The following is a 115,444-nucleotide window of genomic DNA, read 5'->3' on the forward strand; positions in this document are numbered from 1 at the left end:
TTTAATACATCACTTGAATACGTGATGATGTAAAAATTCAATAAGCAGCGTTGGGTACTGCTCTGGTCGTCAAGAAATGAATTACACTGCTATTGGTCACGAAGATGCCTGATGAATATTCCATCAGGATGCCGGAGAATTCAAACAATTGCCGTTAATGACAAAGTGTGCCATCTGCCGCAGCAACAGGTAATTTGAGGAATCCATCATAATACCTCGTCAATGCAAACAGGCTGCAGCCAACGCCCAAAATGTCGCGGCTGTCTGCTCCCTGAAAACCGGCAGTAAGTTTACTTTGAGGAGCTCAGTCTGTTGCAGTCTGCTTTAACGGCTCGGAGTGAGGGAAAGGAATTAATACATTCAAGGACTTTGTGCTTTCGACGCATTTTAATTGAACATAATTTTCAAGTGGAAGACGTTGCAACTCTTCCCGAACAGCGTTGGGCCTTTGCTTCACGTAGAAACCGGAGCGTCGTGCGGGCCGGCCGGACCAAGGGCGAATTAGTGTCAGGGAGGCTGAACGAGCCGGAGCTTATGGTGAATGTGAATCGTGATAATGCCTTTTTACCATCAAATATTCATGAATCACGGCGCATCGCCGTTCACGTTACGTGCCAGCGTCTAATTGCCAATTATACCTGCAACTCAGAGCACGACTGAAAAAAGATTGCAAGTAATAGAAAAGGCATATTTTACCACATTATATGAAACTACTTATCTAATGGAATTTAAAAAGTTTTGTTGAAATTATGTTAAATAAGAAAGAAGGTGACCAAAAGAGAAATCACAGGTGGAAGGAGCGTTTCCATCTATGAACCAGACGAAAAGATGGAGAGACGTGTCCTCTGTCCTGACAGCTTTAGAGCCTCCTTTATGATGGTCTAACAAGAGCAACACTCATCCTTTGCTGTCAGAGGACGTCTCCTTTACAATGATGTACTAAAACATAATGTCAGATCTTCAGGGGAAGTCCTTTTTTCCATTTAATTTTACACATTAAGCATTTTTTTTAATGGGCCATGTGGTGGAATTTGCATGTTCTCATCATGCATGTGTTTTTTTTTTTCCTCTGTTTTTTTCCACCGTCCAAAACCCTGAGTTTGAGGTCAGCTGGTGACTCCAGATTGTCCACTGGTGGGGTTGTTAGTGTGATTGTCTTGTGATGGATGGAGAGCTGGACAGGGTGCACCCTGCCTCCACCTCCAGCCGGGATCCCGGAACTTCATAAAGTGACGAGGAAGATGAATAGATGGAAAATTCTGAATCTGCTCTTGGTGCAGAACAAGTGCAACAGCTGTGACAGTTTCCAGTACATTCAGCTTTAAATCATGTAACCAGTTCAGGAAAGCTTTGACTTCGTCCTGCCGATGGAACCAACATTATCTTATGATGTGAGAGACATGAGGAAGTCTGGCTTTCCTACCTTAGCATGAGACAAATATTCAGCGTGAGAGCGTGGGTGCAATGTGATTCAAGCTCTGTGAGGGGGACTCGTACTCCCACACTTAGAAAACCCTTCTCTGAGACTCAGATACTCACTATCCTGTCAATATCACCGTACTGCAGCTTTCATTTTTTTCTCTCGCCCCTATTTGACACCTACGTTTATTGTTGATCGCGGAGGACAGATTCCTCTTGCTATCTTACGCTGCGATTTTATAATCCTGATTGGATTTATGATTATAGATAGACAGTGCTCCCCGAACTCCCCCCGCCTCCACCCTCCCAGTCTGCAGTCGTGAAACTTGTCTGCAATACAGCCTCATCGGCACAGAAACTGAAATAAGCTTTAGTCAATTATAAAAGCAATCAATAATCCCAAATGAATATTTGACAGTAGGTTGTTTTGATGTAGGTGTCACTGATGAGATTTTTTTTTCCCTTACTCTTTCTGCGCTGTTAGTTTTATGGATTGCATTCACCATGTTTGAGAAAACACTGTTCCACTTTATTTATTATGAAAATGGCCCGGGCTGTTTGTTTTGTTTTTTTTGTTTTGTTTTTTTTTTTTAAAAAGAGTTATGAATCTCATTACGAGTGGCCAGGTAGACACCTTTCCAACATTTATCAGAAACGCACAACGTTACAAAGACGCACGACGGCGTTTGAATATCAACTAGGCGCACCTGAAAAAGCGAGGGAGGAGGGCAGCGAGTGGAACTCACCGCTCATCCTCTGTGAGTGGAGCTTATTGGCTGTTACGTGTTTTACAACCGTGATCATTACTCAAGAGACCGACGGACACAAATCTAACGCCGGCTCACCCCGTGAACCGTGAATTCTCAAACCTGTTTAATAGCAGAGACTTTGGCTATAAATTAAATTCACCTAAATTATACTGTAGCAGAGTTTCTCCACTGTCCTTTTCTTTTTTTGCTTTTATTTCAACGACATGTCAGTGTGATGTATCGAGTCAAGTTGCTCGCCTGCAGGACTCGGAGCTTCTTAAAAGTCACCTGTCAAGCAGGGTTTGTCAGGTTATTGGAGACTAAAGAGGAAGATTTTTTTCATCTTTGTGTCTGAATCAAGGAAAATCACAAATCATGAACCATGATTTCATCTTTTCTTCACTTCTCTGAAAACTTCAACACCTTGTACACATTATGGAGAAAAGTAAGAACATATCTGAGATCAAGTCAAATTCTGCTGTATTTTTTTCTTCCCATTGGAAACAGGTAATCTGAGGTGAATTAAATGTTTGCCATTTTGTCCAGCCTGGCTGAAGAGAGTGAAAAAGGAGGTAAAATTGACATCTGTGCTGCACAGTAGTGTCTAAAGTGGCTTTGTCAAGTGATTCCATTGTAATATATTTCACAACATTTACTGCTTGTCCTCTGGCAGATGATACTAACCGTTACCGCTGTTTGTCTGGATATTAAATTTTCCCCCAACCAGCCCCGAATATTTCCATCTTGATTCACTGGGTGTCAGCCGCTGAGTTTTTTATGCCTCTCACCTCCTGCTTTCGGGTCTGTTGCCTTTGCAGGAAGCCCATAGCTCATGGCAGACGCTCAATGTGACGATGACAGGATGGATGTCAGGTGAGGAGCTCTCTATCGGTGGAAGCCCCCGGCTGCGATGATCTCCTCTGTGATCCCTATTAGATGAGCACCATAGCTCTCTCTTAACCCTCAAAGGCATATGTTTGCCTTCTACTTGTTGCGAGTGAATGGTCGTCCACCGCAATGCGCAATCGACTCTCAGAAAGCAATTTCACCAAATACTGTCAGGCATGTATGGACGATATTGAAGAGAGGCAAGTCGCATATCTCCAGAAATTGCAAATGTTGTTGGAGGAAAGGGCATTTTTGATTGTTTTAGAGATGTAAATGTTAAATATTGTGAAGATTATCCATATTGAGATTTGCAATCATTTATTATTCATGTCTTTTCTAGAACAGCGATTGTTAAGTTGATAATCTGCATCATGTGGTTTAATAGCTGAAACAATTACAGTCCCAAAAATCTGGTCCGTATTGTACATACAGAGTCTGTTTTCTACATTTTTTGATATGTTTTGGGGTTGTTGTTTCTTTTTTAAAAAGTTTGTTTGTCTGAGCACAAAGCCAACGGGAGGCTCAGGTGCAGCAGAGAGAGACAATCCCCCCCACACTCAGAGGGGAATAGACCTGTCAGCCCTGTAAATCCTTGAAGAACCAACCAGTGGAACCACATGCAGCTCGCTCAGCACGCACACAAACACACACACACACACACACACACACACACACTTATCTGCTGTGAACCAGGGTGGAAAGATACTAATGCGGGCCATCATCATACTCGATGCAGGCGTCCTCACTGGATGATGCTTGTTTGTGGTTTTTTTTTTTGTTAGGAGGGTCGGTTGTTGATTCGGATCTGTCGCTCTGCACACTCATAATTTTGCAGTGTTTCATTCTGCTGCTTCTGAGCAAAAAAAATCTGAGTGTGTACCTCTGTTTCGGGTTTAAGCAAACAAATTGTGCTTGCAGTTGGCCCCTGTGTAGGTCTGCTGATTTACAGGAAGAGGTTTTTTAAAATGTAGAGAAGCAGATTTCCCCTCAATCCCACTGACAGCATTCGGAAATAGGCATAAAAGTAATACCGTTCGTAAATCAATTTGTCTGGGAAGACATATGGGAAATCTCCTAATATTTGTTCAGCCAGCATTATGAGGTATTTCTGCATTCACACCTGTTCTCCAGTAAAGTCAATCTGCTGTGTGCATTGGACAGTTTTTACACAGAAACATTGTTTTTTGTCCAGTTTGCTTTGCGTGTCGTGTGTTTCGTTGCTCACTGTTTGCTTCCGCTGCTGTCTATTTCACAAGCGTCTGTCGGGATCGACATTCTTTCATTGCTCCAGCTGCCTAGCCAGCTATTGTACCATACGAACGAAGACCTGCCGGGAGCTTCCTCTGTTTTCTGAGTAGAACTACTGTAAATAAAGCTGGCAATGGCAAAAATCAAAAGCTGTATGTTCAATGGTGAACCTGGATGAAGTTCTTATGGAGATGGAAAAGAAGCCACCACTGTTACTTTACCCACAAACTTACATCAAGCCTCCATATTACTGAGAAGAAAATGGGTAAAACAGTTTTTAGGTGAAATCTAAAAGAAACAAACTTTAATGTGAAAAGACAAACTAGCAGGAACGTGTCTGAAATAAAAGGGAATCAAATTCAAATGGTAGTCTCTGTGAAGCTCATTTACAATCATATTTCATCTAAACCAGTGCTTTTCAAAGCCTGGGAGGCTGAATTCCCCTCTCGGGGTGATTGGCGGGGAACGATGGGGGTCACGCATATGCACATGCTTTTCATGCTAAGAAGTCGTTTTTGTTTGAAAGTTGGACTTCATAATGATTTTTCTTTTTACATGATAAGATAGCGTTTAGACCACCGTTTGAGTCTGTTTGAATCCATTGAGAAATTAAAAAAAAAAAAAACCTCCTCCCATGCTGGTTGGATGCGTTTAATTGGAGCATATCTTTTACATCTATGAATTTTGTAACTGCCATGATTTTGCATTGCTTCTCATTGTATTAGAATAGAATGGAAATCCTTTATTAATCCCAGAGGGAAACGCTTGAATTAATGTTAATATAATTAATGGTAATTTAGCCTCATTACACTTTCAGAAAATTCAGTTTTGAGAGTTTTCATAAAGTGTGCAGTAGTCTATATTATGGTTTCTTAACAAAATTCTAAATAATAATAATAATGCTGGAATGAGGCATTCCCTCACCCTCAAGTCAGCTTCTGCATCTCTTGAAAGCCCCAGACGACCCACACTTTGAAAACCACTGAGCTAAACTACAAGCACAAGTACAGTTACTGAACTACCAGTATAAGTGTCTTATTTCTTATTGAGACAAATGTTGTCATCTTGGAGAGAGACCTGCATGAGACATGTTGAATGAGCAGCAGAGCTGATTATGTGTGTCCATGAAGAACTTTCCAAATCTTCTCCTCTAATGAAAGTGCGCTCATGTGCAGAAATGCGTCTTGGTCTGGAGCAGTGAGTCTGGTGTCTCTGCCGCACCAACTGTCTCAGAGAGGAAGAAGGAAACTTTGAAGGCGGTGAGAGGAATTTGTGACAGAGCCGGGCTGATTATTCACTCACGCTGACAGTTTTGTATTTATTATAGCTGGATCAGTCTTCTTAGCCGACATTCAGCAAGAAGGCAGATCAGTATATTTGTATTGAAGCACTGGTTTTATTGAAGCGAGCCTCTGCAGGGAGCGTCTGAGAGCTCTGGGTGGGACACAGCAGCAGGGGAGTCAGGGTCAGGAGCCGGCATTTTCACAGCATTTCAACTATTGATCAGTCTGTTAATTACTTTATTAAAACAGATTTATGGAACAGACGATATTGTAACTTTGAAATGAGCAGTTTTGGCAGTTGCACATTGTGTAGAAAGACTTCCCAGACCCTCATGTCAACTGAATTCATATCAAAATGTAAAAAATAACATTAGAATATCTGACATAGTTCAAAGGAAACTATTTGGTGTGAGATGAAAAATGCATGAGAGGTGAGGGGGCAGAAAGGACACAATATTTAAGCGCTGTGAAAGAGGGATTCATCTTCCCACACTTTGCCTTAAAGAAAATAATTCTTTTGGCATCACTGGTTTGGCGTCTCTTATTATCATTCTGCATTTCACTCAATCCAATGTTTCATTATTCACTGTTTTCTCAAAATATTACGAAGTTGGTCTTCCGCACCAAGTGTCCCGAGGTTATCTGACTATCACAGTTGTAGTCTCTCATCTTCCATTAAGCCTGCGCCCTGCATGACTCGGAACAAACAAATGCAAGAATAAATTAGTGACAGATCTCTGAAGCTTCACTTGTTGCACTTGTTTTTGATGTGTTGAACATGCAGACCCCTCGTGCTGCGTTAGGATTTATTATGCAGCATGAAGGGGTGTAGAAAGAAAGAAAAAGAGGCATAGAGATAATCGCATTAGAGACGGGCAGTTTGCTCACAGGCTCCACTGTACCAGGAGGCGGCGGCAGGATGATGATGATGTTTGTGTGTGTGTGAGTGTGTGTGCAGCTTGGTGAGAACCAAATGAGGCTGGAGCAGACAGCTGGAGAGAGAGAGAGGATCTCTGCCTCATACAGCGTGTCTGCATCAGATGAGAGGGGGTCACCCAGGATTCCCTTGAAGCTGCTCTCCAGGAAAAAAAAAAAATGTTTGAAGATTTGGCTCCTTCCTCGGTCACTGGATAGGATCAGCTCACCAAAGCCGCTTCCTTCTCTAGTGTCATCGATTTTTTTTTTAAATTCATTTATTTATTTTTATTATGAATATTTTTATTCTAAGAAGATGCCGAAACTGGGACGAAAAGTGAGACTATACCGGGAACTGACTGTTTGAAAGGACTCGTTGTAGAGATAAGAGGCGACGTTATATACATCTTCAGTTTTGTTTTTGGTTGTTTCCTTTCTCTTTTTTTTTTTCTTAAGTAATTTGAGCGCTGAACCCACGAGAAACAAGCCTGCTTCTCTCTTTGATCGGATCCAGGTTGTAAGATGAGGCGCATTTATGAAGGGTCGTTTCACACCTTTGCTCAACAGGCTACGAAGTTAAACTTTCGCTTGTCATTTTGTTAAAAAAAAATGACATATTTGCTTCGTATCTTGCTTACAGTAGGCTGCTGCACGCTGTGCGTTGAACCGAAAGGCGATTTATAGTCGCGTCCGCCTCGTGCCATGCGGTTTTACGCACGTTTTTACTGAACAGCGGGGGGAAAAAAATCCCCAAAACACGACGCAGGGTTCAACTTTGCGGAGAGGCTTTTCGTGTTTCATTTGCTTGAGCTCTTGCCTAAAAAAAAAAAAAAAAATCACGGACAGTAGCAGAAGGGTCTGTCAAAAACTCCGAAGAGCTAGGCTATATGAAGATCGCGACACAGTTGTTGCTTTTCCCTCGCAGAAATGCCAGTGCGTGCTGTGACCACCAGGTTCATGTACAAGGGACTTTGCACTATTCCAGATGTCCTCACCTACCGGACCCCTGTTAACCTGCCTGAGGATGAGGTGGAAGGTGAGATCTGTTCATTTTCTTGCTTAGATTGTGTTAGTTTTTAATGTATGGTTGTATTTCTTTTTCTTTTTTTTTACACCTGAATGCAGTGCTCGGCTGGCAGATCAGTTCAGCACCCTGGAGAGTCTAGATGCGCTTCCTTTCCATTTTCTTTTCCACAGATTTGACTGAAGCACTTGGCTGTCGGAGGGTAGAGGATTTAGCCATGTAATGCAGATATTGTTGCTTTCTGTTTGGAGTTCAAATGTTCTGGGGCTGTCTGCTCTGTGATCACCTCTGTGGTTTTATCTTTTCATCTGTTTTCCCCTCAAATACAGTTGCTTCAGTTTATTAGGGGGGCACAGCATGAATTTATACAGATTGTGTTGCTATTATTAATTATATCGACTAAAAACGTATATTACAGACACACCACAGTGTAATTCTCAGTGCAATTCCTATTTGTTTCATGGTTTTACCATGAAACAAATAGGATTAAACACGACTGAGTCATTTTTGTTTTAACCATGACAGAAGATTGAACAGTCAGAGGACACTTACAAAACATTGTCCAACACAGGAGAGCCCTGGATGATAAACTAAGCAGAGATGACCAGCAAATTTATAATTGTTAGATTGATAACAAGACAATTTCTTAATGAGATATAAAATCCCATTAAATCAGATGGATATTTAATATTGATTTGAAAATTGAATCCTTCATTCTCTTGCATATTATATTTCAGTCACTAAAAATGAGCACACACTTTACTTTTGAGGCACCTGAAAGATTAATTGGTGCTTTAAATCCTTATAGCACCTTGCTGTTCAGATTAAGGGTTTTTGTTTTTGGCAAATGAGACTCACAGTGAGAAAGCACAGTGGGCAACGGATGGGAACAAAGCCATGCAGAATACAATAAAGAGATAAGTCTGATCAGATTTGATATCACCAAGTCTTTTATGCAAAGACACTTCCATTTCCCCTTTATTTCCATCTGTAGGTTGTCCAGGCCCACAAGTGGCTGCCTGCCCTTGCTTTCAGCCACTCGTTTGACATTGAAAAAACACTATCTGCAATGACGACGTAAATTTAATGGAAGGGTTGGCTATGGGAAAGCCCGAATTTGTTCAACAGTAGAAATGTGCGAGTGTCGTGCGTTTCAGGGGGAAGCTGTGTTTCCACTGATGATACAGCTTGCCAGGTAATGAATAACTCCTTTCAAATTGTAATTTACTAATTGAGAGCCATTAAATATTCAGAAGACTGCGAGTCAAACCACTCAACCAGAACTCTATTTACCCCGGGCAGATTCACTGAGCATGTAATGCACTGCTACATTTACATGCCCTCCCACCTCAGCGGTGTCCACAGTAAACAGTGTTCTTCCTTTTGTCACTGAGTAGCTCCGCTGGCAGGTGGAGTGTGTTAAAGAGCACTTTGCTTGTAGTTGTGAAGGGAGCCAAGAGAGTCTCAGATTAACCTTTTCCATTTGCAGATCCTCATCTAGTCTGAATGTTTGAATAAGCAGCCGTTCCCTTTACAGTACGGCTGCAGAACGCCTTACAGAACACGGAAGCTTGCAGCATTATGTAGATGAACGCGGCTGGTTTGTGAACTGTGAGGAAGTCTGTGTGTTTTTGAACCAGAACTTCTTTTCTTTCCATGGGCGCCTGAAATGAAACGGCCTATAAATAATGTTTCATCCACCAAATCTTTAATTACTGCAGGGCAGACGTTCCCTGACTGCTCAACTGGTGTAATTACTCCCTCTCATCATCTTTATGATAATGGCTTTTTCCATGCAAGGTGTGTATATATATTCCCAGTGTAATCTGACATGTGTTGAATGAGCTGTGATTTAGTTAGTCTGCATGACTATACATCCGAGCTGGAAAAAAAGAAATCAATTAATCCCAGAAATGTATGAATACTGGCGTTGATATGATCCTATCAGTCATATTCAGCCAACAACTTTTGCACCATGCTGCACCTTTTTACATAATGTGTGACTTGCTGGTTGTCTGAACTCTCCATACTCTTAATCACCACTTGATTACACAAAAACCCACAATGCTTAGCAAATGGAGGAATCAACATATGATCAGACGTGAGATTAAATCACCTGTTTTTCATGGCGACACTGTTGCAGGGACATACTGGAACACACACAAACACAATGCAAGGACAGAAGGACCTTGCATCCCGAGCAATGAGATGCACTGCAAAATGGACAGTAGATCAAACAAACTGCCTCAGATAAACAAATTCAACAGCTTAGCCTCAGCTTCCCATAGAAAAGTCAATGGCAGTCGTGACTTGTACAAGTGAATCAGCAGAAAGAGTCACACAACATGAGATCTGTTCAATGCATTCTGCCGAGCCTGAACCCAGTAAATCAAATTCATACCTCACTGTATTATACAGGAGAAGGGGGCACGTTTTCATGCCCATCAATCCATCCATCCATCTTTTCTTCCATTTTATCCAACTTAGAGTCACGGGGGATCGATCCCAACTGACTGTGAGTGAAAGCAGGTCGCCAGTCCATCACAGAGAGACAAACACACACATTCAGAGTCACAGAACATGCAAACTTCTTCAAGATATGGAGGAAATAAACTGGCTGCATGAAATCACACACTGGAGCCGGATCCACTAATGAGGCACACTAAAGACTGAGTCTGACAGATGACTACGATCAATTTAACATGTTCACCTTCATGACCATGGAATCATGGACATGTCTTCCAAAATACTGACAGCAGTGTATGCTTATTGATTAATGCACAACACTCGGTGTGATTTATTCACCTCTGAGAATGTTTGCATTGTTTATTGTCGTGCATGTTTTTAATGCTTTTGAAAAGGAGGAGGCTCAGTCTGTGGCAGAGAGGCTTCTGCTGTGCTGAGAGACAGCTCGCTCTCCTTCACACTTATTTGCAAACTTTATTCTTATATTTTTTCTGTGTCATACCTGTGTGAGAGATCATATCCCAAACTATATGAGTACTGCTGTATGAGTATATGCAAACAAACATGAAACATGTGAGTGATACCATTTTGAGACACTGAAAGTACATTCTACATGCATGAACATGCAATGCTGCACGTTTTATGCCGGATATTAGTAAATCATGGACAAAGTGATCAAAGTAGAAGAGGTGAAAGTAAAATCTGGATATTCCAGCCTCAACTTCAGTTCAGGTCTTGATTAGTTTAAGTAATTTCAAAATTAACTTTGTTCAGTGGAGAACGTCTTGTCTTTAACCTTTTTTCAGATTAGAGCTATAATTTGCAACTTTATTCATTTGTTGTCATTTACATTGACGACTGCACAATACATGATTATAAAGCTCTAATTGTTGAAAAACATGTTTCACGTGGACTTTTTTTTAGAACGTCCCTCAATACCACCATCAAGGTTAAAATGGAGTCAACAAATGGTCTATAGAGGGTTAAGAACAGTCTGTTTCGGTTTGTGTCAGATATTTCAGTAAACACACCACAGTTTGAGTTCCCATGTTTTTAGATCATACATCATACATTTGTCAAAAAACAACATTGTGTGTATTGTTCAACCAATAACAGCTTCATCTGGGACCTCATGGCTTTGAGCTGTCTGCAGGTTTTTATTTACACCCGTGTAGTGTGTTGTTGTTGTGTTTGTTGCGTCCGGCGTACATATGCACTGTTTTTCCATCCCAGACTGCCCTGTTCAGATGAGGCACAGTTAATGATCCCCCGTCTGCACTTTGGTTTCACACAGGATGTGAAAATAATGCATTAGAGAGAAAAAGAGGAGAAAACATTAAGTGATTTGGCTGCAGCTTACCAGTAATATAGCTTCTTGTGTGAATCAGTGAAATAATGAAAACATTTATAAGAAGAAGAATGGAAAAAAAATTATGGAAAACAGAAAGGAACAGCTTTTCTGGAAAGGGTTGAATAATTAGAGTACTTTACTAGTATCAGAAGTGCCTTGTTTATTGCACCTCTTAGTTCTTACATCAAGTGGTTGAAAACATCCATTTTAACATGAATAAATATTCCAGAGACCCAACACTTTGCAGAGATTATGTATAAATCTTAATAATCCTGCTGTTTCAAAGCCTTTGGCTTATTAAATGGTATTTAATTTTGCTTCAAGATGTCTGTATATAACACTGACCCTCGCAGAATCCGGTTTTGTCCCCGGTGTTTTTAAAACCTTCAGTGAGAGGCACATCACTTTCAGAGACAACAGAGAGGATTACAGACACCTGCACTGCAGCGAACGAGGAGGACATTGTCCGTACTGACCGGGTTTCCGTGCGGCTGATGAAGAGCTCACAGGTCTTAATAAAGCTGCACCTTCCCAGGGAATGTTTTTCGGAGCAGATGGTAGCCTAGGTGGGCAGGGTCAGTGGCACGGCTCCCTGCCCACCGCTCTGCCCTTGTGTCATGCGCCTGTCATAAACTCTGATGTGTATTCAGATCATTACGACTGTAAAAACCACTGTACCGCTGACTCCTGTAAACCGGTGCACCTGCTCATATATTTGACTTTCACAAACTCCCTATATTCTAAACCTGAACCACAAAGGCTCTGCTGAATCTTAACCTTGAGTCTACTGTTGCTCGCTGCGCTCCCTGTTATGATTTCCTCCCTCCGTATCATTTATTCAGCACAAATTGCACGACGCTTGCTACTTAAACCTTTAATGCGTTTTATGCATAAACAGCATAACGTTGTTCCTCAACGCACCCATTAAGCATATTAGCGCTGTTTGGCGAACGCCTGTGTGCACATTATGCAGTGTCTCGCCCTTTAATGAGTGCCGTTAAAGACCCGGAGCCAGGACCCACTCTGTTTTGCATGACTGACGGGGAATACCTGAACGCACAGGACACACGGGCTTCCTCTGCTGCACTGAGACACTGCACTTTAAAAATGTACCTCTGACTCTGAATTCCCTGAAGCAGCTCAATAAAAACTTCATAAAACTGGATTGTATTGAAAACAGATTTGACCATGTCTCTGCTTCATTTTCCAAAACGCCGTCTATAACTTATTTACGGTGAGCTGGCAGACACTTTAACGGCACACGTGTTCACACAGATAAGACTGTTGTTTCATAGCCGAGCGGTCCTGGCTTCCCAGCGGTGGCCCTGCTGGAGGTCTCCGCGAGCTCGGATCGCTCCTCGGTGCATCGCTGACAGAGGACGTGAACAATATTTATAGATCGCAGCCAGCAGGAGAATCCCCAAGACATTAAGCATTGTAGTCGAGTGTGGACTATTTTCCACTTTGTATGCAAAGCTGCTTTCTTTTGTGCTTACAAATGGAGTGCCCATTTGACTAATATTGAACAGAGAGAATATGGCCGCATTGTATCTCTTTCACTAAATTACAGCTGTCAGAGAATTAGACCTGTAATTGCACCTTTCAGAGTTAGTGAGGACGGACTCGTTGCCTTTTCTGTGTTCGCTTTGTTTCCGACGTCCGTTCATCACTTTAAAACGAGGCTGAAAGACTACAGACAGGAGTCGTGGTGCCGGCTTTGCTTTTTGCTGTAAGACAAATGTCTGGTCATTACCGAAGAGCTGCCTCCAGAGATCCAGCTTCAAACAACAACACTGGTACAAAATGTTAATTATGAGACTGTGTCCTTACTCTCCCCTTGTCTGCTCGTCCACAACACTCATATTTCTTTTTCATCATCAGACTGACATGGCAAATACTAAGACAAAATGTTAAGTGATAAAAACAAATCCAGTCAGTGGATTAAAAAAAAGAAAAGATATATCTTTTAATGTCAACAGGATGACAGAACAGCCGCATTTCGAGATGCTGATGAAGCTCAACCTACGGCTATAAGACATAAAACTGAAGGCTTCAAGATAATCTAATATCACTGCATCACTGCAGGCCAACTTACTGAAAGACATGCAGCGATACATACTTTATATCTGCGATGCTCCGGAGGCGGACGGGGCTCTTTAGCCTTCACTTCAGTGGCTCCGTGAAGCTTCAACAAAATCATATAGAAATCCTTCTCCTTGTGGACTCGAGGACCTCCTCAAAAGTGAAATGGCACATCTCAAGGAGTTTATCCTCAAGAAATAAAAATATATATAGTGAAAAAAAAAATCAATTTCACTTTCTTGCTCTATTTTTCTCTTGTAGTTTAAGTTAGCAATATTCCGTCATCTTAAAGGTGCTGTAGGCAGGATTTTGCTAGTCAATGCTAATTTTTCTGTTTTCTTTGGATTAAATGTTAGAGTATCCATTGATAATCCTTTAGGAGTGTAGCATAATTGCACTATCGCGAGGGCGCAGCGTTTCCATCTGTCTCTGTTCTGAGCTGAAAAGGAATCTCGACAGCTCCAGGTATCTTTGACCAATCAGAAGAGCCCCTGAGGCTCTAACCGTGATTGGTTGAGGGGCATTCGTCGCACATTCTTGTGGGAGGGGCTTAACTTGCGTAAAGGCATGATGTCAGAGAAAACAGGACAGGATTGGCTGTGCTGGGTTTCAAATCACTATTTTAGATGGGTCAAATCGCCATCTTGCTTAGGTAACCCTAAGCAAGATGCCGGAGATGCCGAATCCTGCCTACAGCACCTTTAAATAAGGAGGAGTGTATCCAGATTACTCTTATAGGAGCACAGAGGAGGCCAGAAGTTCATCCAAAGGTATTTTTGTCTCTCTGTGAAGAACAAAGCATATGACTTTCATTTTTCACTATCAACGAACAATTGGTGGGACATGTCTCCATTAGTTACATTATTCTCCTCAGCATATTCAGTTTACTAGTGAGATATTCCACATAATCCTAATCATCTTAAGTGGTTCAAAACAAGAACAACAGTATTTTAGGTTTGTTTACCAGTCTGGTTTAGTTCAATATACTTATTCTCAGTGAAAATCAGGCCTTCCTAAAGAGAAATCTAGGATTTAAGTCTAGGCCTACACTTCCTGCTTTGAGTTTTATTGGTTTTGTATGACAGGTGGCAGATTTACACAGTGATGAACATCACTTAGAAACAATGACGACCGGTGGCCAGACAGACGAGCAGGCGTCACTCTGCCCGGCGCTGCGCCTGGATGAAGTCTAACTCGCCTGGAGAAAGGCGAAGTAAATAAATATAAAAGCTCTGAATATGTTAGTTACGGTGTCAGAGCTTCCTCTGAATTAATTAATTTCCTGTCTTCACGTTAGCTCTGCCTTGGCCCGGAGCCTCTCACTGTAGGCTGCTGATGTCAAGTTTCCAACCCCAAAGCTCATTAAGCGAGAAACTGATAAATACGAACAGACGAAGTCGATCTCAGAGGAAAACAGCTTGTTATTCAGCGCGGACTCCTTTACTTCCATTGTCAACAATGTCTAAAGAACGAAGCAAGAGCAGGAGAAGTCATGCTGAAAGAGCGAAACAGCTGAATCCACCAGATCTTTGAAAATGACAACCACTGCTACTGATGTGAATAATATTTCCACAAAAGAACCGGTCACGTGTCTCTGCTGGGCCTTCAGAGGAGCCACAGGTTGGGATTTCAGGTACATATTGACTGCGGGAGCCGTTTTAGCTGCAGGGCTTGTGCAGCACGTCCTCAGCGTGTTGTGGGACTGCGCGTATTATCTGTCTCAACAGAACATACAAGGGGAGGTGTGAAGAGAAACTGTGGGATGATGGACCGATTTATATTTTTTTTAACAAGTGCAGGCTCTGTTGTAAGTGTCTCCGGGCAGATGATGAAGGATCCTGAACGCTGCTGCACCGTGATGCATTCCTGACACCTTTAGTTCACATGGCGGAACAAAAGGAAAAAAAAAAAACAACTTGGACAACTTTGTGCATGCAGAGCGTGTCCTTTGACACATCCTACATGCATCTGCACTGAATAATCACACCTTTTCTTTGTATTAATTTGTGCAGCGTCGGTTGATGTCTCTCTCTCTCTCTCGTAATGAAGCTTGGAATAGAGAATATGAGAAGCACTTACTCGTGTTGGACAGTGAAGGACAGTCTGGAGACTCCGAGCAGATTAATTCATTGTTCATTTGTTACTTGAATTAAAAGTCTCTCTCGCAACAAACTAATAAATCCCAGGTTACACGGAAGTTAATGCTCACTCACCCAGAGAATCACTTGTTTTCTCAGCTGAGCGTAATAGAGTTGTACTCATCCGATGGAGCAAGCTGCTGATGTTATCACAGTCGCTGTTTAGTCAATTTCTGGGTGAAATTGACATTATTTTGACGTTATTGTCCTTCATGTCTGCGGAAGCTGCACCGGCGGAGCTCTCACAGCTGTCTGCCAGCCTCTGGTTAGCATGTTTTTCCCTTCCATGATCAGACAGTGAGATGTCATGGGTGTCATCATAGCATTGTTGATGCGCCCGCCTGGGAGGGGCTCCATGTTAATGAAAAGACTCTGACTCATCTCCCACTGAATGCCTTTATCCTCCAGCAAATTTCCAGAGAGTAACCTTTTTATAAGGTAACCAAGGTTATTTATTTAACATGTATTTTTTCACTTAGTAGTTTTACAGGTATATCATACAAGACGACATTTTCTTGAAAATCGATCACGATAATTTATTGAGCATAACCGAATAAACATGGTACATGGCCGTTCTTATTGGCTGTGGCAACTGCTGACCTCTTGGGAAAGTTGGCGGTTTGGTTCACCTTTTCGCCTTGTTCATATGACAAAGTGTCCTTGATTCTTTGCATGTTACCCGTCGCTCTGGCCTCAGGTGTAATGTGTGTGTGTGTGTGTGCGTGTGAATGGGCAAATGTGACAAATAGTGTAAAGCTCTTTGAGACGGAGCGAAGGTGAAAATGCCCCATATAAGCGAAGTCTGTGAACCATTTACATGAAAAATGGTCAAACAGCAGAGAGGCAGGCCCCTGTGTCTGAGTCCCCTTCATCCCAGCTTCTGGCTGCATCTCAGACTGACACACAAGATCCCGTTTGATCCTGAGTGCAATTAACAGGCAGGCCTGAGCCACCTTTTGTTCCTCATTTGGCATTCAGGATGCGCGTCTGTGATTGGCCACACGGACAGAGAGCTAATCTGATTCAAGTCCGCCTGACGTTCTTGACTTTGACGCAATACGTGAACTTTAATAAACCGGCAACTTAGGTGGTGACTGCAAAGGCAGCTGGAAGTCCACTTGAGTTGCGTTCACTCTGTAACTTTGGACACCGAGGACTGCCTGTGATTCTCGTCTCTTTACTTCCTGCGGTGCGACGAGACTTTTTCATCTACCTCCCGCTGCAGTAACTCCATTAACCGTGTCGTTCTGTGTCGCGATCGCTGCTGAAGGTTAGGAGGCTACTTCCCGGTGAACGGTTTCAGCCACAGTGGCAGCAGAGCATGGTGGACACTTTTCCTCAAGGATGATGACACTGTTTTTTTGTTTTTTTTTTATTTAATGGTTGGTAGTTTGATTCCAATTTCCACCTGTTTGTGTGTCAGTGTCCTTGAGCAAGACATTACTGAAGCTCATTGTGTGAGTGCTGTAGTGAAAATGCTAAAGCCCATTACCTTTTTCAGACATAAAGGGACAACATTACACGGCCTCGTGCCTCTCAAAGGTCAGGCTAGTCCCGTGTTAAACCCTGCATGTGCTGTGAACTCCAGTTTTTTTTTTCAGGTTTCCTTGTTGGTTTAGATCAGAGGGCTTCTCGGGTTTTATTGTCGAGCAGCAGCGAACCGCTGCCAACGGGCAGCTGCGGGCGTCTTGGCATCAAGAACCGTTTTCATGGATGTTTTAGCTGCACTAACGGCCAGTTTGAGTCCCTCGATCGGTCACTCGGAAAGGTCAGCGCGATCTCTCGGTCCTCATGTTCGGTTTGAGCTCATTTGGAAGGTCAGCCCACTTTTAAGTCCCAGAATGAAATCTCACATGATTTTTTTTTGTTTGTTTTTTTTGTTTTTTGATGTTTTAGAGAGACGATGCATATTTCTATGATGAGCGTTTTCTCTCTTTTCTGGGAAGAGAGGGGAAATGTGGGATTGAACAGAGAAGTAAAAAGGCAGAGGAGGCTGGATAAAAGACATTGGTGGCGCCCCATTAGAAAAACAAATGACCTAAAACAAAGAGCTCACATCGAAGAACAGATAGATGTTTGCTATCCAGGAAACGATCAACATCAATTCTGTGCTGGCAGATGTTGGTCTAACTTGCTGTGAAATTGTCGGTCAATATTTCATTTTGCTTTTGCCTGAAACAATCTAATGAACTGTTCATAGCAGGGTTTCCGAAGGTCTTGTTCCAGGGTTAATGCAATTAGATGGAGGATTCTTTCCCCGTCTTTTGGCTCAAGAGACCGAGTCTGTGCACTTCTGTGAAACTGGATGCAGTGAAGGATGCAAGTGTGTTTGAGCAAGCAAAACCGCAGAGCAACAAGAAGCAACAATGATCAAAAACAACAGATTTTCCCATAAAGTTATCACCCTTTAAACAGCTGAAGGATACGTAGTGGGTGAACTGCCAGAAGCAGAAATAACTTATTCATTTGCTGAATGCGTTCACAATGGCAGAACACATTTATTTGAACCATCCATAAACCTGGATTCAATAAACAAGGCTGTCAGCGTCAGATCTGATCAGCGATAAGTCGGAGCTCCAGTGAAAAAATAAAACCAAGCAAATATAAGTTTGTCATGGGAATTTGCAGTATTCATAAAAACAAACTGATTAGCTGGTGTGATAGCGTTACCAGCCGAAAGATAAAGTCATAGTTAAACCACTCTAAAATAGTCCCCTCCTGCCTGCAGACAGAAATACCGGCGATGTTCTCGCTTCTTGTTTTATTTTGTATCCAAACACTGTGAACATCACCCAATCTACACTCTCTCACTTATTGTCTGCCAGTTTGTCTTTTCCTTTGGTTGAAGTCATTCCGGTCCATTTTTGACTTGTGTATTTCAGTGCATGACCCCTGATTCAGAAATATCAGTTTGAACTTTTTGGGAAAGTCTGATCCCTGCAAGTGAGTCTCTGATCTCGGTTACGCCATCACAGATTCTCCTTTTAGTTTTGGTTTCCCCACCTCCAGCTGTCAGCAGCAAAGTCAGTTCTCATGTTAAATACATCTCTGGTTGTGTCACACATTCAGCTTTTTGGAATTTATGGATTGATTTACTCCGATTCGTACACTGACAAAAAAAACAAAAAAAAACAAACAGAACTCTTGAAATTGAACATTTAAAGCTAACAGTACAGGACATTCTGTTCACTTCATTAAAGTAACTGTCTATTGTCTCACCTTTGACATTTTTCTTATGTTTGTAAATGTAGATGAACTGTGATAAATATTTCAATATTTACATCGATGCTCATACCACCACATTTTATTGCTCTATAACCTCTTTTTCCGTGTTCGTCTTTGTAATCTGATGGTTGTTCACATTTCACGTTGTTGTAATCTGATGATAGATTCTGTTTGTCTCACTTTGATCATAAACGGCATCATACAGCGACACATTTTTAATAACCGTTGTGCCACTGTCACGTCGTCAATGCCAATATTTTATAGCTTTTTTAATTGCCGTATTATTCCAACTGACTTCAGCAATAACGGAGGTTTTAGACATGTGGAACGATGAGGGAGCCCTCCCTCCATCCTCACAAATATGTTTAAATAAAGCTAACTGGATTTTACTGGTTTGGCAGATTTCGCCACTTGGCAGTCTTTGTACTTCACATGATTACACACACCAGGTGCTCACACGACATTAGAAACAGCCCGGGTTCAGTGTCTTCAACGCCGGTGAGGGCGAGATGAGGGATTGAATCTCCGGCTCTGTGATTGGAAGACAATCCACTTAACCAATAGAGCTGCAGCCCCCCCGATCCCGTCCAATAACTCGACAGCATTCCACTGAAATTGTTCTCCCCTTACCTGCAAAAGCAGGTTCAATGCAGAAATGTTTGCTCGCAGGCCTTGACGACTTGCTGCTGTAGCAGAAAGCCTCGGCTTTAGACGACCATCACACAACTTGCAAGGTTACTTAGATGATCCGATCAAGGACTCCCAGCAGAACAAAAGCCCAGTCTTTCTAACATTTTCAGCACTTTTGAGTAGAAGATGAAACAGTACCTGAGTGCAGCTGTACGGTATTGTGCTTTATGCATGTGGACGTGTTACTTTCTGAGGCAAGCTAATTACAAGGTAGTATTTTTACTTTCTCCGACTGTCTTATTTAAAAAAAACAACAAAAAAAACTTAAATAAATTAGGAAATGTTTAATTTAGACTGCTTGTTCTTAGCTCTATGAATGTAAATTTTAAAAGTTGGTTTTAAATCTTGAAAATGATCAAATATTCAACTGTAATGAGTCTAATTTAATGCTGAAGTATGAATATACTGCAACAGATTAGTCTAACAACCACAAAAGCAAGGATGTAAATGTGTGCTTAAAATGGAAATCAGTTTTATTTCCCATTGCTCATTGATGGGACATATATTTGTGTTCCTTGTGGAGGCATCTTGTGAATGTACTGCCATAAATATTCAGTCGTCCCGGTGCGCAGCGATCAGTAGTCCGGCCACTGCTCGGCCGGCTCGGTGAATTCATTATTTGTCACTGGCGCCGGAGGTCGCGACATTGAATCCGGGTTGTTGCCAAAGGAAGATAACAAACCTCAAGCAGCTCTGCCGGCTGTAATTTAGACAAATATGCCGTGTCAAGGTTCGGTACGGAGTCAGTTGACCAGAAGGTTCTCGGTTTCTCCGGCCGCGTCTCTGAAAAGGCTTTTCTTTGATTTCCGCGCCGCTCTAATAGACTGCCGCTAGTTGAGCCGGTTTACATGCGACCGCTAATAAACTGCAGTCAGTCGTGTGCGCAAGATGGATGACCAGCGCTCAGCCACTTGTGGCCTTGCATGCTAATTGCATTTGCCAAGTAAGATACATGCATGCAAATTAATTTTCTTCATTAAGAACATAGAATGTAAAAGTTTAATCCACTCGCCCTGCTTGTGGCTTTTAGTCGCAGTTTGAAGACAAGTGTAATTGAAATGACAGTATGGTGAAAACGTGCACGTTTGAGATTGCCCGGGCTAATTTGCTCATCTCTGCACGCAATTTCACACCATCGATGAATTGATATAAAACCTAATTTTATCCAAACGTATTATATTTTGATGCAGTTTATTCAAAGCTTCATCAAATCACATGACTGCTGAGATGCCATTGAGTAACGCCGTATATCTGAGGATCCACATCAAAAAACAGCCGGCGAGGTTCAGGCGCTTTGATGTGCGACTGCTGGTTTTCATCACTTCAAACGGAATACAGATGCCGGGCGAGGACAGCAAGCCAAATGGTGACGTTGATGGATTATTTACCGAAAGTTTCTGATAATTATGAACCCGTGTACACGCCCACAAACCTCCGGTGTGTTATGACAATAGCAATAATCCATGGGTGTGGCAAAATGTCCAAAATGTAAAAAAATAAAAATTATATTATTGCATCACCTTAAAAATAAGCATTCCAGGCAGGCAGCTGTAAACTGTTGAACTTTACTGACGAAAATAAGAATTCCATTGTACATTTTGTACATCATTGTTGAATATTTGGTGGTGAAGGTGTTCCAGATCGTAGACTAGAGGAATGGAAAGGTTGAATATGGTGTTTCTCTCTGTGCCCATTGTGCCAAAACAGTCAATTTTCTGAATGGAGGCTCACACTTTCTTTTTTTTTTAGCTCAACTCAATTTTCACCATCACTGAAGTCAGTATGAAAACCAAGTTCTTGAAATTCAAGTTTTTCAGACCTACTATTATCTCTATATTTGTAAATCTCAACAGGTGCGCAGATGCCGTGATATTTACAAAACCAAAATATGTACTACTAAATTATGACCATTTTTTAAAAAATTATTATTCTTTTCGATGATTTCCATTGTCCTGAGGGTAAAATATGATGTCATTATCTCCAAAACAACCAAAATGTTCTTACTGATGGAATATAGGCCATAGTTGTTGGTTTTTTTTTATGTTGTTCAGTGTTTAATTCAGTTGTATATTTACTTGTTACTTCACCTCTGTAGCACTAATTTAATTTGATCCTTGCAGACGTCAAATAGTAATTCAGTGCAGTGGTGATAGTTGATGGCAGCAGGGTGGTCTCGGTAGGATTTTCTGCTCAAAAGAAAAAATCAGTTCTGCTTATTGGATGAAAAAGCAGAAAAAGTCCTAAAAATGCTTCCACCGTTCAAACACTGAATGTTCAATGATGCCTGTTTTTTTTTTTTTTATCACAAATACAAACATCTAAGAAAATGGGATTATGGATTTTAAGCTACGACCCAGAGTTCCACTTCCAAGCTTTTCATAAACATGTTCTTAAACTTCTTTAAGCTACTTTAACACTTCCTAATAAACCTCCGGCATGCCCGTATTTCAAACCGACGCCAGCGTCTCGCCGTGTGTCGGCGCAGGCGATAACATGCTTGTTCTCTACGCACTTCTCCTCCGCAGAGATCCGTGAGGCTTTCAAGGTATTTGACCGCGATGGGAATGGCTTTATCTCAAAGCAGGAGCTGGGAATGGCCATGCGCTCGCTGGGCTACATGCCTAACGAAGTGGAGCTGGAGGTTATCATCCAGAGACTTGATATGGATGGTGCGTCCGGCCTGCGGTATCTCTGCTTCACACACACACGCTGCCTTTCTCTTGATCCTTCTGACGCCTGTGCCGCGGGTCACGCGTGTGACATGTTTGTATTTCTGTTTCCCCCTGCAGGTGACGGCCAGGTTGGCTTTGAAGAGTTTGTCACGCTGCTCGGGCCCAAACTGTCTGCCGCAGGAATGCCTGATAAGTTCCACGGAGCAGACTTCGACTCTGTGTTTTGGAAGGTACTTGCTGCCGTCGGCGTTATAAATCAAGTCCAATCAAGTCCAGATTAAGTCAAATGTACCCATTTAAATTTAATTGCGCTGAGAATTATCATCGATTGGATTGTTGCTTTATGTTTAAACAACCTTGACAAACCTCACCGCACCGCTAATTGCATTTTGTTTATACAGAAGCTTCTCTCCTTGCATTAAATTACATAATGAAATAAATTATTCTAATCTGTGATTTTTTTTAATGAAAATGAAAAAGCTGCTATTTATTGCTGACCTGCAACTTGTGCGCATCACTGAGGGGCATCGAGGCGGAGGTTTTTCCTCTGCTAATTAGACCTTCTTCTCCTGTGTGCTTTGTTGCGCGTTCCCAGTGCGACATGCAGAAACTGACGGTGGACGAGCTGAAGAGGCTGCTTTACGACACTTTCCGCGACCACCTCACTATGAAGGACATCGAGAACATCATCATGACCGAGGAAAACCACCTCAACAGTCCGGAGTCCCACGTGGACATTGACAGTACGCCTCAGAACAACGTCATTTCCAGATATTACTGAAGCGATGTTTTGCCCGGCTGATTCTCAGACGTGCTGTTTTTTTTTTTCTCTCTTCCTTTCCCCTCCTTCTCCGCAGCGAGTCCGACACAACAGGAGAAACACACGTGTGTGCGGAAAAGCCTGATTTGTGCCTTCGCTATTGCATTTATCATCAGCGTCATGCTCATTGCAGCAAATCAAATGCTCCGCAGAGGGATGAAGTGAATATACGGTGCCAGCTGGTTGCAAATGGATTTGAGGAAGGACACTGGAAAGAAAGCAGTTTCTAACCAAAACATTTCTTTCTCTCTCTCTCTTTTTTTTGCCCGCCCCCCCCCACTTTGTTTTCTGTCCTGTTTACTCATGACACTCATGATGACGCTTCTCTCTGTGAAGGATGAAATGATGTCTCACTGTGGCTTCACAGCGCATCGCCGTGAAAACAGAGAGCGAAGGAAAGGCATCTCAAGGGCTGATTAGCATCCTTTAGGGGTCACGCTGGCAAAGATTTCTGATATATTACAAGAAATGATGACAGGAAAGTCGACTGCAGCCTCAACGTTCCAATATATCCGTGTGGTGTCAGAAAACGCGTTGCTCTTGAGAAGCCTGGTATTTAGAAGGCGTCGAATAATGACAGCAATAATAAAACTGGGCTGCATGACATGTCATTTTAAACAACCGGCTTTAAAAAAAAAAAAAAAAAAAAAAAAGCCTGAGACGACAGAAACTCATGTCTGCACATACTGTGTCTCCCACAGTGTGTGTCTGTTTATTGCAGTACTTTAACTTGGCTAAATGAGGAAGCGTATTGAAATAGCGCTGCTGGGTTGAAAACACAAGGCTGCACGCTGACGATGGGCCTGTCAGTCACCAAAGGACTGATGCTTCTGCGTGAAATTTCACAGACATCCGCTGTCCTCGGAGTGCTGCTGATGTCGGTGTTGCCCCGGTTTTGCCTCTAAGACCACCTTGAGATTGATATTTTTCTCGTGTCACGTGGAACATCAGGTTATCTCTCCTGTTATCACTGCCACTGTGATCATAGTTTATAGCTCAGAGCACCGTTTCAGTTTTAACCCCGTTAGGCTGAGGCACGGCTGCAAAGTCATCTTCTTTTGTGCTGCCACAAACAGCTTTAAGTGAGCGGGGGGGTGGGGGGGTGGGGGCGGGGGGGGTCTGTCAGGTGCGCTAATTTGTTACTTACGAGCATTAATCATCCATATCATATTATGTAGCCTCGTGTTATTATCCTCGTCTGACAAATCCCAGCTCGGCTCCGACTGATTTGAAGGCCACACGAGAACGAACGTGGAAAGAATCAAAAGTCTTTTACCCAAACTTTCTTCAGTGAAAAGTATAAAGAACTCTGGAGAAAAAGTAGAGGAGACATCAAAACTACTTAGAGCTGAAAAAAGGAGTCATCAGGACTCGGGCAGGGGAGATGGGGACAGGTGCAACTTTCTAGACATTTCTCATTTTCTAAAATCACTTATGAACTTTCAACATTTGATTCAAACTTCACATGGGAAACAGAATTTGTGTTTAACAAGCGCAAACTCACCACAATCAGAATGTATTCAGTCAGCATATAGTCTGACACTGTCTCAAATTATTAAATCATTTTCAACTCATTATTGACTTTTATCTTCAGTTTATTTCCCCCCCAAAATAAGAATCCCCCTGACCCCCAGAATCACCCCTCAGCAGCTCCCTAGCGCCCCCTATTAGAGGCCAGCACGATTCAACAGTCCCTGATCTCCTCCTATTGCCAAATGAGTAAGTAAGAAAACTGAAATTTACTGAAATGTAGTTTGTTTTCTTAAGATGTGACAGTCTTGTTAGGATTCACGGCTTTATTAATTCTCACATTGGTATTCTTGGCTGAGCAGCTTGGGATCCATTTAGAATTCAAACAGATGTTTTATGAGCTGAAATATGAGCAGCTGTTGATTTAAGAATCACACCCAAAGTTCATTAAACTTCCCAGAATTTAAGACTTTACACAGAAGGAACTCGTAAAACTAAAGAAAGGAAGGTGTTTTTACGTGTAATGGCCCAGACTCCCAAGAATAATGATGTCTTGATCACCATACAGCTGAAGAACATGTTTCACGGTCGCAGTCTGCCTCCCATGCATGCATAGTGTTGCTGCATATTTCAAATCTGTGCATTTCTAAAAGGCACCAAAATGAGATTCGGTGACAGCGGAGGACACGTGAGGAGCCGTCAGATCTGATTCAGCGGCTGCAAGTTATTTAACGGAGTTTTAGAGTTTAGACAAACCTACGTAGTAACTGTACTATTTATAGCAAATGAATATGAAGTAATTCACATGGCACACTTGCATGTAAAATGAATTAGAAATAATTCTGTGTTTTATGTGTGTGAGATCAACTTTTTTGAAATCTGATGTATGTGTTCAAATAATTATGCAATTTGTAAAGCCGATCATTGCAAAAAAAAAAAAAAACAAAAAAAAAAATCTCAAGTCTTTGACATTTTCCTGTAAATGTCGATTTTTTTTTTTGGTGGATGTGCAGATAATATGACAATACTGAATATTTTGCAGTATGCTGAGAACAATAATTTAACATATCATGAGAAATGTTGTTTTCTGGCTTTTACATGGACCACCAAAACAACATATTGTTTAAAGTGTAACATGATTATATTTTCTTACCTCAATAAGTAATACATTAAATCTGTGATTTTATTATCAATGCAAGCATAATGTTTTTTAGAAAAAAGAGAAAAAAATGCGTAAAAAAAAAAAATCAGGTTTCTGATACATCATTTCCAGATTGACTGGACATTCAGATACAAGTTCCTGTGTGTATTAAGATCATGCACTTACATTAACTTCTCTGATTTAAGATTCATTTTTTTCTGAATGTTTCCTTGAACAAGTATTTGTCAGATCTGACAAGTTTTACAAAATGCTCTATATTTTTTCTGGCTCTTTTTATCTTAAAGGTTATCAAAGCTATATACAGCGCGAGAGGAAGTCTGAAACACTGAGAATCATTCTGGCAATAAAAATTGTATTTTGTCTCATTTAAAAAGAAATATAGTAGCTGTTTATGTAAAAACCTATTTATATGACATCACATTACCTCTTGGTGTGAACATATCATGTAAGATAAGGTTTTGTGTGAATGTAAACGATAGTTATTGTGCCAAATCTTAAGAATATAAGCAAATATTGTCGTATTATCTATGTTGCAATGTTTTAATGAGCAGATTTTTGTTGACTTGGTTGGTTGACAACTTGTCTTGTTATTGATTTTATTTGGACTGTGGATGTCTTCTGTTTTGTGCCTTTTGTCCTTTGAAATTTAAAAGAAGCACTCCTCTACTGTTGAAGTAACTTCAAAAAGTCTTGGGGGGAAAAAAAAAAAGGAAAAACTTGGATTGTAATGAATGTGTTGCAAAACATTATTTCATTTGAAACAAGCGCTCAGTAACCTAAAAGCCAGTAATTTTATCCCCTTTTTTCTTTTTAGAAGTTCCTCAGACTTCCAAAAATAACTGATTGTCCTGTCCTACTGTGACATTATCAGCTGTTTCGATGATAATATCCTGCACTGTTTCGTTTCTGTAACTGTTACTGCACATGTAGAGGTTACTGCATCGGTTATACACTAATGTATGTGGTGTCTAGATGCATGTAGTCCAATAAAAAAAGAAATGCAATAAAAATGATCAGCTTTCTGTACCTATTTGAATAAAAAATAAAGCAATATCTACTAAATCAAAACGTACACATCGATCTAGTCTTTCATACTATTGCCGAGAACTGAAAGAACAAAACAAAAAGAAAGCAGACTTGAGTTCACAGAAAATCAGAGAATGTGGTGATTCCTTATTCCATCATTTCGGAAGAAGAGCGAGAACACTCGAGGTTTGTTTGTGGGGTTTTTTTTTGTGGATTTCTATTCCCTCACAGCCTCGAGAAAAGAACTAGGTGTGGTCAATACACCACAAGGTAGATTTACCAGGTTTTTCACACACGTCAGAAGTGTTTTGCCCTAATAAAATGTGAAAGAGTTTGATCAAATGAAACTAGTGTGTGGGTTGCACTTATGAAAAGACTGCTAAATAGTAACATGCTGCATTCATGAGCAGGAACACTGAGAAAACACACTCCTGCATGAGAACAACAAGCTGAGCCCTTCTCCTTTAGTGAGGAAATCCATGGCTGTGTTGTGTTGAAATTACATCGTCTCTCTCTCTCTCTCTGGATGGGATTTCTTCATGCGATCCACAATCAACAGGAGGTCAATAGTTCATTATTTCATTCCAGTGGAAGCAACAAGTGTCTTTGGTGTTCATGACAATAAGTAAAAACCAAAAACACAATTGTCAAGAATAACTTCAGTTGGACGTGCCAATCCATTTATTTACAAATGTTTACTTGGATATTTGAAAAAAAAAAAAAAAATACAAATAATTCTCAGCAGCCTGATTAGTGGATGGAAAGATTCCTATCTCACTGAAACAGAATGACAACCTTATGGCAATAAAACAAAAAAATCTGATCGTGAGTTTCATCGTTTGCTTGATCAGGTAGTCATCTGTCCTGTTTATGAGGTGAAAGGGAAGTTTCGACTGGCTGAGTTGGGAATTAAATGAAGAAAATAAATCAGTAAAGTCATCTGGCAATGCAAGACCAAGTGAAAATAAAACAAAAGATCATTTCCATCTGCTCAGTAATCAGTAGCTCCTCACAGGAGTCTCACCTTGAGGCTAATCACAGCGGATCGTTGCAGCATTCAACACTTTGTTACCCTGATATTGTTAAAATGTCAGTTTATGTAAACCCTGAGTAGAGTTTCTTTTGAAATCCTTTAGAATCAGGTCCTTCTTATTGTCTGATACTCTGTTAGACACCAAACAATGAAAGAGCAACCGATAACGTGAGAACATGCAGCGTCACAGTATCAGAAATCGCAACAGCTTCTTGGTGGGAACTGAAATCCCTCTGCATTTGAAAAGCTTTTACTTCTGAATTAAGATTTTCTGGAGTGTCTCTTCACAAGTGCCCCCAGCTGTGAGTGTCTCTTAACCCCACTCAGAGTCCACTTTGACTTTCCATCCGCCAGGAGGAGGAGGCAGGAGTGAGGGTGGAAGGTCAGGAAAGGAGAGGAGCTGTTGAAGGATGTCACTTTGTGTTTGACCCTCGTCACTGTCTTCCGCAGTTTTTAGATCTCTGCAGCGATAAATATTTAAGCAGTTGAATTAGAAATCAGCTGGAATGACCATTAGTCATGCTAACCATGCCCAGCTAAGTGCTGAAACAAAAAGATCATGCGTACCTTTTGTTACCGAGAGTCGGCTGCTTCTTTTCCCTCCTCGACAGCCATTCCTCCAAACTGCGTTCGGGCATAAATGTGTCCTCAGAGCCCTCTTTGTGCCGCCTCTCCTCTGGGGAAAAACAAAAACACCACTCTTTGTTACACGAGATCCAAAAAGGTTGAAACAATCATGTTGGTGTCATCAAAGTCACAATGAAAAAATCGCAGAAATCTCACTTGTAACATCAAAATTGTTGTCAATATTACTATAAGAAGTTGTTATTTTCCACAGGGCTGCTTAAGCAAAAAGATTATGCTGGAGTTAGTTAAAAGCTGTTGACTGCTCTGGACTCGGCTTACCTTCCACCAGCCTTTTTAAGTGAAACAGATCCTCTTCAGACATGTGAGAAAACCTGCAGTTCGGCCCAAAATCGCAAATTCCTACAAGGAATAATTGAAACGCATTAGAAATTTGAAATTATCTGATTATTTAGCAAAGGGTTGGTTCAACTGCTCCGTTACCTCTTTGGAGAAACTTTCTGCAGGGCTTCTTCGCCTGCTCGTCATACAGAATAGCAGCAGGCTCTGGAGAAAACAATGTTTATGCATCCGTGAAGATGGTTTATATTATCCTCTGCCGTAGACAGACAGTTGGATGGGGAATGTGTGAATATAAAATGAAAATACACTCGTTTGTTCAATCATGACCTTAAAGACGGGTTCAGGACTTCTTTCTTGACGGTGAATACTAAATTGCTGGGTACAGTATCACCGCCCGGCTTCGAAACATATAATTTGACCAGAATTGCTACAAACACTACAGGTCTCACCTCTGAAATGATCGAACCAGGCTTTTTTTGCCCGGTGATGTTGAACACCGTTCAGATGCTTTTTCCTGTTGTGCATGTTGTCCTGGAAGGACCGGTCACAGTAATCACAGTAGTACCTCTTCCCCATGGTGCAGCTTTATTCTCAGACGAAAAAGCCGCCTCCTTTAATACCCTATAAAAAAAAAGAAAGCAAAAAACAACATTGGAAACCATTCTTATAAAGAGATTGAAAAGTTGTGCATTGCCACGTGGAGCACCAGCTGACTCACTCACAAATCAAATCCCTTAGCATATTAAAAAAATCACGTGCACGCTTTAAATAGGTAAGTTTATGTAACACATTCACACTTGGATGCATTTTGACTGTGCATATAGTTAAGCATCAGTTCTCATTCCAAGTGGATTTAATGTGCTTGTTTTCATTATTTGCGTCTGTATTCTTATGTCACACAAGACAGAGAGATTCGGCTGTTTTTATTTATTACTAAAAACACTGACAAGGAGGACACAAAGAGGAACTGGCAGCCCATTAACATGAGGAATGCCAACAACATGTGGACAGCCAGGAGTTGGCAGCTGTCTTTTGTTGCCATCTGCTGGCTTCAAGTCCTTCTTGCAAATATGTGGGCATGAGTTTTTAGAAAGATTTATTTAAAAATTTTTTCCCCCAGGCATTTTAGCACAGCTGTCTGTCTGTCTAGTAATTTGTTTCTCATTTTTGCAGTCGAAACAAGCTTTAATTAGGATTCAGTTTAAGCTAAAATTTGGTTCTATTTATCTTTATTATTTCTTGATTCATGCACATCTTTGGCCACACTCTTAGGTTAGCTCTCTGGCCTCACAGTGAGAATAGTATGAGTTCAAATAGCAGCTGGGCCTCTCTGTGTGAAGTTTGCATGTTCTCCCGTTGTGTGTATGGGCTTCCTCTGGGTTCTCCTGCTTCCTCTCACAGACTGACAATATAATTGTTAGGTTAATTGGTGATCCTAAATTAACACTGACTGATAAGCAATTTTATTTGACGTAAATGAGTGTAAATATTTGAATTATCTTGTTTCCATGTGATTCAAACGGATATTTTTCATGTAGGTTGCAGCCTCCCAGGACAGATATTTCCCGCATTAAACCAATGTAGGTTTGCTGACATTCTAAAACACTGCATCCTGTTTTCGTTTACATTTTATACAGCGTCCTAATATTTGGTTAACTTGCGCTGTTTGATTTATTGAAATGTTGTAGTTTTTCCTGCCCCGTCTCAGACAGTTGTAAAGATTATTTGAATCTGATGATGTTACAGAAGTTTATCAACTCACTGCCTACAATTAACATTGGCAAGGTGTGCGCATAAATATTTCTCGTGAGAGTAAAAATGAAGACAAAAAGATGATAAATTACCAGACACCAATCCTCCGTGATATCTTTCTCGTAGAGCTGCGTGTTGTTTATTTCCACTTCCGCTTCTCCTGCCGACGTCAGTGACGTCATCTTCCGCTCCTGCGCACAGACGTCCTCATCACCGACATGGCGCTGGCAAAGTCCGTCTACAACCTCCTCTTCAGGAGAACGTCCACCTTCGCCGTGACCATCATGGTCGGCGCAATGTTCTTCGAGAGGATATTCGACCAAGCCGGCGACGCGGTTTTTGAGCAGATGAACCGCGGGGTAAGAGCGTCCCGTCGTCTTTTAACGCCGCTGACCTTGTAAACAGAGGGCGAAGCTAAGCTAACGTTAGCTTAGCTCTTCCCGCTATGCCTAGCTCCTTGAAGTAACACTCGTGGATTTGTCTGTTTACATATAAATTAATCATTATCTGTCATGTGACTGTATTTACAGAAACTATGGAAACACATCAAGCATAACTACGAGAACAAAGAGGAGGAATAGGATGCGCTCCGGGGTTGTTCGAGGCTAAAGTGCAGCCGGGTGTCACACTTCCACTATCCATTCTTCCTGGACTCCTCGTCTGAATCTGTCTGCAGTCACCATGGACATTAAGCTGAAATCCGTGTCCAGCTGAGCACCTGTGAGAGCTGCCTGATGGTCCAGACCGCCGTGAAGATGGACTGATGGACCCCTGTCGCATCCTCCCCTTCCCTTGTGATTGTTTTGCCTTCATGTTCCTCCTAGATTGTAAATTGTTAAATTAAACATGTAAACGTCTTTCAGAATATGCAGCGTTTTGATTTCTCACATTAAACATACAGGCATTCGTCGGTTGTTTTTATTACTTGAATATATCCGACGCTTTCTGGTAATGCAAGTAAATGAACTTTACTTGGGTTATGTGTAGTCCATCTATGTGAAATTCACAAGATGGTTGCAAATCGATAGATCGCGCAGTTCCAAGGATAGAAGCTGAACCAAAATATAAACCGAGTCAAGTCATCTACATTCAGTATGTGGTTGAAACTTGTGAACAGCAGACGGGGTCAGGCAAGGCCACTAATGTTCAAAATGTGTAATTTGCCCTTGTGATTCAGGCCTCTAGGGGGCACACAGCCTTTCCTGTTTAATCATTGATCCACCTCCAGCAGCCATAGCTGTCTCCTCCGTCACCTGGCTTGACTGAAATAGGATCAGTCACACCAGGACACGGTCAAACCATCATGCTATTTTCATTTGATTACTATTGCCAACTTTCACTGTGGAGGATAAGCTTCTGCAGGTGGACGGACAGATGAATTATTCCAACAGACTTGCTTACAGGGAATAAAAATGTATTGACAGCAGTGATTTTGATTCAAGTTGACCATGGCGACAGCTGGCGAAGCAAAGATTTCATGTGGAAACCCTAAATATGTGTGACAGTGCACCTGCTGATACTGCTAAAGTTATCTCTTTCTGGAGCTGCCTCGACATTGAAGGTTTTCACATGTTGGAAAAACTTACTTTTTTTCCCCCAACGCAGGCACTTCTGGGTTGAATTTGGTCAAAGTTTTATCACCTTGACTGTAGTTGACTCTTATTTGGCACCCTAGGTGAGAGCGAACACTGACACGAACAAATTTCAAGTTTGAAATGTTAACATGTACAGATTAGACATTTATTGTATTAAAACAGTGATACAGTGTTTAGTTGTTTCAGTTGACATCAGGTTGAAATGTGCTTGAAATTACAATTTTCCCGCAAATCCCAGAATACCTTTAATCACACAGCCATATAAATTTTGAAAAATAAATAAATGTGTTTTCCTAGAAGCCAAACATATTTTAGAAGTGTAAACACAAAAGCCTTTCTTTGGGATGTTGGGCAATTTGTCTTCCTTTTTCAGAAATCTTTATATTTTATGGAAGTTCATCGTTGCATTTGTACATTTGTTTTATCTCTTTCATCCCAAATTAGAAAAGTAAGGTACAAGGCAAAAAGCTGCATAGCTCCGTCTTCAAGTCAGGTCAGTGTTTTTCATTCATTTTTTAGAAAAAAAGTTCCTTAAATAAGCATCACATCAGGTCCATGTAAAACTTGAAAACTGTAAAAATTTAAATAAGCTTGAAAAACAAAGTCAGTAAAAAGTGTCCTTCAGCCAGCCCCACAGCCTGGTAACCCACAGATTCACTCCTAAGTCAGATAAGTATTGTAATTCAGGTGTGAGCATTTTTTCACATATTTTCCTAAATTTGGGATCAATGTCTTTTTTCAGGTTGTATCCCATTATAGAAGGTTCTCCAACTGGCTGCCAGGGCAAGAAATGTCTGTCCTGAATCTTCTGCGCTTCAACTGCACCTCCACCTTCGATGCAAATGGATTTCATCTCTGCATTTCTTGTCAGGAGCTTCGTCACGTCTCGTTTCATTCTCTCAGTCCCGTAAGCCTCTACTCTGTTCCAGAAGGTGGCATTGAAGTGCTGGTAGAGTTTCCAGTCAGCTCCATTCCACTGCAAAGCTTTGGCTCTCATCTCTGGAGCCAGCCGAGACACGGATGAACTTCTGCGAACGTTGAGCTTAAAATACAAAATGTCCTCCATGGTCCAACAGAGAAGATCCTTCAGTAGGATCAGTGACTCCTCAAAATACTCTGCTATGAGGACCAAATGAAAACGTTCAGATAAGTTTTGAATATCTGTCATTACACGAGGGTCATCTGCTTCCAGATTGTTATCAAAACCGAAGTCGAAAAATAGCAGATTTCTAAGATAGAACGAGTTGTAGGCCTCTGGACTGTAGAAGGCCCGGGGATTATTGAGAAACCCAGACAGTTTGTCCTCGCCGATGATCCTCCAGGTCAGAGGAACTGCTCTGTGGTAATAGTGGAAGGACGATTCAAAGAGGTCCACCGGGTCCCTGAGGATGGTGATGTACACGGCATCCGGAGGCAGCAGCTTGACCACTTCCTGGTGGTCGAAGCGCATGTGGTTACACACGACATTGAAGCATTCTCCAGGCGTGTAGTCCTTCACCTGGGAGCACAGGAACGGCGAGGGGTAGAAGAAGTCGTTGCGTCCGTCGGGGAAGGCAAACTTCAGCTCGTGCTTTTCTCCAAACCTGAAGAGGATGTTGAGGATGGTGCTACTGGCGGTTTTGTGGGTCTTCATGAACATGATGTTGATTTTGGGGGCGCACTCGTCTGCCTGGGGCTTCACGCTTTGCGAGGGAATTTTCAGACTTTCCTTCGACGCTTTAGCCATGACGAGCGGACATGTGTCTTCTTGGAGGTTCCTGCAAAGGAAGTCGTGTAGTTCAAAATGATGGATTATCTCAATGAATCCCAGCCTTTCATTTTGGTTAGTACTTCCCTGAAAAAAAAAAAACTTAGTATTGTGTAGTAACAATAATATTAATAACAGTGCAGCTTTATTTGGATTCCTAAACATGTTGTGTTTTTTCAGAAAAAGCTTTAAATGAATGACACTCCATCATGGCATGTTTATTTACACTGAGTTTCGTGTCTTCAAGTCCCAAAATATCCTTCACCAATTCTCTAGACTTGACATTTTGAAGTGTTTTCTTGAAATACTTTCCTTTGTGATATTACCTGACCTTCACTTGACTTGGGTTTGTCAGACAGTACAGCAGCAGCATGATGCCGGTCAGTAAAAACCAGGGAAGTAGTCCTCGTATTACAGCAGTGCACGCTTTTCTTTTGAGGCCAGGCATCTTTTAAGACTCAGATTACCTGAAAATACAATTGGAGAAAGAAATGCACATAAGACAAAGACAACTTCCCGGACCTCCCGCCCCTTATTATTGTTTTCTTATTGAACCAGAGAGGAGCTTTAGGAGCCTCCGGTTTGCAGCTCACACCTGTAATAATGACCTTGTTTTATCATTAAGTCAAAGCTGTGGTGAGATTAACAGACTTACCAAGGCTAGTCTTTTTGAATTAATGTTGTTTCTACAGTCAAAAATGATCATTGCTGACTAAGGGCTGAGAAAAGGAAGATAAGGGTTCTGCCCTCATCTTCATTTTTTCCAAAACAAATTAAGTGAAAAACTGCTGTATCATTCATTCTGCTCACAGCTCTTATGTTGATATATAAACATCTCCCTGTTCACGGTTCTAAAATTACCTTTTGCAGGAGAAAAGGAGAGAAAACACAGCCTCTATTTATTCAACAAAGCCTTTTGTATCTTCACAGTGCACACATTGGGGAAACAACAACCTATTTAAAATGAGAATGAATGAATACTTATATTATTGGGATTGCAAGCATAAAACATAAATATTCTCTCAACACTAATGTTAGTATTGTCCTCTGAACAGATATGCACCGCTGTTATCTTTGCCTCTCAGAGTCAGGCCCTTTATTACAGATGATAAAAAAACATTCTTTGACAAGTGGTAAAAATAACAGAAGGTAACATATTGATCGTGACCTACACACACCAGAAGGCATTTTCACGTTATCATCATAAATAGTAATCATCAGTGACACAAGGAATCTGATAAATAAAAAAAATAAAAAATAACACTTGTATTTGATTTAGAATTTGATTTTTTTAAGTATCTTTACTTACCTGAGGATGATGGATTTAACAGTTCCAGGTTGATCATAAGCGGTTAATAAAAACCAAATCCTTCCTGTATGCACAGTGGGAGGCGGGATCTCTCTGAGGTCTCAGAAGTCAGATCTAAACTCTCCTCCCACAGAGGCTCAGTGGTTTACACACAATATAGAGACACGCCTTTACATATCAGTGCCGCATGAAACAGCATCTTCTCAAGATGTTTGCTTCAAATGCAGATTTCTATATTTTATTAGGAATAGTATACATTTATTAGTATAATAAACTATAATGTTATACTAACTATATAACTACTATAATATATAATGTTAACTATATAACTATTAATATGATAATTTGGTCAGCAGGGTTTGATCTTTCTGTCTTTTCAATTTGGAGTTATATTTTAATGTCATGATAACTTTCGACCAGTCTTAAGTGGGGATTATTTTTGGAATAATCTGTCCCATGTGGCTTAAAAAAGAACAATTAAGATTTACTATTAAGATTATTCAGAAAACACAAAATAAATCCAAACGAATAATGAAATGAAGTGGTTCTCAAACTGAGGTCTGGGATCCCCTTGAGGGGGCGCCAGAGATCATAGGTAGGCCGAGAATTTGCCTGCTCTGAGGTTGGTCAAAGATGACATGAAGATGGCTTCATGAAACAAATCAGTGAGCATATATTCCCTTTGTTTTCTTTCTTTTCAAGGACAATTTTGGTGGCCTGTAAAGCAAATTTGCTGTGATCCACTGGCCTAATTTGCCCGTGTGTGTTTGGGGGCCAATCTGCCGTTTCTTTTCATTTTCCAGCTTCCTCTGCTGATGCTGTTTCTGGTTGAATCCTCTCTTTTTCCAGGTCATAGGCCTATCGCTTTGGCCCACAGACCTCAGTCCTGTGTTGCAATAAGCCTGGACTGACGCCACTGACGTCTGAATGCGCGAGCAGACATTTGGGTGATCTGTTTAACTTTGGAGATAAGAGCAGGGTTGTGTCATGCTGAGAACTGCCTCCAGTTATCTACGCCGGGGTTTATTTCAAGGCAGGAACTGTCATCTTAAAATCCCACGAGATTTTATTCACAAAGCACTTTCACAGCCATGGTTGAAACGAAACGCTGTATATACGTAAGGAGTACAATTTGAAATATAAAATATAACACAAACACTGTTTGGCTGTCTGATTTTAGTCATTTTAGTCATTAAAATCAAATTGTGACGGCGTGTTCTTTCAAAAGAAAAGGTTTGTGATGTTTTTAGTCTACATTTTATCATCTAATATTTATCATGATGGTTTGAGAAATATGCTTTGAAAGTGGAACTTTTCATCAGGTAAAACTAATCAAATGCCTCCCAAAGATGAATACTTTGTTTCACTTGATTATTTTCAGCAGCGTTTTCCCTTAAAAGTGACCCCAAACACAGCATTTTCTTGACCCACAGGAGTTATCCTTATCCTGAACACGATGTCGCTCCACCCAAACAGCTTCAACTCTTCCAGGACGGTTTTCTTACAGATGAAGCTGTACTTGAGTTCACATTTTCAGAACTTGTTTAACCTCTGTTTGACTGGTTATTTGGAACAATTATGACAGGAATTACAAGCAAGCATATTTACAGTCTGGAAGAGAGAAATGAAACATGACTCAACTACAGTACAGGTTTCTTTTATTACTGTGATCAACAGTCATATTTTACAACTGTACAAAACAAAAACAAAAAAAAAAAGGGAAAGGACACTAAGTTCAAAAACTACAATCACATTTCTCATCAGAGCTTCTATAACTCCATTCACACATGATCAACCTTAAATTATACAATAAATATTGAAACAGAACCATTACCAGTAACGTTATGGTCTACATTTATGTTTGCACTCGTTTAAGACAACAATCAATTCAGACCAAAAAGTAAAGAGAAAGATGTAAAAACTAATTTTACTACAAGATTACAGCAAACATTTAAGCACTGTAAATTCAATGAGTGTGACAGGACTTTAAATTCAAACATCTATACATTAAAAACTTTTGAAATTTCATTTCATTTTCAATTCGAAAAAAAAAAAACATTTTCTACAACTTTCACACAATATGTTAAAGGATAATTTATTCCAGTCTTTGTAAAACGTCACAAAGCCACGTTTAGTTTCACCTCCACAAACATCTTATGTAACAGTGTCGGTGTTTTCCTGAAGCACATGGATGAAGGATCCTTATAAATGACTGCAGAAGCAGCCGGGGCGTGTTTTGGGAACATTTTTGGACCACAGGGGTCATAATCGGTCCTGTTTTCTGTTCTGAACACCTGCTGTTTGAGAACCACAAGATGTTGTGACGTCAGGATCATTTGCCTCATGTCAACAGTTAAGGCAGTCGAGGTGTGAATGACCCCTCGAGTAGACGAAAATGAAATTTGGCTTTCACAAACAGTCACTTCCAGAGCACGGGCAGTTCGGGCTGATCACACACATCCGGAGCTAAGTTCAGCTACTCCGGTGATATTTATCATCAGTGCTGCCATGCAGTTTTCACAATCTTCACATCAACACCATTTAATCTCCCTCACAAGAGGCGCATCAAAGGAAAACCTACAATAAGTGCTGCAGAAACTGATTGCCCAGTGATTCTCGCTAAAACAATTATAAGGCACTTTCACAAATCTCATTTTCAAAGGCACATCGCGGCTTTTATGTACAAGTACGCCACTTTTGGCGCTTCAACCATACACTTAGCGAGGCTGTGTTTCTGAAGCGATCAGCTTTCAGTGAAATAAATAATGCAGGTTTGAAACAAAACTTGAAAAACCTGATGTGGATTTAGAGTTATATCGTCTATTTTCTCATCATGATGAAGCAGCTTGAGTGTATTAATAATAACCATCTTTCATCTGAGCTTCTCAGACTGAACTTTCTTCTTCGCTGTGCTTCTCGTTAATCCGAGGCAACACCGTCTTTCACTAGTGACAGCGGCTTTTAGTGGGTTTGATGGGCTCAGTGGAATGCTTACAGACTCGGCGTGATCTGGTCTCATGACTCAGTAGACCGGCCGATAGAAAACCTGCCCCCCCAGCAGCCTGCGCCTCAGCTCCTTCCACAGCAGGCTGCGCTCTCGCTGCGATCCCTTCATGAAGCCGCGGTTCTCTTGAGCACGGCGAGACAGGTAGGGGATGACCTCGTTGACGGGGCCGTACGGAACGTACTTGTAGACTGGAAAACCTGCCTGACCTGGTGTTGAAGATAAAAACGAAAAGATTTTAAACTCACATTCAATGCAGTCCACTCCAGTTTCACGCCATGACTTCGTATGTGTGCTAATATACATACATAAGACTAAAACAGGCCATTATGAATGTTTTTTGTTCGTTTCAGGTATTCTGAATTGGTACTACTTCTCTTTCTCTTGCTGTTTTTTTAATTATTTTATTTGACAATCTACTACTTTTATTCATTTGTTTTTTTTTTAATGTGCAAGAATATACGTTTCAAAGACCTGTATGAAGGAATAAACCAGATATTTTGGGATGGGTCTCAAATGAAATGGTGACATCCTGGAAATGGTCTGAACAGCATCTGTGAATCTTCAATATTGTGAGTTTGAATTCAGCTGCTGCACTTGAGAACTCAGGTTTTCATGGCTGCTGCCTTTCTTCAGGTCAACCTGGATGTCATAATGAAGCACAGCAGCTCATCAGCACTGAAACTTAAAAGATGCTGCACTTTTGCTTTGTCTTAACTATAAAACTGAGATTTTTGCGAATTTTTTTTATCCAAGTGTATATATCGCCTCATTTTTTTTAATGCTGAATATTTTATTGTGATTGATTGTCAGTGCTAATGTGTTTACACTGCCATAAAGTCAAGATAATGTCCAGGTAAATTGTGCAAAACACCTCCTGAGCTTCCTTATCCAGGAAGAATGTGGCAACATGTTGCATATCTTTTTCAGCGACGCTCCAGCATTCATTAACTGAACACTGTGTGGCATAACTGTGAGGCAGGGTGGAATAATTACACTTTTTAACTTAACGCTTGAGAGCCATTTGCAACACGTCCCCAGATTGCATGTTAGAGGTCAGAGGTCGCAGCTGCGGAGCAGGGTCTACGTTTCAGACCCCCGTGATGTACGTGTGATGTAAGTCTCCGCGATTCCATAACTCGGTGTTTACTTTTAGCAGCGCGGAACATACCTAGCGGGAAGCTGATCTGGTCACACATGCCGAGCAGCTGTCCAAAGTAAACCTTATTCTCAGTGGGTGAAAGGCGCATCTCGTTCATCCTGGGGGAAAAAAAAAGAAAAAATGAAAAGACGCATGTCAAAGGGGTTAGAACCGAGCTGGGGAGGAGAGTTCAACCACACATGATGTAACTGAACCTCAAACATTACGCTTTACTCAAAGCAGCGTGGTCAGTGTTAGTCTGAGCTATGAGGAGTGTTCCTTCTCTTCCTTCCTTCTCTGAAACGGTGTGTGCATGTGCAAACAAAATCTGCGCTCCAAAAGCCTGATTTACAAATTCCTAAATTGCACGCTCAGATCATTTGCATGCCGTGAATATCAAATCTACTTGTATCCAAATACGAGTATTTAAATGATGCACCGTCAGAGATTAGATGGAGAGCTGAGTGCCTGGAGGAAGTGGGAGAAGTTGGATAAGACACAGCACGAGGAATCTGAGACTTACTTATCGAGAGTGAATTTAATCGTGTCTTCGTTGTGCGTCGCGACCATGACGTTTGCCTTCCTGCTGTGGTCGATCTCCTCCAGCACATAATCCAAACACCTGTACGGATGACACGGCAGGTGGGCGGACGGCTGGGACTCACACAGTTTCTCACAAAGGTTCCGGATAAGACTCACTTGTGGTACATCATGTTAGTGGCTTCATAGTTTGGGTTTATTGGATCTTCGTAGCCGATCTCCTGAGCTCGGGCCCTCTCCTGGTACATGTAGGCGCCACGGACCAGTTTGGCCCCGAAGTACCAGCCCTCCCGTCTGGACAGCTCCACATCCACAGTCACATTGTCATAGGCTTCCTACAGAGGCAGTAAACCAATGTTAATTATTTTGAACATTATATGTTCTTCCGTAATTTGGCAAACTTTACTGCACCACAATGTGCATATAGAAAAGATTTTTTTCATATAAAAGTGTGAAATTCTTTATGCAACTCATAATGCACCAAAAAGTAGCAATAATGAATGAACTCACCTTAAGGTAACACTGGTATGTGTTGAAAATCACTGGCTTTTCTCTGTTGAATTTCCTCTGCATTTCCAGGGTCAGTCGGCTGATAGCGGGCTGGAAGTACGTCTGCTCTGCGTCCACCATCAGTCTGACCCCGTTCTCCAGGGCGTGCTGCGGCGCAAAATAATGATTCAAGATCTTCTTCCTTCAGATCTATAACCATAATCTGCACTTTAAATGCAACTTATCTATTTAATATAAATAAAACTTAACTACATAAGTAAATAAATATATTTGTTCTGGACTCTCACCTTGGCCAGAACATCCACTCTCTGCAGCATCCTCTTCATCTGTCTCTCCTCCTCAGCCGTGAACTTGCTCAACAGCGGCTCCAGCTGGCCCGTCTGCACAAACAAGACAAAAATCAACGACTCATTTCATCTGACCGAAACCTTCGGTGCTTTATCTGCTCGTGACAGACAGGGTGATCGTTAGCAGAGAGCACCCACCCTTTCATCACATGTCTTTTTTTAGAGGTTATCACATTCCTCAGCTGAAGTCAAATATGCAAAATCATTCAGTGACACCACTAATATGGTGATCACAGCAGGTCCAGAAATATGTATTTTCTTAATTCAATGAGACAAAATCAAATTGCAATTAATGTTAATGATGAATGAGCAGCTATTTCTCACATCGGTGAGACCTCTTCACAATTAATCCAACTACTTCATCAATAAATACAGCTTCACTTAAAGGAAAATGACTGCTGGTGGCCTTGTCTTCTCTATTTTAAAATTCTATTGAATATATCTTCAGAGCTTCTGTGACGATGACTTACCTGGAGGTTTGGCACCATAAGCAGATTAGAAATCTTTGTGGTGTCATTTATGAGGCTGTTCCAGTCCAGCAGATCGATCGTTCTTAAAAACAAAACAAGAGAGAAAGTGATCAAACAAAAACGTCATGTCAAGTTCTTCTGCATTAAAAGTTTGTGGACAGAGAGAAAGAATCAGGAGCCAATCTTACCCTGACAGACCCAGCTGCTCTCCAGTAAACCAGTTTTCAATGTCATCTTTGTCTCCGACGCCCAGCTGAGCCAAACTCTCCTAAAGAATAAAATGTAAGATTTTCAATATTTTTATTTATAAATTGATAAATTAAATCAGGAGGGTTTGAATGAAAAGAATACTTTTTATAAACGACTGCCAAGGACACCGGAGTCGACACAGACAGTGCTGACGGTGAAGACGCACCTTGAGCTGCTCCAGCTCCAGCTTTTGCTCCAAAACTGTCATGTTGGATTTTCCCTGCTGCGCTGCCAGGAAGTTAAAGAAGCGTCTCCATTTAACCAGGACCTCAGAAAACTGGAGCTGGTCAGACAAAAAAAAAAAAAAAAACTGAATCAGTCATGCTTACATTACTACAAAATGTCTAATAATGACTACCAGGCCTCACAGAGGAGATTTTTCTTACATAATATTTCATAGAAATGTTCTGTATTAATTATAAAATCATGCAAAAACATCAATCATGGTTACAACTAAAATCCTAATGAATTTAAGATTCATTCAGATGCAGATCAGATGCATAAAAAAAAACAAAAAAAAAAAACAAAGCAAGTTTTTGTGACTGTCCTGTAATGGAGACCATGTTTTGGACTTAGTCCAAGTCCTGCTACTTTATCTCTGGAGTTAATACTGCAGACATGACATTTATCTTACCAGGAACTGTGGCCGCCCCAGTGCTGTCATTTTAATGGCAGAAAACCCATCTGTCGACGCTCCACCTGGAAGGAACCGCAGGTTTCATGTTACTAAAAGGTTTTAAATGAGCTCTGTCATTTGATTTGGTGTGATCGTTTACGTCGTTATTTTGATACAAGCAAATCGAAATAGTACAAGCAGAAGTGGTAAAACAAAAAAAGGCAGAAGAAAAAGTAGAAAAGCTTATTGAAAAGGAAGTGTAAGAAATAGATAAAGAGGCCGAACATGAAGAAGGAAGGGTAGAGGAAGAGGAGGTGTGTGTACTCGCCTGAAGCTTTGATGCAGTTTATAAACGTCTCCATCTGGTTGTCACATTTGGCTTCGTCGGCGTAGAAGTAGGTGCGAGCACTGATGACCCCCCCACGCCTGTCTCCGAACTGACGGTGGGCTTTGTACTTCTTCTCACGGTGATCGGCGCCTGATTCGAGAGGAGACGCAGTATTCATATAGTCATAATCTCTGGACTATAACGCATTTCACACATTTCATTCATTCGCTTATCTTGTGGACCGTGCATTCACTGATAAATAAAAGGAAATCTAAAAGCCGGCTTCGTGTCACTGTGCGTGCTGAGCTGAACATCTTAGGCCCTGCTTTGAGCCGGATATAACCTGAGCGATCTGGTTTGGCCGGCGGACTGAGTGACTACGCATACCGATCCTGACAGCCGGCGCAGAGTTGTGTTGCACTCAGGCCGAGCTGATGAAGCCGGACTTCAAATGAGCGGGTCGGCCCGGCCAAACCTGCCGAACTGCACGGCAGCACTTTCACCACGACATGTGGATCAGCTTACAGCTCTTTATAGCTCAAAGTTTGTGTGTGTGTGTGTGTGTGTGTGTGTGTTTTTCTTGTTCAACAGTTTTACATACCTGGACTTTCTCTCTCAGCCTCAGAAACACATGAACTGCAAAAAAAAAAAAAAGAGAGAGAATGAATTCAAATGAATAAAGCTGGCATGGCCCAGAAAATCTATTGTCCTAAAACAGTTGATTCACACCAGGTATCTGAGAATAAACAGGAATACTGTGCTCTGAGGGGAGCTTTCCTTTTCATTAATAATCAGAGAGGGTCTCGATAAAGAGCATCAGTGTCCCAGTTTATTTATTTTATGCTGAATAGTGCTGTTGTGAAATGGAGACTTGCTATTCTGCACCGCAGGACATTACGTAACGTTTCCTGCTCGGCGCGTGCATGTGCTTCAGCAGGGCGACTTGGCAGGGCCGTTCATTCACGCCAACCCTTCCTGCTCCACCAATCAGTGAAGGGAGGTCAGTCCTGGCGGGCCAATGGAGAATGAGCTCTGTTTTGTCGCTCCAGAATAAATAAAACTCCGTTACATGTTTAGGAAATGAAGCGAGTCACTCGGATAAGGAGCGGAACAGAAGCAATAACTCCAGAGATAAGATAAAAGCGGACTGATATCAAAGTACAGCTCACTGGAAAATTTCACACATTTTCTGGATGTGAAGACATTTTTTTTTCTGAAGATAATGACGTTGTGCATCAGATGATCCAAAAAATGTCAGTGTATTTACAGTGAAAGATCCAACTGGACTTTTTAAAAAAGATATTTGATAACAATTTATTCCTACAAGTAATTGTACAGTTGATTAAACAGCGACACAACTTTGTCACAGCTGGTTTAACTTACCTTGATGAAAATAAGCTGTGGGGTCATCCTATAAGGATTCAGAAAGAATCTACGGCGTTTAATGTGGCCTAAATACTTGGGTGTAAACTTACTATGGAGTTAATATATTTCACCAGCTCAGTATAACAGCATTCACAGTAATCCTGCAAGACAGATCGAACCTAACTATTCTATGAGATTTCTGTAAAACTATCCAAGAACTTGATCATTTATGCATTTTTTTGTTCTTTTTCCTGCACCTCCTCCGTGTGGCTCCAGTTACATCTATACATGGGGAGGGGAAAGGAGAGGGTCCCCCTCCCTAATGCCCTCCTCTACATTCCTCAAATTTCCTTGGGGCTCGCTTTATGTAACGCCATCAACCAGACAGTATAAAAAGTCCATGTGCTTAGTCGGGAGCACATATTGTTGTGACGTTGCGACACCTGTTAAGACACCTCATGTGATCCTGGGCTCCACAAACAAACTTGACTGAGCTGGGTTTGTATATAAAGCATGTTATGTAACTCCTGGGAACACATAGTTCATTTATGATATACAGACTGCATCATAACATGTGAACGCCACAGGAGAAAAAATGCTGGACCACTGAGTTAATCTCTAAACTGTGTGCCAACAGTGAGGTTTGGAATGTGAAATTATGAAACGGTTCATATTGCCACAAACAGCATCTCAAAATCCATCTATTTTACAAGGACGAATGAATAAATAAAAAGAAAAACAGTAACTTTTTAAAAAGTTGCAATCACAAATTCACACAGTTGCTGCGGATTGACCGCTAAACAAATGCAAGTCATATGAAAGTAATCAAATTACTTACTCCATTTCTTTCTTTTCTGCTTCTTCTTGTGTCAAGTCTTCTTCCACACTGTAGTCCAAAACTGCCCCCACTCCAAAGGCCTGATTCTTCTGGATTAAAGGTTTGATGGAGTTGTGATCTTCACCAGCCACGAACTGACCATAGAAGGTCATCTTCATCATCTTCTCAAACATCCACTGACCAAACAGCTTCTTACTCAGGTCCATCAACTGAAAACAAAAACAAAACATTGAAAAAAGTTTGTTCCTCATGTGTCATATTTGATTTTCATTCTCATCATTATTATTATTATTATGATACACAGCAAATCAGGAGTTTGCATCAGCAGATTCCTCTCACCTCTTTGTTCTTATCAACCAGGACGTCAATGGTGCACAGTTTGAAGACCAGCAGACTCCTCAGCAGCTCCAGGTTTCCTTTGCTTTTGTAGGCTTCTTGCGTGTTGTCAAAGTCAATGTCAATCTTTCTGAGCGGCGCGTCTGATGCGCTCCTGCTCTGGCTGATCAGCTCCACCGGGATCGTCTCCATCACCGCGCACTCGTCCATCGCGTGCTCCTTCATGTCTTGCGCCTTGGTGGACGCAACCGTGGACCGACATCTTGCGGGAGACATGCGCGCGTTCCTCAAGTGTCCCGGGCCGGCCTTCGCCAGGTTCACCGCAAACTTAGTGTACGACATTGTGTTTCGTTCCTGAACGCAGCAGCTTCCAGAAATTTCTGTCTCTCCAAACTGCGCCGATGCTGCGATGCTGGGTTGTGCGCGCACGTTGGAGCCACGGTGGGATTATAATCTAGAGTCGGGGGGGGGGGGGGGGGGGGGGCTTGTTATTACGTCACACTGCATCACGCGCACGCACACGCTGGAAATCATCCCTGTTTCAGTTTTCCTCCACAATTTTTGGGGGGGGGGGGGAGTTAAAGAGGACACAAAAGAGGAAGAATAAAAATAAATAAATAAACAGGCTGCACACTGCAGATAGACTCGGACTCCTGATCAAAGCGACTCCAGCATATAAACAGAATAAAATGAGTAAAGAAAAGTTAAACTTAAACACATCCAGACTCACGCCCAGCAGCATCAGAGTTGCTCCACAGTCAGTTTTGGTTGTAAATATTGTACTTACTGGTTGATTAATGAACTATAAATTGCATTGTTAAATTTGACAGATTGTTTACCTTCATTGATATGAGTCTTTTGCATGAGACTAAAACAATGAATTGAATATCTTTCGGTTTTTAAGATATTAACAATAAAAACAAACTCTCATTCTTTTAGTTTACCTTTTATTCAACTTTATGATTCATAATGTGGCCTGTTTAATTGCATGTAACTGCCTAATTTCTTTCGTTCATGTATGTTTTGCTGAACTGCATCTTGGTTGTTTTATCTGTATTACTACACATGCTTATATTTTAACTGGCATTATTTCTGTTGTTATCTTTCTGTTATTAATGGTGTAAAAAAAACTTTAAGATCTATATCTGTGAAATATGCCATATGAATCATTTTTACTTACTTAAGTGTATACACCATATTAAAAATGCATTTCAGTAGCAATAATGCATCTAAAACAGACAAAGATGCATGCTGTTACTGAAATGCATTTCTTATATGGTGTTTTCTATGCAATTAAGTAAGTAAAAATTATTCATATAGCACATTTCAGGTCGTTTCTGCATTTAGACACCATTTTGTTTAATGGAAATTTAAAATGTTGATAGAAATAATGGGGGGGGGGGCGGGGAGAAGAAAAACAATAATGTATCTTTAGTTTCCTGTTAGTTCTTTTTTTTGGTCTGAATTAGTTTAATGTTAAATTTGAAAATATTTATTTGAAAAGCATCTCTCCTTGGAGATGAAAGCACAATGTGGTGTTTATTTGTTCTGATGAGAGATGATTTATTACAATAAGGAACTGTAAATTCAGCAAATTATAACAAAGTGGCAAAGTCTGTGGTGTTTCTGCAAACAGATTGTGCACAAATTCAGAAGAATATCACGTGATGTCTGTCAATAACTGATGCAACCAATCTCGTTTTAAAACTGATAAGAACTGGAGAAAGTCCTCAGTGATTAAAAAAAAATGTTTCTTTTTGGAAACAAGCACAGAGATAGGTGTTTCAGCATCACCTGACTTTCATTTGTGTATATGTCAATATCACAATTAGTTTTTTCAGGTTTTGAATCATGAAACAAAAGAATGCTCTTTCATAAAGAAAAACGAGGTCAGTTTTAGGCTGTAGCTCGTGGTTTAAGGGGCAAAATCTTTAGGTTTGATGGGAAGTTCTTTATGTAACTACGTCTTCCAAATTCTTTAAGGATTTGGAATTGTTCTGTCAGAAGTTTATTGTCTTTTCACTTAAGTTCCACCTGTCCCAAATGTAAATGTAAAAGAAAACTGATCCCATACATAGCACATTTAAGTATGTATGGACTGAATTACTGTAGGCAAATGTTATTAAAATCAATAAATTAAGAAATAAATAAAATAAAATGTTTGCTTTGTTTCATTTGCCGTCGTTTTTCAGTTTGGGTGTATTTTAATTTTTTTCACAGTCTATGATTTGAACGTATCGCCTATGCCATACTCCGAACAGAAGGGGGCGATAGTGCACCGATGTTAAAGACGTCAACACTACGTGTGACGCGAAGCGAAGAAGAAGCTAGCCTCGCTCCTCAGAGTTGCTAGCTACGGAAGCAGTGCAGTGTGCTAACTGCAGGAAACAAATCCACAAAACAAGGCTTTACTCGCTTTGAAAGGTAACCAAACATATTTATTAACTCTAGTTTTAATTATTGCACATTCGTAAACCTCATTTTATCACTTGATTGGGCGTATTTGTGCATATTAGTCGACAAGCTGACTTCATGCTCTCAACAAAGGATTTCAAGCGCTAGCATGCATCGGCTTTATCACAATGAAACGCAGCTAGCCTCTAAGCAGCCAAGGTTAAGTTGTTTTGTTTTGAAATACAATCCGTGTTTTGCACAGCCTCGTAATGAAATGTCTTCTGTTTTAAATTAGCTATCATTTGAACGTCCCCTCGTGTAGCAGACGCTGAGCGTCGGTTAACCGTACGAGCGCAGATAAAGGTGAAAGTTCAAACACCGACCTGCGCCTGCTGCTTTTTATTGTGTGATCTGTTCGGGCTCATTGGAGTTGTAAAGGTTGCGTGCCTCATTTAAGCGATCATCCCTTGTCAGTTAGCGTTAGTAATACATATTAGGTCGCTTTGCAAATGGAATCCGGACTTTGAAGGCCCTCCAAACCATTGTGTAGTCGCGTCTGATGGAGGTTTAGCAGCTGTGATGCATTTGAACCACACATTTTTCCCAATGCCGTCACTGCTGTTTATCTATTGTTTAGTATTAATGACAACACAAATAACATTGGTCCTCGGACATAATAAAATGATTGACGTTGAAATACAAGGTGTTTCTATGCGTTATTGGACAGATATAACTGTTTACCTCCGTCAATATCAGTACTTGCCATTGTCTTCTAGTGTAGACTGATGGTCACACGACAGTTCAGTATGAGCTGGGGAGAGCAGACCACACGAGTGGAAAGAAAGCAGTGAGAACAGCTGATGTCAGGGAGAGACTTTTCTTTTTTTTTAGGGTAGGTCTCAAATATTTTCTCACCTTCAGTTCCGTGGTAAATTTGTTATCTGTTACTTTGTCATATCAGTTAATTTTATTTTTCTGGTCTTTAGGGAGCCAGAACTTGTTTGGGAAAATGTTGACCAATGTCTTGCATGTAAATTCAGTCTGTTTTGTTACAGATGAAAATTAAAATCTGCTGTGTTTTATTACCAATGACTGAAATAATTATAGTTTTTATTCATCAAGACGAGTTTAGGTTTTTTCCAGCTTCGACTCTTTTATGTGGATTTGCTTTTGGATTTATGTTGGTCTGCCTAATTTTGCACTGTTTGAATAGAGTATTTCTGTATTGTTTTTAAATAATCTCTTTATATTTTATCCAATTTGATCATAGTCACAAATGATGAAACATTTAATTTTCAGCAATATAATATAACTTTTAATGCTGTTGAACATTCATTACACTGTATTTTTAAGTTTCAGACTTGGATCCAAGGTCTTCTGGCAGTTTTCTCAATCATTTACTACTCTCATGGCTGCATCCCAGATTTAGAGATTACGTTTGTCTAGAATAAAAACAGCGGATTTGGATGGACTGAGTTTTGGATTGTCACTAGGACCACCTCCAGAGCTCCGTGCAAAAAAAGGTGATCCTAAAGTCTCCGAGTGCCCCCCCTTTTGTGTCAGCAGTGTCGCCAACTAAACCACCATGTCTGACGGCCGGATCTATGTGGGGAATCTTCCAATGGACGTCCAGGAGCGGGACATTGAGGATCTCTTCTACAAATATGGAAAAATCCGTGATATTGAATTGAAGAACAATAGAGGCACTATCCCTTTTGCCTTTGTTCGATTTGAGGATCCACGGTGAGTTTTGGGAAGGTCTTTGCCAAGTCGAATGACATGCTCCTTGTTGGACGTCAGATTTTTTCCTAGTATATGGTCTCCACGTTCTGGAAGCGAGGAATGGATGGAAGCAGCATGTCCAGCACATGTTGGCTAGGCGTCCTTTGGTAAGGAGGTATTTGCTCTCTTCTCTTAGGGATGCAGATGATGCAGTCTATGGAAGGAATGGATATGAATATGGAGATTCCAAGCTGCGTGTGGAATATCCTCGATCCTCTGCTGCTAAACCCGGTCCAATGGGAGGTGGCGGACCACCACAAAGAGGAAGGTTTGGCCCACCAACTCGAAGATCTGAATTCCGGGTCATAGTCACTGGTAGGTGGACGCCATGCGTCGGTGAAATATTAGTTAACTCGCTTACTGCGGGACCACCAAGTCACGGGAACTGGTAGGAAAGTGGACATAAGGATTGTAGGCAGATGTGATTCTCTCCCTCTCATGGCGGACTGGAGGACAAGAAAACTGATAGAAGCCATAGGCATATATGTTACTCACTCTTGGCTGACTGGAGGACAAGGGACAACTGGCTGGACATCATGAGTCATAGGCAGTTTGATTTCGCGCATTTATGGTGGACTGAAGGACAAGACAACCACTAAACGGAGGGCAGGAGTCTTAGGCAGATATTTTTCTCACTCTCGTGGCGGACTGGAGGCCAAGCAAGCAAGTAGCTGAGCATCACAAGTCACAGGCAGATTCGTTTTTTTCATTCTCATGGCGGACTGGAAAACAAGGGAACATGTAAACAGATGATGAGTCTTAGGCAGATGTGTTTCTTTCCCACTCTCATGGCGGACTGGAAGCCAAGTGAACAAGTAAACAGAGGTCACGAGTCTTAAGCAGATGTTTCTTTCTCACTCTTGTGGCGGACTGGAGGCCAACAAGTAAACAGAGGTCATAAATATTAGGCACATATGTTTCTTTCTCACTCTCGGGGCGGACTGGAGGCCAAGTGAGCTTCAGAAGTCATAGGCAGATCCATTGTTTCATTCTCACGGCGGACTGGAAGACAAGGGAGCAAGTAGAAAGATGTCAGTCCTCAGGCAGATTTGCTCCTCTCACTAATGGCGGACTGAAGGACGATGAAACATTTAGAAAACCATAAGTTGTAGGTCAATGTGTTTTTTCCCCTGCTTATGCTGGAACCAAGAACATGGGAACAAGTAGGATGCCGTGAGTCAAAGGCATTTCTCTCACTCTAATGGCGGACTTAAGGACGAAGGGAATAAGTACAGATGTCATGATTCATAGGGAGATGTATTCCTCTCACTGTGGCGGACTGGAGGACAAGGGGACAAGTATGTGAGCATCACAAGTCAGGCAGATTTCTTTCTTTCATATGGAGGACTGGAGGACCAGGGGAAAATAGGAAGTCATCAGAAGAGATAGCCAGATTCGTTTCTCTCACCCTTATGGCGGAATGACAGTGAAAGACACTAAATGGATGAGGTGAAGTCCTAAAGCCAAGAAACAGAATGGGAAAGCAGAACTGCTCGTGTTGCCTCAATTATCTGAAACACCGGACCATTGTGGATGGTAGGTGTGATTTTATGTTGTATGTCATTACCAGTTTTTTTGTTGTGTTGCATTCAGTTACTGCTTTCACAATGCATATAACTGCTTTTTTTTTTTTTTTAGACCTTTGACTTCATAAATTTGGGTGTTCAAGTAGATTTATAAATTGATAATGACCCCACCTTAAAGTTTGACCTAGCTGGTCAGGCAGTATGCGATTACAGCACTGGAATCATTGTCAGTTGATTTGAAAGTTTTTTTTCTTGCACCATCTTTTCATCTGCAAAACAAATGTTTTCTTAACCATTATTAAAGTCAGTATTTTGAGATGGGATGTGAGAATAACTCTGGATAGAGTTAAACTCCTCTGGAGATGTACTACAGTAAAATTCATATTAGGGGTGTCAACGTGTGCACCGATAAGAAATTATCCTCCTCTTTGTTCTTTGTTCACCTATATTTAATGTTGTTGGGGTCATGATGTTGCCTGAAAGCTTCAGATAATAACTAAGTAAATGTTCCCTGTAGTGCAGTTATCCACATACATAATAGGTACATGCAGTGCAAATACTGTTGGGTTTAGGCTGTGTCAGGAAAAACTCCCAACAAATTGGAGGGAGGGAGCTAGCGGTTCACAAGCTAGCATGAGGAATTTTATATACAACAAATCAAAGAAATGTGAAAATACCAATTTAATAGCTGAAATGATGGCCCTTTTGTCTGACAACTACTAGAATGTCTTTGATTTGTTGGGATTATAAGGTGCTGTATTAGAATGGAGACATAGCCCTCTAGTGGTCATATAACACGACTGCGATTGGAAAAAGTTCACAAATCTGACGTCATGTGTAATCGGTTATGTTTCGGTTACATCTTTAGGGAAAAAAAATGTAAACGTTGACACCCTTAATTCATATTTTTCCAATTGGTTTTCTGATTATGTGTACAGTGACTCAGTGAGCATGAAAAAAGTTGTATTATTGCATCAGCAGCATGTTCCAAGAGACGTGCCTGCTCTGTAGGGATATTGTCAATGATTGAAGACAGAGTCAACTTACATTATATTTCAGATAAGTTAAGAGAAGACCTCGATAGTAAACCATTAATCACTTTTATATGACTGAATGAAATACCTTTGAGAGAGTGGCTGTGTGTGTTTGCAGCCTGTCTACGACCCTGTGACGTGTGCTTAGTGACAGCTTCAATGAGGAAAATATGAACTCAAGCATTAGCGTTTGTCTCCCTCTAATTACATTTTGTACATTTTTTTTTGGTGGCATTCCGAAGAGAGCACAGATGTTTTTTAGTCTTCATTGTGTGTCCCCCCCCCCCCCCCCCCCCCTCAGGTTTACCGCAGTCAGGGAGCTGGCAGGATCTGAAGGATCACATGCGCGAAGCAGGAGACGTTTGCTTTGCTGACGTGCAGCGAGATGGAGAAGGGGTGGTGGAGTTCCTCCGCAGAGAGGACATGGAGTACGCCTTACGCAGGCTGGATCGCACCGAGTTTCGTTCACATCAAGTAAGTGACGACACGACGAGACTCGATGTTCTTCTCCTTTTAAAGAGGAGGGAAAAAAAATCATCTTGTTTTTCTTTGAAGGGCGAGACTTCCTTCATCCGGGTGTTTGACGAGAGAGGCACTCCCAACTGGGGTCGTTCCCGTTCTCGCTCCCGATCCAGAGGCCGCTACTCCCCTCCCTACAGAGGATCGCCCCCGTCTCGCTACCAGTCACCCCCACGCCATCCGATGTCGCGCCATAGCCCTCCCCCCAGGAGGCATCCTCCGCCGCTCAGCCCACCGCGTCATTACCGATAGAGAGGCTCATCATCAGCGAGGAATCAGATTAAATGTTTTCTAAATCTCCTGCTTTTTTTTTTTTGTTTTTTTTGTTTTTTTGTTTTTTTGTTTTTTTGTTTTTTTGTCTTTTTTTTGGTTTGTTTTTTTTAAGCCCAGGCCTCCCCTGCGGACACTATCTTGAATTTTACATTCCATTGTCAGGAACCCCCACTTCTCCCCAGAGCCTTAAAAAAAATTGTGCTAGTTATCTGGATTTGTTTTTGTTCATCGCATCGAGACACGTCTGAACATTGTAGCATGTTGGAGTTTTCTTTTATAAAGAACCCCTGGGTTTAGGTGACATTGATAGGAACCATTGCATACAGTTGTTATACCGTCAGCTACAGAAGAGCTTTTAAGCCGAACATCATAATCCTCACTTTATAATACAGAATTTTCTTTTTAGTCACATTTCACAGCTTGTCATTGTTTTGTTTTTTTTGTTTTGTTTTTTTTGAGCTTTGATTAAGTATGTAGTCTTTGCAAAACTGAAAATCTGTGAAGCTAATTAGTATTGTAAAGCTGGCAAACCTTTTTAAAATACATGTCAACTGTGAGCCTCACCTTTTGTGTGAACAGTTTACCAAGGTGGCCTGTTGGCGAAATGTGGTTTTTGGTTGTTGTTTTTTTTTTTTCCCCCTTTACCAATAAACTGCAAATCTTCACTGTGACAGCTTAATTTTTTTAATTCTAGAATTTATCGATCATCTGTGCATACCAGTCAGGGTTCTCTCTTCTGTTAGATGATAATATTCAAAAAAGGACATCAAGTGTTGATTACCAGTGACGATCAGTTTGGTGGCTTGTCATTATTTCAACAGGAAAACACAAATATTTCAGTGTAATATAAGCTATTTTATCCTCTCAGTCATGAGCAGGTTTCATTATCAGTTACAGTACATGTAAAAAAATAAAAAGGCTCATTTTAATCCATGAAATCAGATTGAGTGCAAAGCTATATGTGGAACAGTTATGACATGAACTATATAAAAATACTAATTTCTAATTACAAAAACAAGAAAAGCTATGCATGTTTTTGGCAGCAGATCAGTGTTTTGTAATGTGTGAAACATCAGGAAGCATTTAACCTTAGACAACATTACGAAAACACAAAACAATCTAGAATACTTTTCAAAAAACAAACCTTAACTCTTAACATTTAGCCTCAGGATGATCTCAACTGTTCCCCCTTCTTTACATTCGAGTAAATCTCCGATTGAACTTGAATAAAACCAAAGTCACTCAATGCCTTGACCTGTAAATAAACTGTAAAACCTGCAGATATGTGAATGGGAGATTAAGAAGCATCATTTTGCTTCTGAGAATTTTAACTTCATTGGTCCTAAAATTACAGAGTCAATATCATTTTTTAAAATGACAAAGTTTAACCATTCAATTTGTCCTGTGATAATCATTTAAACCCTTTTAGTCATGTCCATTTATTTGTGAATACCTGTTTGAAAGTCCAGTCAAGGGTTAAAAAGCATGTCTTTCAATAGAATTATGTAACTGAAGTGGAGCGATACAGCTGTGAAGCGTCCCAATGCATGAACTCTTATACAACGTGCTTGTCTCGTCCAATCAGATTCCTTTGTTTTTGGCCGTGGGAGGATTTACAGAGAATCCCAAGAAGAATCTCTCACACACGGCCACACCTGCAGACAGTCGTTGGGTGTAGATATCACTTATTTCACGGTTCAGTGTTTGGAAAAATACACCTGAAGCACATGGGATGCAAAATATAAGATTTTTAATACACAATAAATTAATTATACTCGGGGACCATTTTAGAAGACAGAAAAAAATAAAAAATATATTCATTTCCAATGCCATACTCCTATCTTTCTCTTCAACAGAATCAGACTAAGCCATATACAGACATCATATTGCATTTAATAAATAGGTACTATCTCATCTTTTTTTGTACAGTAATTTGATTTCAACACGTTGTAATACTGTAAATCTTCTGACAACACACAGCAATACACGAACAGTAACACTCAGGCATGTTTTAGGAGATCATATGGAGACACATCAGCAGTGATATCAAAACACTGGAATTTAAGCCACAGTGAACCAAACGGAGGTGTGTTTTGGCGCCCGTTGAAACATTTCTGACTCAGCTCTGTCGGTCTCTACCTGTGACGACCACGTTTCGGGCTTCAACGATTTTGAGATATCATCTCTAATTGGCCTCAGAAACAGGTAACAATCCTTCAATAACCACCTTCGCAAGTCCAAATTTAAGTGTCCGGGAATTTTGTTGCTGAAAATAAATCACGCGCCGCTAAAAATCCCAATCAAATCTCATTCCCACTCATTATCCTGGATGTGCAGCAAGAAAAAATAAACGGTGCATCTCTCTGAACCTGCATCAACAAACAACACTGACTAGCTATCACAAAAGAAAATATATAATGAATAAAATCTGAACTGTAAAAAAAAAAACACATGCACTGCTTTTTTCTGGCTGTGAAGAACCTGTGGGAACATCAACTTGATTGGCTTTCTGGGTAAATTAATTTCCTGCAGCAATACAATCAGGACACCAGATAAAAATGATAAAAATGAGCACAAGTTGGCTTGATGGATAAAAACAGACAACTTAATATATCCGAAGTGGACTACTGAATATAATAACCCCTTCACTCTGCTGCGGCACATCGGGACTAGTTGGAGAAAACAAAAGTGGGAATACTTTTTGATTCATTATAGCTATCACTCTAAATTCATCATCCTACAATGGAGCAATGTGAATTTCAATTGAGAGAATAAACAGTTAACCTGCATGAAGACCAGATTTAAATGCTAAAGGATCATTTCTCTCTTTTTCTGATTTGAGAAAACTAATCAGAGGTTGATTCTTGAGGAGCGTGAGACATCTGTGGAAACTATGAGACTATTTTGCAATTAAAAAAAGTGTGCAGAGTTTTAGAAATTGAGGAGGACCTGCGATTCCCGCAATGGGATTCACCCACCTGATGTTTCAGGATGTTCTGGAAAGTCTGGCACAATGTCTGAACGCTATTCTTTGTAGCCCAGTGAGAGAGAGGCTGAAGCGGTAAACTTCACCAAGTGTAGAAAAAGGTCATAGTAATAGAATTACTATTGCAACAACTTTAGTGTACGAAATGAAAATGCTGTATGTGCAGTCAATGTGGAATAGTGCTTGAGTGTTCAGCTTCAGATCTTTGTTTCCTTCAAATGTGCATCCATCAGAGAAAGCTGTACGAAATAGGCGAGTGTGTGGTCCTCTGATCTTAGGAAGCAAACAAGTGACGACACAATATTCACCAGGCAGTGACCAAAACTTCTAGTTCCACCACTAATGTTTCCAAATGATCTAAAGATACCAGATGCTACTACTGGAAATAAATATTTAACAAAATACGTTAACTTATGGCAGCTACACTTTCAGCTTTGTTAATATTGAGGAAAACTCCAAATATAACCAGAACATAACAAAAAAAATGAATTTTTGTGGAATATTAATGCAGTGACGAATTTGGTTGCTGTATCCCTGAAAAAATAGCGAATCTTTAAGGCAAAACAAACAACATCCTGAAGCAGTTTCAACAAGGGTACATTCACTAGGTGAACAATAACACTTGAAAAATAATTTCACTGGCAATAATAACATCTCCTGAATATAGAGAGGAGCAACAGAGTTGTTCTACAACTGTCTTATAAATAACAAGCAGCGTTAATGACCAGCTATCTATTCAGCACTCGCCAATCACTGCTTTTCATCAACACAGATTCTTTTTCTCTTGATTACGTGACGAGTACGTGGGTGCGTCCTGATCTTTTGAAACAAATCGGCACATCGAAATGACGGGGAGCAAATCAGCATCACTTGTTTTCAATGAGGGTCTGCACTTTGTGGACCAGGTCTCGGGCCATCATCAGCACCTGCGGGACGTTGTGCCGCTCGGCCATTTCTGAAAGGAAAATTTAGAAAGCACTTTTACTAACGTGATGATGTGAAAGAAAATGCATGGAAATTCAATTTATTTGATCTTACCATTAAAGAACTTGATGATGTCCGTGAAGTCCATGTTGTTCTCTAATATAATGTCTCTATACATCTCCACCAGCGCCAGAGCGATGAAGAGCACAAAGTGCTCCGAGGAGGTGTGTTTGGCCGCCCAGATGGTTTCCCACACGGAGAACACGTCGTCATACACCATTTCTGCCCGGGAAAACACCCCACAAACCACATCAGCGCGACAGGAAACAGCGAAAGCGCTTCGCACGTTACTGCAGCGTGGAGGTCCGTCACACACCTCTTTTGAAATCCAGCAGAAACCAGCGGTAGCAGAAGTAGAAGTGGGTGTAGTCGCCGTTCTGCTGCATCAGTTCAAACAGCTCCGAGTCCAGGATCTATTGTTGAGCAAACACAAAGTGTTATCAGTCGTTTTGCAACATATGTGAGCATGCATTTTCATGTCACGTCGATGTGAACTATTTTTTAAAGTAAAACGATGAGGTTGTAGTAGCGGAAAACAGATTAATGCTGAATAAAATGTCTTTGGCTTGTTTGTCCAGTTCCGTGGAAGCTCAATCAAAGTGCACTGGAGCAGAAAATAAATGTACTTTTTTTTTTTATTTACACAGCTGCAAAGAATTTAGATTGCTGTCCATGAAAAGAAACTATAAAGAGAATAAAGAAATGTGAAAATACGTGATGGACTGATGGAAGTGAATCAAATCTGCCTTATGTTATATAAAGAACTTGAGGGATGCTTGTCCACCCAAAGTAATGGAAATGTTTTGATTTCGTTTAGCTGAATGAAGGAAAGCAAAGAAAGATATTCAGATTCAGGGACAGATTCTGCCTGAGAGCCATCAGTGCATTTAAATGTCAGTCAGTGGCATTTATTCATCTTACAATGGACTTCCAGGCCATCGTGCCGTATCTAAAACTGATGATCGCTCTTAAATTGTGCTACTTTTACCAATTTTTTTATGTCTGATTATATTTGTGTGAATGTGCGTTATCTTTTATGAATGAGATCTCAGTTTGTGTAAAATGATGATGAAGATATTCTAAATCTAAACACTCTGTGAAGCAAACCTGCAGCACACACCTGGATGAGAGAACGCATATTTGCAAAATGAGAGTCCATGGCGCCGCCATGAGGAAAATTCTGATTCATCCTCTTCATCAGCTCCGTGAAGCAGCTGAAGGCCATCACCTCTGCGGATACACACATTTTTTATGACTCATTAATTTATCCATTCGTGCGCACTTACTGCAAAGCTCACGTAGCAACCAGGAGGCCCGACTGACCATCGTCCAGAATGACCAGCAGAGGGGCCAGCAGGTCACACATGCCCTGAACGTAGCCGGTATCCAGATGCTGCCACACGTAACTACGGCGACAAGCGTTTGTCGGGGTATTAGTTTGAACTGCCGGATTATCAAAAGTGATTCACCTTTCAGGTTTTACCTGCACATGATGTTACGCAGCTTGTCCAGATTCTCCTGGGTGAAGTACCAGTACGTCCTGTCGCAGCGCCTGACGTCTTTGTCAATACGGTGCAAGTTGATCAGGTACATGTCCAGAGTTTCTTGCTGCAGAAATAATCACAGTTTACTCAGCATGTGTTCAAAGCGTAAAAGGGTCTGCGTGGTGTAGACGCTTACAGAGTAGGTTTGCTCCTCTGACGACTCGTCGTACTTGGCGTCTCCTCCCGCCTCTGCGCACTCCGGCTCGGCGAGCGCGTTCTCCATCTCGGGCTCGTCCTCCGACAGACCCAGATCGGTTCCCTCCGGGCTGGTGTTGCAGGCCGTGTCCAGGTGGTGGTCGGGAGCGGCGTGGTCCTCGGCCGCCATCTTCTGCCTCTGCGCCAGGGAGAGGGGGGGCGCGGCCAGGCCGACCAAAGGCCGGGCCTTGATGTCCTCTGAGGTGACGCATGTGATCCCCGCAGGGATGTCCTCCATTTCCAAGGCAGAAGGCGAGTCGTCCGAGTCGGCCGTGTCTGGAGACTGGCGGGAGTGGGACGACAGCGACAGGCTCCCCCTCGACGCCGACTGGAGAGCGTTCAGCACCTGCCTGACTGGAGAATTTGAACCTGGTTTCTCAATATCTGTCGGTTTTTTGGTTTCAGCAAAATCACTAACGGTGACTTCAGCATCTTTAGTTTCCGACTCCGCAGCGCGGTCCTTGATCATTTTTGAAGGGGATTTTTCGGACGTTGCTTCTGGGGTTTTTGAACTCTCAGTAGTTTTTTCACTCGGTGATGCATCAGCTTTTTCTGCCGCAGTAAGACAAGAAGGTTCTTTCTCCATATCTTTGCCTTTCTGTGTTTGAAGAGTCTGTCCAAGTGGAGGCGCCTGGAAGTATTCGTTATGAATCTCTCGTTCCAGCTTCAGAACGTTGGTGCTCTCTGGGGCAGATTTCAAATTCATATTTGTGTCTACTGCTCCCGTCAGTTCATCTGCCGATACATCCTTTCCTTCCACTACTTCGATTTTTTCAGGCTCAGGTGTCTCTTTTGACTTAATGATTCCAGCTTCCTGAACGTCTTCGCTCTCTGAAACCGTCTCCATCTTTTCAATCGCAGACTGATCATTCAAGACGGGGTCCTTCATATCCTCCCCTCCGGATTCGCATGTCACGAGCTCGCTCTTCTCTGGCTGCGACTCAGCTGGAATTTCTTCAGTGAAGACGTCTGACGATTCTACTGTGTGCCGGGAAGCTTCAGACTCGGCAGTGCCCTCGGTGGCAGGAGCGATGCTGTCTAAACCCGAAGCGCCTTGATTTGAAAGACCTGAGGGAAGCTGTGGGTTTTCTGAAGTCTCGTTTGAGGTCACGTTCACAGCAATACCGCGCTGTGGCTCTCCATCCTCGGCCCTGGACTCTGCATCAACCTCGTCCATTGCTTCAGCCGATTCGAACACCTTGAAACACACGTGAAGGAATCACAAAGTCAATATATGGCAGATGCAGCAGAGCTGCATCGAGAGAAATGGAACAAAATAAAGCGTAATGCAAATATTTAGCATCTGTCTTATTATCAGTACAATAAGGCACTTTTCAGAAAGTTGAAACTGACAATTCTATGAATTTCTTCTAGATAAAGTATTATTAAATTACAACACAGGAATAACAAATTTACAAAAACAAATACTTGCCTTTTCAATTATACATATTAAAACATTCCTTGCATTGTAATTACAAAGTGAAAATAATTGACATTTAATTATTTTTTATGCAAGGCACGACTTTGGATAATTAAAAGAACCACTTAATCAACTGCTCACAAACAAAATGGATACAAACATGCTAAGAGGCACTTTATGGATCACTTTATGTCCAAATGATGAAAGGCTTGGAGTACAATATTACAATTAAAAAAAAAAAAAAAAAACTTAAAATGATTGAAAATAATTCAAACGTGTTTGTGAAAAAACTATACATATTTTAGTTTATAAAACCCCTGTCTAGCATTTACCAACAGTACTGATAAAACTGCTGTTTGGACCATAATAATGGTGATTTTGTGTTTGTGAGAAACTACCTGTGCGCTGCTGCTGGAGTCACTGTGTGAGTTGCTACTTAAAGACGACTAAAGAGGAAGACACAAGAGGAAAAAAAACATAAATGTCATTTCTTGATTCTTTTGCTTGGTTGCTTTTTTTTTTTTTTTTTTTTCAATTTTTGTCTGTTGTAAGAGGTTACATAACATAGCTTTTTTTTTAAACAGAAAGGTCAAACTTGCGTCTGTGCTGATGGTGGAGTCCCGCTGAACAGGTCCTCTTTCCACGCTGGCTCCAGAGGAACATCTGGCGAGGGCCTCGGCATGTTTCTCCCTCTCCCTCTGACGGACGATGGCCTCGCAGCCCTGCCACTCCTTCATCGTCTGCTCATACATATTCCGCATCTGCTGGTCGAGCTGGCAAACAGACCACATGTTAACCTGTTTTACCTTAACGTAACCTCACGCTGAACGCGTTTATGTTCAATACGTTCAAACCAGGCATGAAATACCTCCAGCCGGCATTTTTCAGTCATCGTGAACTGATAATGTCCCAACAGGAAGGGCCAGACTTCTTTCCTCAGTGAAGGCGCCACGCCGCCAAAATACACAAGTCGGTGTATCTCCTCTTCCTCATAGGCCTGGAAAAGGAAAACATTTGGAATTATCATTCTATCTAAACTTACACGGGAAAAAAACGATGAGGGCAGTGCAGAATGTTCACATTTTTACATTCAAGCTTCAGACCCAGATTTTATTGATACGTGTGCACATGACTTGTTTACTGCATTTGTTTTCATGTTGTATCGACTATTTGAGCGATGGACTGGGGAGAAATGTGTCTTTATGAATAAACCTTACAGAGCTGTCTTTGAGGAAACGGTCCCAGACCTCCACCGAGAGGCCTCCACGAGCGTCACGGGGGGCGTCGGGGTCAACTATAGTGGTGTTGACCAGCGCTGAAAGGTGGGTCCGGACTGTGGACAGATGACGGCAGTACGCAAGCCCTGAAGAAGGAAGAAAGAGCTTCTCGTGTTCAGATCCGTGGCGAATGAGTGATTAGCATACCCTTCAACCGTCACCAGATGGTGGAAAAATGAGACCGTCTCTACTCACAGCCGTAGAACGCACGGGAGATTATTTGGTATTTCATGGTGTCACAGAGAAGCTTTAATGGAGCTCTGGAGAAGATGGAAAAATGGCAAATTCAGTCAAGCGGAATAATGCGAGCGTAGAGGCGAGCCGGCCTCTTGGAAATCCGTACCTTTCCTGATTACAGCCATTAGGCAGAGAGCCATCAGAGGAGCCGTTCTGTGAGCAGGAAGAGCAGGAGGACTTTCTGGGCGTCGGTTGCCACATATTAACGCCCTGATCCATCAGCTCGAGAGCCACTGCGCAACAGAACAGCGCTCAGCATTGTTGTTGATGCTTTCAGCATCGTTAGCGAATCAACCCAGATGAATTGCCAACAGTTTTAAATCTTTAAAACGGACATCTGACAATAACAGGAACTAAAAAATAAGAGCATGGATGAATAAATGTGAAAGGATCGAGATCAAGATGTGACAGACTAATTGCTTCCATATTGCAGACAGAACTAAGTGAAATTAATGCGCAGATGCAGAATAAGCAGGAAAAAAACAATGTGAAGGTAGCAGATTCCTATTAATCACAAATTAATTTCCAAGCTGTACACAGAATGGATCCCCAGCGAAATGAATGATCAATGCGGACTGAGTTACGAAAGTGAATTAAGATGCCATCTCTGTTGAGCTGGATTGTCTCCGGAAGGCAGGAGAGGAAGATTAAAGACACTTACTGAATTCCATCTGATTGCCGGGAAAGAGAATCCTGAACACATAATCAGTGGCTTCTTCGTCCTCCTTATCTGATACGGAATCACAGGAACCGTGCGGGCTTCGCTTTCGCAGTTTCGGGAAAACCTTTCCCTGCGAACACAAACTGTCAGTCGTATCCACGCAGAATAACCATAAATTCTGACTGGAAGTCAAGAAATAACCAGCGATTATGTCAAACTCAAGGTAAAAAGAAGCTCAGGCCGACCTTTCCCCTCTGATTCCAAAGTGGAGGATCCAGCTGTCCGTGAGGCAGCAGGCCCGTCTCCAGGCAGGTGAGGAACTGCAGCAGGTGGCCTCCTTTAGGGAAATGCAGAGGAGGTCTCTGGATCCCATCCTGACTCACCAAAACTACCGTCCCACCACTGTTCACTAAAATAAAGAAACACACACACACATCAGAGGTAAGATAACAACTTATAGAAGGAGACACTGAGGAAAACAGACACAAGGTGTTAATCTTTACCTTGTTGATGGCAGTGGAGATACACAATCTCCTCTAAACGAATTGTCATTGCATAATCCCAATAAACACTGTAAGAAAGACAATTAAGTATATGTTTTATGTTTAAAAACAAGAAAAAGCCTAAATCTGGATTTATCAGTGTCACCTTTTTTCAGAATCCAGCTCCCCGACGTTGCCGTTCATCAGCTGATTCGGGGTCCATTTCAGTGTCATGACGTCTGCAGTCTGATGCAGAGAAAGGTAGCCTGGTATCGCCTCCATGTCATCTCTCTGTCGACACAAGAGCGAGCAAACAAATCCCAGCCCGTCTTTATTGCCGTGTTTGTCAGATCAGTTACACCGAAATCGATGAGCAGATTCATCCAGTTTCTATGAAAGAAGTAAACACGTCTTCCTCTTGAGTTCCTCTCCTGTGATACTCTGAGTAGGAAACAGGATATTAAAAACAAACAGAAAAAAAAAAGAAAAGAAAAGGAAAACACAAACCGGCTGCACCAGGACGTTGTTCTTCCCAAACAGAAGCGTGGCCCTGGAGTTTTGGTGCAGCGATTCGACGTACTCTCTCACCCACATGAGGGGACGGTCGTCCATGCTCCCGCTGGACTGTCTCTTCTGGATCTGTTGAGAGCCGCGGGGACGCGAGGACGTATCAAACACCTTGATTCCTTTGAAAGGAATTCCTGATTTTCTCAAGCGTCTAACCAGTGCAGGTCTTCTGGAGGGCGAATCCTGCCGACAGTGTCCGCTGTGGATGCGATGCCGCTGTACGAGCTCATCGGCAGATGGATCCGTCCAGAAATGATCTGCTGTCTTCACTTTGGTGTACTCCAAAGCGCAGGGGCCAACTGTGAAATGATGAGGTCAATAAACTAAATATCTATACCGACAATATATAAAATTAATGAAAGCACAGGAGGGGAAAAAAAAAAAAATACCCAGCAGGGATGCCAGAATTGGCCCGTCCACAGGATCCATCATCATAGCTTCTTTCTCATAGAACGCACTGAAGCGAACACGAAAATATACAGTGAATCATTTTCATCTGTGCGTAATACAGTTCTGTTACAATAATACACTTTACATACGGCATGGTACTGGGAGAAAACAAATACTGAATGAATTTAATGAAGTGTAAAAAAATAGGTCAGCATGAAATCCAACAGTAAATATGATAAATTGTTTGTGGCTTTAGTGAAAATGGTAAACCCATTTAGACTTGAAGCTCTATATGATGACTTTAGATGAGGTAAAATGTGAACAATCATGAAGGGATGAGCAAAAATGCTACTCCAAGCAACATGACGCTCTAAAGCCCGAAACATCCACGAGACGTTACACTGCAATACCTGCTGTTTTCTACCAGGTACAGGACAATCTTGTCCAGGAGCTTTTCCATCAAAGCAGTTCGGATCCACAGATGTCTCAGCGCCTGCGGGGGGAGGCTGGCCAACTTGGATTGTCGACTGCGGTCGTTACCCAGTGAGGAATTGTTCTGTTTGCTGAAGAACAGAGAAGGAAATGTGACAGGTGTGATGTCTTTGTTGGGCAAAGGGCAGGATTTTATTGGCACGCAGTAGAGTGAAAGAAGAAAAGAAAATTACAGGTGTCGGTAAAAGAAACGACCCACGTAACAATTACGATGCCCCGTGGACACAAATTAACATCTCACCTGTTTTCAATGAGCTGCTCCAGCTCCTGGACCTTGTGGCAGAGCTCCTCAGCGGGCGAAAAGCTCTTTGCCACTTTCATGAAAAGTGCCGCAACCTTATTACTGCACAGCAGGCCTGCAATACGGCGCTTAAGTCCATGGAGCACACACGCCTCCACCACGGCTACACACACACACACACACACACACACACACACACACAAACACACCGAGCATTACTCAATGTTTGGGTTACTTTTAATTTTTTTTTTCATTGCAGTTTAACCTGATGTATTTTTTATGTCCTTAAGGGGGAATGTTTTCATTTGCCTTAATGCTTAGTTTTGATCTCATGAACAAAGTGTAATTTCCTCTTCGAGCCTGAACATTTCCATTTATAAAAATCAGGTGAAAGGCAGGCAAAGGTGGCATAAGTAGAAACAGCGTGAAATCAACACCGTCTACTGTTGCTAGGATATGAGGGATGTGATTCACATACGCCTCAATCCTGGTTCGTATCAACACCTTCGAGGAGGGACGGTCTACTTTAAGACATGCTGCTTTTGTACATCCGTCCGCTGAATTAAATATAAATGTGTGTGACTAACGGCTATTGATAAATCGTGAGGATTTATCCTGCTTGAACAGGCTGAAGAGGAATATTTGATTCTGTGAAGATGACCTTGCAGACGGAGATGTGTCCTCACACAAAGGGATGTCAACCGTATATTTGCACTCTATTTACAAATGGCTTTATGATGAATACTGCTATTGATGCCACACGAAACGACATAAAAGACATTATAAAAAAATGACTTTCTGTCCTTCCCGGCTGGTTACACTCCAGACAGGTGGCTAGTCCGTCGAAAGGCAGCCAGTCACATATCCTCATTCACACATATAAGGTCACATATTGTGGACTAGAAACCAGTCTGAAGTGTAACCTGAGTTCACCCATAGTCTGCTGTGATTGGTTACAGAACCCCACAATTCTAGCTGGAGACCGAGCAATAAAGAAAACTGGATGGATTGATGGTAATTTAGACTATCGGTGATGTGACCTTAACAACAGTGAGCTGAGGAATATTTTTTTTTTTTTTAGCAGCGATAAAAGTGATTTAGCAAGAGTGAGGACATTTTAAAGTTAATATCAATCAATGCAACAAACAGAGGAAGACATATTAATAGCACTAACATTTAGGATTGTCCTAACAGTCCGAGCAAGAAAGTCGGTTCAGTGTACACAACACCAACAGATTGCAGAAAAACGTTTACCACAGAAGGATATAATGTGGCTGCTGTCAGCGTGAACGAATTTCCTGGTTACAGCCTCCTCCATAATTTGCTTAACCTGAAAGAGAGAGAAGCACACAGTGAGACAACAATCAATCTCAAACAGTTACATAAGGTGATGAAGTTAAACCGGGAAGCGCTACAGTAAGCAAGACGTGATGGTGAGGCAGCATTTTACTTTCACAGCAAAACTTCTGCAGAATATTCAAAAGTAGTGGTGTTATTCAGAAACGGAAATAACTTGTTCTTTTCAGGAGTAACTTGTGTATTACTCGAGTGAACCAGACTTCATTAACAGTCCAAAATGTGAGGTGACTGTAGGTGGATCATCGTTTTCGTAATTGCAATAGCTTACTAGCACATTACTGTCAAATATAGTGCTATACAGTAGAGCTTTACTTTGGAAAACTCAGAAAAACAGACGGAAAGCTATGTTCACGACCGAAGAAATAACACATTCATATCCATGCACAAGTGGAGAAATAGTAGCTGCATGAGCTGAATGGTTGAAACTGCCTGTAACCTTCATCTGGAAGATTTAACAATCAAGTGTTTTCATGTGCGAGATTCAAAAGGCCCACACTTCAGCTACAACAACAGAAACTGAGTGTGGGAGACTTTGCAAGCTGAAATGACAAAGATTTCTTAAAGTATGGATTTAGATATTGAGACAGGAATGCACCGATACCGATACCAGTATCGAGTGCCGTGCGGCTCTTTTTTGAGAAAATCTGGCGAGTACTACGTGACAACATGCTTCAGCAACAGTGCAGGGCACGAGCGAATTGGGGATTCTTTAATATTTATGAAAATGACAAATGCAAGGCAGATTTTTAAACTATGCTCTTCCAAAATATCAAGAGAAGGGGCGAAGTCTCGTTCATACAATCACCAGAGACATCTGGACCAGCAGAGCTACCCCGATGTCACTCGTTAGTTTAACTGCTCAGCACGTAACTCTGAGCCGTGCTACATGCTAAAGAGCTTTGGGGCTCACACACCAGCGATACTACATGAATAAAGTGTGACAGACAGATACACAAGGGACAGATACAATCAAGCAGAAGCGGGAGTTGGCAAAAAATTCAAATACTTTGTTCTCCCAGGTAACGATATTTGATTTTTTTTTTCTACCACTCAGGTTAACTTTAGTTTGTTTGAGAACAGTGATCCTTTTTCTGACACCGGCCCTCGAGACCTCCAGACCACAATGAATCAAACAACAACACCTCAGAAATAACGTGTGTGAGCACCACTACACTGCATCTCATGCAAAACAAACATAAACCCGAGCACGCAGGAGGCACGGATTGGATGTGACATCTGTGACAGGCAGCGCTTGTAGCTATCTGGTTTGAAGTAAACAAACCATCATTGATGATGAGCAGCAAGAAATTCTTCATCCAAGGTTCACAAATACTGCCCTTCATGACAGCTACGGCTGAAACAGCTGTTCCCCCAGAGGATCTTTACTATTACACAGCAAATAGAGATTATATTCACTGTTTGCTTTTTTCTTCACTTTTTAATTCAAATAAAGAGTTTTAATAGAGAGCTTTACATGTGTTACAACTGTAGCATATAAAAACAGGGAAAGAGTCGAAAAGCTTAATAAGAAAAATAGTTTTGGAGCATCAGTCTTTTGTATTTTTTAAATTAGTCTGTGTTTCCAATTATGCGCCTGGCTCGGGATAAGTGCCGTCCCACGATTTAACAGTCACTATTCAATCCCACGTTCATCACACAGACCCACTTCTGTAAATTCAAAATCTCTGAGCCGAGTAAAGCCTGTTGATATCTGAGGGGGATATGTTTGTTTTTTTTGTTTTCAGTCGTGACAAAGCTCCTCTGGAGCCACAAATAACATTGTGTTCTCAGGACAGGAAAAGATACCTTCTCTCATGTGTTAAATGCATTTCTTTACCTTCATACACATTTTTGGCGTGCCAGCAATTATTTAAATCAGAATGGGAAACAAAAATGAAACTGCTCACATACAATTTGAGATTCTGTTGAAATTTTAAATACAAGGTTATTTTTTTTTACAAAGCATTTACGCAAGCAATATAACATTTAGCTACAATACTCAGAAGACCAATGGTAAATGATGTCCTCTGCTGTATGAATACTGCCAGAATCTATCAAAGAATATAGGTTTTCCTGCCATACTTTGTTGACTGGAATTACATTGATTTTGTGATCATTTCCATTCAGGTTTATTGTTTAATGGACCTGATCGATGTTTTCTTCTATAGTATTGAGTATAAATCAAACAGTGGAAAACAAAATATGCTGGTTTAAAAATCTATATGACACACAAGCCCCTCCTTGCAGCAGGGTCTGGAACCAGAGGCATGGATTTCTGAGAGGCAATGAGTCACAGGTGAGCGGGAGCATGGACACAATCAGGCTGGAAGTCCCCGGCCTTCTGATATCCTCCTGGTCTTTTTCTCTGCGGGGAACCGTGAATTCAGTGATTGATTTCCACACGAATTAATTGAATTGCACTTTATGTAATGATTGCTGTGGCACCTAATAAATTGAAACAGGCTGCAAGCTCACACCTTTAAGTTCTTCTTGCAATAACAATGTGTGTGTGTGTGTGTGTGTGTGTGTGTGTGTGTGTGTGTGTGTGTGTGTTTATATATATATATATATATATATATATATATATATATATATATATATATATATATATATATATATATATATATATATATATATATATATATATATGTATATATAGTCAGCTTCTTCCATGTGTTGTGTGGCTCTCTGCCGATATAAAATCATCATCATCATCATCATCATCATCAGGACCATCGTCATCATCATCATCACCACCTCCGTCATCGTGGTTTTACGCCAGTCTGGTCCTCAAAAACAGACCGGTGCCTTATACAATCTCACTGCCAGCATGAAACCGTCCACTGTCATCATGCAGAATAAAACCATCAGATGTATGATCAACGGGCCTGTGGCGTAGTCAGATCCGATGAGCGATGGCGACACAGACACACACACACATGCACATACATATACACACACACAAACACGCACTGGCTGCGCTCACCGGTAAACATAAACTGGGATGAGCAGGAATAAATATGAAATACAACGCACCTCCTTTTTAACACTGCGCAGCAGTTTCTGGCGCGTCTCGGCTTCTGTCACGGGAGAAAACATGATGAATATGCTGATCGGATGCTTTCTGGGAAATTAATGATGATGTGCTCACGACAGGAAAATAACTGCGGCGGCTGCACCTCCCATCGCTGCGAGCAGGGTGTAGCGGCTGACACGCACAGCTCTCCGGGGGTGCGGGTGGTGGTGGTGGTGGTGGAGGGGGTAAAGGTCTGGACCGAGGCTGAGACCGCACTTAGAAAAGAAAAGCAGCAGAAAAGGCGGAAAGGGCTCCGGGATGCACGATGCACGCAGATGCCGAACGACTAAATTTAACGTAGACTATCAGCGCTACCTCGCCGTCAACCACCACCCCTTTAAAGTCACAGTAGCCTATACGTTAAGGCGCACACGCCTGCACCCACCCACACACACACAAAATCCGCACCCCGACGTAAAATAATAATAATAATAATAATAATAATAATAATAATAATTGCATTCATTTAAAAAGAACTCGTGCAGTGACATTGGTTTAAAATCGCAAATCTACTCAAAAGAACTACTCTATCAAAAACTAAAATAACAGTTACTTTTTTCTTAACTTAGAAGGCATTCATATGATTTTACCTAAAAAAAACAAATGATTATAGCACATTTATAACATAAACAGTATAAGAATGGCATGTGTTTTGTCTTGAGTGGAGTTTGCATGTTCTCACTGGTGCCCACATTCCAAAAAGATGCACATAAAGCTGCAGAGACTATACATTGACATCATGTGTGAAGGAAAGTGCAGTTGACTGAAAGTGTAGTTGACTGTCTCTGTGTGTTTGCCATGTGATTGACTGGTTACGTGTCCAGGGTGGACTCTGCAGCAGAGTCTCTGCTGTATTTTATTTTAATTTTTTTTTAAATGTCAGTTTTAAATGTAACATGGAAATATAAGAAAACAAAGACAACTGCATGGTCTTGAAAAAAAAAAGAAGTATGAAAAGATTAAAGTAATTAAATCAAGATTTGGGCAGAGATTCATAGTTTTTCTGCATATTTTCAAGTAGATCACAGTCAAATTACAATGGAAGATCCCAGAATTTTGTTGTTATTTGACATGGCTTCACCAAACAGTATATTTTCTGCGTCAAATCAAAACTATAGTGTTTTCAATGCTTCCTGTTTGTTGCAAGAAATAAATTTGAGTCTGAAGGTTTGCAAGTTTAAATCCCAATGCAGACCTGGGCCCCTGAGCAAGGCTCTTAGCCCCAGCAGCTGAAAAGCAGCTGCCCACTGCTTCTAGTTGAGATTTATAAATCTTTATTGAGCAAGTGATCATCTTTGCTAACTTCCACGTATGTTCTTTTTTGCCTCAGAATGATTACAACCTTATTATTAATTAAAGTGGTTCTTTTCTGAGGAAGTGTTTCTGCTTCACACAGAGACGGAGATAGAAAATAAAACAGGGAAGGAAACGAGGGAGGAGACAGAGAAGGAGGCAGCGAAGGAAACCCTGAAGGAGGCAGTGAGAGTGTTTGGACGGGACACCGCTTTGTTCAACAGTAGGAGGGGAGGGGAGGGGAGGGGAGGGGAGGGCGGCAGACAGTCACTGTTGCGTTGCCTGCTCGGAGGAATACAATCTACCGGGGCGGGCTGTCCCGTCTTTATCTTTCAGCGGCGGTGCTGCAGCGCGTCCCAGAAACATCGCTTCTTGTCGGAGTGTGAGGATTTTCCGCTGAGAGGGATGTCAAAGCGAGTGCGAAGCAGGGAGGTCTGCGCTGATTGCAGTGCTCCGGGTACGATGCCAAGCGAGCTAGCCTTGACGTTAGCCGCGCGGCTAACCAGCTAGCTCTGACCACCAAGTTAACGTTACTTACAGCTAGCTTACATGGTTATCGCCAAAAAAAAAAAAAAAAACGTCGTTAAAAGGCTCCAGGAATCACTTCAGGGTTAACTGTCACAGTAAATGTTATGCTAGTGAGAGTAGATAATAAGTCGTGTCTTTGTAATGACATTAACTTGGGGTCTCATCCTTGAAGTGTTTGTGGTTAATGATAGTTCCAGTTGATTTAGGTTGATTTAGTTAGTTTCTTATGTTAAATACTGATGAAATATCGTGATGTGTGTGTGTGTGTGTGTGTGTGTGTGCTGCAGAGCCTCGCTGGGCCTCTGTTAACAGGGGTGTGTTGATCTGCGATGAGTGCTGCAGCATCCATCGAGGTCTGGGGCGACACAGCTCTCAGGTCCGACATCTGACTCACTCTTCGTGGCCTCCGTCTCAGCTGCAGGTGAGAGAACATCCACACACACCCCTCAGCCAGCCAACACGCACATCCAGATCAACGCCACAAATCAACTTATAGACGAACCAGCGACTCCAGGAGGCATGCATCTGTTGTTATTGAGGCTTCAGTTTAGATTTTGTGGTTTTAGCACTTTCTCTTCTAGTTTGATCTTGGGGACCTTTCTGTGCAGTTTTCATGTTCTCTCTGTGCATGCGTTGATACTCGAGTTTCTGCCCACTAAATCATGAATTTGAGATACATTTGCAACTCTTAACATTGCTCTTGGGTGTGGTTGCTGGTGTGATTTTCCTCTCATAACCAGTTGGGACAGGAAGCCCAGCGACCTAAAGTTGAATAAAGTGGATGTTCAGTACAGAGTATGTATGAATAGATGGTCCTGTTGTGTGGAGTTTCCATGCTCTCTTGAGGAATTTGCATGTTCCCACTGTGCTGATTTAAACTGGCTGCTCTGATATCCTGTCACAGTCCAAATGCCTGTCTCATTAGGTGAATTTATTTGCTTAATTTGAAAATGGGAGCACATTTGTTTGACTGTTTCTCTGTGTTAGCATCGTGACAGGCTGATGACCTGTTCAGTGTGTGTCCTGCCTTGGGCTCATTGTAAACTGGGATTGGATCCAGCAACCATAAATTGGATGTTGTTGCAGGGATGGAGGGATAATTTGTAGCTGACATGGCCGTGCAGTGGTTAGTTCTGTGACCTCAAAGCAAGAAGGCTTCACACTCAAACTTGCATGTTCTACCTATTCTTGCATGGGATTTGTTTGGGTGATACACTCATTGTTCAATCACAGCATATAAAACTATTTTGCATTTATTCTTCAGTAATTGATTCAATTGTAAATGCATATTATATGTTCTTAAAAAAATGTAAGGTGAATTTTCCATCTGACAGATAGAAATTAACCATAAGTGAACCTTTCAACAGAATACTGATGCTAAGAAATCCATTGAATCCTTTCTTGTGGTTGTTTTCATGGACATCACCTTTATCACTGGGCTCTGCTCTCTACGGTTTGCTGAACCCGTGTTTTATTGTTTTTTTAGATGGTCCAAACGCTGTATGGCAATGGAGCCAATTCCATATGGGAGCATAGCCTCCTGGATCCATCTTCTTCAGGGAGCGGAAAGCGCAAAGCCAACCCCCAGGACCGAGTTCAGTAAGTTGTTTTCTAATCATCTTAACTTCAGAAAGCATCTTTTCATGGAAAGTGGTTTTGAAAAACACTGTAGAACAAAATCAAAATCAGTGGCGGGATGGAGAGATGTGGCGTAGCCGTCCAGATACATCGCCTGGCATAAACACCGGGTCACTCTGGTGTCTGGTTGGTGGAGTGAAGATAAACAGTCAGCCACACATAAACACAGCACTGGGAGCGATCCTCACGCTCTGTGCAGATGCTTTCAATCACGACGCAGCTGAGAGATGCAGATGTCTGTGTTATACAGTCCAAATTGAAAGAAGAAGAACAATCTATTACAATGAGTTTCCAAAGCAGGAACTTTTCCCCGTCGGGAGCCATGAGCCTTTTAAGGAACTGAGGAACAAAAGCATACATTTAAATGGAAGGAAGCAAGACTAAAATTAGTTCCTCAAGGATACTCCCCGCCGTTAGGTTGTGAGTTTGCTGATCTGACCGATAAGTGTTGGTCAACAAGGACGTGCAGCTGGTTCGCTGCAGCTTCACGCTCGAAATGAGGAAGTACCCAAGTGCCCGGGGAAATTTTCTGTCTTCTTAAAAGTGAAAATAAAGTTTGGTAGTTTTCAGTCTTCCACAAGACTTCTGTAAACCAACCTCAAGTTCTTTAATATGACAAATGAGGAGCGATATAATTGTGCTTACACTTTATATGAATTCATCTTAAAACCCAGCTGCAAAAGTTGTGACCGTTTTTTGACTTAATTGCCAATAAGACATTTCCAATACTGTTTTTCAAAAATAATAAATAGTAATTATATAGCAGTTAATACAAATAACATATTGTATAGGCATTTGACATTATATGCTTTACATTCAGGGTTTATTTTGTAAAATCAGTTCAGTCAAGGATCTGCTTTTTTCATGAGTGATTGGGTTAAATAACTTTGAAAGTCTTGATGGATTTTTGACATTCTTATTTTAACTGTGCAGGAATTTCCCCCAAAAAAGTCACTTGATTAAATGAGTTGTCTTTTTTTTTTTTTTTTCATTTTTAAAAGGAACTTTCCTAAAACAGCAGCGATGTTATCACTTCCAAGCACCACTGACGAAAATAGCTGAAAATGCGTCAGTTCTCTTTGTCATTTTGTCCAATGATGTTTCAAAACTGTCAAGAGTGAATAATGTAGTTTTCAAACTGGGTAATGTTACTAAAAACTCAGCATGGCACAGTGTAGCCTTGGTTAAGGTTATTTGTTACCTAAGCTGGCATAAAAGATCATTTCCTGCACATAGCTACGGAAAAGTCCCGGATGTCCGCAGTGAAAGTGTTGTGTTCAAATTCACCTTTAATTCTGAGAATGATGTTGTTTCCTGAAGATAGCCGCCTCATGATTTGTTGTGGCAGTTATTTGAAATGGTAATAAAGATCCAGATTTTCACGTGTGAACATCTTTCTGTTTCCAGCCCCAACAAGACAGAGTTCATCAAGGCCAAGTATCAGATGTTGGCGTATGTTCATCGGATGCCTTGCCGGGAGGACGACAGCGTCACTGCCAAAGACCTCAGCAAGGTGACACATAGACCAGCTATCAGTTTTTTGTAATATTCTAGTAAATAATGTGTATTAGGTACCAGTGGAATTAATAAATTATGTTTTCAAGTGAATAAGCATTTTAAAGATGATTTTTGTGACACTCATGCGTTGAAATCTGGTAATTGATCTATATTTATAGCCACTCTATTCAGAGCAGGTTGGTATGGAGCTGGAGCTCATCTCGACCTGCAGAATACACCCTGAACAGTATTCATATCCATCCCAGAAACACAAGTTTCCACCCGCCAGAAACCATATCTTTTACCTGTGGAAGGAAAAATGCAAACTCCACACAGTAGGGTCCCGTCAGCGAGTTTAACAAGGAACCCTTATTTTCCGAAAACTCCATGGTGCTAATTAGTGCAGAGCGCCTGATATGTGGCAAGTTCTTGTCATTTTCAAACCTGGTGTGTATTTATAGAGTGGTCGCGGCGTCTGATGCTCACACATCGCTTCTCATATTTCCTGGTATCGGTCACATTAAGAATATGACTAATAAGCACCGTGGCCTTCCCGATCCCAACTTAAACAGAAACCGTCCAAATACAGTTTTAACTGTATAATTATTGTTTACAACAACCAGTTTTATTCATTTTTAAGGGAAAACTGCACCACTCTAATTGCCTTACAATTAATAGCAGCAGTACAACCTTTGATTTAAAGTGTATTTCTGTTCTGGTTGGGCGCAGGTGTATTTTATGAAGCCAGCATTGTGTGAATTTACTTCACACTCAAGTTAAAACAAAGTACTTATTGATTTTCTTTCAGCAACTCCATTCCAGTGTTCGGACCGGCAATCTGGAGACCTGCCTGAGACTTTTATCTTTAGGAGCGCAGGCCAACTTCTTTCATTCAGTAAGTCCAGTGTTGTGAGAAAAAAAAGAGAGAGAGAGAGAGAGAAAGGTGATTTACTGTGACAAAATACTAATGTTTCATTGTTGTTGCGTTCGCACAACAGGAAAAAGGGAACACACCACTTCACATAGCAGCAAAAGCAGGTCAGATGCTACAAGCGGAGCTGTTGGCCGTTTATGGCGCTGATCCTGGAGCTCTGGACTCCAGTGGGAAGACACCCATCGATTATGCACGGTGAGGCGGAACACGAGGAGAAATTTCCCACCAGCACCACATGCAAAATGTGTCATTTCAAGGCAGGTTTATGAGTCGCGACTGATCCCAGTGGTTTCTTATGCGCTCTCTGTTTTGAAGTGCTGTTAGAGAACATGGCTTGACACGATGGTTTTCACCAGTGCTGCGCTTTTTGTGTGTTACTTTAGTGCAGCTGCAAGCATGAACAGACACACCCTCAGCAGGCCAGTGTCTCTGCACAGGAAATGATACACATCCTATGAAACTCGGCGGCGAAAGAAAATATGATACACATGTTGCTAATTGGAACATGTTGATTTTATTACTTTTATTGCTAAACGATAGGAAAAAAACCATTCATGAGTAGAAAATGAGTGGGGGAAAAAACTGCATTCTCCTTCTGAAATGGCTTGAATATTTGAGATGTTTTTGCTCTACAATGAACAGTATTTACACACAGCAGTCACATTGATCTGACTAATTCAGTAAGCGAGTGATTGTTGAGGGGGAGGAAGGAAAAACCCCCTCGTGCAGGATGTTTTCTGACCGAGAGCAACTAGTAAAGAAAAAGTTTGAAATAGGAACCTAATAAAAACTAATCAAATAAATTTGAGAAATTAATGTGGCCCTTTTTAAAATTTATTGCCCATAGTTTGCAAAACGGGTATAGCCCACTGTGATGGATTTTCGCGTTATGCTGTATATAAATCTTACCTCCTGATGTGATCAGTCATTGCACTAAAAATACTCCATTGTGTTATCAGTCATCAAAGCAGCTGCTGTACATTTTGTATCAGCTCCAGCAAAAGCTCAGTGTTATGACAGCTGTCAGAAGGAATCAAATGTAAGAAGCAACTTGTATGAATTTCCCTGAAACATCTTGAGGCATGGAAAAACTTAAAATACCAAATTGACATTGGTAAGACTTGATGAATTGTTTGTGATCTTTTCAGGCAAGCTGGGCATCAGGAGCTGGCAGAGAGGCTTGTGGAGATTCAGTATGAACTCACTGACCGGTTAACCTTTTACCTGTGCGGCCGAAGGCCCGGTACGTACGTCTCGCACATCTACAGCAATGAATCGGACACCTGATGGTTATGGAATATATTGACACAACGCCGCTATACGTTTGTGTTCTAGATCACAGAAATGGTCAACACTTCATCATCCCACAGATGGCAGACAGGTAATAACCGTGATTCAAGCTGTAGTTATTTGTTTACCTTTCAGAAGTTAGCTTAATACTTTTAACGTGATAAGCATTCACATTATTATTGCAATCCTGTTTTTTTTTTATCTTGTTTTTTGTGCTGCATTGAATGGATAGAAATAAGTAAGTATGTGCTCTACTTCTGCAATGGTTTTTCTGTCAGCAAAAATGTTATTGCAACAAAATACCAAATGTCATTGTTTTGTCTAAAGCAGTCTGGATTTGTCGGAGTTTGCAAAAGCTGCAAAGAAGAAGCTGCAGTCGGTGAGACAGTTTTCCACATCACATGTTTACTCTGACCTTTTAGGATGCGCCTTCAGTCCGTTCAAAGCTGAACAGGTTGTTCCGCTCTGCTCTGTTCTGTTGTAGCTAAGTAACCACCAGTTCGAAGAACTTGCCATGGACGTTTATGATGAAGTGGATCGAAGAGAAACGGATGCAGGTGGAAATCTTTAAAGTCTTAAGTCATTTCAAAACATCAATTGGTTTGAATTTCTGTCTTAACGTGTGTTTCACTTCGTTTTTAAAGTGTGGTTAGCCACTCAGAACCACAGCACGCTCGTAACAGACACCACGGTTGTGCCGTTTCTTCCCGTGAATCCTGAATACTCGTCCACCAGAAACCAGGTTAGTCCCATTTTGTTCCTCAGATTGTACACGGTTCGTCTCTGTGATTACTGTTGTCATTATTTTCAATCGTACATGTTTTTTTGGGTGTGTTTATTGTCTCAGGGTCGTCAAAAATTGGCCAGATTTAGTGCTCACGAATTTGCCACTCTGGTCATCGATATCTTAACGGATGCTAAACGACGGCAATGGGGAAACTCATGTGAAAGTCCTAAAGGTACGTGATTTTTACTTTTGTTTTGCAGTGGACCTGAAGTCCTCAGCAGGCAGTGGAAAACAATCTGCTTGTTTTCACAAATGAGATGCAGAAGTCGGTTGTAGCATTTTCACATGTGGGGCATGAAGCCACAGCGATGTGGACCATGTGTGAATAAGGGCTTAATAATGACAAGTCCTGCATCTTGAAATTTACAGCAAACCACATCACAGCCGGTTTCCATCCTTGTGCGCACTCAGGGAAGATTGCGAGGAGATTTTTTTGGGGGGGGGTTCAGTAAATGAGAAAAAAAAAAATGTGGTCCCTAGGCTTTTTTGATTGAAACAGCTGTCTGCAGCCTGCCCTGATGTTTGATCTCTAATCCTTTGATCTTGGGCTCTGCCTTCAGAGAACGTGGAGCTGATCCTTCAGGGAATAGACAGCCGCCATAACAGCGAGAGCCAGGACAATGACCAGCCGGATTACGACAGCGTGGCCTCCGATGAGGATCCAGTACAAGAGGCCACATGCGGGGACAGCTGCAACGACGGGAGGACCAAGGTGAACATATTTAGTCTCGTCTGTTTTTACCTGTAGTGACAACCTGCTGACTTCTTCCATCATTCAGCAGAATACGCGACTCACTGGCTACACGTGTGTTTTTCTACAGAGCTCTGAGTCTTCGGACCTGTCGGATGGACCAATCACAGTGCAGGAATTTATGGAGGTGAAGAGTGCTCTCAATGCATCGGAAGCCAAAATCCAACAGCTTCTCAAAGTCAACTGTCACCTCAGTGAAGAACTGCGGATGATGCAGAGCAAGGTTAGTTCTAGTTCCAGCAGAATCCACGCATGCCAGTTTGCAATCAGCTATTTGCTTCCCATGTGACGGCTTTGTGCCAGATTAGATGTACTGAACAGTGTCTGAAGCCTTTTCATATCACCTTCTAAATAATTTCTTGCCTCCAGTACGTTGTCTTAAAATGTCAAATCAATGGAAAATCCCATCCATAGTTTTATCAGAGTAAATGACTGAAATGTTTCCGGATAGGTTAAAGTCTCTATGGCATTTATGAACAGCCAGCAGACTTCCTGAGCTACACAGTGCACCGAAACGGCAAAACAGAGCAGGATCTGTTATCGAAGGTCTTTGTCGTTTAAAACAGAGAGAGCAGTCATGTAGATTTCAAGAGAACCAAGCACCACATCACGAATGGTTTCTCACAAAGAACTCAGTGATTTTCATTATGATCCAGTTAGTCAGGAACCGTCTAAATGTGGGTTCACTCCACAGCAGTATTGAGATATTCAAACTTCTCCGGTTTTATATGCTGATGTTTTGCGCCAGTCCTTTTTATTGAACCTCTGTCCACACCCTCCTGCAACATTGACGCTAATCCGTAAAGAGTGTCTGTCTGTTCCTGGAACTATTCAGACAACTGCTCATAAAGACCAGGTCTAAATGATTATTGGTTTTCTCAGTGGATACAGATAAACTCACTGTCAGTTTATGACGGGGTTAAATGTGAAGAATCAATTCATTCAGGTAATTCTTCATCCTGTGACAGGAACTCTAGCTTGTTTACATGGGAAAAAAAAAGACAAGAAGCATGTTTCTGTTTTTCGTTTGCTTTATTTGGTGCCTTTATCTTCTGGTGCTTTTTCTTTGTGCACAGAGTTCAGATAATGCACTGTCTCCTCCTGCTGGCTCTTTTAATGTGTTACCTTTTCTCTTCTCTATCTCATTGCACTCTGCACCAGCTCTAAATGCAAATAAATCAATGAGTGACAAGGTCGCACTGACTTTGGCCTTTTTAACGTAAACATTTAAAGAGCACCACTGTCACGGTATTGACAAAGCGGCCAAAGCAAATTTAGCATGGAAAACTTTAAACATTTATTTGTGGTTTTGACCGAAATGAAAAAACAGACGTGAGCTTCCTGAACCGCAGGATCTACATTAATGGCAATTTCATCAGGTTTAGATAACAGACATTCTCAGTGTCTCGCCGCTCCGGTCTGTTGATGCGTTCTGCTTTGCCATAATCAAAATACCAAAGCTGCACTGCTGACAGTGTGTTTGCTGTGCAGCTCCACTCCCTCTCTGTCCTCCATACTTCTTCTCTCACAGGCATCTCGGTTCACTTTTCTTTGATGCCTCTCTTTTTACGTGTTGCACTTTGCATATCAAATAAGTTATTTGCTTACTTTACGTGAAAAGTTCACATGAAGATTTGGACGCTTCTTTAGTCCATGACGAGCGCGTCGTGTCTCCCCTTTCTTTTTCAGAGTGCTGTTGTGTAAATAAGGGCGGCTGCTTTTGTCGCAGTTTCTCTGTGGGTTTTACTTCCAAAGATGCTATCAGTGTACAGTGTCAGCATTTCACTGTTGTGAGGAAAAAAAAAACTTGAAAAGAAACCAGAAACAAAATGAAGCTAGAGGAATTGCCGTTCACCTGGAGGCCTTAACTGTATTCCACTCTATTATTGATGTTCGCCGCGGGTTTTCTGCGAGGAGATCGGCCCCCAGCCGGAGTGAGATTGAAAGATCTTTTTTGTTTCCACAGCTGAACTCCCTGCAGACCGAAAACACGACGCTGCGATGGCAAGCCCCCAGCGGACAGCAGCACCCCCAGGGGGGGCCGTTGGGTCGACACCAGCCCCGCGGGGGCCGCGCCATGTCCATGTACGAGACGGGCTCCACTCCGAGGCAGTACCCCCACCGGGCTGAAACCGCTCGCCATGACGACGGAGTGGTTTTACAACCCTTCCCCACCAATGTAAGCACAGCAGCAGCAATATTTCAGTTCCTGGTTACCTACAGTGATGATGATGATGATGATGATTATGATGATGCCTGGCTTGGGGCTGGTGTTGGTTTTCATTCATGCATTCATTCAGTCATTCATTGCATCTCGAGGGAGTATGCTCAACTTGGTTTGACCCCCCCTTTCTAGATTGGTAGGGGTCCTTTGGGGACGGCCGCTTCCTCCCTCCCTACCTTCCCCTCTTCCCTGTCCTGGTCGTGGGATGAGAGATCTCGAAGGGTTAAGTACTGGAACTCCTCCTGGCTCAGCGGCAGCCCCGAGAGGATGGTTAAAGCTGTCCTCACGCTCGACCCCACAGTCTTTTTCTCTCCTGACCTGCGTCTCTGAGCTGCTTTTTCGTCGGATATTGCCTGTCTGCATGCCTGCACCGCAGTGCCTCTGCTACAGTTCACTGATCTGAACGAGCCCAGCTTTTCTGTTCCCCCAGATAAACTCCTCAAACGAAAATAAAGTTGTGCGAAAGAGAAAGTGTTTTGACAGCAGACTTATCCTCGCCAAAGGCATTAAATGAAAACATGAAATGGTTCATTACAATGTGCTTTTATTGATGGCCGCTGATATAACGGCGCTCAGCTCACAGCAGTATTTCATCGCATCTACTAATCGCATCCACTGCGGTCTGATCTTAACGCCACAACGGCCTGACTGTGTATTTTCTCTTTTTCTCCTCAGCTGCTTGAAATAAAATGTGTGACTGTACTCTTCCTCTGACATAATCAATGCATGATTCTTATTCTTACGTGCTGTGAATAGCTTCCCAACATGCACACATAGTTTTGGTTTCGTATTCATTGATGGCAATTTCCTGGATGCCCCTGTAGGGCTGCAGTCTGGAGGGACAGAGCACCATGCAGGAGAACGACTACGACACTACGCCCAACCACTCAGAACTGGAGGAGGCTGTGTAAGAGCTGCTTCGGTTTTAAAAGACATTCATGTCAAATTCTGTATTTCTGTGTATAAAAGTACCTAGATCAGCTTTTAGTCGTGTATAAAGAAAAATCAGTTTCATTGCAGTGTGGTGTCACACAGTTAACTCTTTTTCAGTGGCATCTCCACATGTGGTTTTCCTTTAGTTCTCTGAATGTGACTTCAATTTCATTGTAAGGAAAATATTATATTGTTCCACCTGACAGCGGGTTTACTTTGGACCATTGATTGTGGCTTCAATAGTTGGAGTTGAATTCTTGAATCTCACATCCTGCAGTTGTAATTTTCCCTTTACTTTTTATAGCAGCCCTGTCCCGGCCTCTGAAGCAGGGGAGCCAGAGGAGGAGGTGGAAGAGGATGCCACCCTGCCGTGCACAGAGGATGTCATCTGTAAGACTGAACAGATCACTAAAAACATCCAGGAGCTTCTGAGAGCCGCCCAGGAGACCAAACATGAAAGGTACTGAATATTTAACATCGGGGTGTTTCAAGCTAAATATATAAAAGTCAGATTATTCAAAATGAAGAAGTGATTTAACTGTTAAAACCCCTTCTTTTGCTGTGACACATTAATATGTGTCACTTATTTCTGGCTGTGAAGCTTTGATCAGCGTCTCCACACACCTGAGAAGCATGACGGACGCAGGGCCTGACGTAGAAAGCAAACAGCAGTCTAGTTTCACAGACCAGGATATTTTTTTTGTCCGGGGTTTTAGCCTGGTCGTGTTCCCGTGTCTGCTGGGGGTCGGCTTTGTGTCTGGTAAATGCAGCTGGCAGGAAACAAACACCATGTGATCGCACTTTCCCCCTGTGGTCTGCCAAATCCACAGCGAGTCGCTGGTTTCCTGTGTTTAATTTTCAATGTTTATACGGTCAACATGTTATTGGAGATCTGTTTGTTGAAATACAATTGGAAGACACCCGATGTACGCCGTAGAAATGTCAAAGCAGCGTGTTCAAAAACAACTGCAGTGTAGCATGAACCTGCTGCCATTGTTTTTAATTTCATGTGAGAGATTAAGAATATCTTATGTCGGCGAAAAACTTAAACTACTGTGTACAAACAGCTAACAACAATACTACCTCTGAGCTGCCATGGGCTTAATGCATGCTTTCACAGCCTAATCTGTGGCCTTCAGGGTCCGGATAAGTGTGTTTTCAGACTTAGTTCAGATTCTGTAGATACATTTTTCCTTTTTCCCAGTTCAGCGGCTGTAAAGACTGTTTCCTTTGAAAGCTGCAAAAGCTGTGTTGTTTATCAACATGATTACTTCACTGTTATTTGGGAAGGCTGGAACACTGCTAAAAATCTCTAGTAACTAATTTAAATATCTTTTGTTTTAATGCATGCTGATGCAAAAAAAATTTTGTTCAATGACAGGTGCCATATTGAAAACACCAAAGACACTTTTTGTGCTTTTATTTCATCCAGTCCTCCATACAGTATGGTTTACCATGTGTTCAAAACAGCAGCAATAATACTTTCAAAAACTTTTATCCATATCATCTTACACTACAATGGTTTCAAGCGTCCCTCTGTTCATACATTTGCATAATGGCACATAAAATACAAAACACAAAATATAAATTCTGACCTAATACTCACAAACGCCTCATTCCAATCCAACCCTGCTCTGAAGCATTTAAACATCGCTCAATTTTCTCTCTCTGCTTAAACATTTTTTTTTTCAGTTTTCCTATAATAACATGGCAACAAGTTCCACAGTTTGATTACACACAGAGAGCTCGTGCGTTGTTTTGTATGAAGCAGCAGCTGTGGAGGAGTCCGTTTTCACTGTGATGTCTCTTTGTGCGGTGCATCCAGTGTGTGTGTTGGTGGAGGAGCTCACCGAAAGCAGAGGATACCAATGCATTACATCTAAAGATTAAGAGAACCTGTAATGTAAGACACTATCGCGAGGCGCTGTTTGATCCTGGTGCTCATCCCCAATTATGAAGGGCCATGACTGTTGGGATAACAAATGTCACATTGATTCTTTTGTGCTCATGGTTTTCTTTGTGATAAGAATCAAAGGGAGCGGGTTTTTTCCACCCATTCTTCCCTTTGTGTCTGTCTCTTGCAGCTTTCTACCGTGCTCTGAAAAGATCTGCATGGCTGTGACAGAGATGGCCGCCCTGTTTCCAAAGGTAAGGCGGAACCCAGCAGCAGCTTTGTGTCCGTCCCGAGTTAAAGGAGATTTCTCGTTTGTTTTAAAAACTGCCAAAGGGTCTGGATGGGTCGGCCCCGCTGATCGCATTACTTCCTTTTATGTGCCCTGTCTATACGATTACTCTGCTTTATGTGCTCTCTCACACACGTCCAGCGCGTGCACGTTTACCGACCGCAATGAGCATTTATTTATGGACGCTGTCATTGCCCCGTCGCTTATCGAATCTCCGTCTCCCTCCAGAGGCCGTCCTCCGAGACGGTGCGAGGATCTCTCTGTCTGCTGACGTCCAGCGCCAGCCGGCTCCACGGAGAGTGCCAGAAGGCGGCGGAGCACAACCCCTGCCCGTCCGACATCCAGCTGGTCACTCAGCAGGTCATCCAGTGCGCCTACGACATTGCCAAAGCTGCCAAGCAACTCGTTACTGTGACAACCAAAGAAAACAACAACTAAAAACCCAAAGACATTTCGCATCCGTCGAGCAAACCATCCGTCAAGTACATTGCAAATTTCTATTCTTAACCAGTGTTTAGGTTTTTGGTTTGTCCATATTAGTCCGTGTAATGCAACGTTATGGATCAATCAAAAGCTTATTTATTTTATTGTCTTTGTATTACGCTGAGCTACCTAACAAAAACCTGTTACCGTTCTTTACCTCACTGATCCACTCGCTTTCCAAAACTGCATTGTCGCATGTATATAACAATTAGAACAAGCATTTTGATATCACACTCCCCCCCTCCCGAGTCATATTAAAGTGGACATCACAGGAATTTTTTTGTTCGATGATGTCTAATTTTTACTTTATTTTTTGTGGCAGAGCTGTGCTGTCAGTCAGGACCAAAACTCTTAGAATACTCTTGGCATCAAAGATCAAAAACAGATAATCTATTCCAGTGGGACTGCTTCACTCATTTTTGCAACATTATAAATGTTACAGTATTTTCAGAGGCAACGACAGTATTTTATGATTTTCGAATCCCTGTGACGCCGCTTGCTTCGCGTTCAGATGTTTCTGTGAGCAAACTGTGATGATTTAAACATTCAGTGCACCGAGCTCCGTTTTGAGGCCGGCGGCGCTGAGAGAGTACGAGCTTTCACTCCATCCTGCTGCTGCACCGTTCAGTCCCTCCGCCGGGTGAAGATGTGTTTAGAAGTAAGATATCAGTGGTTTTGGAGTTACAGTGTTACAGCCATACTAACTGTATGCGTGTGTGTGTGCGTGCGTGCGTGCGTGTGTGTGCGTGCGCCACGATGGCCTGTGTGAAATCCATTTTAAATCAATTTATTATGCAAATATGTAAGATGTATGTATCCATGTAATTCTTTATCAGAATAACCCAAATGCTCTTCTATTTATAAACTGTATGTCATACCTCTAAGAAGATATCGGTGTTTATTTTCATAAGCTTTTCCTTTAACACAACGCTCCTCTCAGGCTGGTGTTTGTTTGCTCTGAGGTTTGGGACGTCTCGGCTGGCAGTTAGCTCCAGGCTACTCGTGATCTCCGTTTTCTTCGGTGTGGTGCTGTAACTCCAGTGTTTTAGATGCTTCTGTGGTCAAAATACGTACCGCCGTGGTTTACAGCCAGCGATAAATTACCCGCGTACTCAGAGTTTGTAGTTGTGAGCCAGATATGTTTGAACCAGGGACGGGAGGAGAACCAGAATACGCCGCACAGCTGCAGTGGATTTGATTTCACTCAAGTTGAAGATTACCTTGAATGTATCCAAACAGTATCTCCGAGAAAGAAAATAACAAACTTGGTTGCATAATATTAGCATGACTGTGCCAAAGCTGCTGTGATCATTTCAGCATGGACATGTAAACTTTATCCTGGTGCAGACAGCTCAGCCATCACTTCTAAATGAAGCAGGCACTTCACTCTGAATAGCTGAGCGATAAAAATGAACCAAGGGTGATGTGTTCTCTTAACCGTTTAGCGACTGAACTAAGAAATGTGAAATTAAATATTCTTGTAGTGAATACAAAAAAGGGGGGATTTATGGGAATACCAAAAAAAGGGGGAAAAAAAGCCACCAGATGTTTCTGCAGTGGTTGTAATTATTGACTCACCAGTCTCCTTAATTCTACAAAACCAATGCAATGTTAAGAAAGAATATATGATTACACTTTAAGTCATATATCGATTTAAGCAGTCTAATATTTTTTTATCCAAATCTTTCAGAAATGACTGGCTAATAAAATGAAACTCATGTTATTTGTTCATGTTTGTGCTGGTGGTATAGATACCAAGTTACCAAGTTAGCCAGCCTGATTCAGTTCGTCTAGTCAGTCCAGGTTGGGTAGTAAACACAGCAGAAACTTCCATTTTCATTATTTCAGACAGAAAAAAACTCATAAACAAACTTGGTTCCCTAAGATGGCCACCTTATCCAAAAATTAGGGATTCCACTTAAATCTACAGTTCAGGTCCACTTCTCTCAGAAACTTGCATTCAAATCACACATAATCAAATTTTCCTCATACTTATTGACAACTTTTCATCCCTTGATTGAAATAATACAGAAATAATAATTTTTTTGTCAGTGTTCTTATTTTAGTTTGGGGTTCAGTCTTATGTGTTTAAGACCAAGGTGTGAATCCCAGTCGTAGAAATGAAGTGCATTAAGCTTTAAAACTTAACAGAGTTGGTTGCAAGTTGTAATAATGTGCTGGTGAGACCATTCCTTAATTGTGATGGGAAATACAGAAACATAATAACACAGTCATCTCATTTTTATTACACACAATAAATCACTCCGTTTCGGCACAGTTTATTTCCCATGTACGTATTAATTAACCAGTTATGTATTATTATTATTATCATCATTGCAGCTATGGGTAAACTACTGAGTTGAAATGCTAAGAGTGCATGTATTCAGTTCCTTATTCCCTCCCTGGTTGCAGACATGACATCCTGTAACTTCGAGCCTCTGTGGTTGAAAACAATCCCCGCCTCGGGTAAAAAATAAAAAAATAAATAAATAAAAATAAAGTATCATTCATAACAGTGCGTGTCTGCGTCTTTATTTGTGTGGCCGTGGATTTTGTTCCCCCCCATCCCACCTGTTGGAGGAGGGAGGCGGTGGTCGGTGCTCCCTCCTCTCCCCTCCCCTCCCCTCCCCTCTCACAGGAACTCAGTTCCGGGTTGTTCCCCACTCGGAAGCCGCGCGCCGCCGCCGCCGCCACCGCTGCGTTATTACGGCGTCAGGAAGGCAGCAGCATGTCTGTCCTCCTGGATAATCAATTCAAAGAGCTGCCCCCGGACAAGTCGGTAGACACAAAGACGTTCCTGGACACCGTGTCTCACCTCCCTGCCTTCTTCGGTGAGTGTCCGCCGCCCCGCTCCACCTGGGCTCCGCGCGAAGGCGCCGAACGCGGCCGGTGGCCGGACCGTCTGCTGACTGGTTCCTCCTGACATGTCGATACTAACGACCTGTCACCGCCGTGAGGACACTCCAGTCCTCCCCTCTGTTCCAGGACGCTGTTGTTTCACATAGAGCTCAGTGTGTAGACGTTAGCCAGCTGCGCCTGTTTTTTCTGTTTTTTTTTTTCCCGATAGAGAAACTCTTTGTTTACACTATGAACAGAGCACACACTGACCTCACTGTGACTTAACTGACACTAAACGTTCACTGCATTTCTCCCCCTTTCTCTATTTGTATATATATATAAAAAAGACTGCATCGTGTTCGTCCTCCCCTCTGAGCCATTCATATTTTATCACTCTCATCTCGAATGTCTGCTTCTCTTCCAGACTGCTTGGGATCAAAAGCGTTCTCAGCCATAAAGTCAGACATTAATGGAAACATAACGGTAAGATAGTGATCTGTGAGTGCTGTGTTTCGAAGCACGGGCTGGGGGGCTCACTGCTGTAACATGCTCAGCTCAACTCAAATGTTGCATTTTCAGAAAATTAAAGCGGTGTACGTGAAGGATCCCGCAAAGTACGTGACCCTGCAGGACATCCTGGAGGCAGAGAGGGCGGAATATGCCTCTGAATGGCCTAAAGTCGGTGCAACGTTAGCTCTGATGTGGCTGAAGAGGTGAACACATTCCTCCTGGACTCACACCCAGTGTCTTGCTGTTTATTGAACTTGTGTGAAATGAAGCGTACGAGGCTTTTATTCTGCAATCCCCCCTTTCTCCTGCAGGGGTCTCCGTTTCATACAGATACTGCTGCAGAGTTTGGCAGATGGAGAAAAAGATGAGAACAATCCCAACCTAATCAAGGTCAATGTCACCAAAGCCTATGAGCAAGCTCTGAAGAGATACCACGGCTGGATGGTCCAAAGGATTTTCAGTGTAAGAAAGATCAACATTTATATTACATATTTTCTATTCTGGAACAATACAATGGTCAAAAAATGCTCCATTTGATGTCGTGGGTTAATGTTGACCTGGGAATCATAAAGCCCAGGAACAGAAAAGTCGATGAAAAAGTCTAGTTTTGAATTCCAATCTGTATTTCCTTGTTCTTGTTCCTCCACAGGCTGTGTTATTTGCAGCCCCTTACAGATCAAATTTCCTCAAAGCTCTGTCGAAAGGAGAAGAAGTGAAGGAGGAAGAGTGTCTGGCAAACATTCGTCACTTCCTGGTCAACTACACCCCGACTGTAGACGCCATCTATGAGATGTACATGAATCTGAACGCCGAGCTGGACTACACCGTTTGATGTCCTGATTCCTCATCCAGAAGCAGTTTATTTTCAGTGTGATATTTATTAACTTGGTTCTTATGCCTTACACGCTATTACAGTCTTCTTAAAGATATGCAATGTTTTAATTTAAACTATACTAAATGATGAGGTGTTTAGTTGTTTTTATGTTGAAGTAATTGCGGGATTTTGTTACAGCATCGCTGTGCTGCTCTCACTCTCTGGAAGGATATTGTTATTCTGTGCTGCTTTGTTGTCAGGTGAATTCTGCCTGTTGCACCAAGAGAACATTCCGGTTTATTTTCCCATGTCTATTCACTTTTGTCTCCTGAGATCCGCTGTGTTTTTTTTTTTTTTTTTTTTTTCCCCCCACTGTTACACTGCTAGCAGTGGCCCCAGCTGTTTATTTATTGCATTTTAACAGCTCATTACAGTTACAATGTATTTTATTATCTTGATTTCACAGAGTGCCTTGTTGTTGAATAAATGCACAATATTTTACTGGTAAACTGCATAATTATGTATTTGAAGTCCCGTTTCATCTACAGAGTCAACTCTCTCAAGAGACCAGTCCTTTCCATGATCAAAACTCGCTCGATAAATTCACCAAGTCTCACACTAGGTGGTGATATTTACCACTTTTTTGTCTGCTAATCTTACCCATAGGGCTGCTACATCACAGAACATGTGAAATTATTGCTGCTGATAACAATCCGGTTGTATGAAAATAGTTATGGTTTCTGATAGCCAAGTTTTCCAATAATTCAGTTTTGTTGGAGGCTTGTTTGGTTCACAGCAGACTTCACTGGTTCTGAGTTCCCTGCAGCAGAAAATATTGTTGAGGCAGACCGCTTACAATATTATTAATACGGTCCATTTTTTTTTCTCTCGATGCAGTGAATCAGAGGGAAATCTGTCTTCTCCATGTAGCCTAATCCTCCAAATAAACCATCCCTTTCCTCTGCCCAGCCTTACTTATCTGAAGTGTGTCCCAGAGGCTGCTGTAGCTCTGGTTCCTCTCCCAGAGGAGCCCAGCCTGAGCTAATCGTCTCTGAGCAAGAGCAAGAGGAGCATGTCCATAATCCTGTAGGTTTATCAGCAGCACGGGCTGATAGGATGGAAAAGCTCCAAGCAAAGCCGGGACACAGCAAGCTAAAGAGCAGAAATCATTTACAACAATGCCTCAATGACAAAGCCACTGACCTTTAACTCTGACATATTTGTTATTTGCAATGAGGCCATCAATTGAATACCTCAGTTTCACTCCCTATGGCTCATCCGACGCCATTATTCCCACCATCTTGGTTATTTGTTTTATAATGGTCTACTCACAGAAGGTGCACATTTTATGTCCGCTGTGATTTAAACTGCATCACTGCTATAGCATCCAATTTAGGAGAACAAATGAAGCAAAATACGAAGGGCAGGCAGGCTCATCATCTAAGATTAGCAATTCAATAGCTGGGTAACAGCCAACCTATTTCTAAATAATGTGAGCACAATATGAGAGTGAATCTATCTTTCCTGAATGCATTTATTTTTCATCTCAAAATGTAATATCTTCAGGAGATGGCCTGCATATTTTCATTTACATGTATGTATTTTTAAGTATCTGATGGTTTGTGCCTCGAGCACCAGACATTCATCTGGACGAGCATAATTCACACAGATGAACAAAAAAGAAATAGCTTGCATCATTTATAAAGACACCAGTCGATGTATTTCAGCTAAGGATTTACTTACATCATATTATAAAGCTGAAATACTTTAATGAAAAGATGTATCGCAATAAAGTAGGTGGGAATAGAGAAAGGCTCGCCTGGTGGTTAAGCCTTATTTCCATTTGCAATAACAGCAGAAAAATGTCTCAGCTTTCCACAACTAGTTTATCATCCATAAACATAATAGACGCCGCAACGGCTGGCACACATTAACTATTAATATATAATAACACAGTATTGGCTGGGTTTAGAAAATTTAATTTACTTGACAATCCTTATTAAGAAGAGGCAAAAAAGGGTTGAGGGATTAGGGTCATACATTGCAAAAATGTTATTTCATCAACATAATTCATGGAGAGCGCTCACATGTTCATATATAATAATTGCACTTTATAATTATAGAGACATTTTCCAATAACTCAACAGGCCAAACATAAATAAATAATATTACAGAACCAGTGCATACACACGAGAGCGACTCAGTCGTACGTCTCAAATCGTCAGTGATAATAGTATAGCCCTACAAAGACACTGGAAATGATTCAGGTGACCTGCTCTTCCAACATGGCACTCCACTATACACATGGTGCTGTGAAGCAGCGTCACAACCTTCCAGAGAGAGAAAAACCGCATTTTCATTCAGAGAACATGTTCACGCAACCTCATACTACTCTGAAAAAAAAAAAAAAAATGTTTTTAAAACACAACCAAAGGGCACGTCTCGCTCGGCCTGAATGCCACAGTGTTGATTTCGATATGCAACAGTCCTAACACGCTGAGCTGAGCATCGACTACAAAAAAATCAATTAAAGTGTTAAATTACATAGCATATATATATATATATATATATATATATATATATATATATATATATATATATATATATATATATATATATATATATGTGCGAAAGGTCCCAGAAGTTCTGCATCGTAGTGAATGAAAAGGCTGCAGTAATTGCAGTAATGTGTTTCTGTAAGCACGAGAATCCATTAAGAGTGGGGATGAAAAATCCACAAAAAAGCAGCCAACAACTAAAAGAGTGGGAAGTTATAAAGGAATGTTTCATTCTAAATAGGATGTAATTTTACATTAAAAAAAAAAACCAAACAAACAAAAAACAATATATATATATATATATTCACAAAACCAGTTACCAGAGATCCTTCCGAGATTCAAGTAAATGTCTTAAGAGGGTACCAATGATTCCTTTAGTTGCTTTTCTGTCTTTTGTAAAGGCGTAAAGAGGGATAACCTGCAAAATATACACTTCTGTTAAATTGTCATTGTGATTGGCTGCTCAGCGTCAGTATGAAATGTACAACAGCAGTTATGTGTGATGGCCATTGGAGATATAAAAATAAAACATGGAAAAGTTCAGAGGATAAACCTGTATCTTAAGTCTTGATTATCATTTAGTTTAGCACGAAGCCTTCTACAAATACAATACATGCACAAACTAAAAAGGCATGTCTCTGTCGAAGATGTTTAAGCCGACACTTCCGTTGTCTATAAAAGGTTTTTCTGCCGCCGCCGTGTCCCATTGTGTGGCAGCGCCGCGTCTTATCTGTAGACGGGGAGCTGGATGTGGGTTTGCTGCTGGTGCTCCAGCAGCTGAGGCATCCCCATGGCTTCGTACCCGCGGCCCAGCATGCGCTCTTTGATGCAGGGAGGGTGGATCTCACTGATGAGGCACTCCAGAGACTGCAGGCTGCTGCTGAGTACTGCAGTGTGGCACAGGCTCGAACTCGACAGCCCACAACAGAGGTTTTGGTCTGTGCTGTAGACTTGATTATTGGGAGGGGGAGGGAGATGAGAGTGGAGTCGTGCTTGATGCCGCTGTGGCTGTTGGTGGTGGAGATGTTGGTGTTGGTGTCGGTTTGCGTGGAGATGGGGATGAGAGAGTCCAAAGTCTCGAGGCCTGGCTGCGCATGTACCCGTTGCCAACACCTGAGATGTGTAACAGTCACTGTTCGGGGTCACCACCAGGCCGTCCCAAAGCGGAGCGAAGTACTGTCCCACGGACAGCTCGCCCTGCGCCGGGCAGTTCAGAGCGGAGCGCTGCTCCTGTCTGCCGCCCACGCCGCCGGGATGCGGCCTGTATGACAGCTGAGATGAGCATGCCAGAGGGAGGCAGGTTTCAGGAGAATGGCCAACCCCGGTCTCTGCTGCTCGGTGGCCCTGAGCGCTGCCGCTCACACTGTACATCCTCACTGCGCTCTGCTGATACGACTGCTGCTGCTGCTGCTGGATGTGAGCTTTCTGCTGCCACGCCGCGTAGTCCCCTTTCTCCAAGTACCCGGCTTTGGCTACGTCTGCGCTCTGCGTAGGTAGCACTGCCCCCACGAAGGCCAGGCTGCTCTGGGGCGGCAATCCCAGGATGAAGTCTGAGTCCGAATGCGCCACGGCAGCCACGGCCTGCAGCGAGGGGCTGGCGCGGGCCTCCCCCCCCAGCTGCAGGGCCTGGCTGTGGGGAACTCTGCTCATCTGCCTCATCAGGCTTTGAACCTCTGCCAGCTCAGACTGGGGGGCCAGGCTCTGATCTCCGGAGGCTCCCCCAGCGCTAGAACAAAGTGTCTCGATGGGTACATCAGGGGGCTTACACGAGCTCGTACGATAGGCCTTATGCCCATGTCTGACTGTGTAGCCATTGTTCAAAGGATTATTATATGGAGCCACAGACGTCTGTGTGTTTGCATGTTTAGTCCTTCTGCCTTCAGAGGTTTTCACCACACCTTTAGCCACCACAGACGCTTTGACGATGGCCAGCAAACCCTGGTAGCCTCCTGAGTACGGGTGGGAGTAGGGACTGTATCGCTGACCCGTGGTATCCAAGCCATTGACGGTTTTGTTGAGCTGTTTGTGCTGTGGCACCCGGATGTCAGAGGGAAAGATTTTGATGGACAGCGGGCTGTTTGCAGTCTTCTGAGCAAAAGCGTCCAGCTCAGCAGGAGACGGGTACCGGGAGATCACTGCGGCCGCCTCACCTGCGGAGAAGAGAGACGGAAAGAAAAAACATTAGAACAACAAGTATAGAGAAGAAATCCTGCATCAAATCCTCCCTGCTCCAACTTGTTTCAGAGAATAATGGAGAAAACCAGTTTTAAGAACGAACGAAAGCACTATTTGATTACTGCCTAATCGATTAACCCAGAATTATTCCAACCCATGAAACAGTTCAGTCCAGGAAATCAAAACGGTCATGGGAGATGAGGGGGGAGCAGTGTGTCCAATGAGAGACCTTAAAATGAAAACAAAGGGTTTAATTAGGAGGAGAATTTTAATATATTAATGAAACTTATTTGATCATGATTATTTCATTGTCGTTAACAGATATTCCCGTGGTGATGATAAGTTCAACCGAGAAAAGAGTAAATACATGATAAATCCAGCAGTCTTGTACAGTTTTTATTCCACACTACTTCATTGTTCTTGCAAGTGAAACAAAGTGTGTTTTTTTTTCTTTTCTTCCCTTCTATTGTATTTTAGAGGTCTCCTGTCTCCACGCATAACAGAGAAGAGACTGCACAACAGAATAAAAAAGGGAGACTGCTCTTTAGACCTTGACACTCCTTTACTACAGAGAGACTGCAGTGTTTTAGTGTGCGGTGTGTTCTCCTTGTCTCCTTGCTATTCCAGCTGTTCCTTAAATCGTTTCTTCAGGACTGTTTTCATCTGCATTTTCTCCACTGTCTTTGTTTTTTTGCTGTTGATTCCTTATTTGATGAACGTGTGACTTTCAGACAATCTCTGGCTTCCGTGGACGGACTGACGTAAGGTCTGAAACTTTAGACTCATTAGCTTCTACCCATGAAATTTTGTTCCACTTCATGCGCTTATAAACCTGAAGTGATTGTACTGTAAAAAAGCCTGGAGCCAAAGCTGTGAAGGGAAAGTTGCAGATGGAAAAAGAGCAATCGGTGATCGCGCCGCTGATTGAATTGTGTGTGGGAAAGCTGACGGGACAAACTAAGATTGGATTTAAACACTATTATTCAGGCAATTTCATGGCTGCTTAACTCCCAGCGACTAAGGAAAGGTGGAAAAGGCGCCCCATTTAAAAACAATAAATCACCTGGTAGAAATTACCGCCACCTTTCAGAGTGACACTTTTATGGAATATCTGACATAAAAAGAAAAGCTGCTGAAATTAACCTAGATCACGCTGTAATTTGGTGGAAAACACAGCAGGCAAAAGAACAAGGCTGTAATCTGCAATAAAGGGCAAAAAATAAAAAACAAAACACTTCATTTCATTTTCAATAACAAAACCAATTCCAGCGATGCAGGGGAGAGCTTGCTCGTTGTTCCCATTTGAAATTGATTTGGGAGTTCATTTCATTTCAGGCCTACAGTGAGCCTCCCGACTGTGAAAATGAGTCAATCTACAAGATCCATCTCATGAAAGAAATAAATTGGGTGTTTAAAATGGAGGAAAGAGGTAAGGTGGAGTGTTCAATCCATCCAGCAATCTCCCAGCGGAGCAGAAGGAACGGCGCCATGGTGCCAAGAGCATGAATGAATTCAGCAGAGAAATACAACAAAGCAAAACACTGCTTATTATGTATCACAGTGTAGTGCTGCTATAGAAAACAATGACATCTGGGATGTCGGAGAGGTGTTTGCACTGTATACAACATCAAAATGTGAGCTCTCCCTTCTCCGGTTTCCCATAATACCGCTCATGAAGAAAAATGTAACAGGGAACACCAGCTGCAATAACAATTTCTGGCTTTTTGGCTTCAAATGGAATATTCATGGCTGGAAAAGATAAGAAGAAGAGGATCATATCCACCTGAAAGGAGCTTAGATGATGAAGAGCAATGACACATTTAAAAAATGTAATAACTCCTCACGCCACCACACAACAGGATTGATACCACAACACTTTTTCTCCCCCCCCCTGTTTCTGCAGTTAAATGACAAAGGCTGGATGATTTGGGAAGAAAAAAAAAACCAAAACAAATCAAATGCGGGGATTTCAGCCGTTTCTCGGTGAGTGAAATGTCATCGCTGATCCCGGCATGCTGCGATTGGCTCGCTGTTCCACAAACACTTCAAACACTTTGAATGCTAACATGTCTTCACAGGGTGTCTGATATTGTTAGTCCAGAGATTACAGCCCTGTCAGAGCTACGGAGACACAACACAGCTGCACTTCCCACTGCGGCTGTCTTAATGTGGCACAAAAGGAAACCTCATTAGCAAACAGGAACTCTGTATTCATATATTTATCATTTGAGGGCCACTGCTGGGTGACATATGCATAAAAAATGGATAAGATTGCATTATTCTGACAGAAACTGCTGGAAAACATTGATGGTAAAAAAACAGCACGATCAGCAAGAAAATAGTTAAAAAAAATTACCACGACAGGCAATGGTTTCAGTCTTGAGAGGTTTATCACCAGACAACTGTCTGAAATAGCAGTAAACCAAGCGTCGCACAGTGGTAAATTGAGCGCCACACGTCATGTTTACCAACCAGCGGTGGCTTTCAGTGGCATGTGGCGGCAGTAAATAAAGTATATCTTCGAGTCATTCTTCATAACGCGCATTATCCCACTTTCCTCCTCTGCAGGCTTAGCAGAGACTCACACTGCCACGAAATGTGACATTTATTAATTACAATCTGGAGCCACGATGCTTCCAACCGGGCAGGAACCTACCGCTGAACTCGGCCATCTCACCCAAACACTCGCCATGAGGGCCGGCGCTCTATTGTTTCCGTGGCGCTCTGCAGGTGTCCTCAGACATCATGTGCCCACTCCAAATTACACTTGGAATCTGAATCAGGAAGTTGATGCGTTCCAAAGCTTGTGCATTAGTGAGTTAGCCAGGTTCTTTCTGTTTTATGCTGAAAACAGAAAGAAGAAAACTCCCCCCCTTTAACCAGACCACCTATTTTTAGACTGTAACAATACGCTCAGGCTCTCCTCAATCTGAAGCATCTGAACTGCAGCAAACATACCAGGAAGTAAAGTAATCAACTACTTCATCAAGCATTTAGAATGGTCCGAATTAGGAAAGTGCTGCTTACTAAAATAGTATTTTAATCAGTTTTTTGTTGCCTTAAATAGATCGGATTAATGATGTAGTGCATTGAATTAATGAAGGCCGAAAGCAGAGCGCGGTGCATTATTATCTGAGACGTGCATCACAGCAGTGTTGGGTTTTCATATAAACATCCTCAAAGTGTTTACATTAAGGTTAGCAACATATTTATAAGAGCACTTTGAGAAGACGGTCCTTCAGAGGACTTTTAGAGCAGTTTTCTTTCTGAGTTATAGTCTGTGTTTCTGGCACAGCAAACGTGATCCTGGAGTCAAATTACAAGCTCTCCGTCATGCATGTGAAGAGCCGCTGAAAGAGTGGATTTCCTGGAAGCTGGAAAACTAGAAGAAAGCCATTTTTAAAAAAAAAATAAAAGAAAAAAGCTCAACAGCTTGTTTCAGACAGAAGGAAGGACTTATCTGAACTGTGAGTCATGCCAGGCAGCTCACGTAGAGCAAAGCAGGTTTCCTTTTATTTTCAACCGATTGACAATTTATATGTCAAAGCAGTATTTTTTTTTTTTTAACTTGTTGTGAAATAGAGCAAAGTAAAATACATTCAAGAAACATCCCATTACTGCTTATCCCCATTTGGGGTTTTGGGTGTTTTTTGGTGAGCGGAGACCTGAATTCCAAGTGGTCATGAGATTTAAACAACATCGTGGAATGTCTTCAAAGATCTAACAACCGACGTTAAACAGTCTGAAGTATTTATCTGAAGTGGTCACACCTCATTTACATTTGCAACACGCGATGATTGATCACAGGCAGCGCTCGACTGTGACGAATTGCAAGCAAAAGAGGTCGCAAACGATCGGCTGTTTGTTGAAACTTAAATTCAAATTTTAAGACCGGTAATCCTGACTGGGTTCGTACCTGTTCCTGCGCTGAGTGGGACGGTCGTCGCACAAACGCAGTCCAGAAATGAAGACAGGAAATGGAAAAAAAAAAAAAAAAAAAAAAAGAGGCTGTTCACATGACAACAGGGAAATGGCAGCTGTGTTGTGAGGTAAGGAATGGCAGGGAGATAATTAGCAGCCTGACCTTAAGCACTTAATCACCCTGAACCTGCAGAATGCACTTTGCTTCTCCCCTCAGCCCCGACAGAGAGCGGAGACAGACTTAAATAAATAAATAAATAAATGAAAAGCTCAGAAAATAACAGCCCCTTTTCGCGTGCAGCCTCGGCCCGAGCCGCCGCTCATTCTTTGACCTTTTAACATTTCCCCTACTTACGTTCACACATTACAGAAGACGGAAAGGCGAGTTTGTGTTTTCATTTTGCTCTAAAAGAAAAGAGCCAAATGACGTCTGAAGCGCCCGGAATCTTGCTGGATTCGCTGCTCCTGCTAAAGCCGGGCTTCCGAATGTTCACAGGGGCTCTGCACATTAAACATGCTGCGCCGCTGTTAAAGCACCAAATGAAACTGGCACACTTTCATAGGGAACACCTAATCCTGATTCCTTCCTTTCATGCGAGGGACATGCATGGGAAGAGAGAGTTTGGAGGCGGGGGCCCAATCATAAACTCTCAATCACCACCAGGCCTAAATTCGCTGTGTGCATGCTCTTCGGTCCAAGAGTGCTTTTAAAAACATAAATATTACAATACAAATAATCTGGAGCATTGAAATAACATTATTGTTGTGTTTGAATCACACTATGGAGCATATATGAATGTGCATGTTCTTTTACAACCCTTATTCCACCCACATCCAATCCCACTCGGTGCTTTCTGCCACTTTAAAACAGGCTAATCTTTTTCCCGTGGTCACACTTGAAGCCACCACCCCCCCCCTAAGATTAGAGCAGAGACCTCATTGTTTTGGAGCAGTTTGAGTTAATCACTAATTTATGGGCAAAACAAGCCCCAAAGGCAGGGCTGAGGCAGGACAAGCTCATTGCGTTTCCAAAACCACGGCTTCCAGCCATTTCATACCCAGAGGGGGGAACATAAGGGAACAATTACATCGACTGCTAGATACGATTCCCACGTGAGATAAAGCTAAAATTTCACAATGTATTCCACGTTAATATGCATGCATATGTTGGCAGGACTTCTAAGCCAAAAAAAAAAAATAATAAATAAAAATCCCACAGGTCTTTGATGTTGGGCGAAAGTCTTATCTTGAGCACTTTTGTGAGATAACATGTTTACGAGTGTCAAATCCTCAGCGGGAACATGGCACCGAGAACTGGCAGTTAATTACAGTACATCGCTTCTCAGCAGGCATAAATACTTGTTTACCACACCAATAATCCTGATATTTAAAACACTCTGGCCTACCTTAATAACCAGGGACTAGGCTCAACACATTCCCATTTAAAACCAATTTCTCTGTTAACCATGACAACCTCCTCCATGCACCCAGTTGGCCCGATAAGCCCAGTCATTAATTGTACCATGTAATTAATTGGCCCTGCCTTCATTCATCTGTTTTGAGATGAGCTTCTGCGATCGACTATCTGCCGGTTAGACGTGGTTAACAGTTAACTAGCGGCTGCCTCTCAGCACAGACCACAAGAGAGAACTAAACTGAAATTCTTTCTTTTTTTAAATGTGAAATCTTTATTCTGCACAAAAAAAAAAAAAAAACTTGCAACACTGAAACAGAGCTTAAAACAACAGCGATTGATTTATGTTCATGAAAGAAGGCAAATTGATTCAAAACAAGCAAAGAGACGCAACTTGACGCAGCTGCTGAATAGATGCCAGGATGGGGTTATTTAAGATGCCCTCAAGTTCTGGAGATATAAAACTCCATTTGTAGTTTCTGCTCGTAATTTTATCTGACTGACTTTGAACATAAAACTTCCGTGGTTTGAAAGAAAACCAAAGTACTGAGTGAAAAAATGTCTGATTCCACAGTAGACTGTTTAATACCACGTTTGTTTAAAAACCACGTGAGGAGTTACCTAGAAAACAAACTGGCGACTGCTTGGATTAGTATTCCTGATGGCTTCTAAACGACAATATTGTTTGACGGTTTATTAGAGTGTCACAGATGTTTGTCCTTAAAGTCTTTTAAATGAGCATTTTCACCGAGCATATAGCAAACTGGTTCCCGATCAGATGGATCACACTTAATCGCCCCCATCGGAACATTAAAATGTGTCTTTGCACCAAGTGTGGACTAATATGCTTCTGCAGTCTCAATGCGTTTATGCAAAGAACTCCATGCAGGTTTGTAACTGTGCAGCACTTCTGACCTCTAAGATTGTGGTGGCGGCATTAAAAAAATAAGCCCATTATGGAGCATTACAGAAACTGCAAGCAATTATGAGGCTTCGAAATTGTTGAAAAGAAAAAGCTCACATGTAGAATTGATCCTGCCAAATACAATTGGTATGCGTCATAAAGTTTTGTTACTGTTAACTTGCCTAAACTGCAGTCAATAGAAGTAAAAGTACAGTTGTTAAAGTCGATTGTTGATAAAAGCTTCCTGCTTCCATGCTTCAGAGCTCCTATACTTCTCATCTCACACTAACCTCTGTAGTCACCACCTTCTTCTGCAAACGCGCAAAATATAAAAACACAGCCGCTCATTCACCCCATATTCACATGCCTCCCTCCTTCCTCAGTAATCTCGACATGAAGGGTGCTCGCAAAACGGAGTAACCTCGGGGTTGAACACTTAGCTGTGTGTGCTCGAGCAGGCTCGGCCCAACACTTCCTCGCACCAGTGTCATTCCACATTTGTTTCTGTGCCGCTTGGCCCAGCTTGGGCAAAGTTTCTCCTCTCGAAGCCAGCCCGAGCGCAGGCCAGCAGCGTGGGAAAAAAAGAAAAAAAAAAAGAAAAAGAGAGAGAAGCACTTCCAGTCCGTGCTTTCAAGCTGAGATAGCAGAGAAGAGCACAGCTCTCATTCGCTCTCATCGCATAATTCCAAACGCTCGTTTCTCGGAAATCTTTCGCATAGGGTTTGTGTGGCTGAGAGCTCTCAAGGCCCGCGCTGCCTTCCATTTATCGATAGCTAAAAATGGAAATGGCTTTTCAGAAGCGCAGCGGTGGCTAAAGACTGTCCCCATTTAACTTGATCCGGCCGCGACTCGTTTAATGAAGAATCCCCGGACCACACAGACTGAGCTCCCATCGGCGGCTCATTCCCTGTGGCTGAGCTGGAAATGTCAGGCTCAGAGCTGAAGGGCTGCTGCACTACGCTGCACAGTCGCACTACATAAAACTCACGGATTGGAGAGGAGGATGGGGGTGTGTGTGCGAGGCCCTGCAGGTAAACAGGATGTTAAATGCATCCCTGGTTCTGCCTGAGGCAAACTAGGCCCTTCTGTTCCAACATTTAGCAGACAAGTGCTCCACTGATTCCCAATTAATATTTAATAACAAAAAAGGACAAAGAGGTTTTTCACCCGCGGAAATGAAGGGTTGAGTTAGACGGAGCTAAAAAGGGGAGCGAGAACGGGTTCTCAGATTTTCACACTCGACTATGGTCTGATGCACAACTGTTTGGCTGCAGGTAAATAAAAGAGACGTAATAATTAACTGCGCAATCTGTTTTCGCCGCCGCGGTGTTTTCACTTATCTGCGCTGATTAGAACGTGTCATATCATGTGGGTTTGTTCATGAAGCGTGTTGGTGACATCTCTCTGTTAGTCTGGCTGCACCTGTTCAATTAGCACTTCTTTTTTTTTTTTTTTTTTTCATAATTCTTTAAACAACACAGTTTACTGCAGACTTCCACCCAGTTCCACTCAATTTCAGCTTGAAAGCAGTCTAATTATCCCGAGGAAATGAAAACACCCACATTAATGTGCAGTTGTCACTGAAGTCGGTTCGCAGGGTCAATAAACTTGAAAATAATGATGTAGCTGCTATATTTCCCATTCTTCCAACGCATATATTCAGTAAAATATGCAAAGGGGAAGGCTGAAGTCAATGCATAGGGAATAAACATATAATATAGGCACGCTATATGTGTGATTGTGGTCAACATTTTGGTTTTTCTTTTTGTGATACCAAGAACTGCGTGGTTTATTTTATATAAAAAAAGAAACTATGGGGCAAAACATAACCAAAGAAACACAGAACAGCAATAAATAAATACATCATAAAATCGTCAAACACAGCAATGTTTCATGGCTGATATTCATAACAGTGAAACACTACAGGCAAAATTAAACAATTATGTTTTCAGCAGATCTCTATCTTAGAGCAGCTTCAACCCAAAAAAGCTATTAGGAAAAGAAAATCCCGGAGGAGCGACTTCATTTGTGGCACTGTGATCTCATTATGTGGATGCCAGGCTGTCCAGGAAGACTTGGACTCTGTAATTTGAACCACTGCACAAATAACGCAGACGTGAACGAGCCACATCCTAAAAGCTGCATCAAACAAAGTCCTGAATCTGCAGCTACAACCGTATTTAATCAGTTAATTGAAACAAATCTAATCACAGATCCCATTCCCGGAGATACCCACTCAACCTTTCTACAAATGCGGCGCAATCAGTCAAGTTGAAGGTCAAACAACGCTGACATGAAGCACTTTCGGTACGAATGTGAGCGTTGTTAGCAACTCTGTGTACGGGAGAGCTGATTAACTCCCTGATTTCAGAGTCCAACTCTGACCTGCATGCATCCGCACTGCGGGAGCGCAACGATTACCGGTCCAATTAACTTGAATCGCCTTCCAGACGCCGATAATTCTAATTCAAGGAAAAGGTTCACGTGGGCTAAACTCTCACCTTTGCGCGGGCATGTCTGCAGTGGCGGCAGTGGCAGTAGCAGCGGAGGAGGCGGGACGTCGAGGCTCTTGTGTGTGCAGGCCAAACGCTGCGATGACAGGTTCTGTCGTCTCTGGATGCAGGCCAGCATGATAGTTCACTGGGGCTGCGCGCAGCCTGGGTAAACCTGCTGGAACCAAGAGAAAATAGCAACTTTTCACTCCACAGTCAACACTTTTAATGCCGCGTCGAATGCCATTTTAAACAAGACTAAGCCGAGATGTAGACGGAGCGCAGCTGATGTCGAGAGGAATGTCGTTTGCTGCGCAGGTAACTCGTCATCGCACGGCAAACAGAACGCTCGGCGTCGGCGTCTGAGCCAAGATTTGCCGGCGATCCATCTGGCAGTCGGGGAAACTTCTCCCGACTTTAACCACGGATTTCAACCTTTCGGTCGCACCGGTGGGGAAAAGTCAAAGGATCTCGGAAGTCAATAAAAATTAATTGTCTGGAAACCGTAATGCGGAGTACAATCCATCCAATACATGCATAATGGATCATTTAAAGCTGTGACCTGCTCGAGGCGCTGGAGGAGAAATCAGGGGGATTACCAGAGTCATTAGGATTCATCCTCTGGGCTCTATTGCCGTCACTCCTAAATTTAATGGCAATTTACTGAATAGTCATGAAGAATATAAGAGGTACGTGATGGCCTCCTGATGGCACTGGAGGTAAACAAAAGCAGAAGGTCTCATCCTCTAGCGATCATGGATGTTTATACAAAGTTCCACAGCAATCTGTTCCGTAATTGTTGAGCTAGTTCACTCTGGACCGGGGCTTGTTCTCTTCAATACGTCTCTTTTCCAAAGCGGTTCTCGACTGAAACCTCCCACTCGGGCCCTTTTACCATATTAAAATTCAGAAGTCTCTCTTTGAACGGTGGAGATTGTACATTTAAGAAAGTAATATCACTTAATGATGACTCCATCCCGTTGTTCTGCTCAGTTGTTGTGATCGCTCTTTCCTGTCGTCAACCTTGTTCTGTCGGTTGTGATCACACAGATAATTTACAAACCCTCCGCTTGCCGCGGGCAGCGCGTTTCCATTTCTACGCAGCCCCGAGACCTCGGCTTCTTGTTCTATAAATTTATGGCCGTATTGATCAGCTGGGGGGGAGCCAAAAGCAGCTCGCTCCCTAAAATAGGCAGCGCTGTTTGCCGAGCAAAGTCATGTCAGAGGAAATGGGAGCCGGTGTCTGAACGGGGCTGCGACTCTCCACAGCTGTGCTGATTGAAGCAATCATTCCGAGTAGAAAAGCAGGCAAGGAGGGAATATTTCACTGATAATCACATTTGACATTCTTTCTGATTACCTGAAAGAGTCAGCAGGTCTGAATGCAAGCGCTGCAAAAAAACTAAAAAACAACCCCGGGCTACCGTGAAATGCTCACTGATGTGTGTGGATCGGGTTTCTTGTAAACAGATAACTTGCTACCGATGCAAAATAATCACCAATGTGTGTCGTATTAATAGTTAATCAATCTCTAAATATGGAAACACAGTATGTGATGGATAACACAACAGCCACCAATAAAGCTTATATAAGCCTGCAGCATACAGCTGTCAGACCGCCTTTTCTTTCTTCCTTTCTTTCTTTTTTTTTTTTTTTTTCCTGGCTCAGTTTTAAAGTCCTTCTGGATTTTTGTTTTCATTTCTTCTTCAAGGTCCGGAGGGCAGCCGAAGCGAGTGAACTACAGAACAGAATCCGCAGTGATGGGCTGCAGAAACATGATTACCTTCGGCTCAAAAAGAAAGAAAAGACAGAATGGCTTTTATTTTACTCAGGTGCAGGAAAGAAAAAAAAAAATCCCTCGCTCTTCCCTCTTCCCTTACCTCACCCGCTCCCCTCCTCTGCTCAACATCTGTCCCTCGGTGACAAGCTTACTTCAAACTGCTCAGTGCAACCTGTCTCATCTGAACACACACATCTGAAGAGCTAAAAGGCTCAGTATGGTCGGATTCCATTTTGAAAATAAGAGCAATTTCACAACAACCCTGCCATTACCACACATTTGTCAAGAGGGAGATGCTGAAAAGGAAGAAGGAACACAAGAGAGAAAAGGCATCTCCAGGGAAATGCCTTCACGAGAAGAAAATGAGACGTGAATTGGAATACCTTCCATTACTCCCGTAATTTGCAACTGGAAGAAAATACATCAAGGAGGGCATTATAATTCAAAGAGAGGCCGGCGCTGGCTTAACGAAAAAAAAAAAGTTTCAGTGAAAGCAGGAGAAGGAGCCAGAAATGATGCATGAAGAGCTAGTAATGATGCCTTCTTTCATGCCGCTATCTACATTCAAAATTTAAAGAGATTTTATGAAAACTTAAGCTCAAATTGCTTTCTCACTCTTCAGTGCGGTTAACCTAAAAAGGGATGAGAGATACGAGATCAAAGTGATCCCAGAATGCATAATATTATGAAGGCTACACTCTCGAGTGGTTTTCGCTCTGCAGCCATCTGTTTTCCTCGGCGAAACGGTTTTTTTTTTGTTTCACACTTTCTCATGATGGTCATGTCAAGATGTTCCACCAATGTGAGCGTCTGAAGTTATATGGAAAATTAAGTATTTACAGCGATTCTCAAAGTGGCAATTATTAGCATACGTCAAATCAACCTTGGCAAATGAGGTCGGGGACCTTGTCATTAACGTAATGATCAGGATTATTCGCCATCCAAGCCAGTTTTCCCATCAGCTCTCCAATCTGTGGCTAATGGGCCTTTGTGGGAGACATTACGGCAGAGGTTACAGTCCAGTCCGTATAGTCTGGCATCCTCTTACTGTCTCGGCCGCTCATGCATTCAAGGACTTCTCCAACACACACACACACACACACACACACACACACACACGGCTGCAAAAATTAAAAAAAAAAAAAAAAAAGGCAGAAAGTTTAAGCTGCCAGAATGTTTAATTCTCACAGCGCTCAGACAGCATCTCCGCAGCCGATAAGCGGCGTGACGCGGTCCACCGAGGGCCTGCCGCCGAGATAAAGACCTCGTGCGTTTGCAGTCCACCAACTGTCCCTCACGCTGCTGTGATAAGGATGTTTTTGGCGCACAATGTTATTTTATCAAGCTTTTTTTTTTTTTTCCCCCCTCTTGCCTATTGACAGAATGTGGATTGGTTTATTTTCCAATGACACGACGACGTAGTTTGTGTGACGATCAGATGAGACGAGGCAGGATTTAGGACTGTTAGTTAAACAAGCAGATTATATTTGTTATTCAAGAACCGCAGATGTACAGCCATCATGAACTCTATCCATTCACACGAACCTCTCAGTGTAATCACATTTACTAAGATGAAAAAGCTACATATGTATGATTACCAACAAAATATATGACCACGTTGGAAATAAAAACTGAAATGATTAACGACTTGCTTTTTACCTGTGAGGCTGTATGAAGCAGGAGCACGAGAATATTCATCAAAGCGGGAAAACAGCCCTAAATTATACAGGCTCTCAGACAAGAGCAGCTGTCTGACCTTCTGGAGCCTTTTATGACTCCGAGCGGAATCAAGGGTCACGGCTAAGATAGAGGCAAACCGCACAAAGAATCGCAACAAATGCAAAAACGCACAGATAAAAGATGCGAACTGCCTCGACAGAGTCGCACACAACCTCACCCTGCCACATTCGCACACCCACTCCTCCTTCCCCCCCCCAACTATCTCATCTCCTGCTCACAGTTCTCAGGATGCTCAGTTAATAATTAGATGATAATGAAAAAGGTTTAAGACGGCACCCTTTTCACTCTTGGAGTGGATTACCATGAGTGCTATGCTAATGTTTCCCCTTCTCTCCACAGAGAAACTGCAGATGAGAGAAGGGGAAAGAACACAAAAGCTGGAAAAAAAAGAAGGTTAATTTAGGAATAAATAAATGATTAACAAAGAGCAGTGGGGTATTACGGAGGAGAAAGGCGCTGGGTCTCTCTCTGAATGAAAATGACGTGGTCAATGAATAACAATCCACTTACTGTATAATTAATTGTATATTATGTATGGATTTTATACTGTCTCACTGCAGGAACCTGTATAAGTAATGGAGACCAGACAAACAGCTTTCAATACAGACTGAATTAGACACCAGTGCTGCTGCAGCTGCTGAATTCATCTCCATACACCCATCCACACACACACACACACACACAGATCCCCCCCCCCAATCCCCTCATACATTTTTAATAGAATCTATTACTTCTGGATTAGCCGATAAGAGCTGGCCTGGTTAAATTCTATAATAGTTTACATAATTGGTATCAGAATGGCATATAAGCGAGACCTAGATTTCTCTCTTTTCATTTTCTGTAGAGGAAGTAAAGAAAAAAAAAAAAAAAAGGGACACAGAGGTTCACATACAGGATAACCAAACAGCCCCAAGTCACTCCGCTCTACGTTTGCAAGAACACTCCAGGCCCCAGGCCGATAACAATGAGCCTCATTACCATTGAGATTAACTGCTGTAAAAAGGTATTACAACAGCGTTAGAAAGCATTTCCTATAAATTTTTTACGCAAGCGCAAAAATGTATGTAATTTATCACTGGGCAACATTCAGACTGATATCCAGAGCGCCGGGCCGGATGTAAATCAGGCAGCATTAATGACTTGGTGACAGAGGGAAAAACATTAACAATACAGTTTCTCTAATGCAAAATTTTGTCGGAGGCGCTGCGATGGTACAATGAAGCGCATCACTCTGAAAAATGCGTACAGGCTATAGCCAAGAAAAAAAAAATGACAATCTTTAATAGTCTTTCAACTAGCTCAACCCTGAAATCTCATAACAGGGCAAAAGCTAATGAATAGATATAAATCAAACATGTTAATGTACTCCACTGCTCTACTGCAGTATGCATTTTCTTCCATTATAAGAAAACATAAAAAATCATTAAAAGCTTGTCAAAACTAATAAATAAGCAATTATACATTTCTGAGCAATTAACTTAATTGTCCTCGACTGCATTATCAGTTTAATCTGCATATAGTTGCCTTCCACTTACAAGAACATGTACTTCCTGTCTGACTTCGAGTCGAACTGGATCCAATCGATATTATTTGGAAATGACATGCACCAACCTCCAATCCCAACATGAAACAAAGATTTTGTTCAGAAATCATTCAGTATTTCTTTATGTGGGCAACAGTTCTGACAAACAATTAGTCGCTTACTTTAGAGGAAACAGAGGGCAGTTCAGAGGAAAATCAGCAAGAAGTGTTTATTATAACCCAAAATGAATGTCTAAACTCAAAACTCTGGTCAGTCTGTGTATTCGCTCTTACAAGCATTCCGCTATTTGAATAACTGGTTTATGTGGAAGGAAGGCAGTCTCTTAGCAAAACAGCATGTTCTGACTTTTTAAACATGTTTGTATATTTGGACATGGCACCAGAACTGCACAATCAAGCGTTATCTTTGAGAGCAGCCTTGGTTGGGAGTAGAAAGCCTTGGACTGACCCAAATCTGCCCTTGGACATGGACGATGCCAAGGTAAAAGAAACACACCACATGGGGTAAAGTCTGGTCAATGCCAAGGTAGCATTAAAGGGTAAACAGAGGGTAAACAGAGCCTTATCTTATCCTTATCCCAGTATGCACACTGAGACACACGGGTATGCAGCCCAGCCTTTAGAAAACGTTGACTTCAAAAGATAAACAGATCGTGAAAGACTGAGCGGTTGGTTTTTAAAGATAGATAACTTGTTTTTTCAAAAAAAAAAAAAAAAAGGTGCAAACTCTGACATCTGTCAGCCAACTCAGGCCTGGGGAGAATCTGGTTTTTCCACTCAATCCCGCGACGACGATAAAGTCGAGTTTATGCAAGACAAACATAAACTCCTCGCAGACCCTTGTCCTCTGGCTGCTCGGCCTGCTGCATTGTTAAGGGTCACCGATTCCTCCGTGCCATTAAATTGTTGAGGCAAACATACGACTCATTAAAAAACCGAAGATAAAAATGCTGCCTATGGCTCTTATGCGGGAGACAACCTAATGAGAAGCTCTCTACCATGAAAACATCCCATTTTTTTGATGAGGAAAAAGAAAAAAGTCATTGCTTATCTGTGTTCATGATGCAATCAGCCCGGCTTTTCCTTTCAGAGCGAATGGTGACGCATCCACGGCAATTAGGCAATAAATTAATCATTAATTTGAAGCCATTGCTGAGCAGCAGCAGCTTGCAGACAAAATAATAACGGTGACCTTAGCAGGCCTGCAACCCACCCCCCTCTTCCCTAATAACCTCGGGGGCCCAGTCCTTAACCTTCCACCCTTCACCCCTGTCTCACTACCCCTTCATCCTATTAATGAAAAGACCAATTAGACAGATTTCAAAAGATGGCAGGCCACTCATAATTACACATGACATCTCCTAGCAGATAAAAAGGTGATTACAAAGGGTGCACAAAAGGATTGCTAAGCAACCAAGCCATTGACATTATCCTGGGAAGATGGACGGAGAGGTTGTGGCGCATACACTATCTGCCCCATCTTATCGCTCAGTCTACCAACCATAGACTGATGCATGCCAGAAAATTCCCTGTGCACTTTAACAGGCCGTTAATGTGATCCAGCGGATGACAAGGCAAGAAAAAGACATGACCTTAATCAGTCCTTGCACTGGCCTGGGTAATAATCTTCCAGGAAAAAGGTCACTCTGGCAGCGAGCGGTTTCCTCCGTTCAAGTAATTCGGTGGGCCCGGAGATTGAACGGGCCCGGGGAAACTTCGCAATAAATCAGAGCTCAGCTTCACTCCTGAGAAAGCAAAGGGAAGCAGGCAGCCAAATGACAAATCCCTTTTTCTTCACAGAGTTGGAATTACTGCCGGGGTGTGATGCGAGATCAGAGGGAAACCCCCATGGGGATACCTGCACATTGGCTGCTCATGACACAAAGCAAAAGGAAAAGCCTCTCAAACAAGTTCAAGCACAAGGCAGCGCACATTTCCAGCGAGCGGCCCACATTATGGCTAGTTAGTTGGAGCTTGACTATAACTGAGCACGAGGTGTTAACACGCAGCAATAAACATCCAGTGATGAGGTGATTTCCCAGCAAAGGAAGCAGATTTAAAGTAGCGCATGGACTTTATGATCAAAGGGAATGCACGGCTATATCTTTTTAATAATGGCACTGTAGTAAGTCAAGGCCATGATTTTAATATAGAGAATAAAATAGCCCAGATGCCTATAAAAAAATAAACCCAGGGGAGTTGGCTTATATTTCTCTTCAGGTCACAAAACAAACAGGAAAGAAAAAAAAACAGAAGAGGACAATAAAACACCAAATTGCAGGCTTTTCTTCCCTGCCTCTGGTGGTAAGCTGTGACATCCCATCTCTCTGGGTAATAAAGGATCTGGCACAAGCAGGAAAAAGCATGCAGGGTAGAATTTCACACCTGGCCAATAATCTATAGGAACCTCTGCTGCGGCTAACCTTCAACCTCGGCTGCCACCGGTGCAGTGAGGTGCGATGATCCCACCTCCGGCTTCCAGACAATAGAAATGGAAACCTTGTGAGGCAGCCCTGAATGACCGATAATATACTTCAAAGCCCTTCCCGTATCCACTGAGATGCTGACATATAAAGCGCCTTTCAGTGCCATGCAAAAAAACCATCATCCTGCTCACATGTGCACACAGCAGAACAGGCTTGATTAGTGTGTGTGCGTGTGTGTATGTGTGTGTGTGTGTGTGTGTGGAGGGGGGGGGGGGGGGGGGGGGGGATACACACACGTTTGGTATGCATAATGTTTATTCCTCCTAATCCATGCAAAGTCAGGCCTACTGTTTAACAGTCACATACAATTGAAGAAGTGGCGTGCCATTCAGATTAATCATTATTCACACTGAAATGCAGGGACGAGCTGCTGACTGGACTCTACCCGTGTTATTACACGTCAGCCAGCAGATATGATGTATATAGAGCTATAATGACACACAGCAGGGGCGAGGAGCTTCTATCCATTAGTGCGCACTGGACACATTTCACCACTTTTGCGCTTGTCTATCCAAAATCAATGTTACTTAAAGCAATGATGATTTTTTTTTCTTCTTTTTTTTGCCTCAGAGTTATTGCATTTAAACAATTTAGTTAGAATTAAAACGGAAATAAGCTGAGAAAATATTATGGTAAATAAACAATATATTGTAAAACTACGAAGATAGAAAACAAAACAATTTGATGAAAGATAAAGAACAGAATGGGTGTCTTACAGAGTTTTGTCTTATCATAAGGCTTGTTTATCTTTGGTTCTCCACGGCTGATTGGCTGCTCTCCTGCTCGGAAGGCGTATTTCCTCCGCAAAAGCAATCTCGCTGCCGATTACCCGTTGAGCGCAAGAAACCCCGGGGGTAAATATCCATTGATGAAGGCGGCTCCGTTAGCTGCGCTTCCCCCGCGGACTCCCGGAGATTTTCACCGAGGTGGCGTTTCCGTGCGGCCGCCCGCGTCCTCTCATGCCAGCGGCACGGACCGAGCTGTGTGAGCTCCGGAGAGTGATGTCGGAATGGAAATGAGTCCTCTGCGCTGCTGAAACCGGCTCCGGGCCAATCAATCAGGGGGGCATTTGAATATTCCCACGGCTCGGCCAATGGCGCGGGGGAGGGGGCGGGTCTCCGCCGCGACGCCGGAGCCGTCAGAGGAAGCACGTTTCCTATTTAGCGGAAGGAATTTAAAGGGGAACAAGCGTTTACTCCATTAGACCCCCGAACAAATGCGAGTTTTGTGATGTGCCTGGACCCCCGCCTGCACGTTTGATCGATCAAAAAAGAAAAGCCACACATCAGCTTTTTGCACGGCTTTCTAAATCTCAGCCAATCAGAGCTGGTTATTTGTCCGTCAGATGAGGGGTGCAGGACCAGAGTGCAGTGGCTAATAAACATCATCTCATTCCAAAACATGCAGTACTGTGCAAAAGACTAATATAAGACTGAAACAATTGGATGTGTTATTTATTTTATTTTATCTTATTTTATTATTTTATCTTCGTGTGTGAAATCAATTAAGACAAATCAAAGCGAATTGAAAGTATTTCCTGTTGATACCCCCCCCACACACACACCTATCTACTTTTTAGTTGATAATCGGTGGTGTAACGATAGCTATGCCACAATTTTAGCTTCATAAAGCATCGTGGGGAAAAATACTCCATCTGCGTCAAAGACAAGTTTAAATGTAAATCAGTAAGGTATACAAAATCCTAATATTCCCCAAAAAGGCTCAGAAAGGCTAAAGGGATTTGAATGTCTGCACGTCTTCAAATGCAAACGGTTGTGAGTCGGAACAGCACAGAGAAATGGATTTTTTGACTAATTGTGTCTCTTTGGCTGGAAATAACTCACGAATAGAGGTTTTCACAGTTTGTACAGGAAATAATTTAGTATGCAATTTTCATAGCAGAGACAGCATCACCGTTGTAAATAGCATAATAAAATGCCCCTCTGTCAGTAAGGCCTTCCAGCATAAGTATCATATTAATGTGATTCACTTGTTAATGTACATGGTTTACGTTGACGTTCAGATGTAAAGTAGACATCATTAGTATGTGCGTGTGTGCATCCATCTGTAAGTGTGTTTTCATGCTATATTTGAAGCCAGTATTGCTTGAGCAAGTATATACTTTCACACCGGTTAATCTAAAGCTCAGCATATTAATATTGTATTTCTAAAATGGGAATATAAAACATGAAAGTTAGACTGTTCCGAGACTTTGTATCTGTATTAAAATCATAAATCTGTTTTTATACATTTTTTTTGCTTCTTGGTGGGTGTGGGCTCACTTTAAATTACTGCATTTATCAATATAATGGCATCCTGTCTTGTTACCCTTACGGACACGAACTATGTGACATGTTCAGATAGAAACGACAGCGTATGCTTGACTACTCATCCAGCCTAAATCTAATAATAGTTCCCTGTGGCTGCCAAAATGAACACGCTGAAAGTCTAATGGCATCACAGCATGAGTTGACTGCATTATAGAGGGGAGGTAAATGTACCTGTATATGTCCGTGAGTGTGAGTGTGTATATTTAAGTACATGCCCTGTGTGTGTGTGTGTGTGAAGATATAGCTATAAATACTAGGCCTTTTCATGGAGAAGATTTTGACTCTGCAAACTCTAAAATGTATGGCTGTAACAGTATAAATGAATGGTTGAATTTCTTTTTCAGCCTGCTTGCTCTCCGTCACATTTGGGTGAATGACTGCAACGCTGAACCCGACACAGAGCAGGGCCATTATCAGTGTTATTAGAAACACCTGTGCTTTTCCTATTATGACAAGTCAACATGTCATAAATGCTCCACTGTTGAAGTGCCTTTGATGAGCAACACAGCCGCAGTTGTTTCTTTTCTTAAAGGAACACTGCAGTTATGTGTAGGATGAAGGCTTGAAGCCGCTCTCAAATTTGTATTATGATTACAGATTAAATCCAACAGGACCTTAGCTTAGCTTAGCACGAAGAGAACTGTGTAACGGCCGAAAGGCGTTTCCATCATTTGATATCTGTGGTAATAATTCTCCAATCCAACGCTTGCAAATGAAAATGCATGTTTCTCGCTTGTGTCTTTGAGCATCAATATGCAACTTTTGCATGCACGTCTGTCCAAATGATAAAACTCATTGCTCCTTGAAGTGGGTGCAGCATTTAGCTTCCATCCGCCCAGCAAATATTTATTCTAGCATTCTTCATCTCGAAAAGCAGAACTTGGCTTTGAACGGCGTATTAATTTGTCAAAACACAGCACACAGTACTGCGCTCAGGCCTTCACACACTGCTCAATCTTTCCAACAATGTCAGAAACATGTGGTGATGAATTCCGACCGCATTCACGACAAATCAAACCCTTCAGAAACACACCATTTTTTCTGTGCCGTGGAGGAAAGTCAAACTGCACAACGAGCACGGAGATTTACAGCAGACACACTCTGACCCACTGTTGCTGAGGAATATTGAATTGTTTCTTGACAGCTCCCTGAGTGTCATTTTTCAGCATGAATGAGGCCTGCAGATGGCAAATGAGGTTACCATGCCAACTGATGTCCCTGTATTGAACAGTGGAGATATAGATGGGAAATTGTGCTCTGGTTAATCACAAGTTGTTAAACTGAAAGTAAATGGAGTTCACTTTTAGCATTTCCGAAAGCAGCTTCGGGCAAAACGGGATCCTGAACACAATCCCTGGCCTTATGTGGGGCCAAAAAACTGTTCAGCTCGCAAAAAAGATCCTCCAGAAATCCAAGCCCAACAACCACCATCAATCAGCATGTCTGGCTGAAAGAGGAGCAGCTTTCAAATAAATTGTAATTACAGAGGAGGAGTGCACATAACCACATACTTAAAATATCTTGTTCTAATTTGTGGTGATTCATTGAGATGCCAGTGTATCGCATTATTATTTCTGTCATGATTGTTAAACAAATCATGTTATGAATTAGTTTCTTTTTTCAAACCTCTTTACATAAAAAAAAACACCTTCCATGAAGACTACTTATAGCAATGTAGAGAAAACAGGGATTCAATACCAGTTCATAGCATTGCGTTGATAAATTATTCCCCGCTACATGAGGAGTTCTTATAGGATGGTACAGGAAGCAGTGGTTCAACCTCTGGTTCAAACTAGTTCCTTTGTGCTCAAGTAACCCAGGGCTACTTCAAGAAAATAACAACCCCAAATTAGTGCAAATAACCACCAACATCCATGGTGGTCCTGCAGTGTTGTGGGTCAAAAAAAAAAACAGCTCCATTCACTAAAGGGGCATGTTTGGGGCTGGGCCTCTGTATATACACAGTGTAGCTTTCTCTTTTGCAATGACCCTCAACAGATAACAAATGAAAAATGACGAGAAAAGTAAGTCTCAGTACACATGTGGCTTCAGAGTGACTTCACAGTGTGGAGAATAGGTGACTGGTTCAGGAAGGGGATCTGGAGGTTGAGTTGATAACAATCTAAAGGACATTTGTCTAAAATGGACTATTCTGTACAGTTCTGACCCACGGCACGAAGGAGGAAGGATTTCCTGATTCTGTCAGAGGAGCAGAGGCTGCTCCTTTGCCTGGAGATGATGTGGATGCAGGGGGGTGGTCCATGATTAACAGGAGCCTGTCCAACGCTCATCACTCAGACAAAGTGTGACATGTTCTAACATTCCAGTTCTGTGCCCACAACAGAGCCTGCCTTCCTCACTACTTTGTCCAGACGCGTGGCGTCCTTCTTCTTTATGCCCCCCCCCCCCCCGCCCACAGTTCGCCGCCTCATAGAAGAGAGTGCTTGCCACAACAAAATGAATGAAGTTGACGTTGATTTATGACTGGAAAATGGCTCATAGGTGAGGATGTGTGTGTGTATATATCTGTCTCATTTTCCCTGTGATGGACAGAAGGCCTGTCAAGAGTGTACCCTGCCTTCACACACATTCAGCTGGGGTAGTCTCCAGAACCCTGCAGCCTTAAAATGAACAAAGTGATATTGAAGATGGATTGATGCACTATCAAGGATAGATGCCTGGAATGGCATATTTATTATTTGGAAGAAGTTTGATTATATCACCTGAATGCATGGTTGGCACTCTAATCTTAAAGCAGATATATCTTCAATTCTAGTGTTATTGGGCACTGCTGAGCAGTTTGCACGTTCTTCCTGTGTGCAGTTTGTCTCTGTGTACTCTGGTTTCCATCCATAGGACAGAAAACATCGCCATCATTTTGTAATCATGTAAACAGCAACTGATGTAAGGGAGTGATTGGAAAAAAGTGATAACAGCAAAACGGAAGTCCAAATTCAATTAAAACAGCTGAGGTGTTGCAACAGCATGTTGTTTATATAAGTGTAATTCATGAAAATGGCTGTCTCCATTTGTTGGAAGACCAATTCACGTTAATACACCTCATTTTTCTTGCTGTTAGGTTTTACAGTGCACTGATTGTGTTTTGGCCATGTCATCGCGTCCTCACTGATGTCAAGCTCTCCCTCTTAAGAGGGGCCTCATCAGAGCAGAATGAACCTGGCAGTGACAGTAATAAAGAGCTCCATCTGTGCCTGGCAGGCAGAAGCAAATGAACCAATTAAAGGTCTGTAGAAGTCTCCTCTTTCACCTATTGGCAATGGCAGCCGTCGTCTCCATCATGATGAAAAGGAGAGAGTGCAAGGGTAATTAAATACCAGCAGGGGCCTCGGGGCAAATCTAATAACTCTCTGTAACAAGCCAATAAGGATCCTTATTGCTTAAGGGTTCACACGCTTGTTAATAGTGAAGAGCATCACTTGCTGCACACAAACATTTAAATGCTTAAATAAGTCTGTTCCTCAAAGGAAAAATGACCTTGTGGAAATATATGTGCAAGAGCAGGGATAGAAAGTGCAAAAGTTTCACTCAGTTACTGTTTTGCTCTAACAAAAATCGGTCATGCTCTGATCACTACTATTGTAGCTTCTACTAACACAACACTTTGCTTGGTCAGGTTTGCTGTAAGAACGTCTGCTGCAATATGTGGCCACCTGCTGGCGTAACAATGCTTGCACACAGTATTTTTCTCACTTTAATGTTTGTTTTTTGTAAATTTAATGGTTATTTAAATTAGAACTGTGTTATGTTCTGTTTTCTACCATTAATAAATGTAATAAATAACTAAATAAATTTTATTTCAGACACAGTTGGTCCATATGAAAAATACAAAAAATATTAATTAATAATATTTCAGAGACGTACAAATATTCAAAAGAATACTTATTCCAAAAAAAAAAAAAAAGGACAAGAGAAGGGATGATAATGTAATAGAGTGTGATAAATTATTTTTTTAACATTGAGTCACTTGTGTGAATTCTTTTTTTAAAAATCATAATCGGCATTGTTAACTCAATTCACAATCTTAACCAGAAAATTTGTTCATTGGCACAATGCATGCTGGTAAATCAAGCATTATGTTTTGTTGCATTGGGAATATGCTGGTGAATCATTTTCATCACACTGGTTCGCATGCTTGAAAAAACATCAGGCAAGCAAAGACCTGCAAGGACATTGTGCATGTCTGTGCTGTTTTTATCAGGGTCGAGACACACAAGATTACAAATGTGCGTACTTGTGCACAACAAAGTTACAATGATGATAAACACATCTGCTGGTGTGTAAATTCTTCGGTTGCATTGATTGCTGGTGCTTTGTGTCAGGTGCAATTGCTGGTTGTCAGGTGGAGACAAATCCATCCCCCTCAGTAATTATTGCCACATTAGGAGCAAACAATAAAAACACATTTAATCTCATGTAACAACAGAAATGAGGGCAAGACTGTGTGTTTTTCCTGGTACCACTGTTCTGGGTCCCTGCACAATTTGCCACGTCATCAAACACTGTCTTTGTCAAGATAAAGACCTCCAGTGTTTAATCTTTTCACCTTTGGTTTGTCTTTTTTTTTAATCTAGCTTCCATCCCCACATCCTCAGGATTTCTCTTATAATCTGATAGTATTCTGATTTGGGTGATGATTTTGTGTAGGTGTGTGCTTACCTCACACACCACTCATAATATACCACTCTGTCCACTTTCTATAAATCCTTCTGTTTGCTAAAAAAACACACTTTCAAAGGTTGTAATCAGAGAAATGAAAAATCACTTCCATATTTTGTGGTGTGTTTTTGGCTGTTATAAAAAAGGTAAAAATAGGTCTTTAGTTTGGACTAGTTCAAGTATTTTGTATCTGTTTTGTGTTTTCGCTGTTAAAGGTTGTTAGTTTTAAGAGTTGAGTGTTTGTAGTTGTTTCTTAATATATTTTCTTGTTTTTTTATATGTGTATGTCATATGTGTTTGTTATTGTAACTTGGCCAATTGAGTACCTTTTTTGTACACCTTGAACTCGTCATTCCTCACTTTGCAAGGCTGTTTGTACCTTAAACACGTTTAGCTTTTACCAGTGACATATGACAATGATATTTCATAGGACCATTTGTACTTTGAAAATTTCTTGCTCTTTACAAGTTCAGAACAGACAATACCTTTAGTTTTATGAGAGACATAGACTTGAAAGATTGTATTCGATCCTTGTCCTATAACTCATC

The 115,444-nt window shown here is 41.9% G+C and overlaps 10 protein-coding genes and 1 long non-coding RNA gene across 24 annotated transcripts; 6 read left to right on the forward strand and 5 right to left on the reverse strand.

Moving 5' to 3' along the window:
- Window positions 1-6,814: 6,814 nt before the first annotated feature.
- On the forward strand, window positions 6,815-23,185 carry cabp7b (calcium binding protein 7b). The gene is made up of 6 exons (XM_030084959.1): window positions 6,815-6,839; window positions 7,428-7,538; window positions 22,004-22,147; window positions 22,268-22,380; window positions 22,746-22,893; window positions 23,008-23,185. The coding sequence occupies exons 2-6, from the start codon at window positions 7,430-7,432 to the stop codon at window positions 23,133-23,135; spliced, it is 642 nt and encodes a 213-aa protein (XP_029940819.1). The 5' UTR covers window positions 6,815-6,839; window positions 7,428-7,429; the 3' UTR covers window positions 23,136-23,185.
- A 4,138-nt stretch (window positions 23,186-27,323) lies between these two features.
- Window positions 27,324-30,531, reverse strand: zmat5 (zinc finger, matrin-type 5). Its single transcript, XM_030085081.1, has 6 exons — window positions 30,433-30,531; window positions 29,038-29,209; window positions 28,730-28,792; window positions 28,568-28,648; window positions 28,229-28,337; window positions 27,324-28,122 (listed from the first exon to the last, which is right to left on the reverse strand). The coding sequence occupies exons 2-6, from the start codon at window positions 29,162-29,164 to the stop codon at window positions 27,975-27,977; spliced, it is 528 nt and encodes a 175-aa protein (XP_029940941.1). The 5' UTR covers window positions 29,165-29,209; window positions 30,433-30,531; the 3' UTR covers window positions 27,324-27,974.
- uqcr10 (ubiquinol-cytochrome c reductase, complex III subunit X) lies at window positions 30,512-31,205 on the forward strand. The gene is made up of 2 exons (XM_030085082.1): window positions 30,512-30,699; window positions 30,871-31,205. The coding sequence occupies exons 1-2, from the start codon at window positions 30,559-30,561 to the stop codon at window positions 30,919-30,921; spliced, it is 192 nt and encodes a 63-aa protein (XP_029940942.1). The 5' UTR covers window positions 30,512-30,558; the 3' UTR covers window positions 30,922-31,205.
- An 853-nt stretch (window positions 31,206-32,058) lies between these two features.
- Window positions 32,059-35,076, reverse strand: gal3st1b (galactose-3-O-sulfotransferase 1b). 3 transcript variants are annotated; one of them, XM_030085074.1, is made up of 4 exons: window positions 34,992-35,035; window positions 34,544-34,636; window positions 34,009-34,149; window positions 32,059-33,692 (listed from the first exon to the last, which is right to left on the reverse strand). In XM_030085074.1, the coding sequence occupies exons 3-4, from the start codon at window positions 34,128-34,130 to the stop codon at window positions 32,540-32,542; spliced, it is 1,275 nt and encodes a 424-aa protein (XP_029940934.1). In that variant the 5' UTR covers window positions 34,131-34,149; window positions 34,544-34,636; window positions 34,992-35,035; the 3' UTR covers window positions 32,059-32,539. The 3 variants fall into 3 exon arrangements, with proteins under 3 accessions (XP_029940934.1, XP_029940932.1, XP_029940935.1); XM_030085072.1 differs by lacking the exon at window positions 34,544-34,636 and having other exon boundaries at window positions 34,992-35,076; XM_030085075.1 differs by lacking the exons at window positions 34,544-34,636; window positions 34,992-35,035 and having other exon boundaries at window positions 34,014-34,134.
- A 1,614-nt stretch (window positions 35,077-36,690) lies between these two features.
- prodha (proline dehydrogenase (oxidase) 1a) lies at window positions 36,691-45,145 on the reverse strand. Its single transcript, XM_030085069.1, has 14 exons — window positions 44,739-45,145; window positions 44,400-44,608; window positions 42,798-42,832; window positions 42,197-42,346; window positions 41,887-41,951; window positions 41,419-41,535; window positions 41,192-41,271; window positions 41,004-41,085; window positions 40,474-40,566; window positions 40,187-40,333; window positions 39,836-40,011; window positions 39,660-39,758; window positions 39,167-39,255; window positions 36,691-38,204 (listed from the first exon to the last, which is right to left on the reverse strand). Exons 1-14 carry the CDS (start codon window positions 45,075-45,077, stop codon window positions 38,014-38,016), a joined length of 1,872 nt encoding a protein of 623 aa, XP_029940929.1. The 5' UTR covers window positions 45,078-45,145; the 3' UTR covers window positions 36,691-38,013.
- LOC115383058 (uncharacterized) lies at window positions 37,061-54,278 on the forward strand. The gene is made up of 3 exons (XR_003930626.1): window positions 37,061-37,073; window positions 37,307-37,308; window positions 54,193-54,278. It is a non-coding gene; the product is annotated as an uncharacterized LOC115383058 (long non-coding RNA).
- Window positions 47,071-52,928, forward strand: srsf9 (serine and arginine rich splicing factor 9). Of its 4 annotated transcripts, none has more exons than XM_030085079.1 (5): window positions 47,071-47,159; window positions 48,696-48,872; window positions 49,048-49,226; window positions 51,773-51,945; window positions 52,027-52,928. In XM_030085079.1, the coding sequence occupies exons 2-5, from the start codon at window positions 48,715-48,717 to the stop codon at window positions 52,240-52,242; spliced, it is 726 nt and encodes a 241-aa protein (XP_029940939.1). In that variant the 5' UTR covers window positions 47,071-47,159; window positions 48,696-48,714; the 3' UTR covers window positions 52,243-52,928. The 4 variants fall into 4 exon arrangements, with proteins under 4 accessions (XP_029940939.1, XP_029940937.1, XP_029940938.1 ...); XM_030085077.1 differs by having other exon boundaries at window positions 47,091-47,159; window positions 48,483-48,872; XM_030085078.1 differs by having other exon boundaries at window positions 47,140-47,159; window positions 48,489-48,872.
- A 451-nt stretch (window positions 54,279-54,729) lies between the features above and the next one.
- On the reverse strand, window positions 54,730-69,903 carry sgsm1b (small G protein signaling modulator 1b). 3 transcript variants are annotated; one of them, XM_030085062.1, is made up of 26 exons: window positions 69,896-69,903; window positions 68,278-68,329; window positions 68,135-68,178; window positions 64,994-65,069; window positions 63,740-63,902; window positions 63,417-63,569; window positions 63,006-63,073; window positions 62,773-62,915; window positions 62,557-62,688; window positions 62,216-62,340; window positions 62,071-62,138; window positions 61,813-61,976; window positions 61,568-61,697; window positions 61,013-61,139; window positions 60,865-60,929; window positions 60,610-60,755; window positions 60,261-60,389; window positions 59,992-60,165; window positions 59,791-59,838; window positions 57,914-59,170; window positions 57,717-57,841; window positions 57,557-57,639; window positions 57,354-57,463; window positions 56,550-56,646; window positions 56,288-56,455; window positions 54,730-56,204 (listed from the first exon to the last, which is right to left on the reverse strand). In XM_030085062.1, the coding sequence occupies exons 2-26, from the start codon at window positions 68,282-68,284 to the stop codon at window positions 56,116-56,118; spliced, it is 3,891 nt and encodes a 1,296-aa protein (XP_029940922.1). In that variant the 5' UTR covers window positions 68,285-68,329; window positions 69,896-69,903; the 3' UTR covers window positions 54,730-56,115. The 3 variants fall into 3 exon arrangements, with proteins under 3 accessions (XP_029940922.1, XP_029940921.1, XP_029940920.1); XM_030085061.1 differs by lacking the exon at window positions 69,896-69,903 and having other exon boundaries at window positions 68,278-68,520; XM_030085060.1 differs by lacking the exons at window positions 68,278-68,329; window positions 69,896-69,903 and having other exon boundaries at window positions 68,135-68,197.
- Window positions 69,728-82,673, forward strand: git2b (G protein-coupled receptor kinase interacting ArfGAP 2b). Of its 6 annotated transcripts, none has more exons than XM_030085064.1 (21): window positions 69,728-69,924; window positions 70,283-70,416; window positions 71,482-71,594; window positions 73,041-73,146; window positions 73,939-74,025; window positions 74,129-74,259; window positions 75,213-75,307; window positions 75,400-75,445; window positions 75,587-75,592; window positions 75,682-75,733; window positions 75,839-75,911; window positions 75,999-76,096; window positions 76,202-76,313; window positions 76,702-76,853; window positions 76,963-77,115; window positions 78,859-79,071; window positions 79,249-79,338; window positions 79,941-80,023; window positions 80,357-80,509; window positions 82,134-82,197; window positions 82,461-82,670. In XM_030085064.1, the coding sequence occupies exons 1-21, from the start codon at window positions 69,873-69,875 to the stop codon at window positions 82,668-82,670; spliced, it is 2,223 nt and encodes a 740-aa protein (XP_029940924.1). In that variant the 5' UTR covers window positions 69,728-69,872. The 6 variants fall into 6 exon arrangements, with proteins under 6 accessions (XP_029940924.1, XP_029940927.1, XP_029940925.1 ...); XM_030085063.1 differs by having other exon boundaries at window positions 69,873-69,924; window positions 80,354-80,509; window positions 82,461-82,673; XM_030085067.1 differs by lacking the exon at window positions 79,249-79,338 and having other exon boundaries at window positions 80,354-80,509.
- A 2,690-nt stretch (window positions 82,674-85,363) lies between these two features.
- On the forward strand, window positions 85,364-87,391 carry LOC115383054 (glycolipid transfer protein-like). The gene is made up of 5 exons (XM_030085080.1): window positions 85,364-85,546; window positions 85,978-86,036; window positions 86,133-86,266; window positions 86,375-86,525; window positions 86,713-87,391. Exons 1-5 carry the CDS (start codon window positions 85,444-85,446, stop codon window positions 86,893-86,895), a joined length of 630 nt encoding a protein of 209 aa, XP_029940940.1. The 5' UTR covers window positions 85,364-85,443; the 3' UTR covers window positions 86,896-87,391.
- Window positions 87,392-89,826: 2,435 nt separating this feature from the next.
- LOC115383051 (protein FAM222A-like) lies at window positions 89,827-108,887 on the reverse strand. Of its 2 annotated transcripts, none has more exons than XM_030085071.1 (3): window positions 108,606-108,887; window positions 100,351-100,516; window positions 89,827-91,585 (listed from the first exon to the last, which is right to left on the reverse strand). In XM_030085071.1, the coding sequence occupies exons 2-3, from the start codon at window positions 100,478-100,480 to the stop codon at window positions 90,162-90,164; spliced, it is 1,554 nt and encodes a 517-aa protein (XP_029940931.1). In that variant the 5' UTR covers window positions 100,481-100,516; window positions 108,606-108,887; the 3' UTR covers window positions 89,827-90,161. The 2 variants fall into 2 exon arrangements, with proteins under 2 accessions (XP_029940931.1, XP_029940930.1); XM_030085070.1 differs by having other exon boundaries at window positions 100,351-100,519.
- Window positions 108,888-115,444: the final 6,557 nt, after the last annotated feature.

This window comes from Salarias fasciatus, assembly GCF_902148845.1.
Source record: "Salarias fasciatus chromosome 7 unlocalized genomic scaffold, fSalaFa1.1 super_scaffold_4, whole genome shotgun sequence".
Taxonomy (NCBI): Eukaryota; Metazoa; Chordata; class Actinopteri; order Blenniiformes; family Blenniidae; genus Salarias; species Salarias fasciatus.

Coding starts and splice junctions, on each gene's coding strand:
- git2b (XM_030085063.1), top strand. CDS start 69,873: ATGTCAAAGCGAGTGCGAAGCAGGGAGGTCTGCGCTGATTGCAGTGCT. Junction 69,925..70,282: donor CGCTGATTGCAGTGCTCCGG/GTACGATGCCAA, acceptor TGTGTGCTGCAG/AGCCTCGCTGGGCCTCTGTT. Junction 79,339..79,940: donor GGGATGAGAGATCTCGAAGG/GTTAAGTACTGG, acceptor ATGCCCCTGTAG/GGCTGCAGTCTGGAGGGACA.
- srsf9 (XM_030085079.1), top strand. CDS start 48,715: ATGTCTGACGGCCGGATCTATGTGGGGAATCTTCCAATGGACGTCCAG. Junction 48,873..49,047: donor GTTCGATTTGAGGATCCACG/GTGAGTTTTGGG, acceptor CTCTTCTCTTAG/GGATGCAGATGATGCAGTCT. Junction 49,227..51,772: donor ATTCCGGGTCATAGTCACTG/GTAGGTGGACGC, acceptor CCCCCCCCTCAG/GTTTACCGCAGTCAGGGAGC.
- zmat5 (XM_030085081.1), bottom strand. CDS start 29,164: ATGGGGAAGAGGTACTACTGTGATTACTGTGACCGGTCCTTCCAGGAC. Junction 28,793..29,037: donor CTGGTTCGATCATTTCAGAG/GTGAGACCTGTA, acceptor TGTTTTCTCCAG/AGCCTGCTGCTATTCTGTAT. Junction 28,338..28,567: donor CTTAAAAAGGCTGGTGGAAG/GTAAGCCGAGTC, acceptor GTTTTTCCCCAG/AGGAGAGGCGGCACAAAGAG.
- uqcr10 (XM_030085082.1), top strand. CDS start 30,559: ATGGCGCTGGCAAAGTCCGTCTACAACCTCCTCTTCAGGAGAACGTCC. Junction 30,700..30,870: donor TTGAGCAGATGAACCGCGGG/GTAAGAGCGTCC, acceptor CTGTATTTACAG/AAACTATGGAAACACATCAA.
- LOC115383051 (XM_030085071.1), bottom strand. CDS start 100,480: ATGCTGGCCTGCATCCAGAGACGACAGAACCTGTCATCGCAGCGTTTG. Junction 91,586..100,350: donor GCAGACATGCCCGCGCAAAG/GTGAGAGTTTAG, acceptor TCTTCTCCGCAG/GTGAGGCGGCCGCAGTGATC.
- gal3st1b (XM_030085072.1), bottom strand. CDS start 34,130: ATGCCTGGCCTCAAAAGAAAAGCGTGCACTGCTGTAATACGAGGACTA. Junction 33,693..34,008: donor CCAAGTCAAGTGAAGGTCAG/GTAATATCACAA, acceptor CTTCCTTTGCAG/GAACCTCCAAGAAGACACAT.
- prodha (XM_030085069.1), bottom strand. CDS start 45,077: ATGTCGTACACTAAGTTTGCGGTGAACCTGGCGAAGGCCGGCCCGGGA. Junction 42,347..42,797: donor GGCTGAGAGAGAAAGTCCAG/GTATGTAAAACT, acceptor CTCTCGAATCAG/GCGCCGATCACCGTGAGAAG. Junction 39,256..39,659: donor ATTAAATTCACTCTCGATAA/GTAAGTCTCAGA, acceptor TTTTTCCCCCAG/GATGAACGAGATGCGCCTTT.
- LOC115383054 (XM_030085080.1), top strand. CDS start 85,444: ATGTCTGTCCTCCTGGATAATCAATTCAAAGAGCTGCCCCCGGACAAG. Junction 86,267..86,374: donor GCTCTGATGTGGCTGAAGAG/GTGAACACATTC, acceptor TTTCTCCTGCAG/GGGTCTCCGTTTCATACAGA. Junction 86,526..86,712: donor TGGTCCAAAGGATTTTCAGT/GTAAGAAAGATC, acceptor GTTCCTCCACAG/GCTGTGTTATTTGCAGCCCC.
- cabp7b (XM_030084959.1), top strand. CDS start 7,430: ATGCCAGTGCGTGCTGTGACCACCAGGTTCATGTACAAGGGACTTTGC. Junction 22,148..22,267: donor CCAGAGACTTGATATGGATG/GTGCGTCCGGCC, acceptor TTCCCCCTGCAG/GTGACGGCCAGGTTGGCTTT. Junction 22,381..22,745: donor TCGACTCTGTGTTTTGGAAG/GTACTTGCTGCC, acceptor GCGCGTTCCCAG/TGCGACATGCAGAAACTGAC.
- sgsm1b (XM_030085060.1), bottom strand. CDS start 68,197: ATGTTTTCTCCCGTGACAGAAGCCGAGACGCGCCAGAAACTGCTGCGC. Junction 60,756..60,864: donor CTCCCGTGCGTTCTACGGCT/GTGAGTAGAGAC, acceptor TTCCTTCTTCAG/GGCTTGCGTACTGCCGTCAT. Junction 57,842..57,913: donor CAGAGGAGCAAACCTACTCT/GTAAGCGTCTAC, acceptor TTATTTCTGCAG/CAAGAAACTCTGGACATGTA.